General features: G+C 42.8%; 1 long non-coding RNA gene across 2 annotated transcripts; it reads left to right on the forward strand.

The window, feature by feature from the left end:
- The first annotated feature begins 790 nt into the window (after positions 1-790).
- On the forward strand, positions 791-71,553 carry LOC140484531 (uncharacterized). 2 transcript variants are annotated; one of them, XR_011962229.1, is made up of 4 exons: positions 791-879; positions 7,477-7,570; positions 51,538-51,644; positions 70,855-71,553. It is a non-coding gene; the product is annotated as an uncharacterized lncRNA (long non-coding RNA). The 2 variants fall into 2 exon arrangements; XR_011962228.1 differs by lacking the exon at positions 70,855-71,553 and adding an exon at positions 57,467-57,586.
- Positions 71,554-144,179: the final 72,626 nt, after the last annotated feature.

The following is a 144,179-nucleotide window of genomic DNA, read 5'->3' on the forward strand; positions in this document are numbered from 1 at the left end:
CCTCAGGCCCGTGCTCCCTCTTCCCTCAAACAAATGGCGGCCGTGATCATGGGCCTCTTCCCTGATCAGAGACCGCCACCTCCTGACCCGGACCTGAAGGGTCTTTTTCGGGGTTTTTAACCTTTACTTGGGACTTGTGAATTCTCTCCGCTCCTTTCTCCCAGCAAGGCTCCCACACACTGGCTCTGAGCGCCGCTCTTTGAAGCCGATCGCAGCCGCTGCGGAGAAAGCAGCTCCATGTTTCTCTGTCCTGGTCAATGTGACACTGCGCATGCTCCACATAGAAAGCAAACTACGCGTGCGTCTGAAGTTATCAATGAGTTTACAGAGAATATTCATACCTGCACAGAATCATGGGGGAAATATTAGTCATTAATAATTGCTCTGTCGAGTTATAGTCATGGCGCTATCTAGCATGTAAATAGACTGGTCGCCTCAATTTAACCATACCGGCCAGGTATGTAAATTAACAATTGTTCTGGGATTTGAAAAGAGGTTTCTTACTCGAAATGTGCAAATATGTAGCACTATTTGTTAAAATTTCACATAGATTTTTGAGAGAGGTTTAATGCTCCACTATGTTAATGAGAATTATCAATCCTGCAAAACAGTTTGCTTTCTGACCAATTTTCAAGCGTTTACTCTGCGAGAATGCTTTGGCCCCGATCCTCACTCACTTTTGGTTGGAGGACCGGCCGCTGCTCGGTCATCAGTTCCGCCCCTTCCTCCCAATTGCAGAGTTGATTCAGGCGTGACTCAGCAGGCTCAGCACAAGAAACAATAAGGGACAAGGGAAGTTAGAGTCGATGTCTTGTCATGCAGTGAAAATATCCCGAATCTTGGATCGAGAGGCTTGAGTTCAATTCACAGCTAGTGCAGGTGTGTGTAATAACTACTTTGAACAGGTTCATTAGGAAAAACAAGGGAAGTCAGGAACAGAGGAAAAAAATATAGAAAATAAATACAATGTGGTGGGGCTCTCAATGCTCAGAAGATTTCAGTCTTTACCAAGTGTTTCAGGGCCCCATTGGGTCCCAATACATACTGTTGCACTCCTCCTTGTGCACAGTCAGATACCACGATTGTGGGGCAAAGTGTTGTGGTGGGATATGGAGGTGCTTTTGTAGAATTTCCTCAGTTTTGGAGGTGAAAATAGGTAAGAAGGTGTAGGGTTTTGTATGGAGTTACCTATTCCACTCCTGTTGCAGCATCATATTATTGAACTGACTATACCTCGTACATTGTTGGCAGAGATCGCTGACATTTTGTAAGGCCACAATACAAGATCCATCACTCTGTTTAAGACAGCAGAAATCTCTTGTAGCACGATAGTCATAGAACAATACAGGGCAGAACAGGCCCTTCGGTCCTTGATGTTGCGCCGACCTGTGAATCATTCTCAGCTCGTCCCCCTACACTATCCCAAAATCACCCATGTGCTTAAGTAAAGGATTGTTTAAATTTCCCTCATGTGGCTGAGTTAGCCACATTAGCAGGTAGTGCATTCCATACCCTAACCACTCTCTGAGTAAAGACCCTGCCTCTGACGTGTTTAAATCTATCACCCCTCAATTTGTAGTTGTACATACATGCTAGCATCATCATCCTAGGAAAAAGACTTTCACTGTATACCCTATCTAATCCTCTGATCATCTTGTATGTCTCTATCAAATCCCCTCTTAGTCACTTCTTGCCAATGAGAACAGGTTCAAGTCGCTCAACCTTTCCTCATAAGACCTTCCATCCAGACCAGGCAATATCCTGGTAAATCTCCTCTGCACTTTTTCAAATGCTTTCACATCCTTCCCGTATTATGGGCACTAGAACTGCACACAATATTCCAAGTATGGCCGCACCAGCATTTTGTTCAGTTGCAGCATGATATTGCAGCTCCAGAACACAATCCCTCTATGAATGAAACCTAACACACCGTATACTGCCTTAACAGTACTATCCACCTGGGTGGCAACTTTCAGGCATCTATGTTCATGGACTCCACCATCCCTCTGCACATCCACCTACCAAGAATCTTTCCATTAACCCAGTACTCTGCCTTCCTGTTATTCTTCTCAACGGTATCACCTCACATTTAGCTGCATTTAACTCCATTTGTCACCTCTCAGCATAATTCTGCAGTTTATCCAAGTCCCCCTGCAATCTGTAACATTCTTCCATACTGTCCACTCCACGGAATTTAGTGTCGTTTGCAAGTTTACTGATCCAGCCACCCATGCCTGCATCTACGTCATTTATAAAAATGACAAACAGCAGTGGTGCCAAAACAGATCCTTGTGGCACACCACTACTAACCTGAGTCCAGGCTGAATATTTTCCATCAGCCACCACTCGCTGCCTTCTTTCAGAAAGCCAGTTTCGAATCCAAACTGCTAAATTACTCTCCATTTCATGTCTCTGCATTTTCTCCAACAGCCTACCATGTGGAACCCTATCAAAGGCTTTACTGAAGTCCATGTATATCATGTCAACTGCCCTACCCTCATCTACATGCTTGGTCACCTTCTCAAAAAACTCAGAGGTTTGTGAGACATGACCTGCCCTTGACGAAACCATGTTGACTATCTGAAATCAAATTGTTGTTTGCTCGTTGATTATAAATCTTTTCTCTTATAATCCTTTCCAAAACCTTTCCTACAACAGAAGTAAGGCTCACTGGTCTATAATTACCTGGATCATCTCCATTGCCCTTCTTGATCAAGGGAACAACATTTGCAATCCTTCAGTCCTCTAGTACCAAACCTGTAGAGAATGACGACTCAAATATCAAAGCCAAAGTCTCTGTTATCTCCTCCCTCGCTTCCCAGAGAATCCTCAGATAAATCCCATCCAGCCCAGGGGACTTGTCTACTTTCTGGAATTGATAACACCTGATCGTAACTAACCTCGATCCTTTCTAGTCTAATATGTTGTACCTCTTCTCCTCTACAATATTCTCCTTTTCCTGAGTGAAAACTGATGAGAAATGTTCATTTAGCACCTCACCGGTCTCCACAGGGTCCACACTGAACTTCCCACTTCTGTCTTTGACTGGCCATATTCCTACCCTACGCTTTTGTTTCTCACATACCTATAGAAAGCTTTAGGGTTCTCCTTTATTCTATTCACTAAAGACTGCTTGTGTCCTCTCTTTGCTCTTAACTCTCTCTTTAAATCCTTCCTATCTGATATGTAACTCTCCATTGCCTCATCTGTTCCATCTTGCCTCATCAACACATAAGCCTCCTTCTTCTTCTGAACAAGAGATGCAATTTCCGCAGTAAACCATGGTTCCCTTACCTTATCACTTCATTCCTGCCTGACAGGGACATACCTGTCAAGGACATGTAATATCTGTTCATTAAACCAGCTCCAGATTTCAATAGTCTGTATCCCCTGCATTTTGCGACCCCATTCTATGCATCCTAATTCTTGCTGAATCGCATTATATTTGCCCCGCCCCATCGATAAGGAGGAGGTTAATTAGGTTGTTTCCGGAGTTGAGGGGTTTGGCTTAACAGTAGATTGGTAATATATTCATTGGAATTCAGAAGAATGGAAAAATATAAAATAATGAATGGAATGGATAAAATAGAAGTAGAGAGGATGTTGCCACTGGCAGGTGAAGCTAGCACAAGAGGGATCATCTCAAGATTAGAGGCAGCAAATTTAAGACTGAATTGAGAAGGAACTTCTTGACCTCTACGGAATTCATTGCCCAGGGAAGTAGTTGATGCTAGTTCAGTAAACATTTATAAAGCTAAGGTAGGTTTTTTAAAAAAGAAATAATTAATTAAGGGATACGGTGAGAACGTGAGTAAATGGTTCTGCATCCACAAAATGATCAGCCATGGTCACATTGAATGGCAGAGCAGGCTCAAAGGGCAGGACGGCCTTCTCCTGTTCCTAGTTCTTATGTTACGCATTCCTCCCTCACTCGACTTGGAAGTGCTGGTTCTGGATTAGTGGTGCTGGAAGAGCACAGTATTTCAGGCAGCATCTGAGGAGCAGTAAAATCGACGTTTCGGGCAAAAGCCCTCCATCAGGAATAAAGGCAGAGAGCCTGAAGTGTGGAGAGATAAGCGAGAAGAGGGTGGGGAGCAAGTAGCATAGAGTACAATAGGTGAGTGGGGAAGGGTATGAAGGTGATAGTTCAGGGAGGAGGGTGGAGTGGATAGGAGGAAAAGAAGATAGGCAGGTAGGACAAGTCAAGGGGACAGTGCTGAGCCGGAATTTTGGAACTAGGGTGAGGTGTGGGAAGGGGAAATGAGGAAACTGTTGAAGTCCACATTGTTGCCCTGGGGTTGAAATGTGGACTTCAACAGTTTCCTCATTTCCCCTTCCCACACCTCACCCTATTTACAAACTTCCAGCTCAGCAGTGTCCCCTTGACTTGTCCTACTTGCCTATCTTCTTTTCCACCTATCCACTCCACCCTCCCCCCGACCCATCACCTTCATCCCCTCCCCCACTCAACTATTGTACTCTATGCTACTTTCTCCCCACCCCCACCCTCCTCGAGCTTATCTCTCCACGCTTCAGGGTCTCTGCCTTTATTCCTAATGAAGGGCTTTTGCCTGAAACGTCGATTTTACTGCTCCTCAGATGCTGCCTGAACTGCTGTGCTCTTACATCACCACTAATCCAGAATCTAGTTTCCAGCATCTGCAGTCATTGTTTTTACCTTAGAGGTGCTGGTGTTGGATTAGGATGGACAAAATTCAAATTCACAGAACACCATGTTATAGTCTAATGGGTTCATTTGAAAGTACGAGCTTTGCTGCTTCTTCATCAGGTGGTTGTGTGATTTTTAACTTTGTCCCTCACTCTTGTAACTGATAAACAGCAACAAAAGTCATGAATCAGTGCGCATGCTCTAGCCAACAATCGGGCCCGGGTTGAGCAATTCATCAACTTCACCAACACATTCCACCCTGACCTTAAATTTACCTGGACCACCTCTGACACCTCCCTCCCCTTCCTGGACCTCTCCATCTCCATTAATGACTACCGACTTGACACTGACATTTTTTACAAACTCACCAACTCCCACAGCTACCTGGATTATACTTCTTCCCACCCTACCTCTTGCAAAAATGCCATCCCATATTCCTAATTCCTCCGCCTCCACCATATCTGATCCCAGGAGGACCGGTTCCACCACAGAACACACCAGATGGCCTCCTTCTTTAGAGACCGTAATTTCCCTTCCCACGTGATTAAAGATGCCCTCCAATGCATCTCATCCACATCCCGCACCTCCACCCTCAGACCCCACCCCTCCAACCATAACAATGACAGAATGCCCCTGGTGCTCACCTTCCATCCGACCAACCTTTGCATAAACCAAATCATCCACCGACATTTCCGCCACCTCCAAACACACCCCACCACCAGGGATATATTTCCCTCCCCACCTCTTTCCGCCTTCTGCAAAGACCGTTCCCTCCGTGACTACCTGGTCAGGTCCATGCCCCCCCTACAACCCACCCTCCCATCCTGACACTTTCCCCTGCCACCGCAGGAACTGTAAAACCTGCACCCACACCACCTCCCCTACCTCTATCCAAGGCCCTAAAGGAGCCTTCCACATCCAAAGTTTTACTTGCACATCCACCAATATCATTTATTGTATCCGTTGCTCCCGATGTGGTCTCATCTACATTGGAGAGACTGGGCACCTCCTAGCAGAGCACTTTAGGGAATATCTCCGAGACACCCGCACCAATCAACCACACCGCGCCGTGGCCCAACATTTCAACTCCCCCTACCACTCTGCCGAGGACATGGAGGTCCTGGGCCTCCTTCAACCCCGCTCCCTCACCATCAGACGCCTGGAGGAAGAACGCCTCATCTTCCGCCTCGGAACGCTTCAACCCCAGGGCATCAATGTGGACTTCAACAGTTTCCTCATTTCCCCTTCCCCCACCTCACCCTCGTTCCAAACTTCCAGCTCAGCAGTGTCCCCATGACTTGTCCTACCTGCCTATATCCTGTTCCACCTGTCCACTCCACCCTCTCCTCCCTGACCGATCACCTTCTTCCCCTCCTCTACTCACCCATTGTGCTCTATGCTACTTTCTCCCCACCCTCCTCTAGCTTATCTCTCCACGCTTCAGGCTCACTGCCTTTATTCGGGCTTTTGCCCGAAACGTCGATTTTGAAGCGACTTGGATGCTGCCTGAACTGCTGTGCTCTTCCAGCACCACTAATCCAGAATCTGATTTCCAGCATCTGCAGTCATTGTTTTTACCCCGGGTTAATGATGTCAGTGGTGGACCAATGGAAAGGCAGGGGTAGAGCTGGAGGACCTGGTGGGGCAGATGGTCCTCAGGTCAATCAGTGAATGAGGGGCGGGACTTGACTATACCACGTGATCATCCTCGCGGTCGGCGCGGATGTTGGGGATGGATGTGCGGGGAGCTGTCGGTAAGGAAAGAAATAAACAGCAGGAAGTGGGAGGGAAATGGTGTTGGTATGGTCTGAGAGGTTTTACAATCATTTGGTACACATCCGAAAATGCAAATTTGAAACTTACAGTCTCATTTTTGAAGCAAACGGGAAAATGCCTCGTTGAGTAATCGGTCCGAGTGAGCGCCGCCATCTTTCTTCGGGGCAATGATTCACTGGACACGTGCGCGGCCGCCAGCTTTGTAGGGGGCAAAGTTCAGAGGGATGTATGTGCAGCCTTCCCTGGTAAAAAGAGTCATAGGGCAGGATTTACACAGAGCACATTCAAACCCAGAGAAATGGACTTTTTTCTGGATTTGTTTCGTCATTCATCGAAATGATTTAGATGTGAATAGAGGCCGTATAGTTAGTAAGTTTGCAGGTGACACCAAAATTGGAGGTGTTGTGGACAATGAAGAAGGTTATCTCAGAGTACAGTGGGATATTGATCAGATGGGCCAATGGGCTGAGGAGTGGCAGAGAGGATTTAATTTAGATAGATTAGGTAGGGATATCTGGTTGCCATAGGTTGGACCGAAGAAGTCTGTTTCTGTGCTGGACATCTTTGACTGTGAGATCATAAAAGTGAACTCTGCTGTGGTTCACATCTGGGTTCTCTGATGTCCACTTGTTCATTATCTAGCTTCCTCAGTCTCTCTTGGGTGTATTTTTGGTCTGCGTAGTATTTTACAATTACTTTCACAGTTGTTTTGTAAATGAATTGAAAAATGTAGAGCTGGAAAAACACAGCAGGCCAGGCAGCATCCGAGGAGCAGGAGAATCGACGTTTTGGGCATAAGCCCTTCTTCAGGAATGTAAATGAATTGTCCACTGCTGCCTGGCTCCTGACCATATGCTGTTCCATTATCAGGTTATTTTTTCCACAATATCTTTGACAGTCAAGAATTCTTTTTTCCATTAAGCGAGTGCATTTTCCTTCAATTTCTAACAGTCAAATTCTGCACCATTTTCATTCCCTGTAATTCATATTGCACTCCCTGAATCATCAACTGTGTATTTCTCCTTCCACAGAAACCAATGATCAATGCCAAAGCCTTGTTGCCTGTGGAGAGGGTGATGTTTGACTGCCTTGTACTGCTGCAGTTTGTATGGTGAAGGTGGTTGGGTAAGAGACATTACAGATTATTCACTGTGATATTGAAGAGTAGAAGATATCTGGACAAATCATCATGGTTTTAATTTCACAAAAATATTATTGAGAACTTTTGACATAAGGCTACAGATGGAGAATATTGTGTCCATTGACCACAACCATTGCCAAATAAGCAGCTTTTCAAGAATGCCTTAAAGGAAGAAAGTAGATCTTAGAGGGTTAGAGTGGGGATTCCAGTCCATGTTCCCTTGGAGTCTATAGAAACAGTCACACAGGTGAACTCAAAAGTAAACACATCATTCAGAGTCTGAACTAAAATGAGTTATTGAGATATGAAAGGGGGTGTGATGCAGGGAGATAGGAATGATTACAGCCAGGAATTAATTCAAAGGTGCGAAAGTAAATTGTTGTTGCTTATAAATGGAGTCTTTTGATTGATCAGCAAGTTTTCGTACAAGTGAGCACTTTGGCAGTAGAGTTTTCAATATTCTTGAGATTATCGGGAGGGTGAATGTGGGATGCTGGCCAGGAGTGGGTTTAGACAATGAAATCTAGAGTCAACAAAAGGAATGAATGAGAGTTTCAGCAAATGAGCTGAGACTGTGGTGAGGTCAGGTGATATCACTGAAGTCGAAATAGTGGTCTTGGAGGGGGTCTGGCCTGTCATCCTCACCTCATTCAGCTGTTTGTCAGTTTGTGAATCAAGTCTTTAACAAGCTCAGGAACTGAGTGGCCCTGGCAGAACCCAAACTGGGCATCGCTGAGCAGGTTATTGCTGAGAAGTTGCTTGACAGCACTGTTGATGACACCTTCCATCACTTCACTGCTGAGCAAGTGTGGACTGATGGAGGGGAATTGGCTGAGTTGGGTCTGCCCTGTGTTTTTGTGTTGGAACATCCCTGAGCAATGTTCCACAAAGTCAGTAGGTGCCAGTGCTGGAGTAGTACTTGCCTTCGTGGGCAGCAAGTTCTGAAGCGCAGCCATCAGTACTATTGCCAGAATATTGGCAGGTCCCCTAGCCTTTACATTACTTATCCATTTCTTGATCTGATTTGAAGTGAGTTTTAAACCAAGTCGATTCATATCTGTGATGTCAGGGACCAATGGAGAAGGCTCATCCACTTGGCACTGCTGGCTGAAAATCGCTGCAAATGCTGTCCTCTTATCTGCTGCATGGATGTGTGAGACCCCCTCCATCAGTAAGGGTGAGGATATCTGTGATGCTGTAATTGTCCATCATCATTCCTGACTAGGTGTGGCAGGACTAATCCATTGTTTATGGGATCACTTAGTTCTATCTGGCGTTGCTTGTGCTGTTTAGCATGCAGGTTTGGTAGCTGCACCAGGTTGGCACCTCATTTTTAGGTATGCCTGGGACTGCTGGCATGCCCTCCTGCATTCACTATTGAACCAGGGTTGATTCCCCTGGCTTGATGTTAATGGTTGTGTGGGGGAATATCAGGCCATGAGATTTCAGATTGGGCTGGAGTACAGTTCTACTGCTCTTGTTGGCCCACAGTGAGGCGGAAGTTGTAGGGTCAAGAGGGCTGATTTTGTGTTTGTAGTTGCTAGTGCATTGGTAGATGTAATGTGGTCTTTCCAGTTTCATTCCTTTTAGATTAGATTGCTTACTGTGTGGAAACAGGCCCTTCGGCCCAACAAGTCCACACCGACCCGCCGAAGCGCAACCCAGCCAGACCCATTCGCCTACATTTACCCCTTCACCTAACCCTACGGGCAAGTTAGCATGGCCAATTCACCTAACCTGCACATTTTTGGACTGTGGGAGGAAACCGGAGCACCCGGAGGAAACCCACGCAGACACTGGGAGAATGTGCAAACTCCACACAGTCAGTCGCCTGAGGCAGGAATTGAACCCGGGTCTCTGGCACTATGAGGCAGCAGTGCTAGCCACTGTGCCATCCTTTGTTGAGACTGTGCAGTGATTAATACAATGAGTGATTTGATGGGCCACTGTCGGGTTTCTTTCCCTCAAGGACATTGTCAATGACAGAAAAAACATCCCCAATGTTTCCATGCCAAACAGGAGATTCTTCATTCCAGTTATCCTTTTCTTGATTTCAGAGCCACCCTCTCCCAATTTGGGATTCAAACCTGAACTTCAGTTGTATATTTTAATATTCTTGATAAATGATAAATACAACAGGTTTGTTCACTTAGTTTTAGAATCACTATCACAGGTTTTGTTTTTTTTTATTTCGAAAACAATATCCATTATCCATTATCCATTATCCTGTCTCCTCCATCCTCCCCTCCAGCAACAAGAGGAGCACATGGAGTTTCTCTGTTAATAACATTGAGATAATCCGATCAGCTGCCTCTGTTTCTTTCCTCCCTCTCCACTCGCCCACCGAGCCAAACTGCTTCTCAAGATTGCTCTCATTTTAGTCCTAAACTTGCATTTCCTAGAGTCCCTTGTCAAGCCTTATTAGAGGTCATCTTGACCATTTACCCTAGTGTAGCTAAATCATGGACATTCCAAATCTCTCTCTCTCATCCTCCTGCTTGTCACCGCACTCCCCGCCCCCCCTGCCCCCCCTTGCCATTCACAGATATTGTTCCATGATCTGTCTGTCTTTTCTGGTTGTGTCCTTCTCTCCCATTCTGCTAAAAACTAATATTTGACCTCACCATCATTGGAAAATCCTGCTCCGTCTCCACTCTCCCTTTCCTTTCTGAATTCAATGTATTTGGTGTCCCTCCAGCGTCTATCCTTGGTCTGTCCTGTTCCTCACCTACGTACTGCCAGGAGGTAACATCGCCCAAAAGCACTGTGTTAGGCTTCACATGTACACTGACAATGTCCAGCTCTCCCTCCCCATCATCCCTCTCCATTATTCCACGATTACTCAGTTATCAAACTGCTTACCATGCTTAGATGAGCTACAATTCACTCCAAAGAAACACTGCAATTGTTAAACCCATTGCCTTCAGTTGCTATTCCAAATTCATTTCCCTTACTGCTGTGTCCCTCCCTCTCACTGGGAAGTGTCTGAGGCAGAACTACATTCTTCACAATATTGCTCTCATATCTGACCCCAAGGTGACCTCCTGATCAGACATCTACACAATCACAAACACCAGGAATTCCAAACTCTAAAATGTTGCTTGTCTCCTTCTCACCCCAGCTCTATTGTTACTGAAACCCTAATCTGTGTCAGTGTTGCCTTTAACTTGAGAAATCTGAAACGAAATCCTTGATTCCGCGACTGACCCAGAACCTGGTTTAAGACTCGCCCGTAATGGGGCACATCCTCTCCATATTTACCCTGTCAAACCTTGTCAGAATCCTGTATGTTTCAAAGAGATGTCCTCTCATTCTTCCAAAGTCCAGTGAGTAGATTCCCAACTTATTCAGCCTTTGCTTACAGGATGATCCCTTCAAAACGGGGATCATCCCAAAGGATCTTCTCTGAAATGCCTCCGATAAACTACTCTATTTCGTTAACTAAAGCGGCCAAATCTGTTCACGTTACGCCAGTTGTGGTCTCACTCGCGATTTGTTTAGTTTCCCTAAGGTATATACTCCAAACTCTTATATTGCAAACTCCTTGAAATAAGGGACAGCATTCCATTCCCTTTCCTGATTCCCTGTTGTAACTGTGTGCTAGCTTTGTGTTTCCTGCTCATTCCCCCCCCACCCATCCCTTTCTGGTGCAGCTTTCTACAGTTTATCCCAAGTTATACTCCATTTGCCAACTTGTTGCCCAGGTTTCCTGTGAATATCTCTCTGTAAACTGTTTATAATCCTCTTGGAACATTCCTGTTATGCCTTTTCTAGGAGATTTCCCTCCTCATTATTCGAAACATTTACTGGGAGCACTGGACAGTGGGAATCATGCTCAGATGCTATCTTTTCAGGGATACTCTGTTTAATGACTGGGAGGAACTTGTTGCCCATTGGTCAGAATGGAGACAACTTGCCCATCGAGCTGCATGAGCCTTTCACACCCCATGTCTTATTGAGGAGGCACAGCGGCAGAATGGAAGGAAAGAAAAGGAAGCAAATCCTGCTCTCTATATCTGAGTGAATCTTGGATCATTCTGTCACATGTTCAGTCACATGAAGTCCCAAGGTGGAAACTCATAGAAACCCACATAGATTTGCCCCTGAATTGCCTGCTGACCTCCACCAGGGGTAATGTGTACAGTCAGGACGGCACGGTGGCACAGTGGTTAGCACTGCTGCCTCAGAGCACCAGAGACTCAGGTACAATTCCCGCCTCAGGCGACTGACTGTGTGGAGTTTGCACATTCTCCCCGTGTCTGCGTGGGTTTCCTCCCACAGTCCAAAGATGTGCAGGTCAGTTGAATTGGCCATGCTAAATTGCCCATAGTGTTAGGTAAGGGGTAAATGTAGGGGAATAGGTGGGTTGCGCGTCGGTGTGGACATGTTGGGCCGAAGGGACTGTTTCCACACTGTAAGTAATCTAATCATCCTGGGCCAGGAGGGGGGGATTGTATAAGTTTCAAACTTGAACTGACAGTGACGGATTTTATAAACTTGTATTACAGGTGTACATTCAGATGGGAATCTCAGTCATTGTAACGCCAAACTCTGACAGAATTACTCAATACTTCAGGACGTGGATATTCATATTGTGTGAGAGTATTGTGTTCCAGATCAATACCATTTGCTGCATAAAAGTTCTCCTTTGAATCAAACCATCCTATCAATAGATCTTCCCAAATCTTCAACATGTGTCCTGTAATCCTTGTATAATGAGCTGACGGGTGTAAGGTTTATTATTATCATGTGTAACTTTTATAAACCGCTCTGTCACAGCTCCCCATAATTTCCTTTGCTACAAGGAGAATACTCTCAGTTTTTCCAAACCGCTGATTCCCCAATGTCTGTTTGCTCTCTATAAGGTACACATCAGGATTGTGTTGGAACATACTCCACTTGCCTGCATCAGTGCACCCCCCCCCCCCTCCAACAATATTAAAGAAAGTGAACATCCTCCAGGGTAAAGCACTGTACCTGAGTGGTTTCCCATCCACCACCTTCAGTATTCTCTCTCCCCACCCCCGAGGCACAGTGGCACCTCTGTGTGAAAGATCAAGTCAGCATTGTCCTCCCAGACCATAGGACGACTCTCTCATGAGAGAGAGATGTTGGTGGTGGTTAACCTGAATATTACCACAGCACAGGCAAGAGGATAGGTTGAAAAGGAGAGTCCATTAATTGTGGATGGTTATTCTTGATGTGTATTAGCAACACACATGTCACATGAGTAATTAATGTTAAAAAAGCCCGACAAATTCTGCAACTTAAATCCCTCATTCCTTGAACCATCCTAGTAAATCTCCTGTGCCCCCTCTCTGTGACCCTGCCATCCTTCCCAATGTGTGGGCGATCTCTGGTTTGCACAGACCCAGCTGCTCTGTGTTCCTGTGGGTGATGTCATCATAGAGCAACAGTTGCACTAAACCTCACTGTCTGGAAGTGAGTGAGAGACAGAAATCCCGATGGCATTTCAGATATATTTCGGAACACACTTGCAATGTCAAGGCTGACAGGTCTATGGGCTCAGTGCTGGAAAATGGGATTAAAATAGTTAGCTGGGAGATTTCTTCACAGCATAAACCCGATGGACCACAACAGCTTTTTCAGTCATGTAGACCACAGATGTATAATAAAGGAATATGACAAGCCACAATAGAAACCAGGTCAGAGAAGGTGACATTAGAATAGATGATACGGAATTGATTCATGTTTATTGCAGGAAAATGTGACAGATGTTAAGCGGGACATTGTGGAGCTCAGGATTCAGGAATCTGAAATAAAAATGGGTTATCCTGAAGGTTGGAATTAAAGAAAGGCACATCACAGCGATTTGTGAGGGTGGACAAGATTAGAGATAGGGAGGGTGTTGAGACTGGAGGAGATTAGAGATTGGAGGATGTTGCATAGATTGAGATGTTTTTGATACCAGAGATAGTGATAGTTCTGAGGCTAGAGAGGAATTATAGAGATAAGGATGAGTTGTTAGCTTTCCCAACACTACCTCTTTACTGATAATGATTGTTTCTCTGTCCTCATCTGCCATTACCTCCATAGGCCTGCGACAATGAGAGTACGCAGATAGTATGTTCCCGTTAAGGCCAAGGCTGGGAGACGTCGAGAATGCTGCATGACCTGAGAAATTGAGGCTTTGGTCAAGAAAATGAAGAAAGGATATGGCAGGTACAGACCACTCTGTTTGAGTGAGTCCCTAGAGGACTATAAGGGCAGTAGGAGTATACTCGCGGAAAACCAGGAGGCAAAAAAGGGGACATGAGATAGCTTTGGAAAATAGGTTTAAGGAGAATCCAAAGAGAATCTACAAATACACTAAAGACAAAAGAATAACTAGGCAGAGAATAGCGACCCTCAAAGATCAACAAGACTGTCTATGGAACAGCAGGAGGTGGGAGAGATTCTGTAATTATTTCATGTCAGATTTTACTGAAAGGGGATATGGAAGTTAGAGAAGTTGGAGAAATAAATAGTGATAACTTGGCAAGGGTACATGTTACAGAGGATGAGGTATTGGATGACTTAAAATGTATAAAGGTGGATAAATCCCTTGAATCTGATCAGGTGTATCCCAGAACTTCGTGGGTAATTAGACAAGCTTTTGCTGGGCCCCTCGCTGCGATATTTGTATCATCGATCGCCACAGGTGAGGTGCTGGAAGACTGGCGCCATTATTTGAGAAAGGTGGGAAGGAAAAGCCAGGGAACTATAGACCGGTGAGCCTGAAGTCAGTGGCAGAGAAGTTGTTGGAAGGGATTCTCTGGGACAGGATTTACATGTCATTGGAAAAGCAAGAAATGGTTAGGGAGAGTCAGCATGGCTTTGTGCATTGAAATCAGTAACTTGGACTTGGGAAAGACACAAGGTTTCACATAACACACTGGTTAGCAGGTTCAGTACCATAGAATTCTGGCGGAACTAGCTGTTTCAATACAGAATTGGCTGGAAGGTCAAACTGTCATAGATGGACAGCACAGAAACAGAGACCCGTCGGTCCAACCAGTACATGCTGATCAGATATCCCAATGCAATCTAGTCCCCCCTGTCAGCACCCGGCCCATATCCTTCCTATTCATATACACATGAAGATGTCTTTTAAATGTTGCAATCATAATGGCCACCACCACTTTCTCTGTCAGCTCATTCCATATACGTACCACCTCTGTGTGAAAACGTTGTCTCTCAAGTCTCTTTAAAGTCTTTCCCCTCGTACCATAAACCTATGCCCTCTTGTGCTGGGATCCCCTACGCCAGGGAAAAGACTTTGTCTATTTATCCTATCCATGCACCTCCATGTTTTGATATGCATCGATAAGATCACCTCTCAGCCTCCGACGCTGCAGGGAAAACTGCCCCAATCTATTCAACCTCTATTCAACCCCCAGCCTAGCTCAAATCCTCCAACCCTGGCCACATTCTTGTAAATCTTTTCTGAACCCTTTCAAGTTTCACAACATCCTTTCAATAGGAGGGAGACCATATTTGTATGCAACGTTCCAAAAGTGGCCTAACCAATGTCCTGTACAGCCACAACATGACCTCACAACTCCTGTACTCAATACTTTGTCCAATTAGGGAAAGCATGCCAAATGCCGCCTTCACTATCCTATCTACCTGCACTCCAAGGTCTCTTTGTTCAGTCACACTCCTCAGGACCTTACCATTCAGTGTATACGTCCTGCTAAGATTTGCTTTCCCAAAATGCCACTCCTCAGCCGTTCGCCCATCTGATCAAGATCCCATTGTACTCTGAGGTAATCTTTTTCACTGTCCACTGCACCTCCAGTTTTGGTGTCATCTCACTAACTATATCTCCTATGTTCACATCCAAGTCATTAATATAAATGACGAAAGGTAGTGGATCCAGCAGTGAACCTTGTAACACTCCACTCGTCACAGGCCTCCAGTTTGAAAAGCAACCCTCCATCACCACCCTCTGTCTTCTGCCTTTGAGCCAGTTCTGTATCCAAATGGTTAGTTCTCCCTGTATGCCATGAGCTCTAACCTTGCTGAGCAGTCAGTGTCATAGTGGAGGGTGCTTTTTGGACTGGAAGCCTGCGATGAGCAATATGCTGTCAGGCTGGGTACTGGGTCCACTGCTTTTTGCCATTTATATAAATGATTTCTATGTGAATATAGGAGCTATGGTTGTTAGGTTTACAATAGACACCAAAATAGGAGGTGCAATGGATAGCAAAGTTACCTGAGAGAACAATGAGACTCCGATCAAATGGGCTGAGGAGTGGCAGATGCAGTTTAATTTAGATAAATGTGAGGTTCTGCATTTTGGAAAAGCAAATCAGGGCAGGACTTCTACACTTAATGGGAAGGTCCTGGGGAGTGTTGCTGAACAAAGAGATCTTGGAGTGCGGGTTCATAGTTCCTTGTAAGTGGAATCATAGATAGGCAGTGAAGTAAATGTTTGGTGTACTTGCCTTTACTTGCCTTTAGGGCGGCACAGTGGCACAGTGGTTAGCACTGCTGCCTCACAGTGCCAGAGACCTGGGTTCAATTCCTGCCTCAGGTGACTGACTGTGTGGAGTTTGCACGTTCTCCCCGTGTCTGCGTGGGTTTCCTCCGGGTGCTCCGGTTTCCTCCCACACTCCAAAGATGTGCAGGTCAGGTGAATTGGCCATGCTAAATTGCCCGTAGTGTTAGGTAAGGGGTAGATGTAGATGTCGGGGTATGGGTGGGTTACGCTTCGGCGGGGCGGAGTGGACTTGTTGGGCTGAAGGGCCTGTTTCCACACTGTAAGTAATCTAATCTAATCTTACTGGTCAGTGCATTGAGTACAGGAGTTGTGACGTCATTTTGCAGCTGTACAGGACATTCATTCAGCCACTATTGGAATTCTGCTTTCAGTCCTGGTCTCCCCGCTATTGGAATGATATTGTGAAACTTGAAAGGATTCAGAAAAGATGCAAAGATGTTGCCAGGTTTGAGGGATTGAGCTATAGGCAGAGGCTGAATAGACTGAGGCTGTTTTCACTGGAGAATCGGATGCTGCGAAGTGACCATAGAGGTTGATAAAATCGTGAGGGGCATGGCTAGGGTAAAGAGCCAGGGTCTTATTCCTATTTAGGTGAGTCCAAAACTAGAAAGCACAGGCGTGAGGGAAAAGATTGAAAAGGGATATTAAGGGCAAAGTTTCGAGCTGAACGTGGCACGTGTATGGAATGAGCTGCCAGAGAAAGTGTGGACGCCGGTACAGTTACAACATTTAAAAGGCATCTCATTGGATTTGTGATTGGGAAAGGTTTAGAAGGCTATGGGCCAAGGGCTGGATTATGGGATGAGATTAATTTAGGATATCTGGTCAGCATGGAAAAGTTGGACTGAAGGGTCTGTTTCTGTGCTGTACATCTCTATGACACTAATAAATTTAAATTAAGATAGTTTACTCTTTTATGGAGAGTTAGCAGAAGGTCAGATAATTCTCCTTGGAGCTGAGAAGGTTAAGCAGTGATTTCGACCAGGAGTCGATTTGTTTCCAGGGTATTTAATTTACAGAGAGACAGAGTGAGAAATTTTTAACGTCACAATTTTTAGTAACTATTTTCAAGTAACTGGCAAATAATGCAGAGGAAAAATGTGAAGATTATTTTACTCACTAAGTTCTCAGCATCTGGAACAATTTAAAAGACAGCTGGATGCAGATACAATAGTTTATGTCAAAACAAATTTGAAATTTAACTTTTTTAAGGAAGGATTTGGAGGGTTCTGTCCAAATGGGAGGTGAGTTGGGACTGACTGGCACCATCTCCAGAAGGAGAGAGTACAGCCCCAATGGGCTGAATAGCCTCCAGCCCCTGTGCTCTGTGATACTGACCCATTCACTGTGAATGATGAAGCTCATCACAGGGCAGAGCCGTAGAGATGTACAGCATGAAAATAAACGCTTTGGTTAAACTGGTCCATGCTGACCAGATATCCCAACCTAATCTAGTCCCATTTGCCAACACTTGGCACATATCACTCTACACCCTTCCTATTCATATACCCATCCAGATGCCGAATGGTTTAATTGTACCAACATCCTCCACTTCCTGACAGAAGATTCCATACACGAACCAACCCCAGTGGGAAAAAAAAATTGCCCCTCAGATCCATTTTAAATTCTTCCCCTCTCATCTTAAACCTATGCCTTCTCATTCTCGACTCCCCGACCCCAGGGAAATGACCTTGTCTATTTATCCTACCCAGGCCCCTCATGGTTTTATAAACCTCTATGAGGTCACCCCTCAGCCTCTGATGCACCTGGGAGGATCCCACCACTCAGGTCACAATGGGGCCTGGCTGATTGACACAGCTTCAGACCAATAGGAGAGTTGGCCTGATGCTCCAGCCAATGGGAGTGAATGAGGTGTGGGACCAGCAGGCCAACACATGACCATCAGCTTTGCAGGCGCAGTGTCACTGTGAGGGGGGACTGCATGTGAAGGAGTGGGAGAGACAGCAGATACTGGGAGAGAGATGGAGTTAGTGTGGACTGGGAAGGTTGAAAAACACTGTTTCAGTCTGCTGGACCTGAATTAGATTCTCCGGGTAAATTAGAACCAAAAGAACTTCGGATGCTGTAAATCACACACAACAACCAGAAGGTACTGGAAAAGCTCAGCAGATCTGGCAGCATCTGTGAAAAGAAATCAGTTCGCGATTTTGATCCAGTGACGCTTCCTCAGGAACTGATGTTACTGAGGAAAAAAAGTCTGTTTTTATGCAGAAGGTAGGGGTTAAGGAGTAAATGATAAGTGGGGATAGAGTCCAAAGAGAGAGATAGGAGCAGTTGGACAAAGGAGTGAATAACGATCGGATGGGGGGAGGGTGAATAGCTGTTTGTGGGGACTGTTAGTGGCTAACCATAGGTAGTGTGTAATGACAGACTACGTAATAACAAGGCCTGGTATGTGGGGTAGGGGGCAAAGACACTAGGACGTGTGAGAGTTCAGGACCTAAAATTATTGAATTTGATGTTGAAGCCAGAGGGTTGCAGGGTCCCCGAGTGGAAGATGAGGTGTTGTTCTTCCAGCTTGTGTTAAAGTGTGATGCTGGAAAAGCACAGCAGGTCAGGTAGCATCCAAGGAGCAGGAGAATTGATGTATTGGGCATGTCAGCACTTCATCAGAAATGTGGGTGGTGGAATACGGCTGAGAGATAAATAGGGAGGGGTGTTTGGGGTTGGGGGAAGCGAGCTTGGGAGGCAATAGGTGGTTGTAGATGGAGGGGAGTGGTGCGAGGGTGGAATGGATAATTGGAAAGGAAGATGGGCAGGTGGGACTGTTCAAGAGGCCAGTGCCGAGTTGGAGGGTTGAATCTGAGATAAGTTAGGGGAGGGAAGATGAGGAAACCTTGATGCCGTGCAGTTGAAAGTTCCCAAAGTGGAAGATGAGGTGTTCTTCCTCCAGATGTTGGCTCGGATTTGGGGATGGAGGACTTGCATGTCCTTGGCAGCGTGGTGGCGGAGGGGGTGGGGGGTATCCAAAGTGGTCGGCCACAGGGCGGTGGGGTTGGTTGATGCATGTGTCCCAGAAATGTTCCCTGAAATATTCCACAATTTTGCGTCCCGAGAGCAAGGGACACACTAGGTGAGGTGTTTGGGTGGGCAGGGAAATCTCTGCTGGATGTGGGAGGATCCAGTTGTGCCTTGGATGGAGTTAAAGGGAAGGTTTGGGCAAAGATTTTCCACCTCTTGCAGTGGAAAGCGAAGGTGCCTGGAGTGGAGGGTGGGTTGGTGGGGACTGTGGATCTAACGTGGAAGTCACAGAAGGTATGATCTCTGTGGAATGCTGAAAGGGGTGGGGAGGGAAATATATCTCAGGTGGTTGGATCTGATGGTGGAAATAGCAGAGGATGATGTGTTGTATCTGGGTGGAAGGTGAGGATGGTGGGATTCCATCTTTGTTGCATTTGGAGGGGTGGGGTTCAAGGGCAGTGGTGTGGGAAGTGGAGGAGATACACTGGAGGGCATTGTTGACCACATGCGAGGGGAAATTGCAGTCCTTGAAATAGGAGGTCATTTGGTATGTCCTGAAGTGTTCTTCCAGCTTGCATCAAGCTTCACTGGAACACTGCAGTAAGCATGAGACAGAGATGTTGGCAGGGAACAGTCTTGTGTGTTAAAGAGCAGGCAACTGGAAGCTCAGGGTCTTTTTTGCAGGCACAATGTAGATCATCAGCCACCATTTCCACCACCGCCACTGAGATGCTAGAAGGTTCCTGTCTCCTCCATTAACAGCTTTCCACCTTCCCACTCCTTTAACTTTCCAAATATTCCTGTCTCTCTTTGGGCTCTGTCCCCACCTATTATTTACTCTTTAACCCTTATCTCCTGTAGTCCAAAGATCTGTAGGTGAGGTGAATTGGCCCAGCTAAGTTTCCCGTAGTGTTCGGGGATGTGCATTAGTCCAGGGAAATAGAGAGTAATAGAGTAGGAAAACAGATCTGGGTGGGATAAACTTCGGAGGGTGGGTGTGGAATTGTTGGGCCAAAGGGCCTGTTTACTGAAGGTATCCTAATTTTCCCAGCTGTCATTGGTTCTGAGGAAGGGTCACTGGAGCCATGATGACCCATGGTGTGTGCAGGAGGCGGAAAGGGGAGAGTGGCAGCAGAAACCGGATGAAATGTATCAGTGGAGACTGGGAGGGTTTAGGTACACTCTGGGCAGGTCGTTAGTCTGAATTAGAAACTCTTGCTCCCACGTTTGCAGCAAAGGGGAAGATGGCTTGGTCCTCAGGCAGTGAGAGGTACTGGGTTATAGCCACCATCTTTATTTGGGGCAAGGTTCAGCAAGGAGCATGCACGTGTCCTCTTCCTGGGTGGGGGCGGGGTGATTTGAAGAGGAGCATTTACACATCAAACACGTACCAAGAGAAGTGTTTGTCTTCACTATTCATCTTGCACTGACTGTGAGCTTTGTTTTGTGAATTCATTTTATAGAATATTAATTGAGAATAATTGAGACTGGGATCTCAAAAAACAAGTTTCTACAGTCAGCGGAGTCATCAGGATCTGAATATCAATGGCATTTAACTGTGGAACGAGAAAGATTTGTCTGTTCTGTCTGTGGGAAAATATCTTCAAGATTTTTGTCAAGCCAAAAGCAGAAAGATGTTCAAGTTCATGATTGGATAACCCTTGGGGTATGTGTTCAATTCTTGGCCCTGTAGCTGTGGAAGGAGGTATTGGCCTGAGAGAGAGCACAGATTTATCCAAATTACACCTCGTCTTTTTGCAGGAACTGTCAGATTTAGTCTCAATCATCCACTTTATAATGTTAATCTGTAAACTCCCTACTTCCAATTCTCTGCAAATTTCTCATGGACTCAAATTCCAGCACCATTTCAGGTGGAATGTTCCAGATTCTGACAACTGTCTGTTCATTCAGAAACTGCTGAGGTCCATTTTGACTCTGGGGTTACAAAGGACTGAATTGAAAGATGCAATGCTGGTCCTGAGCTCCCATTGAGGTGCATTGGAACAGGACAGGAGGCTGAGGGCAGTGTAGGTATGAGCACACAATGAAAATGACAGGGCTGCACTGTGAGGGCTGCTTGGCTCAATGAGAGTGTTTTGGAGTTGGGTGTAAATAGTGAGGTGAGACAGGGAGAAGGTGAAGCTGAAACTCCATTTTAGTTCAGGCCTTTCAGAAATTCACAGTCCCAATGGGAATAGCCAATTTGTCAGTGATACCTGTGGAGTATTTAAGTTTTTAAAGTATGACATATCAGCTTAAGTAAAGATTTTTTTTGTTATTATAATGGACATGTTTGAAGTGAAGGAAGGTTACTCACTCATTTAAATTCTCTTATTGGGAGTAACTGGATGAATGTAGAGAGACGTTGTGACAGGAGCCCTCAGACCCGTGGTGTGCTCCTCTTGCACAATGTGGGAAATAAGGGCCGCTTCCAGTGTCCCTGACGGCTATTTGTGCAGCAAGGGTTCCCATCTGCAGCTACTGGGAAACTGCTTTTCAGAGCTGGAGCTGTGAGTGGACTCACTGTGGAGCATCTGCAATACTGAGAATGTTATGGACAGCACGTTTAGTGAGTTAGTCACACTGCAGGTGAGGGTTACACAGGCAGAAAGGGAATGGGTGACCATCAGATCTAGTAAAATGCGAAGTACAGGAGTCCCCTGTTGTTATCCCCTTCTCATACAGATACTGTATACCGCTTGGGATTCGGTAAGGGCGGGAATGGGTGGGGTGGCTTTTCGTGAAATCAGCATCAGCCAGGTTAATGACACCACAGAGAGCTCTGCTGATCAGAACAAGAGGAATGAGAGTGGCAGGGCTATAGTGACACGGGATTCAATAATCAGGGGTACAGCCAGGCACTTCTGTGCCCACAGACATGAATCCAGGATGGGATGTAATCTCCCTGGTGCCAAGATCCATGATATCATGAAGTGGCTGCAGGACATTCTGGAGCTGTAGTGTAAACAGGCCATTGTTTTGCAACACACAGATACCAAGGACATCGCTAAACAGAGGGATGAGGGCCTGAAAGCTGGACATAGGGAGAGCAGAGATACATTAATATAGCTCCTGAAATGTAATAATGTCAGACTTACTCCCAGTGCCATGTGCTAATGAGAGCAGGAATGAGAAGGTCGATCAGCTGGATGTGTGGCTGGGGAAATGGTGTACCAGAGAAGGGTTTTGATTCTTCAGGCACTGGGACTGTTTCTGGGTGGGACATGTACCAGCCTGACCGGTTACCCCTGGGCAGAGCTGAGACAAATCTGGTGGGGGCTTTTGCCAGTTCTGTTGGTGAGTTTGTAACTAGTCTGGCAGGGGGATGGGAACTAAAGTGTAGTCTTAGAGGGTCAGATTCAGGACAGAGAATGGGAGGTAGAATATTAGTGATGTAGTTAGCGGCTCAGAAAGCCAAAGGAAAGGAGGATTAAACGAAGATTGAGTCCCTCTTCATCCATCAGTCCTGACATCCCAGGAAGGTGAGTCAACAAAACATGGAGCTGTTTACATGTCTATGACTCTGTGCTTCAGCAAAATGGTGGAAATCTGCAATAAAAACAAAAAGTGGTGGAGATCCTCAGCAAGTCTGCCAGCATCTGAAATGGTGACAGATGCAGGAAACATTGCAGCCTTAAAGAAGTGTTCAGATGATCACACCAGGCAGGACAATATCGGTTACATGCTGAGTGCTAGAACGTGGGACTGGAATAAATAGCTGCTTGATGACCAGCATGAATACGATGGGGCTGGAAAGTTGACATTTCGAGTCAGGGTTATTTATCAAGACTGACAAAGGGTCCCGACCCAAAACATCAACCTTCCTGCTCCTCTGATGCTGCCTGAGCTGCTGCACCTCCCCAGGTCCACATTGTACAGACTCTGACTTCCAGCATCTGCAGTCCTTAACTATCTTCACATCCCATGACTCATCTGGTGATCCTCCTTTACACTCTCTCAATAACCAGGAGAGCCTTCCTTGGAAAAGGGGAACAAAGGTCTAAACAGTACTCCAGGTGTGGTCTCACCAAGGCCCTTCCAGAAAGGGATCCCTGCCCCCATCTTATCCATAATGGTCATCAAGCACACATGCCTGGTGTGATCATCTAAACACTTCTTCAAGGCTGCAATGTTTCCTGCATCTGTCACCATTTCAGATGCTGCCAGACCTGCTGAGGATCTCCAGCACTATCTGTTTTCTCTGTTATAGAGGATTGAAAGGGGGGATTTGCAGTTGAAAAATTCAAATTGAACTTCATGTTACTGGATCCGTGCCGATCTGAATATCATTGACTTTTTCATCTGGATGGAAAGGTGGTGCATTCTGCCCGTGGGGGAATATTTCAAATGTCAGTGTGACTGGGAAAAAGTACTGAGACAGCAAAGTCCATGTTAGCGTGGGGACTGTGGAGAGAAATTTCATTGGTTTTTGAAAGTCTAAACAATCATGGAACATTTCCCTGGAACAGGTAAGCCACAGATTGGGTTTGTATGAGGACAATGAACCATGAAACCAGAAAGACAACAGGATTCCTGCATCATGGAAAAATCTATGAAAATGAGATTGTTGTAATGGAGTGAGTTATCGATCATTGATTGTAGTCCATTGGCGTTGTCACATCGGTTCCAGTGCCGTGGGGAAACACGGAAATTTGATGAGTGCAGTGTAGGTTTCAGTTATTCAACTGGAAAGGTGAAGAAGAAATTTACAAGGATGATGCCAGGTCTCAGGGGTCTGAGGTACAGGGAGAGGTTGGACAAGTGAGGACTTTTTTGTTCAGAGCAGAAGAAACTGTGGGGTAATATTTTATAGAAGTGTATAAGACCATGAGAGGCATGGTCTTTTTTGCAGGGACTCAAGGATTGGAGGGCATCATGTTAAAGTTAGAGGAGAAAGAATACATGGGAAACTGAGGGGCAACTGTTCTCCACAAAGGTGGTATGTATATGGAATGAGCTGCCAGTGGAAGTGGTTGAGGTGGGTATATTAACAACACGTAAAAGACATTTGGACATATACATGGATAGGAAAGTTTCAGAAGCAGATGGGCCAAGTGCAGGGAAATGGGGTTAGTGTGGATGGACATTCTGATTGGCTTGGGCCAAAGGGCCTGTCTCTGCTGCAGGATGCTATTACTCTAAGTGCATTCGTTATTTCTCCCCCTAACTCTGTTGGTCTCCTGGGATGTATTCCATCAGGGCAAGGAGACTTGTCTACCTTTAGCTCCATTAGCTTGCCCAGCTCTAACTCTTTCGTGACAATGGTTGTTTCTTGGTCCTCACCTTCCTTAGTCTCCTTATCAATTACTGCCATTCTCTTCGTATCCTCCATTGTGAAGATTGACTGCTGTGTACTCCTATTCCTGAACACTGCTGGATAGGAATAACCAGGCACAGAACTCTGAGAGGTCTTCTTTGAGTCTTTATTGATGAGACACGGCAGTTACCTGGATAGTGTACATGCAGAACACCTCCAGGCAGCATCAGGTAACTCCCCGCCTGTCCGATGGACAGCTCCCCTTCTTATGCATTTTGTGGTTTGTGACTTTGAGTACAGACAGTCTCTCAATATTATCTCCATGGCAACGGCAGTTCAAAGGTCTAGTCCAGTTCAGCACTTTGTGGTTAAACCACACACCCCTACCCCCACCCACCCCCGTGGCTCCCTCAAGTACCTGACAGGTGCTTCAGTGTCCGTGGGGCTGTCTATCGGGATGGTGATGTGGAGGAGCTGGGGTTGGGGTGAGGTGGACAAAGTTAAAAACCACACATCACCAGGTTATAGTCCGACAGGTTTATTTGGAAGTACAAGTTTTTGGGGTGTGCTGTGATTTTTAACTTGATCAGGATTATCTCTATGGTAACAGTTAAGTGCTTCAACAATTACAGAGGCCATATGTTCCCCACACAATAAGTTCCCCTCTAGCAGAGTAAACTGCTATTCTGTCCCTGGGGATAGCTACTCATCACTTTTTATCCCCAATTCCATCATGCTTTCTGTTGAGCTTGGGAGTTTTTCCAATCTCCGAATTTATCCTTGGTCTTTGCCAATTTGTATACCTTCTACTTCAATTTCATAGACTTCCTTATTTCCTTAGACATGACAGATTACTCGTTTTCCTACAGTCCTTCCTTTTCACTGATATATACTTTTGCTGAGAAATTTGAAAAATTACTTTGATATTCCTCCACTGTCTGAGAACTGCCCCACAGTAAAGTCTTTGCTTCCAGTCTGCATTAGCCAACTCCTGCCTCATCCTATTGTAGACTCCTCTGTTTAAGCACAGTATCTTGGGATTGGATTTAATCTTCCCGCTTTCCAACTGTATTCTAAATTCAACCAGATTAATGACAAGTCTTTTTATCAGATTGTGAGGTGAAACGATGTTTCCTGCGTGTTTTGGTTTCATTGTCAGTGACCTTGGCTTTGTTGTAAATATCTATCCTGTACTTTATTACAGCGTATTCTAGACGGCGTGAATGTACTACAGTCTAAAACCATAAATCACTGTCTCCCCTCAGTTTAAAATTGCAAAATTGTTACCTCCTACACGCTTCCTCACTACCTTAGTTTGGAGCGCTAATCCACCTGACTATCCTGCTGTTTCTGAAAATCTCCTTTGGTGAAGGTGGTGATTTTTGGATTCAGCTTTCCAGTTATTGCCGTAAGAAGATAAGCACTGGGCACAGGAGAGGCAATGCAGCCCTTCGAACCAGCTCCACCATTTAATACGGTGATGATTGAGCTCACCTCGGTCTCAGCTGGATTTTCCCGCCTGCTCTCTCTCACACTTCAACTCATTGCAAATTAAAAATCTGTATCTCTTCATTAAATTGGCTCATTGTCCTGGCATCCACCGCATTTTCAATAGGGAATTCCACAGATTCACAACACATTGAGATAGGTACATTCTTCTTCATGAGAATAGAATAGAGTCCCTATAGTGCAGAAACAGGGTATTCATCCATCGATTCCACACCAACCCTATGATGAGCATCCCATTCAGACCTACCCATTCCCTGTAACCCTGCATTTCCCGTGACTAATTGCCTAACCAGCACAGGCATGGACCCTGTGAGCAATTTGGCCTGACCAATCCACCTAACCTGCACGTCTTTGGACTGTGGGAGGAAACTGGAGCACCGAACAAAACCATGCAGACATGGGGAGGATGTGTAAACTCCACACAGTTGCCTAACGCTGGAATCAAACCCGGGTCCCTGACGCTATGAGGCAGCAGTGTTAGCCACTGAGCCACCTCTGCTTAAAATCTGCTGCCCATTATTAACCTCCCCACCCCGCAATTGGCCGAATGTATATTCCTTACCTCAGAAGTCCGGGTGTCTAAGCGGATGTCTCAGTAAATCCCAGTGACAGCTCACATGTCCTGTGTGTCTGAATAGATATCCTATACACAACACCCTCCAGCCCACACTTTCTCTCACTTTCCAGGGACAGATCTCCAGAGGCTTCTTGGGGACTACAACTCCCACAAGCCCTGAGGCAGGGACCACACGTGTGTGGGGAAACCTAGCACTATACATGTACAGAATGTGGGCTGGTTTTGGAGTATGTTCTTTGGGGTAACTAGCGGAAAGCATTTCACACTGTGATTGGCTGGAGAAGGGACGCATCTGCCTATAGTATTGATCAGTTGGGGGGGGTTCAAAGTGGCACTACGCCCAGATGGGACCAAGTTCCATTCGCAACTTGTCATAACACTGGGAATTGACCAATGAGAAACAAGGAAGAATCTGACCCATTCTCCCAGACTGAAGGTTCCTGTTCTGTCCAGGATCTGCCACCTCCCTTTCTGTTTCCTTTTGTTTCATTCTGCTGTTACATTATTGACTTGCAGCAACTGAAGGGAAAGGAAGTGAACCCAGAAAGGGTGCAGTGTCTAACCAGGGACGGGAAGTGGTGGCATGGACCTGTTTATCAGTTACTCCATGAGAATGGGGAGGGTGTACATTAGGGGGTAGGAGAGTCAGAATGGTGGGAGAGAGTAAGTGGGCTGGAGGGTTACAGCTTTGGGGGAAAAAAGGGGAAAAAGATATTCCAGAGAAACTAGAATTGTCTGTTCTGAATTTCTAATCTGTACATATTCCTTTATACAGGGTGCTAGATGGTGAAGATTTGCAGACTGATATCTCAACATCATGTGACTATTGTGATAAAGTTAACCAGAATTTGAAGAGTCAAAGATGGAGAATCGCTCGGCCAAAATCCTGCAACACTCTCCCTCCCAGCATTGTCGGTCTCTCTGCGTCAAATGGACGGTGAATGGTTCAAGACAGCAGCTCACTACCATCTTCTCAAGGGTAAGGAGAGATGGGGAATAAATGCTGGCTGAGCCAGTGATGCCCATATCCTGGAAACGGTTTCTATCCCTAGTTGCTGAAACCCAGTTGATGTTACTGCAGGATGATGAGGGAGGCTGAGTGCATCCTCCAGGAGGCAGCACCATCACATTACCCCTGCCTACACCCACACAGTAACACCGCAACGCCACTGGAACAAAAGGCAATGAAGCTGAAGGAGGACTGAGATATAGTTCTTCAAGGTAAAGTCATGAAAGGGGATTGGAACACAGCAGGAACAGGAGACTGAGCTGGATGGTCAGCTGTTTCCCCTTGAATGGTGGAGCAGGATTGAAAGGCTGAATGGTCTCCTCCTGCTGCTATCTCCCAGGTATGTATATAAGCATGGAGCCCGGGTAGGAAGAAGGGGGCAGGGATTCTCCAGGAGATTGCACTTCCACAACAGTTTTCAGTGAGCAATGGTTTGATGGATTTTATTTAACATTTATCTTTAACACAAGGTTTCTAAATTTTGGCTTTAAAATGTTGCAAAAGCTTTTTGCACAGCAAATAAAATTAAAGAAAATAATGTAAACTGTCTGAATATAACAGTTTTAAACCTTTCAACCTTCTGTAAAACAAAATCCTGTCTATTCCCAGACACCATCACTTTCCATCTACTCAAACTCCAGGGAAATATTCCCTCCCTGTCTGAACCTTTGGTTTGATTTAACTGCTTTTCAGTTGTCATTCTGTGAGGTGTGAAGCGTTCTTTTTCCCCATTTCTCTGACCCAGAAACGTGATCACAGCAACCTTCCCACCATCAAAATTATCATTATGCCATTTTGCTTTTGGTTAACCTATAATCTCCAGCAGTGCAAAAGTGAGGACCGCAGATGCTGGAAACCAGAGCCTAGATTAGGGTGGTGCAGTAAACCATTTGTGTAACCAATTGAATATTTCCAAACAAAGCCTATTACGGGTCAAGCAAACCATTACAAGTGACAGAGTGAGAAGGGACTAAATCAAAAGTAGAGTTGTGGGGAGGGGTCAGCGGTGGAGATAAAGCACTGTATCCCCTGCGGTGCCCACCTCTATCTAAAGGCATCGAGGGCATTGATCCACACTCCATGCTCCTTCTCCAAGGACACCCTTCTGTGCAGCCTTTATCCTCAATCATAGAATAAAATCCCTACAGTGTGGAAGGAGAGCATAGGCCCATCAGACCCCACCGACCATCAACAGAACATCACTCCCAGAGCACTCCATCACTGTAACACTGCATTTCCCATGGCTGATCCACCTAGTCTACACAATCGTGGATACTGTGGTCAATTTAGCACGACTGATCCACCTAACCTGCACATCTTTGGACTGTGGGAGGAAACCAGAGCACCTGGAGGGCACCCACACTATAATGGAGAGAATGTGGGAACTTCAAGCAGGGCGTTGGACAAGGCTGGACTCCAACCTTGTACCTGGTGCTGTGAAGCAGCCGTGCTACAATCACAATTTAAATCAAAACAGATGATCCCTGTTTATTGTCACATTGCTGTTTGTGGAGACTTACTGCCCAGAGAGACATCCTGAGGTTCAGAAAGTGGCAATGTAAGTTCAGTCACCTCCAGCCCAGTTAATGTGATTAACAACAACAACATCAATACTCCAACAGTGTCATCGTGTACAAGGTCCACTCCTGACTCTGATGGACAGTAACATCCGAATCAGAGTCCTACAGTCCACACGGATCAGGGGGATGACCACTTCCCTGTGAGCACTCACTGGGCTCTCAATCGTGTTGAAGACGCAGCACATCCCTTGTCACACAGAGGGGTGAACTGCTCCTACCGGGGGCAGGATGAATCACTGAATCCCTTCTCCCACACTGACCATCTGAATGGCATCTCCCCCTGTGTGGGCTCACTGGGGACTCCGCAGGTGTTGCGTTTGAGTGAATCTCCCCCCACACTGGGAACAAGTGAATGACCTTTCCCCAGAGTGAGCTCGCTGGTGTTTAAGCAGGTCAGAGGACTGAGTGAATGATTTCCCACACACTGAGCAGGTGAATGGCCTCTCCCCGGTGGGAATGCACTAATGTCTCCGCAGGTGAGAGATTTGAATGAATCCTTTCTCACACATGGAGCTGGTGAAGGGTCTAAATCCACTGTGCCATCTCTGGTGCCTCAGCAGGTGGTAAGATCGAGTAAATCCCTTCCCATACGTGGGGCAGGTGAACAGCCTCTCCACAGTGTGACTGTGTCGGTGGGTGTCCCACTGGGAGGGGTTAGTAAATTCCTAATTCTGATTGAGTACATCCTCCTGTTTTCTCATTTGTTATTGACCATCGCATTTCCCCTCGCACCAGAGCCTGTTCCAGTGTTACGGAAACAACAGAATGGTCAGCTACAGCTGGTCACCTGACTGATCACTGGACACGAACGGTTCACTCTCCACAGATGCTGCCAGACCTACTGAATTTTTCCAGCAATTTCTGATTTTGTTTCTGATGTCCCAGAGTTTGCAGATGTTTAGTTTTCCAACACTCATCTTGTGTGTTTCAGAGGAGTTTATTGATGAAATTAGACGGTTTTGAAAGTTGTACGTTAGGTCACACATCAGCTATGATCATCATGAATGGCAAAGCAGAGTTGAGGGGCTGAATGGCCTCCTCCTGTTCCAATGAAAGTTACCCATCAGCAGCTTTTGACAACAGATAGTACTCACTACCCTCAGGCCACAGGATTGTTCACACACAATAGTGACCATCCTTAGTCCAAGGATTGTTCACACACAGTATTCAGTGCACAGGATAGTTCACACACTGTACTGACCATTCTCAGGTCACAAGATTATTCTCCCATAGTAGTGACCATTCTCAGGCCACAGGATTATTCACACACAGTACTGACCATTCTCTGTCCACATGCTTATTAAATCACAGTATTGACCATCCTCTGGCCACGGGATTATTCCCACACAGCATTGACCATTCTCAGGACAACAGGATTATTCCTATATATTATTGACCATTCTAAAGCCACAGGATTATTCACACACAGTACGGACCATCCTCAGGCAACAGGATTATTCACACACAGTATTGACAATCCTCAGGCCACTAGATTATTCACACACTGTATTGAACGTTCTCAGTTCACAGGATTATTCGCACACAGTATTGACCACCATACGGCCAGAGTATTAATGAACACACTGTCTTGGTCATTTACACGTCACAGGATTATTACCACGCAGTATTGACTATTCTCAGGCCACAGCAATATTCACACACAGGATTGACCATTCACAGGGCACAGGATTATTCACACACAGCATTGACTAGCACACGGCCACAGGATTAATGAACAAACTGTCTTGACCATTTACAGGTCACAAGATTATTCCCACATAGTATTGACCATCATCAAGCCACGGGATTGTTCACACACAGTATTGATCATCCTCAGGCCACAGGATTATTCACACACTATATTCACAATCCTCAGACCACAGGATTATTCGCAGACTGTATTGAACATCCTCAGGTCACTGGATTATCCACACACAGTACTGACCATCCGCAGGACACACTAGTTTTCACACACAATACTCAATATTCCCAGCCCACAGCATTATTCACACACAGTATTGATTGGAACCTTGCTGCAGGATTAATGAACACACTGTCTTAACCATTTACATGGTCACAGAATTACTTTCACACAATATTGACTATCTTCAAGCCACAGGATTGTTCACACACAGTATTGAACATTCTGAGACCACAGGAGCATTCACACCCAGTATTGACCATTCTCAGGCCACAGGATTGTTCACACACAGTATTGACCATCCACAGGCAACAGGATTATTCTCACACTGTATTGACCATCCACAGGCAACAGGATTCTTCTCACACTGTATTGACCATCCACAGGCAACAGGATTATTCTCACACTGTATTGACCATTCTCAGGCCACAGGATTATTCACACACGGTACTGAACGACCTCAGGCAACACGATTGTTCAGTTATATTATTGACCATCTGCAGGCCAAGGGTTATACACACACAGTACTGATAATTCACAGCCCATAGCATTATTGACTGCCCTCAGGCCACATTATTATTCACGCACAGTATTGACCATCCTCCGTCCACAGGATTACTCACACACAGTATTGATCATCCTCAGATCAATGGTTATTCACACACAATATTGACCATCCTAAGGCCATTAGATCATTCACACACTGTATTGACCAACCTGAGGCCACAGGATAAATGAACACATTCTCTTTACCAATTAACAGGTCACAGGAATATTCCCACACAGTACTGACAATCCACAGGGCACAGGATTATTCACACACAATATTGACCACCATTCGGCCACATCATTAATGAACACACTGTCTTGATCATTTACACGTCACAGGATTATTTCCACGCAGTACTGACGAGTCTCAGAGCACAGGAATATTCACACACAATATTGACCATTCACAGGGCACAGGATTATTCACATACTGTATTGACTAGCACATGGCACAGGATTAATGAACACTTTGTCTTGACCATTTACAGGTCACAGGATTATTCCAACACAGGATTGACCATCCTCAGGCCATGGATTATTCATACACAGTATTGATAACCCTAAAGCCACAGGATTATTCCGACACAGTACGGATCATCCTCAGGCAACAGGATTATTTTCACACAATATTCAACATTCCCAGCCCACAGGATTATTCCCACACAGTATTGACGAACATACGGCCACAGGATTAATGAACACATTGCCTTGACCATTCAGTACAAACAGTACTGAACATGCACAGGCCACAGTTCATTAACACCTAGCATTGACCATCCACAGGCCACAGTTTTATTAACAAACAGTATTGAACATACACAGGCCACAGATTATTGATTCACAGTATTGACCATCCACATCACAAAGGATTATTATCACACAGCATTGACCATCCACATCACAAAGGATTATTATCACACAGCATTGGCCATCCACAGCCCACATTAATATTCACTCACAGTATTGACCATCCTTAGACAAAGGGTTATACACACACAGTACTGATGATTCACAGCCCATAGCATTATTCACACACAGTACTGACTGCCCTCAGGCCACATTATTATTCACACATAGTATTGAACATCCTCCGTCCACAGGATTACTCACACACAGTATTGATCATCCTCAGATCAAGAGTTATTCACACATAGTATTGACCATTCACAGGCCAGAGGATGATTCACACAGTATTGACCACCCTAAGGCCATAAGATCATTCACACACTGTATTGACCAACCTCAGGCCACAGGAGTATACATACACGATATTCAATATTCTCAGCCAACAGGATTATTCCCACACAGTATTGACCAGCCTACGGCCACAGGACGAATGAACACACTGTCTTGACCATTTACAGGTCACAGGATTATTCCCACACAGTATTGACCATCCTCAGGCCATGGATTATTCCCACACAGTGTTGACAACCCTCAAGCCACAGGATTATTCCTACACAGTATTGAACATCCTCAGGCCACACAAGTACTCGCACACAATATTCAACATTCTCAGCGGACAGGATTATTCCCACATAGCATTGACTCGCATACAGACACAGGATTAATGAACAAAATGTCTTGACCATTTGCAGGTCACAGGATTATTCCCACACAGTATTTACCATTCTCAGGCCACAGGATTATTCACACACAGTATTGACCATTCTCAGGCAAAGATTATTCACACACAGTATTGATGATTCACAGATCACAGAATTATTCACACCCAGTATTGACCATTCTCAAACCACAGGATTATTCACACACAGTATTGTCCATCCATATGCCACAGTATTATTTGCAATCAGTATTGACCATGCACAGGTCAGAGATTATTAACACATAGTATTGACCATCCATAGCCCACAGGTTTATGATTACACAGCATTGAACATTCACTGGCCATATTATTATTCACACACAGTATTGTCCATCCTTCGGCAAAGGACTATTCAGACACAGTCTTGACAATTCACAGGCAACAGGATTATTCACACAGTGTATTTACCATCCTCAGGCCGCAGGATTATTCATACAGTGTATTTGCCATTCACAGTTCAAAGGATTATTCACACACAGTATTGACCATTCTTTGGCCAAGGGTTATTCACACACAGTATTGACAATCCTCCGTCCACAGGATTACTCTCACACAGTATTGACCGTTCACAGTTCACAGCATTTTTCAACACATTATTGACCATCCTCAGACCACACGAGTTTTCATACACATTATTGTGTATCTTCAGGCCACAGGATTACTCCCACACAGAATTGACCATCCACAGGCCACTGGATTATTAACAAACAGTATTGACCATCCACAGGCCACATTATCATTCACACACAGTATTGACAATCATTAGACAAATGGTTAATCACACACAGTATTCAGCATTCACAGTGCACAGGAATATTCAGACACTATATAGACCATCCTCAGGCCACAGGATTACTCACACGCAGTATGGATCATCCTAAAACCATAGGATTCTTCACACACGGTATTGACCATTTACAGTCCACAGCATTATTCATACACAGCATTGACCATTCACAGGCTAGAGGATTATTCACACACAGTATTCTACATCCTGAGGCCTCAGGATTATTCAAACACAGTACTGAGGATGGTCAGTCGACAGGATTACTCACGCACAGTACTGATGATTCAGAGGCCAGAGCATTATGCATACATGGTATTGACAATACACTGTCCAAAGGATTATTCACACACAATATTGACCGTCCTCTGTCCACAGGATTTTTCACACACAGATTATGACCACACTCAGGCCACAGAATTATTCACACAAAGTATTGATAATCCTTAGGCCACATGATCATTCGCACACTGTCTTGCCCAACCACAGGCCACAGAATTATTCACACACAATATTCAACATTCTCAGCCAACAGGATTATTCACACACAGCATTGACTAGTTTATGGCCACAGGATGAATGAACACACTGTCTTGACCATTTACAGGTCAGAGGATTATTCTCACACAGTATTGAACATCCACGGAGCACAGGATTATTCCCACACAGTATTTTCCATTCGCAGGATTATTCCCACCCTGTTTTGACCATCCTCTTGCAACAGGACTTTTCACACACAGTATTGAACATCCTCAGGCCACAGGATTATTCACACACATTATTGACCTTTCTCAGCCCAGAGGATTATGCACACACTGTATTAAACATCTTCAAGCCACAGGATTATTCTGACACTCTATTGACCATGCTCAGGCCACAGGATCATTCACACATAGTATTGATCATACTCAGGCCAAGGTATAGTCACACACAGTAATGACCATTCACATGCCAGAGTATTATTCACACACAGTATTGACCAACCTCAGGCCACAGGAGTATTCACACACAATATTCAATATTCTCAGCCCAGGATTATTCACAAAGTATATACCAGCCTACGGCCACAGGATTAATGCACACACTGTCTTGATCATTAACATGTCACAGGATTATTACCACGCAGTTTTATTCATCCTCAGGCCACAGGGGTATTCACAAAGTATTGAACATCATCAGGCCACAGGATTATTCCCACACAGTATTGACCATGCTCCGTCCACAGGATTACTCACACACAGTATTGATCATCCTCAGGTCAAGGGTTATTCACACACAGTATTGACCATTCACAGGTCACAGGATTATCATACACTATATTGATCATGATCAAACCACAGTATCATTGACACACTTTATTGACAAACCTCAGGCCACAGGAGTATATACACAAAATATTCAATATTCTCAGCCAGCAGGATTATTCACACAGAGTATTGACCAGCATATGGACACAAGATTAATAAACACACTGTCTTGACCATTCACAGGGCACATGATTATTCCCACACAGTATTGACTATCCTCAAGCCACGGGATTGTTCACACACAGTACTGACCATCGTCAGGCCATAGGATTATTCACACACAGTGAAGACCATCTTCCGGCCACAGGATTGTTCCCACACAGTATTGTCCAACCTTCGGCCACAGGATTATTCGCACACTTTATTGACCATTCTCAGGCAACAATATTTTTCACACTGTATTCACCATCCTCAGGCCGGAGGATTATTCAACACAGTATTGATCATCCTCTGGCCACAGAACTATTTACAGTGTTGGCAGTACACAGGTCACAGGATTATTCATACAGTTTTCACAATCCTCAATCCACTGGATTATTCTCACACAGTATTGACTTCTTAGGCCAAAAGGTTATTCCAACACAGTATTGGCCATTCTCAATCCACATGATTATTCGCACACAGCATTGACTACCCTCAGGCCACTGGATTATTAACACACAATATTGACCATCCACAGCTCACAGGATGATTATCACACAGTATTGACAATCCACAGTCCACATTATTATTCACACACAGTATTGCCCATCCTTATGCAAAGACTTATTTACACAGTATTTACGATTCACAGGCCACAGGATTAGTGACACACAGTATTGTTGGCCTCAGTCCACAGGATTATTCACAGATGGTAAAGAGCATACACACGGTACTGAACATTCACAGCACACAGGATTATTCACACACTGCATTGACCATGCACAGTCCAAAGGATTATTCCCACACAGTATCAACCATCCTCCGTCCACAGGATTGCTCATACACAGTATATACCATCCTAAAACCATAGGATTATTCACACAGAGTAATGACCATTCACAGTCCACAGCAATATGCACACACACCAATTGACCATTCATGGGGCACAGGATTATTCACACCCAGTATTGAACAACCTCAGGCAACAGGATTAATTACATACAGTTCTGACCATCCTCAGGCCACAGGATTGTTCACACATAGTATTGACTATCCTCAGGCCAAGAGTATTGTTTTTTTTACACACTGTATTACCATTCACACTGCAGAGGATTATTCACACACAGAATTGACCATCCTCATACCACAGGATCATTCATTCACTATACTGACCAACCTCAGGCTACAGGAGTCTTCACACACAGTATTCAACATTCTCAACCAACAGGATTATTCCCACACAGTATTGACCAGCCTATGGCTACAGCATTAATGAACACGCTGTATTGACCATTTACAGGTCACAGGATTTTAACCACACAGTATTGACCATCCTCAATCCACAGGATTGTTCACACACAGTATTGACAAACCTCAGGCCACAGGATTATACACACACAGTATTGAACATCCTCAGGTCACAGGAGTATACGCACACATTATTGACCAGCCTCAGGCCTCAGGATTAATCACACACAGTATTAAACAACCCCAGGCCAGAATAATATTCACACACAGTACTGACTATCCACAGAACACAGGATTATTCCTACAAGGTATTGTCCATCTCAGGCCAAAGGATTTTTCACACACATTATTGATCATCCTCATGCCACAGGATTATTTTTACACAATATTGACAGTACACAGGCCACAGGATTACTCACACACAGTCTTAACCATTCACAGGCCAAAGGGTTATTCCTACACAGTATTGATCATCCTCAGACCACAGGATTATTCACACACAGTGTTGACCATTCACAAATCACTGTCTTATTCACACACAGTATTGGTCATCCTCAAACCAAAGGATTATTTACAAACTATATTAACCATGCACAGGCCACAGGATTACTCACACATAGTATTGACCATTCACAGGCTACAGGATTATTATCACACTGCATTGACCATCCACAGGCCACAGGATTATTCACACACAGTATTACCCATCCTTCGGCAAAGAGTTAGTCACACACAGTATTGACCATCCTCGGGCCGCAGGATTATTCACACTGTGCATTGACCATTTACAGTCCAAAGGATTATTCACACACAGTATTGACCATCCTTAGGCCAATGGTTATTCACACACAGTATTTACAATTCACAGGCCATAGGGTTATTTACACACAGTATTGACTGCCCTCAGGCCACAGGATTTCTCACACTCTGTGTTGAGTATTCACAGTGCACAGGATTATTCAAACATAGTACTGAATAACCTCAGGCAACAGGATTAATTACACAAAGTTTGGACAATCCTCAGGCCAAGGGTTATTCACACACAGTATTGACCATTCACAGGCCAAAGGATCATTCACAAACTGTATTGACCAATCTCAAGCCAAAGGGATATTCACACACAATATTCAACATTCTGAGCCCACACGATTATGCACACACTTTATTGACCAGCATGTGGCCACAGGATTATTCCAACGTAATATTGACCATCCTCTGGCGACAGGATTATTCCCATACCATATTGTCCATCCACATGCCAAGGGTTATTCACACAGATTACTGGCCACACAAAGTGAGAGTGTTAGAGGTGCTCGGAGAAGCAAACAGAGATGTGGAGTGTTGTTGCGACTGGAAAAGGGTCTGAAAAGGATTTTACAGTGACAGGGTGGACTGTAGTTATTGTGAAAAACCACAGAAATAGAGATTATTGTACTGAGTGCAGGATGAGATTATTGAGATTCGGCAAGTTATCAAGACTAGAGCAATTTACAAATATGAAGAATCATCAGTATTGGAGTAGGGATCAAATTAATAGTGGGATTGTGGGCAGGGTTAAGGTTACAGAAATAAAAATGTTTCTGGGAATTACAAGCATTCAAGTCCCTGGCACAGATGAGTTGGACCGAAAGGTATGTTTCCTTAATGAATGACTCCATCCCATGACAAAAGTCAACGTGATAGGGGGCAGTGTGGAATAGAAAGATCCCAGGATTCAAAACCATCTCCTTGGGGGGAGGCCTGCTTTCCCCGCTTTTGTACTGATCATCACTAAGACAGCACAGGCCTGGATTGATAACTGTCAACTTCCTATATTGACAAAGGAAGACTCAATACAGCAGAGAAGAAAGTAAACAAGAGAGTGGGGATTGAGCCTGAGACCATCACACTCTGTGTTCACCCTTCAATTCTGTACCTATGTCATGTCCTCCATACCAAAGATCGATCGCTGAAATGCTCTCTGCTCTGTTCACTGTGAGTGGTCCTATATCGCTGCAGGATTTCTTGAAGGTTCCAGGTCTCCCTTCCCTCTGAATGAAATGTATCCCAATCTGCTTTGGGAGGTAAGGGAGGAGATTGCTGGGGCCCTGGTGGATATATTTAATACATTGCTGACCACGGATGAAATGCCGAATGACTGGAGGATAGCAAATGTGGTTCCTTTGTTCAAGAAGGGCAGCAGGGATAAGCCAGGAAATGACAGAGCAGATAGGTCACCCCATTAGAGGAACGATGTGTAAGATTTGGAAAGGGTTCAGTGGAGATTTACGAGGATGTTACCTGGTATGGAGGGAACGTGATATGAAGAACTTGAAGCTGTTTTTGTTTGAATGAAGACATTTGAGATGAATTAATTGAGATATTAAGATAATCAGAAAGTGAAATGGATTGGACAGTGAGAGCCTTTTCCCTCAGATGGCAATACCGAGCATGAGATGGGATAGCTTTAAATTGAGGGGTGAAAGATATATGACAGATGTCAGAGATAGTTTCTTTACTCAGAGTAGTAGGGGCATGGAACAAACTGCCTGCAACAGGAGTAGATCTGCTAACCTTAAGGGCATTTAAACAGTCATTGGATAGTCACATGGACGTGAATGGAATAGTGTTGGCTACTCGGGCTTCACATTGGTTCCACAGGTTGGCGCAACATCGAGAGCTGAAGGGCCTGTACTGTGCTGCCATGTTCTATGTTCTAGAGGAAATAAATATAAGGTGAGAGGGGAAAGACTTAAAAGGGATTGGAGGAGAACATTTTTCACACAGAGGATGGTGCAGGTGGTAGAGAAAAGTACAATAACAACATGTAAAAAAGATTTGAGCAGAAACATGGAGAGGAGAAGGTTTGAAGGGATTTGGGTCAAATGCAGGGAAACGCGACTCGGTCAGGGAATCTGGTCAACATGGACGAGTTGGATCGAAGGAACTATTTTCGTGCTGCATAACTCAGTCTCCTCCTCCAATAACTGGAGACAACCGAGATAAGGCATGTTGTAGACACTGAAGCAAGTTACAGCGATAGGGATAGTAATCGGAATGCAGTACGTTTCAAATACGTGGAGTGACTATTGGGATTGGAGGAGGTTACAGGGATACGAACTGTTACTGGAGTTAAAAATTATTGAAGACACCAGTCCACAAGACAAGCCATAGGTGCAGTGTTGGAGTGTAGCAAGTTTTAGTACAACAGAACTTAAAGTAGGGGTGGGGATTGTGCTTGGGGTGGGCCTGTACTGTATTCCCCATCCAGATCTGTATCAACGTCATGTCTTGTTAACAGAGGTTTGGAGCCTTCTCATTCCTCTCTTCTCAGTTATCGAAACTGGATGAAGTTATCAATACCGAGGGTTGAAGAATTAGTAAGGACTCTTCAGACTAGCCAAGGTTACTGGTAGAGGGAGTTGTTGGGACAGGAAGAGGTGACAGTCCTCAATAGGATGGTACACATTCACGGAAGATTTTAGTGACTGCAGGAGGTTACAGAGTTAAGAAGGCTAGTAGTGATGGGAGGAGGTCACAGAGATTGGCCAAGGTTACAGTTTGGGGAACGATCACGTGGCTTCATAATGTTACACAAAGGGAGGATGGGCAGGAATGGCTGTGGGAGCTGGGGGGGTTTATACAGATAAGGAGGTTTATAGGGATGGTAGAAGGTTCATGGGAGTGAGGTGCTGTAGGATAGGATGGAGGAGTGCTGTGGGGACTGGAGAAGTTTGCAGTGATATCATATGATGGAAAGGCTTGAGGAAGGTACAAGCCTTTGGTAAGGGCTGGAGGATATTAAAGAGACAGGGTGGGCTGTAGGTACTGAACATTTTGACAGAGATAAGGATAAGGTAGTGTTTGGGGATAATGACCATAATTCTGTACGTTTTGAAGTCATGATGGAAAGAGCTAAGGATCATGCAGAAGTTGTGTCCCCAAATTTGGGGAAGGCTACTTATCATTTCATTATCACTATCACTGATCATTATTACTAGCATTAGACAGGATTTGAAAAATATAGACTCAGAGGAACTATTTACAGTCGAGCCTACAATTGGAAAGAGGGAGTATTTTCAAGTGATACAGTGAGAATTCAGGGCCAGCGTGTACCATGAACAGTGAATGACAAAGGCACCAAGTTCAGCGAATACTGACCAAGTGAGATTGTGAGTTTGGTAAAGAAAATACAGTGCAATCAAACCAGGTGAAACCCTTCAACAACTATAGAGAGTGCAAGGGGGTCCTTAAAAATGAGGGGCACTCAATGGCCATGAAACCTCCTTGGCAGACACTAGTAAGGAAAAGGTACAAGATATTTTATGACGAGAGTCAGAGTAAGAAGATGCCCAGCTAAAGAGTGCCGCCTGTTGGAAACCAAAGGGACGATCTGCGCATGGAGCCAGAGGAAGTAGCTGAGCTCTTCAAATGTATGCTTCCCATCTGTATTCACACAGGAGAAAGACACTCTAGCTGGGGATTTCAGTCAGGATGGTGAGACTCGAGAACATGTTAAGATCAATAAGGAGGTATTAAATGCTTTCACAGGCATAAAGGGGGAGACATCCCCAGTGCCCAATGAAATGTATTGCAGACTGCAGTGGGAGGTAAGGGAGGAGATTGCTGGGGCCCTTTTGGATCTTTTTAATACTTTGCTGGCCACAGGGATATTGGGTAAAAATTGGGAAAAATTCTGAGGGTCAAGATGTATCAACATTGAAAAGGAAGGAATAGATTCAGGACAGATTTTGTAAAGGAGAATCCTGTCTGATGAATTCAATTGAGTTTTTTGAAAAGTTATCTAAAAATATTTATGAGAGCAGTGCAGATGATGTGGTTATCATGGCGTTTGGGAAGGCCTTTGACAAGGTCTCAGTCAATATATAAATGGCCCAACTGGAGAAAGGAGCGAAACCTGACCTCCCCTTGGGAAACAAGGTAGGGAATAGGACTGAGGTGTTAGTGAGGGAGCACTTGGGCAAAGTGACCACAATTCTATTAGTTTGAAAATAGCTTTGCTGAAAGACAGACCTGATCCAAACGTTAAAGTTATAAAATGTGGCAAGACAAATCTTGATAGTATTAGAAAATGAACCTTTTTTAAAGTTGATTGGAGAGTCTATTTGCAGGTAAAGGGAATTCTGACAATTGGGAATATTTTAAATGTGAGATAAAAGGACCGTTCAGCACCAGCATGTTCCTGTTTGTGTGCAGCTCAATTCTGACAGCTTTCGGAAATACTGGCTGTCGACTGAGACTCTGGTCAAGGAAAAGGGGGCACATGTCAGGTATAGCCAGCTGGATCAAGGGAATCCCTGAGGAGCATAGGGGCTGGAGGAATACTCTTTGGATGGAAATCAGGAATGCAGAAAGGGGACATGAAATAACTTTGGCTCATAAAGTTAAGGAGAATCCAAAGTGTATTACGAGCCAAAGAAGAGCTAGGGACAAAACCGGTATTCTTAATGATCAACAAATCCAACGATGTGTGAAACTACAAGATCCTAAACAAATATTTCACTTTGGAACTTACTGTGGATAAGGTCTGGGGCGCTCAGTGTTTGGCCTGACCACTATTGGAATATTGTGTGCAATTCTGGCCTCAATGCCATCAGAAGGATGTTGTAGAACTTGAAAAGGTTCAGAAGAAATGAATAAGAATGTTGCCAGGGTTGGAGGGTTTGCACTACAGAGAAAAGCTGAAGAGACTGGGATTATTTATACTTTAACATGGGACGCTGAGGAGTTATCTTATAAGGGTTTCTTAAAATCATGATGAGCATGGATAGGGTCAATAGATAAAGACCTTTCTCTGGTCATGGGGGGGGGGGTGAGTCCAAACCTACAAGGCATAGCTTTAAGGTGAGAGGAAAAGATTTAGAAGGGACCAAAGGGACAGCTGTTTCCTGCAGAGGTTGGTATATATATATGATATAAACTGCCAGAAGAAATGGTGGAGGCTGACAAATATATTTAGCAGGCATCTGGATGTGTATATAAATAGCAGGGCTTTAGAGGGATATTGGCAAAGTTCTGGCAAATGGGATAAAAAACGTCTCGGAGGAGTTGGACCAAAGGGTCAGTTTCCGTGCTGTACATCTCGATGACTCCATGTCTTGAAATGAGTCCACATTATAGAAGAGGCGGTGTTGGAAGTTTTAAAACATAGAAGTAGATAAATCCCCAGGATCTGATCAAGTGTATCTCAGAACATTGTGGGAAGCTGGGGAAGAAATTGTAGGGGCCTGAGCAGTGATATTTGTGGCATTCTGGGCAGTGAAGGAGGTTTTCTGAGATTACAAAGGGATCTTGATGAAATGCGTGAATGGCTGAAAAACTAGAGATGGAGTTCAATTCAGGTAAATGCGAGGTAATGCATCTAGGTTACAACAAACAAGGGTCGAGCTTTCACAATTAATGGTAGGGTCTTCAGTAGTGTTGTATGCCTTGGGGTTCAGGTACGTAGTTCTTTGAAGTTTGCCACAAGGAGAGACAGGATGGTTATAAATGGTCCTTGCTTTCATTGCTCAGTCATTCGAGTTTAGGAGTTTGGGAAGTCGTGTGTAGATTGTACAGGACATTGGTAAGGCCTGTTCTGGAATACTCTGCCCAGTTATAGGAAGGATATTAAGCTGAAGAGGGTTCAGATTACATTTACCAGGATGGTGATGGGTATAGAAGGTTTCAGTTATAAAGGAAGGTTGGAAAGTCTGGGACATTTTTCACTTGAGCCTGGAGATTGAGAGGTGAGCATATAGAAGTCTATAAAATAATGAGGGGTATAGATAGAGTTAACGTGACTTGTCTTTTCCCAACAGAATGTCATTTTAGAACTGGGGGCTACATTTCTTAAGGTTAGAAGGGAGAGATTTAAAATCAGAAAACATAAGGAGCAAACTGTTAGAGTGTGTTTTGTGTGTGGAATGAAATTCCAAAGGAAAGGGTGACTGTGTGTACAATTACAATGCTTGAAATATTAGTACAGGAATAAGAAAGGTTTGAAGGGATATGATCCAGGAAGAGGCAGGAGGGACGAGGTTAGTTTATGATTATGGTCGGTATCAATCGAACAGTCAGTTTCTGTGCTGTATGACTGTCTGACTATGAAAATAATTTTGTGCCCTATTTAAGAAAGACTGCAAGGGGAAGCCAAGGAATTGCAAATATGCATTTGGAAAGACAGGACTGATTACAGACAGTTAGAGTGGCTTTGTGCGCAGGAAAACATGTCTCACAAACTTGCCTGAGTTTGTTGAAGATGTGACCAAGAAAATAGATGGAAGCAGAGCAATAGACATTGTTTCTGGGTTCAGCAAGGCCTTTGACAGGGTTGAGCAGGCTTCATGGGTTAGTAAAGTTCGATCACATGGATTCAGGAAGAGCGACCCAACTGGATACACAATGGGTTTGACAGGAGGAGGTAGAGGGTTGTTGTTCAGACTGGAGGCCTTCGACCAGCAGTGTGCTGTAAGGATTGGTGCTGGGGCCACTGATGTGCCTCATTTATATAGAGGATCTGGGTAAAAATATAGGGGTCACTGTTTGTATGTTTGCGGATACCAAAATTAGTGGAAGAGTGGGCAGGGAATATAGTTATCGAAGGGGATGGTAATCAACTGGGCCAGTGGGACAAGGAACGAAAGATGGAATTTAATTCATGTGTTGGATTTAGTTAAGACAAACCAGGGAGGACTAACACAGGTAATGGTCGGGCCCTGGACAGTGTTGTCGAACAGAGAGAGACCAAGGGGTGCAGTTACACTGTTTTGGAATGGAATCACAGGGGGACAGAGTGGGGAAAGCAGCATTTGGCACACTTGTCTTCATTGGTCAGAGCACTGAGTAGATGAGTTGGAGATATTTGTAACATTGTCGTCAATATTTCTCCTGGGCAAAGGAGGCCACGGGGTGGCCTTATAAAGGTTTATGAAACCATGTAGAGCCTAAGGAAGGTGAAAAGCCAAGGGTAGGTGAGTCCAAAGCTAGAGGCATAAACGTGAGGTGACAGAGCAAGGATTTAAAGAGAGAGCTGAGGGGCAACATTTTCCACAGAGGATGGTGCATGAACGGAATGGAAATGGTAAAAACAAGTACAATTTCAACATTGAAAAGACACTCGGGCAGGTACATGGAGAGGAGAAGGTTTGAAGGGGTATGGGCCAAACACAGGCAAACCTGACTCATTCTATTTAGGAAACCTCAGCCGAAGAGTCATGCCGCACAGAAACAGACCCTGTGTCTCCAGTTGTTGGAGAAGGAGACTATCGACACAACAAGGCATGTTGGAGAGACTGAAGCAAGTTACAGCGATACGGATGGTCATCTGGACTGGAGGTTTCAAATATGTGAAATAATTGGTGAGAGGGGAGGAGATGACAGAGATAGGAACTGTTATAGGAGTTAGAATGATTGAAGACACTGGGCCTCAATACAAGCCATAGATACAATGTTGGAGAGGGAATAGGGAACAGAAAGATCCCAGGCATTATTACCACTTACTCATGTGAGGACTGCATTCCCTTCTGTTGTCCTAATGCTCACCAAGACAGCACACATCTGGATTGAAAACTGGGAACTCCCGATGCTGTCTCAGTGCAACAAAACTTAAAGTAGGGGTGGTGATTGAGCCTGGGGTGTGCCTGTACTGTGTCTATGTCATGTCTTGTTAGCTGGTGTTTAGAGCCCTCTCATTGCTCTCTGCTCTGTGCATTTGAGTGATCTTACCTGGCAGCAGGATTTATTAAAGGCTCCCGACCTCCCTGACCTTTGTCTCTCTGGCTGACCAATCATCTTCCCAACCAGCAGTTGGCAAGTCTATTGAGTCAGGAACTCCCCGAGTACCTATAGTAGACACATAAATAAGCAGAATGGGAAATTAGACTGATGCTGTGAGGGTTACACATGTAGAATGGCAGTGAGCCCACAGAGATCTGGAAACTCCCAGTCTCCATTCCTCGCCTGTGCTGCCTCATCTCTCTGGAGCGGAGAATTCTGTTGGCTCAGGATCTGGAGTAGCTACAAGAGTGAGAGACACTGACAGAGGCAGCAATTAGACGCATACAGTGAGGGATCACACATGGAGAAATACTGACTGATATCACCAGAGTTCAGGATCAAATAATTGTGCGGGAAGAAAGTGTTTTGATTCATGTTGCACTGCGATATACAACCTGTAAGCAGGCGAAATGATGGCCGAGTGGCATTATTGTGTGACAATTTATGCAGAAACTCAGCAAGTGTTCTCTGGACACAGATTCAAATCCCATCATTGCAAATGATTGAATGTGACGTAAATGCTTCAAAAATGATGTAATTAAAAACCTGTAAGTGAGTATTAAACAATTGCTGATGTTAAGAAAAATCCATCAGTGAAGTAATCTAAGATGGGACTGGGCTATTACAGGTATTACAGGACAACAGCTGAGAGAGGGACAGGACAGGCAGCTCAATGTTCCAGGGGACAGATGCTGCAGAAAGGACAGAAGGGGAGCTGAGAGAGGAGGAGAGCTGCTGGTTCTGATTGGGTGAAACATCCCAGCAGGACTGAGAGAGGATATTCCTGCAGGATTGCCCAGTGAAGCTGTGTTCGTGGAATTAATCAACAACAATGGGGCTTCCCTTTCCTCTGATTGTTCTACAGACCCCAAGAGCCCCGCCCTCCTGCACCTTGACCTTCTCAAGATGGCGGTCCTCAGGCCCGCGCTCCCTCTTCCCTCAAACAAATGGCGTCCGTGACCCAGGACCCCTTCCCTGATCAGAGACCGCCGCCTCTTTACCCAGGATTGGAGGGTCTTTTCCGAGTTTTTTTTTTAACCTTTATCCGGGACTTGTGAATTCTCTCCGCTCCTTTCTCCCGTCAAAGCTCCCACACACCGGCTCTGAGCGCCGCTCTCTGAAGCCGATCGCAGCCGCTGCCGGAGAAAGTAGCTCCATGTCTCTGTGTCCTGACCAATGTGACACTGCGCATGCTCTGCATAGAAACAAAACTGCGCGTGCGTCTGAGGTTATCAGTGAGTTCATAGAGAATATTCATATCTGCACAGACTGATGGGTAAAATATTAGTCATTAACAATTGCTTTGTCGAGTTATAATCATGGAGATGTGTAACATGCAAATTGTCTGGTCCAAATCAACCATACCGGCCAGCTATGTAAATTACCAACTATTCTGCGGGTTTGAAAAGAAGTTTCTTACTCGAGTCGTGTAAATCGATCGGAAATATGTACGTTATCAGATTTACATTTCAACTACAGTATTTTTTAAAATCTCACATTGATTTATGAGAGACGTTTAATGCTCCACTATGTCGTGAGAATGTTCAATCCGGCAAAATAGTTTGCTGTCTGACCAATCTTGAAGCGATCACTCTCCGAGAATGCTTTGGCCCCTCTCCTCATTCACTCTGGTTAGAGGACCGGCCGCTACTCGGTCCTCCTGTTCCGCCCCTTCCTCCCAATTGCAGAGTTGATTCGGACGTGACTTAGCAGGCAAGGGACAAAGGAAGTTCGAGTCGATGTTTTGTGTCGCGGTGAAAATATCCCGAATCTTGGACGAGAGGCCTGGGTTCAATTCACTGCTTGTGCAGATGTGTGTAATAACAATTTTAGCAGGTTCATTCGGAAAACTAAGGGAAGTCAGGAACAGTAAAAACAAGAGAAAATGCATTCAATGTGATGGGGCTTTCAATGCTCAGATGATTTGACTCTTTACCAAGCGTTTCAGGGTCCCAGTACAGACTGTTGCACTGCACTTCGTGCGCAGCCAGATACCACGATTGTAGGGCAAAGTGGTGGGATATAGAGGTGCTTTTCTGGAAGGCGCTCGGTTTTTGTGGTGAAAACAGTTGAGAAGGAGTCGGGTTTTGTATGGAGCTACCTGTCCCCCTCCTGTTGCAGCCTCTTATTATTGCTCTGACTCTACCTCGTACATGGAGAAAGTGAGGACTGCAGATGCTGGAGATCAGAGCTGAAAAATGTGTTGCTGGAAAAGCGCAGCAGGTCAGGCAGCATTCTGTACCTCGTACATGTTTGGTAGAGATCAGTGACATTTCGTAAGCCCACAATACAAGATCCATCACTCTGTTTAAGTCAGTAAAAATCACTTGTAGCACAATAGTCAGAGAACAATCCAGCGCAGAACAGGCTCTTCAGTCCTTGATGCGCCAACCTATGAACTATTCTCAGCTCATCCCCCTACACTATCCTGAAATCACCCATGTGCTTATCTAAAGGATTGTTTAAATCTCGCTATAGTGGCTGAGTTAACGACATTAGTAGGTAGTGGATTCCATGCCTGAACCACTCTGAGTAAAGAACCTGCCTCTGACATCTGTCTTCAATCTATCACCCCTCAATTTGTAGATATGCCCCCTTATAATCACTAATGTCATAATCCTAGGAAAAAGACTTTCACTGTCTACCCTATCTAAGCCTCTGATCATCTTGTTTGTCTCTATCAAATCCTCTCTTCGCCTTCTTCTTGCCAATGGGAACACGTTCAAGTCTCTCAACCTTTCCTCATAAGAGCTTCCCTCCAGACCACACGACATCCTGGTAAATATCCTCTGTGCCTTTTCCAATGCTTCCACATCCTTCCAGAAATATGGGCACCAGAACTGCACACAATATTCCAAATATGGCCACACCAGTGTTTTGGATAGTTGCAGCATGATATTGCAGCTCCAGAACTCAATCCATCTACGAATGAATTCTAACACAATGTATGCCACCTTAACAGTACTGTACACCTAGGTGGCAACTTTCAGGCATCTATGTACATGGCCTCCAACATCCTTCTGCACATCTACACTACCAAGAATCTTTCCATTGACCCAGTACTCTGCCTTCCTGTTATTCTTCACAAAGTGCATCACATCACATTTAGCTGCATTGAACTCCATTTGCCACATTCAGCCCAATTCTACAGTTTATCCAAGTCCCCCTGCAACCTGTAACATTCTTCCACACTGTCCACTACTCCACTGACTTTGCTGTCGTCTGCAAATTTACTAATCCATCCACCTATGCCTGCGTCTAAGACTTTTATAAAAATGACAAGCAGCAGTGATCCCAAAACAGATCCTTGTGGCACACCACTAATAACCGCACTGGAGGCTGATTATTTTCCATCATCCACCACTCGCTGCCTTCTTTCAGAAAGCCAGTTTCTAATCCAAACTGTTAAATCACACTCAATTCCATGTCGCTGCATTTTATCTAAGAGCCTACCATTTGGAACCTTATCAAAGGCTTTACTGAAGTCCATGTATACCGCGTCAACTGCCCTACCCTCATCTATATGCTTGGTCACCATCTCAGAAAACTCAATGAGATTTGTGAGACACGACCTGCCCTTGACGAAACCATATTGATGATCTGAAATCATATTGTTGTTTGCCAGATGATTACAAATAGTGTCTCTTATAATCCTTTCCAAAACCTTTCTTACAACAGAAGTAAGGGTCACTGGTATATAATTTCCTGGGTCATCTCTCCTGCCCTTCTTGATCAAGGGCATAACATTTGCAATCATCCAGTCCTCTAGTACTGAACTTGTAGGCAATGACAGCTCAATATCAAAGCCGAAGTATTTGCTATCTTCTCCCTAGCTTCCCAGACAATCTACAGATAAATCCCATCTAGTCCAGGGGACTTGTCTACTTTCAATCCTTCGAGAATTGATAACACCTGTTCGTAACTAACCTCTATCCTTTCTAGTCCAACGTCTTCTATCTCATTATTATCTACAATATTCTAATTTTCCTAAGTGAAAACCAATGAGAAATGTTTGTTTAGCACCTTTCCGATTTCCACAGTGTCCACACTCAACTTCCCACTTCTGTGTTTGATTGGCCCGATTCCTACCCTATCCTTTATTCCTCACATACCTATAGAAAGCTTTAGGGTTCTCCTTTATTCTATTCACTAAAGACTGCTCGTGTCCTCCCTTTGTTCTTCTTAACTCTCTTTAACTCCTTCCTAGCTGATCTGTAAGTCTCCATCGCCTCATCTGTACCATTTGCCTCATCAAAACATTATCCTCCTACTTCTTCTTAACAAGAGATGCAATTTCTGTGCTAAACCACGGTTCCCTTACCTTATCACTTCCTCCCTGCCTGACAGGGACATACCTATCAAGGACACGCAATATCTGTTCCTTAAACCAGCTCCACATTTCCATTGTCTGCATCCACTGCATTTCGGTACTCCATCCTATGCATCTTAATTCTTGATGAATCGCATTATAATTGCCACTGCCCCATCGATAAGTCTTCACCTTGACACATACCTATCCCTTTTCATTGCCAAACTAAACATAACTGAATGATGAGTATAGTGTGATATTGATCAGATCGGCCAATGGGCTGAGGAGTGGCAGATAGGATTTAATATAGATAGATTAGGTTAGGATATCTGGTTGGCATCGACAGGTTGGACCGAAGAAGTGATTGATGTCAGCGGCGGACCAATGGAAAGGCAGGGGAGGAGCTTGAGGACCTGGCGGGGCAGTTGGTCCTCCGGCCAATCAGTGAATGAGGGCGGGACTAGACTATACCACGTGATCATCCTCGCTGTGAGCGCGGATGTTTGGAATGTGTGTGCGCGCGGAGTTCTGTCGGTAAGGAAAGAAATAAACAGCAGGAAGCGGGAGGGAAATGGTGTTGGTATGGTCTGAGAGGTTTTACAATCATTTGGTACACATCAGAAAATACAGATTTGAAACGTACAGTTCCGTTTTTGCAGCAAACGGGCATATGTTGAGTAATCGGCCCGAGTGAGCGCCGCCATCTTTATTGGGGGCAATGATTCACTGGACACGTGCGCGGCCGCCAGCTTTGTAGGGGGCAAAGTTCAGAGGGATGTCTGTGCAGCCTTCCCTGGTATAAAGAGTCAGAGGGCAGGATTTACACAGAGCACATTCAAACCCAGAGAAATTGACTTTTTTTTTCTGGATTTGTTTCGTCATTCATTTAAATGATTTGGATGTGAATAGAGGCCGTATAGTTAGTAAGTTTGCAGGTGACACCAAAATTGGAGGTTTAGATTAGATTAGATTACTTACAGTGTGGAAACAGGCCCTTCGGCCCAACAAGTCCACACCGCCCCGCCGAAGCGTACCCACCCATACCCCTACATCTACATCTAGACTTTACCTAACACTACGGGCAATTGAGCATGGCCAATTCACCTGACCTGCACATCTTTGGACTGTGGGAGGAAACCGGAGCACCCGGAGGAAACCCACGCAGACACAGGGAGAATGTGCAAACTCCACACAGTCAGTCGCCTGAGGTGGGAATTGAACCCAGGTCTCCGGCGCTGTGAGGTAGCAGTGCTAACCACTGTGCCACCGTGCCGCCTATTGTGGACAATGAAGGAGGTTATCTCAGAGTACAGTGGGATATTGATCAGATGGGCCAATGGGCTGAGAAGTGGCAAAAAGGATTTAATTTAGGTAGATTAGGTTAGGATATCTGGTTGGCATAGGTTGGACCGAAAAAAGTCTATTTCTGTGCTCGACATCTTTGACTGTGGGATCATAAAAGTGAACTCTCCTCTGGTACACCTCTGGGTTCTCTGATGTCCACTTGTTCAGTATCTAGCTTCCTCAGTCTCTCATGGGTATATTTTTGCTCTGTATGGTATTTTACTATTACTTTCACAGCTGTTTTGTAAATGAATTGAAAAATGTAGAGCTGGAAAAACACAGCGGGCCAGGCAGCATCCGAGGAGCAGGAGGATCAACGTTTTGGGCATAAGCCCTTCTTCAGGAATGTAAATGAATTGTCCACTGCTGCCCGGCTCCTGACCATATGCTGTTCCATTATCAGGTTATTTTTTCCACAATATCTTTGACAGTCAAGAATTCTTTTTTCCATTAAGCGAGTGCATTTTCCTTCAATTTTCTGACAGTCAAATTCTGCACCATTTTCATTCCCTGTAATTCATATTGCACTCCCTGAAACATCAACTGTGTATTTCTCCTTCCACAGAAACCAGTGATCAATGCCAAAGCCTTGTTGCCTGTGGAGAGGGTGATGTTTGACTTCCTTGTACTGCTGCAGTTTGTGTGGTGAAGGTGCTCCCACAACGTGGTTGGGTAAGAGACATTACAGATTATTCACTCAGCGATATTGAAGAGTAGAAGATATCTGTACAAATCATCATGGTTTTAATTTCACAAAAATATTATTGAGAAGTTTTGACATAAGGCTACAGCTGGAGAATATTGTGTCCGGTGACCAAAACGATTGCCAAATAAGCAGTTTTTCAAGAATGCCTTAAAGGAAGAAAGTAGATCTTAGAGAGTCAGAGTGGGGATTCCAGACCATGTTCCCTTGGAGTCCATAGAAACAGTCACACAGGTGAACTCAAAAGTAAACACATCATTCAGAGTCTGAACTAAAATGAGTTATTGAGATATGAAAGGGTGTGTGGTGCAGGGAGATAGGAATGATTACAGCCAGGAATTAATTCAAAGGTGCGAAAGTAAATTGTTGTTGCTTATAAATGGGAGTCTTTTGATTGATCAGCAAGTTTTGGTACAAGTGAGCACTTCGGCAGTAGAGTTTTCAATATTCTAGAGATTATTGGGAGGGTGAATGTGGGATGCTGGCCAGGAGTGGGTTTAGACAATGAAATCTAGATTAACAAAAGGAATGAATGAGAGTTTCAGCAAATGAGCTGAGACTGTGGTGAGGTCAGGTGATATCACTGAAGTCGAAATAGTGGTCTTGGAGGGGGTCTGGCCTGTCATCCTCACCTCATTCAGCTGTTTGTCAATTTGTGAATCAAGTCTGTAACAAGCTTAGGAACTGAGTGGCCCAGGCAGAACCCAAAATGGGCATCGCTGAGCAGGTTATTGCTGAGCAGTTGCTTGGCAGCACTGTTGATGACACCTTCCATCACCTCACTGCTGAGCGAGTGTGGACTGATGGAGGGGAATTGGCTGGGTTGGATCTGCCCTGTGTTGGATCTGCCCTGTGTTGTTGTGTTGGAACATCCCTGAGCAATGTTCCACAAAGTCGGTAGGTGCCAGTGCTGGAGCAGTACTTGCCTTGTTGGGCAGCAGGTTCTGGAGCACAGCCAACAGTATTATTGCCAGAATATTGGCAGGGCCCATACCTTTACACTGCTTATCAATTTCTTGATCTGATTGGAAATGAGTTTTCAGCCAAGTCGATTCATATCTGTGATGTGAGGGACCAATGGAGAAGGCTTGGCACTGCTGGCTGAAAATCGCTGCTAATGCTGTCCTCTTATCTGTTGCATGAATGTGTGAGACCCCTCCATCGGTCAGGGTGGGGATATCTGTGATGCTTCCTCCAGTGAGTTGTTTAATTGTCCATCACCATTCTTGACTAGGTGTGGCAGAACTGCAGAACTCCGATCTCATCTGTTGGTTATGGGATCACTTCGTTCTATTTGGTGTTGCTTGTGGTGTTTGGCATGCAGGTTTGGTCGCTGCACCAGGTTGGCACCTCAATTTTAGGTATGCCTTGTACTGCTCCTGGCATGCCCTCCTGCATTCACCATTGAACCAGGGTTGATTCCCCTGGCTTGATGTTAATGGTTAAGTGGAGGATATCAGGCCATGAGATTTCAGATTGGGCTGGAGTACAGTTCTGCTGCTGTTGTTGGCCCACAGTGAGGCGAAAGTTGCAGGGTCAAGCGGGCTGATTTTGTGGTTGTATTTGCTAGTGCATTGGTAGATGGAATGTGGTCCATCCAGTTTCATTCCTTTGTTGAGACTGTGCAGTGATTAATACAATGAGTGACTTGATGGGCCACTGTCTGGATTCTTTCCCTCAAGGACATTGTCAATAGCAGAAAAACGTCCCCAATGGTTCCATGGCAAACAGTAGATTCTTCATTCCAGTTATTTTTTTCTTGAATTCAGAGCCACCCTCTACCGATTTGGGATTCAAACCTGAACTTCAGTTGTATATTTTAATATTCTTGATAAATGATAAATACGACAGGTTTGTTCACTTATGTTTATAATCACTATCACAGGTTTTGTTTATTGTTTTGGAAATAAAAGCACTGTCCATTATCTTGTCTCCTCCATCCTCCCCTCCAACAATAAGAGTGAGGAGCACATGGAGTTTCTCTGTCAATAACATTGAGATAATCCGATCAGCTGCCTCTGCTTCTTCCCTCCCTCTCCACTAGCCCACCGAGCCAGACTGCCTCACAAGGGTGCTCCTCATTTTAGTCCTAAACTTTCATTTCCTCGAGTCCTTTGTCAAGCCTTATTAGAGGTCGTCTTGACCATTTACCCTAGTGTAGCTACATCATGGACATTCCAAATCTCTGTCTCATCCTCCTGCTTGTCACCACCCACACCACCCCCCCGCCCCCCCCCCCACCCCCACCTTGCAATTCACAGATATTGTTCCATGATCTGTCTGTCTGTTTTTTCTGGTTATGTCCTTCTCTCCCATTCTGCTAAAACCTAATATTTGACCTCACCATCATTGGAAAATCCTGCTCCATCTCCACTCTCCCTTTCCTTTCTGAATTCATTGTATTTGGTGTCCCTTCAGGATCTATCCTTGGTCCGTCCTGTTTCTCACCTACATACTGCCAGGAGGTAACATCGCCCAAAAGCACAGTGTTAGGTTTCACATGTACACTGACAATGTCCAGCTCTCCTTCCCCATCATCCGTCTCCATTACTCCACTATTACTCAGTTATCAAACTGCTTACCACGCTTCGATTAGCTGCAATTCACTCCAATGAAACACTGTAATTGTTAAACCCATTGCTTTCAGTTGTTATTCCAAATACATTTTCCTTACTGCTGTGTCCCTCCCTCTCACTGGGAAGTGTCTGAGGCAGAACTACATTCTTCACAATATTGTTTTCATATCTGACCCCAAGGTGACCTTCTGATCAGACATCTACACAATCACAAACACCAGGAATTCCAATCTCTAAAACTTTGCTTGTCTCCTTCTCACCCCAGCTCCATTGCTCCTGAAACCCTAACCTGTGTCAGTGTTGCCTTTAACTTGACAAATCTGAAACAGAACCCTAAATTCTGCTACTGACCCCCAGAATCTGGTTCAAGACTCACCCGGAATGGGACACATCCTCTCCATATTTACCCTGTCAAACCTTGACAGAATCCTGTATGTTTCAAAGAGATCACCTCTCATTCTTCCAAAGTCCAGTGAGTAGATTCCCAACTTATTCAGCCTTTATTTACAGGATAATCCCTTCAAAAACAGGGATCATCCCAAAGGATCTTCTCTCAAATGCCTCCAATAAACTACTCTGTTTCGTTAACTAAAGCGACCAAATCTGTTCACGTTACTCCAGTTGTGGTCTCACTCGCCATTTGTTTAGTTGCCCTAAGGTATATACTCCAAACTCTTATATTGCAAACTCTTTGAAATAAGGGACAGCATTCCATTCCCCTTCCTGATTCCATGTTGTAACTGTGTACTAGCTTTTTGTTTCCTGCTCATTTTCCCCCAGTCCCTTTCTGGTGCAGCTTTCTACAGTTTATCCCAAGTTATACTCCATTTGCCAACTTGTTGCACACTTTTCCTGTGAATATCTCTCTGTAAACTGTTTATAATCCTCTTGGAACATTCCTGTTATGCCTTTTCTAGGAGATTTCCCCCCTCATTATTTGAAACATTTACTGGGATCACTGGGGAGTGGGAATCATGCTCAGTTGCTATGTTTTCAGGGATACTCTGTTTAATGACTGGGAGGAACTTACTGCCCATTGGTCAGAATGGACAACTTGCCCACCGAGCTGCATGAGCCTTTCACACCCCATGGTCTTATTGAGGAGGCACAGCGGCAGCACAGAAAGAAAGAAAAGGAAGCAAATCCTGCTCTCTATATCTGACTGAATCTTGGATCATTCTGTCCCATGTTCAGTCACATGAAGTCCCAAGGTGGAAACACCTAGAAACCCACACAGATTTGCCCCTGAATTACCTGCTGACCTCCACCAGGGGTAATGTGTACAGTCAGGACGGCACGGTGGCACAGTGGTTAGCATTGCTGCCTCACAGCGCCAGAGACCCAGGTACAATTCCCGCCTCAGGCGACTGACTGTGTGGAGTTTGCACATTCTCCCCGTGTCTGCGTGGGTTTCCTCTGGGTGCTCCGGTTTCCTCCCACAGTCCAAAGATGTGCAGGTCAGGTGAATTGGCCATGCTAAATTGCCCATATTGTTAGGTAAAGGGGTAAATGTAGGGCAATGGGTGGGTTGCACGTCAGTGTGGACTTGTTGGGCCGAAACGCCTGTTTCCACACTGTAAGTAATCTAATCATCCTGGGCCAGGAGGAGGGGATTGTATGAGTTTCAAACTTGAACTGACAGTGACAGATTTTATAAACTTGTATTACAGGTGTACATTCAGATGGGAATCTCAGTCATTGTAACGCCAAACTCTGACAGAATTACTCTATACTTCAGGACCTGGATATTCATATTGTGTGAGGGTATTGTGTTCCAGATCAATACCATTTGCTGCATAACAGTTCTCCTTTGAATCAAACCATCCTCTCAATAGATCTTCCCAAATCTTCAACATGTGTCCTGTAATCCTTGTATAATGAGCTGATGGGTATAAGGTTTATTATTATAATGTGTAACTTTTGTAAACCGCTCTGTCACAGCTCCCCACAATTTCCTTTGCTACAAGGATAATACTCTCAGTTTTTCCAAACCGCTGATTCCCCAATGTCTGTTTACTCTCTATAAGGTACACATCAGGATTGTGTTGGAACATTCTCCACTTGCCTGCATCAGTGCACCCCCCCCCCACCGCCCAACAATATTAAAGAAATTGAACATCCTCCATGATAAAGCACTGTACCTGAGTGTTTTCCCATCCACCACCTTCAGCATTCTCTCTCCCCACCCTCGAGGCACAGTGGCATCTCTGTGTGAAAGATCAAGTCAGCATTGTCCTCCCAGACCATAGGACTACTCTCTCATTAGAGAGAGATGTCGGTGGTGGTTAACCTGAAGGTTGCCACAGCGCAAGAAAGGGGATAGGTTGAAAAGGAGAGTCCATTAATTGTGGATGGTTATTCTTGATGTGTATTAGCAACACACATGTCACATGAGTAATTAATGTTAAAAAAGCCCCACAAATTCTCCAACTTCAATCCCCCATTCCTTGAACCATCCTGGTAACTCTCCTGTGCCCCCTCTCAGGGACCCTGCCATCCTTCCTAATGTGTGGGCGATCTCAGGTATGTACAGACCCAGCTGCTCTGTGTGCCTGTGGGTGATGTCATCATAGAGCAACAGTTGCACTAAACCTCACTGTCTGGAAGTGAGTGAGAGACAGAAATCCCGATGGCATTTCAGATGTATTTAGGAACATACTTGCAATGCCAAGACTGACAGGTCTATGGGCTCAGTGCTGGAAAATGGGATTAAAATAGTGAGCTGGGAGATTTCTTTACAGCATAATCCTGATGGACCACAACAGCTTTTTCTGTCATGTAGACCACAGATGCATAATAAAGGAATATGACAAGCCACAATGGAAACCAGGTCAGAGAAGGTGATATTAGAATACATGATTGATTAATGTTTTTTTGGAGGAAAATGTGACAGAGGTTAAGCGGGACATTGTGGAGCTCAGGGTTCAGGGATCTGAAATAAAAATGGGTTATCCTGAAGGTTGAAATTAAAGAAAGGCACATCACAGAGATTTGTGAGGGTGGACAAGATTAAAGATAGGGAGGGTGTTGAGACTGGAGGAGATTAGAGATTGGAGGATGTTGCAGAGATTGAGATGTTTTTGATACCAGAGATAGTGATAGTTCTGAGGCTAGAGAGGAATTATAGAGATAAGGATGAGTTGTTAGCTTTCCCAACACGACCTCTTTACTGATAATGATTGTTTCTCTGTCATCATCTGCCATTGTCTCCATAGGCCTGCGACAATGAGAGTACGCAGATAGTAAGTTCCCGTTAAGGCCAAGGCTGGGAGGCGTCGAGAATGCTGCGTGATCTGAGAAATTGAAGCTCTGATCAAGAAAATGAAGAAAGGATATGGCAGGTACAGACCATGTGGTTTGAGTGAGTCCCTAGAGGACTATAAGGGCAGTAGGAGTATACTCGCGGGAAACCAGGAGGCAGAAAAGAGGACATGAGATAGCTTTGGGAAATAGGTTTAAGGAAAAAACCAAAGAGAATCTACAAATACACTAAAGACAAAAGAATAACGAGGCAGAGAATAGCGACCCTCAAAGATCAACAAGACTGTCTATGGAACAGCAGGAGGTGGGAGAGATTCTGTAAGTATTTAATGTCAGATTTTACTGAAAGGGGATATGAAAGTTAGAGAAGTTGGAGAAATAAATAGTGATATCTTGGCAAGTGTACATGTTACAGAGGATGAGGTACTGGATGACTTAAAATGCATAAAGGTGGATTAATCCCTGGAATCTGATCAGGTGTATCCCAGAACTTTGTGGGTAATTAGAAAAGCTTTTGCTGGGCCCCTCGCTGCGATATTTGTATCATCAAACACCACAGGTGAGGTGCTGGAAGACTGGCGCCATTATTTGAGAGATGTGGTAAGGAAAAGCCAGGGAACTATAGACCGGTGAGCCTGAAGTCAGTGGCAGAGAGGTTGTTGGAAGGGATTCTCAGGGACAGGATTTACATGTCATTGGAAAGGCAAAAATGATTAGGGAGAGTCAGCATGGCTTTGTGCATTGAAATCAGTAACTTGGACTTGAGAAAGACAGAGTTTCACATAACACACTGGTTAGCAGGTTCAATACCATAGAATTCTGGCGGAACTAGCTGTTTCAATACAGAATTGGCTGGAAGGTCAAACAGTCATAGATGGACAGCACAGAAACAGAGACCCCTCGGTCCGACCAGTACATGCTGATCAGATATCCCAATGTAATCTAGTCCCACCTGTCATCACCCGGCCCATATCCTTCCTATTCATATACACATGAAGATGTCTTTTAAATGTTGCAATCATAATGGCCACCACCACTTTCTCTGTCAGCTCATTCCATACACGTACTACCCTCTGTGTGAAAACGTTGTCTCTCAAGTCTCTTTAAAGTCTTTCCCCTCGTACCATAAACCTATGCCCTCTAGTGCTGGATTCCCCCACGCCAGGGAAAAGACTTTGTCTATTTATCCTATCCATGCACCTCATGTTTTGATATGCATCGATAAGATTACCTCTCGGCCTCCACTGCAGGGAAAACTGCCCCAATCTATTCAACCTCTATTTACCACCCCAGCCTAGCTCAAATCCTCCAATCCTGGCAACATTCTTGTAAATCTTTCCTGAACCCTTTCAAATTTCACAAAATCCTTCTAATAGGAGGGAGACCATATTTGTATGGAACGTTCCAAAAGTGGCCTAACCAATGTCCTGTACAGCCCCAACATGACCTCTCAACTCCTGTACTCAATACTTTGTCCGATAAAGGAAAGCATACCAAATGCCACCTTCACTATCCTATCTACCTGCACTCCAAGGTCTCTTTATTCAGTAACACTCCTCAGGACCTTACCATTAAGTGTATACGTCTTGCTAAGATTTGCTTTCCCAAAATACCAATCCTAAGCCCATTCACCCATCTGATCAAGATCCCATTGTACTCTGAGGTAACCTTTTTCACTGTCCACTACACCTCCAGTTTTGGTGTCATCTCACTAACTATACCTCCTATGTTCACATCCAAGTCATTGATATAAATGACGAAAGGTAGTGGATCCAGCAGTGATCCTTGTAACACTCCACTAGTCACAGGCCTCCAGTCTGAAAAGCAATCCTCCATCACCACCCTCTGTCTTCTGTCTTTGAGCCAGTTCTGTATCCAAATGCTTAATTCTCCCTGTATTCCATGAGCTCTAACCTTGCTGAGCAGTCAGTGTCATAGTGGAGGGTACTTTTTGGACAGGAAGCCTGTGATGTGCAATATGCTGTCAGGCTGGGTACTGGGTCCACTGCTTTTTGCCATTTATATAAATGATTTCTATGTGAATATAGGAGCTATGGTTAGTAGGTTTACAATAGACACCAAAATTGGAGGTGCAATGGATAGCAAAGTTACCTGAAAGTACAATGAGACTCCGATCAAATGGGCTGAGGAGTGGCAGATGAAGTTTAATTTAGAAAATTTGAGGTTCTGCATTTTGGAAAAGCAAATCAGGGCAGGACTTCTACACTTAATGGGAAGGTCCTGGGGAGTGTTGCTGAACTAAGAGATCTTGGAGTGCAGGCTCATAGTTCCTTGAAAGTGGAATCATAGATAGGCAGGGTAGTGAAGAAAGTGTTTGCTGTACTTGCCCTTATTGGTCTGTGCATTGAGTACAGGTGTTGTGACGTCATTTTGCAGCTGTACAGGACATTCATTCAGCCACTTCTGGAATTCTGCTTTCAGTCCTGGTCTCCCCGCTATTGGAATGATATTGTGAAACTTGAAAGGATTCGGAAAAGATGCAAAGATGTTGCCAGGGTTGAGGGATTGAGCTATAGGGAGAGGCTGAATAGACTGAGGCTGTTTTCACTGGAGAATCGGATGACCATAGAGGTTGATAAAATCGTTAGGGGCATGGATAGGGTAAACAGCCAGGGTCTTATTCCTGTTTAGGTGAGTCCAAAAATAGAAAGCACAGGCATGAGGGAAAAGATTGAAAATGGATATTAAGGGCAAAGTTTCAAGCTGAACGTGGCACTTGTATGGAATGAGCTGCCTGAGAAAGTGTGGAGGCTGGTACAGTTACAACATTTAAAAGGCATCTCATTGGATATGTGATTGGGAAAGGTTTAGAAGGCTATGGGCCAACTGCTGGCATATGGGACGAGATTAATTTAGGATATCTGGTCGGCATGGACAGGTTGGACTGAAGGGTCTGTTTCTGTGCTGTACATCTCTATGACACTAATAAATTAAAATTAAGATAGGTTTCTTTTTTATGGAGAGTTAGCAGAAGGTCAGATAATTCTACTTGGAGCTGAGAAGGTTAAGCAGTGATTTCGACCAGGAGTTGATTTGTTTCCAGGGTATTTCATTTATAGAGAGACAGAGTGAGAAATTTTTAACGTCACAATTTTTAGTAACTATTTTCAGGTAACTGGCAAATAATGCAGAGGAAAAATGTGAAGATTATTTTACTCACTAAGTTCTTAGTATCTGGAACAGTTTGACCGACAGCTGGATGCAGATACAGTAGTTATTGTCAAAACAAATTTGAAATTTAACTTTTTTAAGGAAGGATTTGGAGGGATATGTCCAAAAGGAGGTGAGTTGGGACTGACTGGCACCATCTCCAGAGGGAGAGAGTACAGCCCCAATGGGCTGAATAGCCCCCAGGCCCTATGTTATGTGATACTGCCCCATTCACTGTGAATGATGAAGCTCATCACAGGGCAGAGCCGTAGAGATGTACAGCATGAAAATAAACGCTTTGGTTAAACTGGTCCATGCTGACCAGATATCCCAACCTAATCTAGTCCCATTTGCCAACACTTGGCACATATCACTCTACACCCTTCCTATTCATATACCCATCCAGATGCCAAATGGTTTAATTGTACCAACATCCTCCACTTCCCGACAGAAGATTCCATACACGCACCAACCCCAGTGGGAAAAAAAAAATGCCCCTCAGATCCATTTTAAATTCTTCCCCTCTCATCTTAAACCTCTGCCTTCTCATTCTGGACTCCCCGACCCCAGGGAAATGACCTTGTCTATTTATCCTACCCAGGCCCCTCATGGTTTTATAAACCTCTATGAGGTCACCCCTCAGCCTCTGATGCACCTGGGAGGATCCCACCACTCAGGTCACAATGGGGCCTGGCTGATTGACACAGCTTCAGACCAATAGGAGAGTTGGCATGATCCTCCAGCCAATGGGAGTGAATGAGGGGTGGGTCCAGCAGGCCAACACATGACCATCAGCTTTGCAGGCGCAGTGTCACTGTGAGGGGGGACTGAATGTGAAGGAGTGGGAGAGATAGCAGATACTGGGGGAGAGATGGAGTTAGTGTGGACTGGGAAGGTTGATAAACACTGTTTCAGTCTGCTGGACCTGAATTATATACTCCGGGTAAATTAGAACCAGAAGAACTGCGGATGCTGTAAATCACACACAACAACCAGACGGTGCTGGAAAAGCTCAGCAGATCTGGCAGCATCTGTGAAAAGAAATCAGTTCACATTTTCGATCCAGTGACGCTTCCTCAGGAACTGATGTTACTGAGAAAAAAAGTCTGTTTTTATGCAGAAGGTAGGGGTTAAGGAGTAAATGATCGGTGGGGATAGAGTTCAAAGAGAGAGATAGGAGCAGTTGGACAAAGGAGTGGATAACGATCTGACGGGTGGAGGGTGAATAACTGTTTGTGGGGACTGTTAGTGGCTAACCATAGGTAGTGTGTAATGGCAGGCTACGTAATAACAAGGCCTGGTATGTGTGGTAGGGGGCAAAGATTCTCGGACATGGGAGAGTTCAGGACCTAAAATTATTGAATTTGATGTTGAAGCCAGAGGGTTGCAGGGTCCCCGAGTGGGAGGTGAGGTGTTGTTCTTCCAGTTTGTGTTAAAGTGTGGCTCTGGAAAAGCACAGCAGGTCAGGCAGCATCCAAGGAGCAGGGGTATTGATGTATTGGGCATGTCAGCACTTCATCAGAAATGTGGGTGGTGGAATATGGCTGAGAGATAAATAGGGAGGGGTGTTTGGGGTTGGGGGAAGGGAGCTCGGAAGGCAATAGGTGTTTGTGGATGGAGGGTCATGGTGAGAGTTTGGAATGGACAATTGAAAGGAAGATGGACAGATGGGACTTTTCAAGAGGCCAGTGCCAAGTTGGAGGGTTGAATCTGAGATAAGTTGGGGAGTGGGAGATGAGGAAACCTTGATGCCGTGTGGTTGAAAGTTCCCAAGGTGGAAGATGAGGTGTTCTTCCTCCAGGTGTCGGGTGGCTCGGATTTGGGATGGAGGACTTGCATGTCCTTGGCAGCGTGGTGACGGAGGGGGTGGGGGGTAGCCGAAATGGTCGGCCACATGGCGGTGGGGTTGGTTGGTGCATGTGTCCCAGAAATGTTCCCTGAAATATTCCACAATTTGATGTCCTGAGAGCAAGGGACACAATAGGTGAGGTGTTTGGGTGGGCAGGGAAATCTCTGCTGGATGTGGGAGGATCCAGTGGTGCCTTGGATGGAGGTGAGGGGAAGGTGTGGGCAAAGATTTTCCACCTCTTGCAGTGGCAAGCGAAGGTGCTTAGAGTGGAGGGTGGGTTGGTGGGGACCGTGAATCTAACGTGGAAGTCACAGAAGGTATGATCTCTGTGGAAAGCTGAAAGGGGTGGGGAAGGAAATATATCTCAGGGGGTTGGATCTGATGGTGGAAAGAGCAGAGGATGATGGGTTGTATCTGGGTGGAAGGTGAGGATGGTGGGATTCCATCTTTGTTGCATTTGGAGGGGTGGGGTTCAAGGGCAGTGGTGTGGGAAGTGGAGGAGATACACTGGAGGGCATTGTTAATCACATGTGAGGGGAGATTGCAGTCCTTGAAATAGGAAGTCATTTGGTATGTTCTGAAGTGTTCTTCCAGCTTGCATCAAGCTTCACTGGAACACTGTAGTAAGCGTGAGACAGAGATGTTGGACAGGGAACAGTCTTGTGTGTTAAAGAGCAGGCAACTGGAAGGTCAGGGTCTTTTTTGCAGGCACAATGTAGATCATCAGCCACCATTTCCACCACCGCCACTGAGATTCTAGAAGGTTCCTGTCTCCTCCATTAACAGCTTTCCACCTTCCCACTCCTTTATCTTTCCAAATGTTCCTGTGTCTCTTTGGGCTCTGTCCCCACCTATTATTTACTCTTTAACCCTTATCTCCTATAGTCCAAAGATCTATAGGTTAGGTGAATTGGCCCAGCTAAGGTTCCCGTAGTGTTCGGGGATGTGCATTAGTCCAGGGAAATAGAGAGTAATAGAATAGGAGAATGGGTCTGGGTGGGATAAACTTCGGAGGGTGGGTGTGGAATTGTTGGGCCAAAGGGCCTGTTTCCTGAAGGGATTCTAATTTTCCCAACTGTCATCGGTTCTGAGGAAGGATCACTGGACCCGTGATGACCCATGGTGTGTGCAGGAGGTGGAAAGGGGAAAGGGGAGAGTGGCAGCAGAAACCAGATGAAATGTATCAGTGTAGACTGGGTGGGTTTAGTTACACTCTGGGCAGGTCGTTAGTCTGAATTAGAACCTCTTAGTCCCATGTTTGCAGCAAACGGGAAGATGGCTTGGGCCTCAGGTAGTGAGAAGTCCTGGGTTTTAGCCACCATCTTTATTTGGGGCAAGGTACAGCAAGGAGCATGCACGTGTCCTCTTCCTGGGTGGGGGCGGGGTGATTTGAAGAGGAGTATTTACACATCAAACACAGACCAAGAGAAGTGTTTGTCTTCACTTTTCATCTTGCACTGACTGTGAGCTTTGTTTTGTGAATTCATTTTATAGGATATTAATTGAGGTTAATTGAGACTGGGATCTTAATACACAAGTTTCTACAGTCAGCGGAGTCATCAGAATCTGAATATCATTGGCATTTAACTGTGGAACGAGAAAGATTTGTCTGTTTTGTCTGTGGGAACATATCTTCAATATTTTTGTCAAGCCAAAAGCAGAAAGATGTTCAAGTTCATGGTTGGATCACCCTTTGGGTATGTGTTTAATTTGTGGCCCTGTAGCTGTGGAAGGAGGTATTGGCCTGAGAGAGAGCACAGATTTATCCAAATTACACCTCGCCTTCTTGCAGGAACTGTCAGATTTAGTCTCAATCATCCACTTTATAATGTTAATCTGTAAACTCCCTACTTCCAATTCTCTGCAAATTTCTCGTGGACTCAAATTCCAGCACCATTTCAGGTGGAACGTTCCAGATTCTGACAACTGTCTGTTCATTCAGAAACTGCTGAAGTCCATTTTGACTCTGGGGTTACAAAGGGCTGAATTGAAAGATGCAATGCTGGTCCTGAGCTCCCATTGAGATACATTGGAACGGAACAGGAGGCTGAGGGCAGTGTAGGTGTGAGCAGACAATGCAAATGACAGGGCTGCACTGTGAGGGCTGCTTGGCTCAATGAGAGTGTTTTGGATTTGGGTGTAAATAGTGAGGTGAGACAGGGAGAGGGAGAAGGTGAAGCTGAAACTCAGTTTTAGTTCAGGCCTTTCAGAAATTCACAGTCCCAATGGGAATAGCCAATTTGTCAGTGATACCTGTGGAGTATTTAAGTTTTTAATGTATGACATATCAGCTTAAGTAAAGATATTTTTTGTTATTATAATGGACATGTTTGAAGTGAAGGAAGGTTACTCACTCATTTAAATTCTCTTAATGGGAGTAACTAGATGAATGTAGAGAGACATTGTGACAGGAGCCCTCAGACCCGTGGTGTGCTCCTCTTGCACAATGTAGGAAATAAGGGCCGCTTCCAGTGTCCCTGACGGCTATTTGTGCAGGAAGGGTTCCATCTGCAGCTACTGGGAAACTGCTTTTCAAAGCTGGAGCTGAGAGTGGACTCACTGTGGAGCATCTGCAATACTGTGAATGTTATGGACAGCACGTTTAGGGAGTTAGTCACACTGCAGGTGAGGGTTACAGAGGCAGAAAGGGAATGGGTGACCATCAGATCTAGTAAAAGGCTCAGGAAGTGAGTACAGGAGTCCCCCGTTGTTATCCCCTTCTCATACAGATACTGGATACCGCTTGGGATTCTGTAAGGGCGGGAATGGGTGGGGTGGCTTCTCGGGAAATCAGCATCAGCCAGGTTAATGACACCACAGAGAGCTCTGCTGATCAGAACAAGAGGAATGAGAGTGGCAGGGCTATCGTGACAGGGGATTCAATAATCAGGGGTACAGCCAGGCACTTCTGTGCCCACAGTCATGAATCCAGGATGGTATGTAATCTCCCTGGTGCCAAGATCCATGATATCATGGAGTGGCTGCAGGACATTCTGGAGCTGGAGGGTAAACAGGCCGTGGTCGTGCAACACACAGTCACCAACGACATCGCTAAACAGAGGGATGAGGGCCTGAAAGCTGGACATAGGGAGAGCAGAGATGCATTAAAATGTAGCTCCTGAAATGTAATGATGTCAGACTTACTCCCAGTGCCATGTGCTAATGAGAGCAGGAATGAGAAGGTAGATCAGCTGGATGTGTGGCTGGGGAAATGGTGTACCAGAGAAGGGTTTTGATTTTTCAGGCACTGGGACTGTTTCTGGGTGGGACCTGTACCAGCCTGACCGGTTACCCCTGGGCAGAACTGAGACAAATCTGGTGGGGGCTTTTGCTAGTTCTATTGGTGAGTTTGTAACTAGTCTGGCAGGGGGATGGGAACTAAAGTGTAGGCTTAGATGGGTCAGATTCAGGACAGGGAATGGGAGGTAGAATATTAGTGATGTAGTTAGCGGCTCAGAAAGCCAAAAGACAGGAGGATGAAATGAAGATTGAGTCCCTCTTCAGCCATCAGTCCTGACATCCCAGGAAGGTGAGTCAACAAAATCTGGAGCTGTGTACATGTCTATGACTCTGTGCTTCAGCAAAATGGTGGAAATCTGCAAATAAAAACAAAAAGTGCTGGAGATCCTCAGCAGGTCTATCAGCATCTGAAATGGTGACAGATGCAGGAAACATTGCAGCCTTGAAGAAGTGTTTACATGATCACACCAAGCACTACAATATCGATTACACGCTGAGTGCCAGATCGTGGGACTAGAATTAATAGGTGCTTGATGACCAGCATGAATACGATGGGGCTGGAAAGTTGACGTTTCAGGTCAAGGTTATTAATCAAGACTGACAAAGGGTCCCGACCCAAAACATCAACCTACCTGCTCCTCTGATGCTGCCTGACCTGCTGCACCTCCCCAGGTCCACATTGTACAGACTCTGACTTCCAGCATCTGCAGTCCTTAACTACCTTCACATCCCAGGACTCATCTGGTGATCCTCCTTTACACTCTCTCAATAACCAGGAGAGCCTTCCTTGGAAAAGGGGAACAAAGGTGTGATACAGTACTCCAGGTGTGGTCTCACCAAGGCCCTTCCAGAAAGCGATCTCTGTCCCCAACTTATCCATAATGGTCATCAAGCGCACGTGCCTGGTGCGATCATCTAAACACTTCTTCAAGGCTGCAATGTTTCCTGCATCTGTCACCATTTCAGATGCTGCCAGACCTGCTGAGGATCTCCAGCACTATCTGTTTTCTCTGTTATAGAGTATTGAAAGGGGGGATTTGCAGTTGAGAAATTCAAATTGAACTTCATGTTACTGGATCCGTGCCGATCTGAATATCATTGGACTTTTCATCTGGAAGGAAAGGTTTCTGTCCGTGGGCGAATATTTCAAATCTCAGTGTGACTGGAAAAGTACTGAGACAGTGAAGTCCATGTTAGCGTGGGGACTGTGGAGAGAGATTTCATTGGTTTTTGAAAGTCTAAACAATCATGGCACATCTCCCTGGAAACGGTAAGACACAGATTGGTTTTGTATGAGGACATTTAACCATGAAACCAGAAAGACAAAAGGATTCCTGCATCATGGAAAAATCTATGAAAATGGGATTATTGTCATGGAGTGAGTTATCGATCATTGATTGTAATCCATTGGCGTTGTCACATCGGTTCCAGTGCCGTGGGGAAACACAGGAAATGTGATGAGTGCAGTGTAGGTTTCAGTTATTCAACTGGAAAGGTGAAGAAGAAATTTACAAGGATGATGTCAGGTCTCAGGGGTCTGAGGTACAGGGAGAGGTTGGACAAGTGAGGACTTTTTTATTTAGAGCAGAGGAAACTGCGGGGGAATATTTTATAGAAGTGTCTAAGACCATGAGAGGCATGGGTAAGGTGAATGCACTCGGTCTTTTTCCCAGGGACTCAAGGATTGGAGGGCATCCGGTTAAAGTTAGAGGAGAAAGAATACATGGGAACCTGAGGGGCAACTGTTCTACACAAAGGTGGTATGTATATGGAATGAGCTGCCAGTGGAAGTGGTTGAGGTGGGTATATTAACAACACGTAAAAGACATTTGGACAAATACAGGGATAGGAAAGTTTCAGAATGCTTTTGCCCGAAACGTCGATTTCGCTGCTCGTTGAATGCTGCCTGAACTGCTGTGCTCTTCCAGCACCACTAATCCAGTATTTGCTTTCCAGCATCTGCAATCATTGTTTTTACCAAGTTTCAGAAGCAGATGGGCCAAGTGCAGGGAAATGGGGTTAGTGTGGATGGACATTCTGATTGGCATGGGCCAGTTTGGGCCAAAGGGCCTGTCTCTGCTGCAGGATTCTATAACTCTAAGTGCATTTGCTCTTTCTCCCCCTAACTTTGTTGGTATCATGGGATGTATTCCATCAGGGCTAGGAGACTTGTTTACCTTTAGCTCCATTAGCTTGCCCAGCTCTAACTCTTTCGTGATAATGGTTGTTTCTTGGTCTTCACCTTCCTCAGTCTCCTTATCAATTACTGGCATGTACTTCGTATCCTCCACTGTGAAGACTGACTGCTGTGTACTCATATTCCTGAACCCTGCAGGATAGGAATAACTGGGCACAGAACTCTGAGAGGTCTTCTTTGAGTCTTTATTGATGAGACACGGCAGCTCCCTGGATAGTGTACATGCAAAATGCCTTCAGGCAGCATCAGGTAACTCCCCGCCTGTCCGATGTATGGCTCCCATTCTTATACCTTTTGTGGTTTGTGACTTTGAATACAGACTGCCTCTCAATATTATCTCCATGGCAACGGCAGTTAGAAAGTCTAGTTCAGTTCAGCACTTTGTGGTTAAACCACACCCCCCCCCCCCCCCCCTCGCAAACCCCCGTGGCTCACTCAAGTATCTGACAGGCTCTTCAGTTTCAGTGGGGTATCTATCAGGATTCTGATGTGGAGGAGCCGGTGGTGGGGTGGACAGAGTTAAAAACCATACATCACGAGGTTATAGTCCAACAGGTTTATTTGGGAGTACAAGCTTTTGGGGTGTGCTGTGATTTTTAACCTGATCAGGATTATCTCTCTGGTAACAGTTACGTGCTTCAACAATCACAGAGGCCATATGTTCCCCAAACAATAGGTTCCCCTCGAGCAGGGTAAACTTATTCTGTCCCTGGGGATAGCTACTCATCACTTTTTATCCCCAATTCCATCATGCTTTCTGTTGAGCTTGGAAGTTTTTCCAATCTCCGAATTTATCCTTGGTCTTTGCCAATTTGTATGCCTTCTACTTCAATTTGATAGACTCCCTTATTTCCTTAGACATGGCAGATTACTCCTTTTCCTACAGTCCTTCCTTTTCACTGATATATACTTTTGCTGAGAAATTTGAAAAATTACTTTGATATTCCTCCACTGTCTGAGAACTGTCCCACAGTAAATTCTTTGCTCCCAGTCTGCATTAGCCAACTCCTGCCTCATCCTATTGTAGTCTCCTTTGTTTCAGCACAGTATCTTGGGATTGGATTATATCTTCCCACTTTCCATCTGTGTTCTAAATTCAACCAGATTAATGACAAGTCTTTTTATCAGATTACGAGGGGAGGCGATGTTTCCTGGGTGTTTTGGTTTTCATTGTCAGTGACCTTGGCTTTGTATTAAAGTACAGGATAGATATTCACAACAGAGTATTCTGGACGCTGTGAATGTACGACACAATCTAAAACCATAAATCACTGTCACCCCTCAGTTTAAAATTGCAAAATCATTACCTCCTACACGCTTCCTCGCTATCTAAGTTTGGAGCGCTAATCCACCTGACTATCCTGCTGTTTCTGAAAATCTCCTTTGGTGAAGGTGGTGAGTTTTGGATTCATCTTTCCAGTTATTACCGTAAGAAGATAAGCACTGGGCACAGGAGAGGCAATGCAGCCCTTTGAACCAGCTCCTCCATTTAATACGGTAATGATTGAGCTCACCTCGGTCTTGGCTGGATTTTCCCGCCTGTTCTCTCTCACCCTTCATCTCATTGCAAATTCAACATCTGTATCTCTTCATTAAATTGGCTCATTGTCTTGGCATCCACTGCATTTTGAATAGGAAATTCCACAGATTCACAACACATTGAGACAAGTACATTCTTCTTCATGAGAATAGAATAGAGTCCCTATAGTGCAGAAACAGGGTATTCATCCCTCTAATCCACACCAACCCTATGATGAGCATCCCATTCAGACCCACCCATTCCCTGTAACCCTGCATTTCCCGTGACTAATTGCCTAACCAGCACATGCATGGACCCTGTGAGCAATTTGGCATGACCAATCCACCTAACCTGCACATCTTTGGACTGTGGGAGGAAACTGGAGCACCGAACAAAACCATGCAGACATGGGGAGAATGTGTAAACTCCACAGAGTTGCCTCATGCTGGAATCAAACCCGGGTCCCTGACGCTATGAGGCAGCAGTGCTAGCCACTGAGCCACCTCTGCTTAAAATCTGCTGCCCATTATTAACCTCCCCACCCCGCAATTGGCTGAATGTATATTCCTTATGTCAGAAATCGAGGTGTCTAAGCGGATGTCTCAGTAAATCCCAGTGACAGCTCACATGTCCTGTGTGTCTGAATAGATATCCTATACACAACACCCTCCAGCCCACACTTTCTTTCACTTTCCAGGGACAGGTCTCCAGAGGCTTCATGGGGACTACAATTCCCACAGTCCCTGAGGCAGGGACCACACGTGTGTGGGGAAACCCAGCACTGTACATGTACAGAATGTGGGCGGGTTTTGGAGCATGTTCTTTGGGTTAACTCGCGGAAAGCATTTCACACTGTGATTGGCTGGAGAAGGGATGCATCTGACTATAGTATTGATCTGTTGGGGGGGGGTGGTCAAAGTGGCACTACGCCCAGATGGGTCCAAGTTCCATTCGCAACTTGACATAACACTGGGAATTGACCAATGGGAAACAAGGAAGAATCTGACCCATTCTCCCAGACTGAAGGTTCCTCTTCTATCTAGGATCTGCCACCTCCCTTTCTGTTTCTTTTTGTTTCATTCAGCTGTTACATTATTGACTTGCAGCAACTGAAGGGAAAGGAAGTGAACCCAGAAAGGGTGCCGTGTCTAACCAGGGACGGGAAGTGGTGGCATGGACCTGTTTATCAGTTACTCCATGAGAATGGGGAGGGTGTACATTAGGGGGTAGGAGAGTCAGAATGGTGGGAGAGAGTAAGTGGGCTGGAGGGTTACAGCTTTGGGGGAAGAAAGGGGAAATAGATCTTCCAGAGAAACTAGAATTGTCTGTTCTGAATTTCTAACCTGCACATATTCCTTTTATACAGGGTGCTAGATGGTGAAGATTTGCAGACTGAAATCTCAAAATCACGTGCAGATTGTGATTAAGTTACCCAGCATTTGAAGAACCAAAGATGGAGAATCACTCGGCCAAAATCCTGCAACACTCTCCCTCCCGGCATTGTCGGTCTATCTGCACCAAATGGACGGTGAATGGTTCAAGACAGCAGCTCACTACCATCTTCTCAAGGGTAAGGAGAGATGGGGAATAAATGCTGGCTGAGCCAGTGATGCCCATATCCTGGAAACGGTTTCTATCTCTAGTTTCTGAAACCCAGTTGATGTTACTGCAGGATAATGAGGGATGCTGAGTGCATCCTCCAGGAGGCAGCACCATCACATCACCCCTACCTACAGCCACACAGTAACACCGCAATGCCACTGGAACAAAAGGCAGTGAAGCCAAAGGAGGGCTTAGATATAGTTCTTCGAGGTAAAGTCATGAAAAGGGGATTGGAACAGAGCAGGAACAGGAGACTGAGCTGGATGGTCAGCTGTTTCCCATTGAATGGTGGGGCAGGATTGAAAGGCCGAATGGTCTCCTCCTGCTGCTATCTCCCTGGTATGTATATAATCATGGAGCCCAGGTAGGAAGAAGGGGGCAGGGATTCTCCAGGAGATTGCACTTCCACAACAGTTTTCAGTGAGCGATGGTTTGATGGATTTTATTGAACATTTATCTTTAACACAAGGTTTGTAAATTTTGGATTTAAAATGTTCTAAGAGCTTTTTGCACCGCAAATAAAATTAAAGAAAATAAATTAAATTGTCTGAATATAACAGTTTTAAAGCTTTCAACTTCTGTAAAACAAAATCCTGTCTCTTCCCAGACACCATCACTTTCCAGCTCCTCAAACTCCAGGGAAATATTCCCTCCCTGTCTGAACCTTTGGTTTGATTTAACTGCTTTTCAGTTCTCGTGCTGTGAAGCATTCTTTTTCCCCATTTCTCTGACCCAGAAACGTGATCACAGCAACCTTTCCACCATCAAAGTCATCATTACACCATTTTGCTTTTGGTTAACCTATAATCTCCAGCAGTGCAAAAGTGAGGACCGCAGATGCTGGAAACCAGAGCCTAGAGTAGGGTGGTGCTGGAAAAGGGCTTTTGCCAAAACGTTGATTTTCCAGCTCCTCGGATCCTGCCTGACCTGCTGTGCTTTTCCAGCACCACTCTAGACATATAATCACCAGCAGTAAACCATTTGTGTAACCAATTGAATATTTCCAAACAAAGCCTATTACGGGTCAAGCAAACCATTACAAGTGACAGAGTGAGAAGGGACTAAATCAAAGTAGAGTTGTGGGGAGGGGGCAGCGATGGAGATAAAGCACTGTATCCCCTACGGTGCCCACCTCTATCTAAAGGCATCGAGGGCATTGATCCACACTACATGCTCCTTCTCCAAGGACAACCTGCTGTGTAGACTTTATCCTCAATCATAGAATAAAATCCCTACAGTGTGGAAGGAGAGCATGGGCCCATCAGACCCCACCGACCATCAACAGAACATCACTCCCAGAGCACTTTAACACTGTAACACTGCATTTCCCATGGCTGATCCACCTAGTCTGCACAATCCTGGATACTGTGGACAATTTAACATGACTGGTGCAACTAATCTGCACATCTTTGGACTGTGGGAGGAAACCAGAGCACCTGGAGGGGACCCACACTATCATGGGGAGAATGTGGGAACTTCAGGCAGGGCGTTGGACAAGGCTGGTCTCCAACCTTGGACCTGGTGCTGTGAAGCAGCCGTGCTATAATACCAATTTAAATCAAAACAGATGATCCCTGTTTATTGTCACATTGCTGTTTGTGGAGACTTAATGCCCAGAGAGACATCCTGAGGTTCAGAAAGTGGTAATGTAAGTTCAGTCACCTCCAGCCCTGTTAATGTGGTTAAGAACAACAACATCAATACTCCAACAGTGTCATCGTGTACAAGGTCCACTCCTGACTCTGATGGACAGTAACATCAGAATCACAGTCCTGCAGTCCACAAGGAGCAGGGGGATGACCACTTCCCTGTGAGCACTCACTGGGCTCTCAATCGTGTTGAAGACGCAGCAAATCCCTTGCTACACAGAGGGGTGAACAGCTCCTACCCAGAGTGAACCCATTGGGGTCTCAGGGGATGGGATGAATCACTGAATTCCATCTCCCACACTCACCATCTGAATGTCCTCTCCCCTGTGTGGGCTCACTGGGGATTCCGCAGGTGCTTCATTTGAGTGAATCTCTCCCCACACTGGGAACAAGTGAATGATCTTTCCCCAGAGTGAGTTCGCTGGTGTTTAAGCAGGTCAGAGGACTGAGTGAATGCTTTCCCACACACTGGGCAGGTGAATGGCCTCTCTGCTGGTGAGAGATTTGAATGAATCTCACACATGGAGCAGGTGAAGTGTCTAAATCCGCCGTGCTATCTCTGGTGTCTCAGCAGATTGTAAGATCGTGTAAATCCCTTTCCATACATGGGGGAGGTGAACAGCCTCTCCGCAGTGTGACTGTGTCGGTGAGTGTCCCACTGGGAGGGTTAAGTGAATTCCGAATTCTAATTGAGAACATCCTCCTGTTTCTCTCAGTTGTTATTGACAATCTCATTCCCCTCGCACCAGAGCCTGTTCCAGTGTTACAGAAACAACAGAATGGTCAGCTACAGCTGGTCACCTGACTGATCACTGGACACGAACGGTTCACTCTCCACAGATGCTGCCAGACCTAATGAATTTTTCCAGCAATTTCTGATTTCCCAGTATTTGCAGATGTTTAGTTTTCCAATACTCATCTTGTGTGGTGCAGAGGAGTTTATTGATGAAATTAGAGGGTTTTGCAAATTGTACGTTAGCTATGATCACACGTTAGATATGATCACACATCAGCAATGATCATCATGAATGGCAGAGCAGAGTTGAGGGGCTGAATGGCCTCCTCCTGTTCCAATGAAAGTTATCCAGCGGCAGATGGGGTAACATTTCCCCTCACTGCTCACTTCACCTCCATGTCTAACACACTGTTACTGACTGAACAAACCTCCTGTGTTTGAACTAAACCTGTTAATGTTCAGTGGCTCCCTCTACTGCCACCCGGATTTAACTCTCATCATGGAATGCTGTCTTTTTTTTTCTTTTTTTTATCTTCTTTTTTTCTTTTTTTCAACTCCCACACTACCGCCTAACTGTGGTAGTGCTTATTTTTTCCCCAGCACCCATGGTGTGTGTGTGTGCGTGCAGGTGTGAATGCTGTCTCATTACTGCAGGAATGCCCACAAGGACTAATCCTGGAGTCTGTATCCCCTGGGATCCACAAACACCGTTTATGTCCTTCTTCCTATTTCATTCGGGCTATTGAACTCTCGGTTTCAATCCACTCTCCTGTCATGCTCTTCAACATGTCCATGTGGGTGGACTAGTGACAGCTGGGATTTAATGAAGGGCAGTGGGGATTAGGCGGAAGCACGAGGAGAGGTGACAGCAAATTAAGCTTTCATTGTAATGGCAGAGTTTCTCCATGACCCAGTGAGTGGTGAGGCACCTGAGATTGTGGGGGAGGCAGATTCAATCAGGGATTTGGTAAGACTCTCAGACATTGACCTATACATCTGTTTGATAACTCAGACAGAAAGAAAGATGCACATTTAGATAGCACCTTTGATGATCTGGGGCAATGAAACATGCTTCCAACCCAATGATTTCAACCACAAATTTCTGAAAATACAGACACAAAGCTTTCTACTTGTACCAGGTTGTCTCTGAGCCTCCTCTTTTCTTGAGAAAAGCGTTTTGAGCTGTTCAGCCTTTTCTGGTGATTATAACCGCTATGTTCCTGTAGGATTTGTGACGGAACCTTTATATTCCTGTTCCTTGTGAGTGATGAAAGGAGCAGAAACAGTTCCTGACCTGGGAGGGGTTTCGGTTGTAGTATTTATATTTACAAATCCATTCCCACCCTCACATACAGTGTGAAATTGATGTAAAACTGAAGGGAAGGAGTGAGTGAGCACACACAGAATCATATGTATCTGACTTGAATGAACCTGGCATGAGGAAAATGGGACAACAATCACAACTAGTTAGAATCACAGAATCCCATAGGTGCAGAAAGGGTCTATTCGGCCCATCGAGTCTGCAATGACCTGCTCACCCACCCTACCCCCATAACCCCACATTAACCATGGCTAGCCCAACCCACCTAAATTGCACACTGCGGCCATGTTAGCATGGCCAATCCAGTAACGTTACACATCTGTGGGAGGGTCACAAGTTACATCCAAATGCTGGGAATTGTGGATGAAGGCTCACAAATACTTGACTCTGACACAAATGCTCTGCTTTTCAAAATAAAATCTGGGAGAAACTGCAACCAGAAAGATTTCTGATTATCTCAGGAGGAAGAGAATTCAAAACTCGCGCCATTGACCCAGGGGGTGCAATGAAAGTTACAGAGGTCTGGGAATCATCAGGAATGTAACAGGTTGTGAGCAAGGTGGGGGTGAGACAAGGACATAAAGACAGTCTATCACACGGGGGAAGGCAGGAGAGATTAAATAGTAGAAATGATCGTTCCGCAAGGCTATGGGGAATGGAGTTAGGACTGGGAAAGAAACAAGGAAACAAGGTGTGCAGCTGTCAGAGAAATATGTTAAAAACAGATTATAGAAGCATAGAGGGCAGAGTACAGTCTGAAATTGTTGCTCTCAATGGTGAGTACAAAAAGCTGTAAAGACTGGGGAGTTCTATTACAGCCAACACATACGGGATGGGCCAAGTGGCCTCGATCTGTGCTGTAACTTTCAGATAATTTTTTTATCTGACATTTGTAGTTAAAGTCTGATGACGCTAGTAACTTTTCAAATTGGACTGGAGATTAATATTCTGGAGAAGTGTCAAATAAATCACATTGATCACATTCTGCAGATCTTAGTCCATAACCCTGCATGTTCCAGCATTTCAGTTACATCCATGTCCCCTGCCGGTGGGACAGGACATTCAGGGATGGTAACGGTGGTGTCTAGGACATTGTAAGCTCTGATTCTCTGCGTATGACTGCATCAGCTTGTTGCTTGTGTCAGCTGTGTCTGCATTCCAGCTCACCCAATAAGATGTTAGCAGGGTGAGACACTACAGTTGCAGCTCCTCTGCTCGCCAGCTCCTTTCATTTCTGCTTTTTAAAAATTTCTTTCTCTCTCACTCTCCCCTTTGCAGACTCTGACACAAGTATCTCAACATTGAATCATGACAATTTTAAAAAATGTCTCTACAAGAAAACCAATGGAGGAAAATATATTATTCTTGCATCAACTGCATTTTTAAACAAAAACAATCCTGCTCAATAAACACTGTCTCATTTTTTCCTTCAGTTCTATCAAGCAAGCTATTATGTTTTGTCCCTCAGTTTACCGATCTTAATAAATATCCAATTAATTTCAGAGCAATATGCTGACTAAGTATTGAACCAATTTATTTGTTTAGGTTTTAGCATTAGTTGCCAAGTCATTACCATTACAATAATTGCATAATAATTGGTCTGGGTAACAAATATACTGAGGTTCACAATTTAATTTTTTGACTGTTTGAAAAATAGTACAATATATCTTTTTTTCAGGATTCTAACAGTAATTATTAAGGGATTTGCATGATAATAATTATAGTATACTTCAGTTTAGTCTTGCTAACAACTAGAGTGAAGTTTATATCAGAATTTAATCCAATCTTCCCTAGTACCTACACAGTAATATAAAAATCCATTTTATTTCCAATCAACACACCTACAAAAGAATCCATTATTTCTGATGCAACATGCACTGTTAAAAATATGACTTTTGCTCATTTGAATGATCTGTGTAATCCCAGCCTTATAAATTTAGAAAAACCTAATTACTTTTCCCTGCAACGATTCCTGTTTATTTTTGCATATAGCACAGTCAAATAGCAAGATGAAATTTATCATTATTCGTAAGTATGCTAATAGAATTTTGAAAATCTATATGTTGCTAATATATAATTGTTCATTTCAGTCCATAGAATATAGAATAGTACAGCACAGTATGGGCCCTTTGGCCACGATGTTGTTCCAACCTTTTATCCAACTCTAAGATCAAACTAACCAACATGCCCTTCATTTATTATCATCCATAGATGTCCCTGATGGATCTGAATCTACTACCACCACTGGCAGTGCATTCCACGCACCCACCACTATCTATAAAGAAACTATCTCTGACATCTCCAGACAACTTCCCCCATTCACCTTAAAATTATGCCACTTTGTGGGGAAAAGTCTTTCATTATCCACTCTATCTATGCCTCTCATCATCTTACACAAATCTATCAAGTAAACTCTCATCCTCTTTCACTGCAATGGCCAAAGCCCCAGCTCCCTCAACCTTTCTTCATAAGACATGCCTTCCAGTCCAGGCAACATCTTGATAAATCTCATCGACACCTTCTCTAAAGCTTCCGCATCCAATGTCTAATGAGGTGATCAGAACTGAACACAATATTCCAAGTGCAGTCTCACCAGATCCATAGAGATGCAGCATAACCTCGTGGCTCTTAAACTCAATCTCCCCGCTAATGAAAACCAACACACCATACACCATCTTAATAATCCTATCACCTTGGATGTCAGCTATGAGGGATATATGGAGGTGCACCCCACAATCCCTCTGTTCCTCCACATTGCCAAAAATCCTGCATTTAATCTGAAAATATGCATTCAAATTTGCAATTCCAAAATGAATAACTTCACATTTTCCCAGGTTGAACTCCAACTTCTCAGTCCAGCTCTGCTTCCTGTCAATGTCCTCTAGCAACCTACAAAAGCCCTCCACACTATCCACAACTCCACCAACCCTCATGTCATTGGCAAACCTCCTAACTCACCCTTCCACTTCCTCATCCAAGTCATTTGTAAAAATCACAAAGAGCAGAGGTCCCAGAACTAATCCCTTCAGAACACCATATGTCACCGTGCTCCAAGCTGAAAACTATCTATGTAATCTCTCCCTGTCTCCTATGGGTCAGCCAATTTATTATCTAACCAGGCAGGTTTCCCTATATCCCATGCCTCATTACTTCCTGAATGAGCCTACCATGGGGAACCTTATCAAACACCTTGCTAAAATCCTTAGATACCACATCTACTACTCTGTCCGCATCAATGTGTTTTCCACAACCTCAAATAATTCAATAAGGCTTGTGAGGCATAACCTGCCGCTCACAAAGCCATGCTGACCATCTCTAATCAATCTATACTTTTCCAAATAATCATAAATCCTGTCTCTCAGAATTCTCTCAAAAATTTGCCGTCAACTGATGTAAGACTGACTCATCAATGATTCCCAGGATTATCTCAATTGCTTTTCTTGAATAAGGGAATAACGTTTGCCACCCTCCAATCATCTGGTATGACTCCAGTAGACAGTGAGGATGCAAAGACCATCGCCAAACACATTAATCACTTGCCTCCCTTCCCATAACAACTTAAGTTATATCCTTTCTGGCCCAGGGGACTTATTTTTCCTCATGATTTTTCAATATTTTCAGCACATTCTCAGTCTTAACATCGACCTGTTCGACCATATCAGCCTGTTTCACGCTGTCTTCACAAAGAACAAGGTCCCATTCACTCGTGAATACTGAAGCAAAGTACTCATTAAGGACCTCACCTACCTGCTCTGACTCCTGGCACAAGTTTGCTTCACTATAAGGGGTATAAAGGTGGAATTATGTCTCAGCACTAAATTAAAGTAAAGATATTGTAGTGTACAGTCACTCGATTACTTTGAATATTGAACTGTATTTTAACTGAGAAAATAGTTGAATTGATTTGATTATATTTCACTTCATGCTAACATTTATTGTATTTCGAACCACAATAAGAGTTTCCTTTTTACATACATAAAACTTACTTAAAATTAATCGCATGTTTATGTAAAGAAAATAGAATTAACATCTGCTTGTTACTTACTTTATCAATGCCTGTTCATTTTGAATTTGTGGAAGTTGTACATTGTTGAAAGGAAGAGAAATTGTCTTCAGCTCAATATTCACATTGAATGACTGATGCATTTTAAAAATCAAAGTACAATGATCACGCAGTTTTGTCAATTTGTCTTTCAAAGAATTGTCATGAGATTCCTGTTTATTTAAGTTTATCATTCCTTTATTCTATTGTTATTGTAAAATATTGTTTAATTTCCAGTCCATTACTCACAGAAACTACCTAATTAATTCCCATTCAAATTACTGCAATAAACAGCTGATTAGTTTTGATTTGTGTAACCACATTAAACATAATATTGCAGTCCTGCCATCCTGAGTGGGAACATTATGAGAGCATCTTGTGGAGTTGTGGCAGTGTCTCTATTAATAGACCCGAGGGAAGGTTCCAAATCACACCTTCAAAGAAATGTATCAAGAGTTGCTCTGAATGTTGATTCGAGAGTAACTAAGCACAGACTGAGTTGCTTTTCAATCCAACATTAGATCTGCTTTTATCTATTATATCAATAATCACAAAATTTGATACTTATTTGAGTCAGGTTACCAAGAAATATGTGTTGGAAAATTCGCTTTAGCCACTTTGCTTTTACAAAAGACTTACATCTGTCCCTGTTTTCTCTAACTGAAAGAAATCTGAAGAGGATTTTCACTTTTACGAAAAAGGGGACATGTTTCCCATATAAATTAATGCTTCTTCGATTAACGCCTTTTCAGCTTATGTCAGGTTTCATAATAACGATTTACTTTCGGATAGTGGGGATACCTGTATCTAATTCTGTTGCTTATAAGTTCCTGGAGAATATTTGAAAATGTTGCAGAATTAAAGATTTCGATGTCTAAGTAATGAGATTGATCTTTTTTTTGTTACAAAGGGGCAAGTCCAAACAATTGAAACACATTAAACATTATTATATCATTCTATAAATTGGAAATAAAGTTGATATCTTCTTCAGTAAACTAACAAATGCTACCACCTATTACTTGTCAGTCAGCTGATTGCCTACTTCGTAACTAAAAGTTGTGATTCATCTAAATATTACTCTGTCCTTTGATCAAAGTGAATTTGTAATTGTTGTTCAGTTTATGAATTGTTAGAAACTTGTTTTTATTTTTCCATTCACCTGTTCATTTTGACCGTAAGAATGAAATGCTTTGAAAATATTGGAGTTTGTTCATTTAAAAATAAGGTTTGCACATCTCTCACATATCTCATTTCTTGTATTATGATTCAAGAATGTTTCCTGGTGGAATTCAAGTAAATTCCAAACATTTGTTGACTTCAGATAAGATCTGTAACACCCAGTTATCAATCTGTTGTTAATGTTTCAGCTGGTTACATTGACATTGATTAGGTTCTCATTCAGAGAGATCAACTGACAATTATAAACTATTTGCAGGATTATTGAATTGAAAGAGAGATACTGACGGGCAAACATTTTTTGGAGGAATTGGTTTTTCATTTAAATGTCTAGGCTGTTCAAGAATTCTATATCGCCTTCCATTGGTTTTCTTGTCGAGAATGCAAATTTATAGTTCATGTGAATTTTAATGTGTTCTATATTTTGAGATTAGTATCAGATTTAAGAAGAAAAGGCGAAACAATTAATATGAAAACTTTAGTGAATAGAAAGCAAAGTAAATTAAATTGACAGAGGCAACTTTTAGTATAATCTCTGAATATTCAGCCAAATATTTCTTATGTCAAGAGCGTGATGCCGGAAAAGCACACCACTTCAGGCAGCATTTGAGGAGAAGCAGAATCAACGTTTTGGGCATAAGCCCTTCATCAGGAATCTTATCTGATGATGACCTAAGCCCGAAAGGTCAATCCTCCTGCTCTTTGGATGTGCCTGCCCTTTTCCAATGCCACATTCTTGGCTCTGATCTTCAGCTTCAGCTTTCCTCACTTTCTCTGAATATGTTTAATGAACGTGAACTGAAAATGTTAGCATCAGCAGTTGAACAAGACCATTTGTTTATTTCCATGATGAAGAAATTGACTTGCTTTTCATCTTTGTAACACTGCAGAATAGTGATTTATGTGCCTGAAATGTTTGAATGAAGCTCTTTCTAATAAAAGAAATCAGTACAATCACATTGACTTCTTCATCTTTAAGACTGCAACATTATCAAATGCTTTCCAGGAATTTAGAACCAGCAAAATTAGCTAATTTGGTTGCTGGGAACTCGAAGAGAATAAACTGCAGATTCTGTGAATTAGACATTCAATGTGATAATTCAGCTGAAGACAACATCCCTTCTTTGCAAAAATGCTCAACTTCGAAAAATTCAAAATGCATTGTCATTGTTTAATGAAACAATACAGAGCTGTTAATTCTTTTTCATTTGACTTAACAAAACGCAGGAATTTTGCATGAAAAATACTTAAATCTTATTGTGATTAGAAGTAGAATAAATGTTCGCATCGAAGTGAAATATATTTAAATGAATTCAACTATGTTTCCGCAGGTAAAATAAGAATTAATATTAACAATGATTGAGAGATTGTACACTACAATATATTTAGTTATTTATGTAAAGAGCTGTAATTCCACATTTACAGCAAATATTGGATTGAATGATTATTAGGTACGAGCAACAATTGGATTATAAAATTCAATTAATGAATTTAAAAATAATGAGAAATCTCGTTTTGCTATGTGATTGAGGAATATGTGCAAACAAACAGGAATTATTGCAGTGAAAAGTAATTGCAGGTCTGTGAATTTAAAGTCTGTGATTATGGAGATCATTCAAATAAGCGAATTAATGTTGGATGGGAAGTCCTTGGATCCATTGTGGGAAACTTGACCTGAAAATAAAGTTTCATATTGCAGTGTTGGCACTCAGAAACAATTGGTTAAATTAAAATGTGAATCTCACTTTACTTGTTCAAAAGACTTTCTGAAATAATTGCACAATTATTATCATGACAATGACTTGATAATTAATGTTGTTACATGAGCAATTAAGATGATTCAATATTTCAAAAACACTTTGCTATGATGTTGATTGGATATTTATTAAAATTGGTAAATTGTGGAATAAAATATAGTAACTACCTTTATGAATTGAAGAAAAAATGAGCCAATCAGTGATTATAGAACATTTTTTTCTTTCTTGACTAAAAAATGAAGGTAACACAAGAAATATAAATTTCTATCAAATGGTTTCCTCATGGAGACATGTTATTTTAATTTAGATGATTAATATGATTATCAGAGTTCAGACATTGTGTCAGAATTTGGAAGAAATCTAATAGATAATGAAAGTGAGCATGAAAGTGAATAAATGATGCAGTCAATGACATTTGGTACATAAAGGAATTATAATAATTGTTTATTATTGTACAGTGATGAATAATGTTGGAATAGAAAAGACAAAAAAAAATGTTCAAAGCAGTGCTTTTCTTACAATTAGATGAAACCAATAATCATTTTGCCAAGCACGTTATTTGAAAAAAAAGTCATTTATTGTGTTATGTAAACTGAAGACTACTTCTGGAGGCATTCCCAAATTCAAAACTTAGGTTTGCTGAATTATACCACAAAAATGGTTGTAATTTGAAATATCTCTTGCACACAAATTTAAAATAAGTAAACTTAAAGATTATTAGAATAACAAAACGTTTGTTGTTTGCATGATTGTATTACAGTCAATATCCGTGATAAAGTAGAAGCATTGTTTTAAGCAACATAAATCATCATTAACTACTGAACTGAAATAGAAGATATCAATTGCACTTGTTGCATGGAATAGTAACCAAATGCTGACTGTTGTCATTGGTTTCAGGAGCAATAAGGTACTTACTCAGGTTATTCTACTGAACAATAATCAGATGGTGATGGAAGTCTTTGTGTTGCTTTATGTGTATTGTTTAGTGTGAACATTGGGTTTGCTAAAATTGAGATATTTATATGAATTAGGAACAGATTGATAATTGGGTGTGAATGATCAGATTTAAAATCATACAGTTTTTGATATTTACGAGGATTGCTTAGTGAAACGTTCTTAAACCATCATGCAATCAATGCGATAAGTGAGAGATATGCAAATTGAACTTTCAAATGAACACACCCTGATATTTTCACACCATTTCAATGTCACATTCAATACAAATAGGTGACTGGAAAGCTAAAAACAAATCTGATACAATTCATAAACTGACCAGTAATTAAAAATTGATAAATAATAGCAAGTGACATTTGTTTACTTTACTGAAGAAGTAATTGATCTTTTCTCATATTTATAACACTGGAGCATAAAATTCTATGTGTTGTTTTAACTAAGATCTACAGAACAAGAGAAAATTAATGACTATCATACTTCGTATATTTCAGCTTCATGACTGCAACATTCTCAAATATTTTCTGAGGAATATTGATTGAGTGGAATTAGATACATCTTGCTATTAGTGACCAGAAGAAAGTAAATAGCAGATAATGTGATTATTGGAATGAACGATGATACGTTCAAATAATCTACTGATATTGTGATTGGATATACAGTAAGTGTCAGCATCGAAGTAAATTATAATCAAATCAATCCAAAAATGTTTCCAAGTTAAAAATAATTACAATATTCACAACGACTGAGAGATTGTACTTTGCAATATCCTTGCAGTATTTATTGTATGGAAGCATAATTCCCCATTTATACCACTTACTGGATTGCACAATCATTATATATAAGATAATTAGCAAAAAGGGATTTTTAAAATCATATTCGTGAAATTGAGAATAATGAGAGATCTCATCTTGATATTAGACTGATTAATATGTAGAAATGAAGCGGAGTATTGTAGGGAAAGGTAATTGGAGCTCTCTGAATTTCAAAAGCTGAGATAATTATTATCATTCAAATGAGCAAAAATCAGATACTAACAAAGAATTTTGCAAGAGATATTATTGGTCGTTTTGTATTTGCACTGGCCTGAACAAATAGGTATTAATATCGTAGTATTGACAATAAGAAATAATGAATGAAATTTTAAAAACACTGCATTTTTACAAAGTCTAAGTTAAACTGCTGTGCAATTATTGTAATTGATAATTGCTTTTAGAATCCTGACAGATAAGTTGACTTAATATTTTGAAAACACTTTGCTCTGATGTTGATTGGATATTCATTAAGATTAAGAAACTGAAAATTAAAGCATAAATCGTAGCTGTATGATCTGAAAAAATCATTCAGCAACAATTGAAAAAAATGGACTTTGTTCAAAAATGCAGGCAATGCAAGAGTTATCTGCTTTCTTCCAGTAGTTTTCTTGAAGAGTCATGTCAATTTTATTAATGTAACTTTTATCATAATAAATGCTTCAACATTTATTTCAGAATTAGGAGGAAAACAATAAGGCCGTGAAAGTGACTATTACTGTGAACAAAAGATAGAGTCAATGACATTTTGTACGGAAATGAATTCTCATAATTGTGTGAGTATTTGTCACTGATGACTAACATGAAAGGAAAAGGAAAATTTTCAACATCTCCAAGCAATTTAAAAAAAAATGGAGGACACATGATTGGAAAAAAAGGAAACAATCATTTAATGTGACATTTGAGCTGAAGACTAGTTCCCGTTTCCCCCATTGTAGTCTTTTCCATAATTTAAAATTTCGTGTTAGTTGAACTAAAAAACAAATGGATATACCCCCATTGTTTTCTGTATACAAAAAAAGCAAATGTAAAGCAATTTTATCATGAAAATGACATTGCTCAAATATAATCATTTCACACACAATAAATGTTTGTATTGAATTGAAATGTCATCACAGCTGCAGAAGTGTTTTTCCCTGACAGGGAATGAAGACTCAGGAGGCAGGCTGAGCTCAGGCATGTGGAAGATGTTTACTCATGCAACAACCAGTTAATGAAGGGATCGTCCCCTGAGGCCAATCTCGGAATGGAGATCCATGACACATTGTAACATGTACAGTAAAAAGCAGCATTGTTATGCACATATAATGTGACAGCCCTCTCCTCCTTATCCAGACACCCAAACCAAACACATCATCTCAGATGGGCATCCTAATAGACAGTCCCAGATTCTTATCATCTCATGTTGTTTAACAGGTACTATAATCTCCAGGCCTTGGGATCTTTCCACGCATCTCATTCATTCAGATTCCAAAGTTATTGCAGCACTCCCTCGGGCCGTTCAGGATGCCTTATCTGGTGTGACATTTTGAATTCTACTGTTTATTATATTTTACTTTATCCAAGTCAATTACTCCTCAGATTGTTCACTGTCCTAATTATTTATGTACAAAGACATACAACTGACAGTTAGTTTTAACTTACTTGCTATAAGATTAGTAATATGACTTGTGTTATACAGTTCATTATATTGTTTAAAATTATATAGCTACTCTTACTGTCAGGACTTTATAATTAATGGACAGTGAACATTATATCTTAACACAAATTCCTAAAACTAGCTAACTTCACATCTAAGTCTACATGCTTTTCTCTAATGCTTTTTAATAGACATTGGTTACATGTATCTAACTTATGTTGCAAATTACCCCAATGATTCTCAAGAATCTGCAATTAGAACCTTTGTTTAATATTCTGAGTAACTTTAAAATAATAACTGTTTCTGACAAACAAACTCTTCTGTTGTCGTGATAGCTGCTTAGTGAGTTAACTGGGCTGCATCTTGTAGCTGCTGTTTATTCATTTACTGGGACAATTATCCTTTCATTTATGAAGATCGAGATTAGTCATTTGTCTGTATGCTATCTGGAATTCTGTAGTCCTGGCGTTGGAGTAGGTCCATTGGTAGTGTGTTTTTTTTAATGAAAGGCTGGAACAGACTGTTAGTCTTGTTTATCACCCCTCTGACACCTTGTGTTTTAGTTCGAAGGTACTCTGCCTCTTTCTGATTGTCAGGGATTTTGTATGAGCCAATATGAACTATTTTCTGTTCCAGATGGAGGCAGGCCACACCCACAACAGAAAATCAACCACGATTCAAGTATTAAAATAAAAATCACCATTCGCTACCATTGGTATCTGTACAATGCAATACGTTTCCGTCACTGAGTCTTACTTTCACACTGAAAGTTGGATATACTGGATTTGATCAATTATTAAATATTAGATATAAGCATTAATTAGTCTTAAAACCATTTCATAGCAAACTTAAAAAACGATTAGAAATCTGCCTGTGATGTGTCAAAATGAACAGTATTTGTTGGAGTGCAAAACAATCAGACGTCTGTTAATATGTAAGACCGAATATTAATCCAATGATTTCTGTGAACAGTCAAAGGAGAAAGGAACAGATATTATCTGTGAGTGTTGGATGGGGAACCATTAGTTAGTTTGTGGTTGTGCTGACCTGGAATAAGAGAACTATTATTCTTGCAATATTGGCACAAAGACATAATGGATTAAACTAAAATATGAATTTGATGATGTTTGTTATGAAACCTAAACTGAATTGCTGTGTGATTTTTGGAGAGACAATGAATTATTAATTAATTTTAGAACTCTGACAAGGTGAATGAATTAATATTTCCAAATAGGTTTGCTCTGATGTTGATTAGTAATTTATTAAGATCAGTCAACTGAGAATTAAAATGCTGGCATGATGGTTTGAAAAGACTTTAGACATTCAGTGAACATTGATCAGAATTGCTTTGTCATTCAAAATCCTCAGATCTTCAAGAATTCTACACTTGGTGTCTCTGCTTTCCTTCTGGAGAAATATAATATATAATAAGAACAAGTTATGTATTATCTTTCATTCATGCAATTTTTCATAAAATCAATATTTAGACATTTGAGTCAGAATTACAAAAAAAAAGTCAGTAGGGAGCTTTTTTCACAGAAAAACACAGTCAACAGCATTTGTCAAGGTATTTGTTTCACTATTTTCTCTGAATAAACAGATGAATTCCTTTTATGGGGATCTGTTCACAATGTAGTGAACCTCAATTATACTTTATCATAATTATTCGATTGGAAACCTATCAGAAAACTTGCCTGTAGTCAAGACTTGCTTCTTCTCAATACATGTTACAATTAGCATCCACAACCATAAGTAATAAACTGTCATCATTGTTCTGGGAAAGATATAGTGTGTAAATTATAATAAGGTGTCTCGTACATATGTTTGGATCTGATGAGAGCATGATGATTGCTGTGATAATTGATCCTGAGAACAATAAGGTACTTACAAAGAGGTTTTCACCGAACAGTAATTAGGTGGTCTTGAAGACCATTATGAGTACTTTGATTTCAATAATGTTGAGCTGACTTCCATGATTTGGGAAATGTTTCACAACATTTTACCAGAACTCTGGATTCTAAGCATCCAATGGGTTTCGAGTAAACACCCTTCTGTTGTTGTCATTCTCAAGTGAGGTGTATAATGCTCAGGCACTGGCTGGAAGTCTGCTTCAACCTCTCCAAAACACAACTCTCGGGCTTGTTGTAACTGGATCTCCTGAACCTTTGTGACCTCTTTGACCGGGCCTTCCGCTGTTTTCTGGAGCTGATTATTTTGTCTACTCTTTCCTTTAGTTTGACCTTTTCAGCTCCGATTTCTCCAGCTGTTGGAATATTTAGAATGTTCACTTATGAGCCACAGGTGACTTGACCTTAGCGGACAGAGAAAATATGGTTCACTTATTGTTGTAATAACGAATTGAGAATGAATCTTTGCATTTTAACAAACAAAATGATTCAATATTTTTCAGCAGTTTACATTGAGATTGATTAGATAGTCATTAAGAGAGATCAACTGACAATTATAAGCTGTTTGCGGGATTATTGAATTAAAGAAGGATACAGTCATGCAGATATTTTTAGAAGGCATTGCTTTTTCATTCAAATATATAGGCTGTTCAAGAAGTCTATGTAGCTGTTCATTGGTTCGCTTGTCCAGATACTAATTTATAATTCATATCACTTTTATTGTGCCCAGAATTTTGAGATTTGTATCAGAATTAAGAAGAACACGAAGAGCAATTAATATCAGAACTTTAGTGAATAGAAAGCACGGTAAATTTAAATTACAGAGGAAACAGTCAGTAATTGCTCCACATAAGCAGACAAGTATTTTTAATGTCGAGATTGTGGTGCTGGAAAAGCACAGCAGACCAGGCAGCATCCATGGAGCCAGAGATTCCCAATGAAGGCCTATGCCCAAAACGTGGTTTCTCCTGCTCCTCACATGCTGCCTGTCCTACTGTGCTATTCCAGCACCATACTTTTGACTGTGATCTCCAACATCTGTTTTCCTCACTTTCTCCAAATATTTTTAATGGACATGAACTGAAAATGTTAACATCAGCAGTTGAACGAAACCAACGTATTTTTTGCAATATTTGGACTGAAAACCTGTTTGTGACCGTGCAACACATCAGGCCATATGAACATCTCTTGAGTTAGAATCCTTGGCCATTCATAATAAAGAATGACCACTGCTTTGACCAACCAGTATTGTGTGTAATTATTGAACTGAAATACCAGAGGACACCTACTGTATTTATTGGAGGGAATGATAACAGATCCTTACTGTGGCAGTGGGGATTGATCTCGGGAACAATCAGATAGTTACTCTGATTATTCCACTGAACAGTGATTAGCTGGTCATGGGGACCTTTGTGTGACCTAATATTTAGTGTTTTGTGTGAGCAACGATTTAAAAAATATTGAGCTATTTTACAAGATTTAGGAATACATTGATAATCAAGTGTTAAAGGTATTAACTAAAGTCAACTTTAAAAAAGTTAGAATTGCTTAGAGAAACGCAATGAAACTATTGTAGAATCCCTGTTAGCACAGTGTGGTAACAGGTCATTTCGTTGAAAAAAATGACCCTCCAAAGAGTAACCCATCCAAACACTTTCCCAACCATATTCCTCTAAATTTACTGCTGACTAACATACACATCCCTGAAAACAATGTGCAATTTAGCATAGCCAGCTCACCTACCCTGCACGTCTTTGGATTGTAGGAGGAAACCACAGCAAAGTCACATAGACTTGGGGAGAATGGGCAAAGTACACAAAGACAGTTACCCGAGGATGGGATCAAACCGAGATCCCTGGCACTGTGAGGCAGCACTGTGCAACTATATGCAATAAGTAAAATCAGTGAGAGGTATGCAAAGACAAATTTCAAATAAACACCCTCCGCTATTGTCAAAGCATGTAAAATTTACATTCAATACGAATAGATGAATGGAAAACAAAAACAAACAAATCTCCAACAATTTACAAATGAAAATAATTAGAAATTTAATTTGATCAAAGCTCATTACAATATTTAGATGAATTGCAATTAGCTGACTAATGAATAATTGGAAGTGGCATATGTTTACTTTACAGATGAAGAAAGCGACTTGTTTCCCCCCCCACCTCCCCCCACCCCCCATAACACGGCAGAATAACAATCTGAATGTCCGAAATGAATGAATCAAGCTCTTACGAACAAAAAACTGATCAATTACGATCACTTAGCCTTTTCATCTTTAAGACCACAACATTCTCAAATATTTTCCAGGAATTTAGAACCAGCAGAACTAGTTAATTTCTTTTCTTGGGCACCCGGAGAAGAGAATAAACAGCAGATACTGTGAAGAAGTCATTGAATGCGAACATTCAACTGAAGACAACATTCCTTCTTTCTAAAACTGTTCAACTTCCAAAAAATCAAAATTTATTGTCATTGTTTAATGAAATAATAAAGAGATGCTGATGCTTTTTTATTGGATTTTGTTGCATGAGAAATGCTTAAGTCTTATTGTGATTACAAACACTATAAGTGTAAGCATTGAAGTGAAATATATTTACATTAATACAACTATGTTTCAACAGGTAAAATAAATATTGATTGTTACAATGAATGAGAGATTGTACACTGCAATACATATGAAGAATTAACATGATTCAATATTTCAAAAACACTTTGCTGTGATGTCGATTGAGTATTTACTAAGATCAGTAAACTAAGGAATAAAACATAGTAGCTAGCTCTACGTATTAAAGAAAAAAATGAGACATTCAGTCATTATTGAACAAAATTCTTTTCTGAACTCAAAAATATATGCAATATAAAAATTGTGAATTTCTTTCCACCGGATTCTTTGCAGAGATGCTACGTTGATTAATATTATAATCAAAGTGTCAGAATTAGGAAGAGAATTAATAGATCATGAAAATGAGCATGAAACTAAACAAACAATGAAGTCACTGCTGGGTGGGGGGTGTATAAAGCGATTGTAATAATTGTGTCATTATTGTGCAATGATGAATAATGTTGGAATTGAAACAACAAAAAATTCAACACTTCTTTTCTTACAATGTAATGAAAGCAATAATCATTTTGTAGCATGCATGTTTGGAATAAGCAGTCTTTTAATATGACATACAGTGAAGACGATCCTTTTTGCAAATATGTAAGAAGTTCATAAATTCAAAATGTAGCGTTTGTTGAATTTGCAACAAAAATGGTTATAATTTGAATTGTCTCTTGCACACTCATAACAGAAGAGGAGCTTAAAGATTGTTAGAATAGTTAAAAAGATGTTTCCAGTGTTATTGTATTACAGTCAATATCCATGATAAATTAGAATTATTGTTTTAAACAACATAAATCGTCGTTAACAACTGAACTGAAAATAAGATATCAAATGCACTTACTGCATGGACAAGTAAACAAATGCTTACTGTTGTCATTAGTTTCAGGAACAATATGATACTCAGGTTATTCCACTGAACAGTAATCAGCTGATGATGAATATCTTTGTGTCGCTTTATGTGCACTGTTTTGTGTGAACATTGACTTCAAGAAAATTGAGATATTTACATGAATTAGGAATAGATTGATAATTGGGTGTTAAGGATCTTATTTAAGATTAGACTTTTTAAATAGTTGGTAGAATTGCTGAGCAAAACACACTTCAGACATCATACAATAAATGAGATAAGTGATTATGAGAAACGAGGTTCAGTCACTTCAATAACTTCAGTCCGGAACAAGACCTGAATCAGTAATATCGTTTATTACGCTGTTGCAAGGGGGGTGTGGTGTCCACTGTCCACAAGGCACACACACACACACTGAATTTAACGAGTACACAATATTTATGTAATTCGTTTCTCTTCCCTCCTCCCATTGCTCCTTCACTGTTTACAACTATTTCTAATCTAAACCGGCTGTTTATCTCTGAACTCATCCGGCCTTGTCCATGACAAACTTTTTATTACAAGGCCGTTTGACCACCTCCCTCTGTGGTCTTATTGTTATTTATCCTTCTTCACTGCCATCTATTTCCGTGCTAACCAAAGCAATATTTCCTTTTATTCTTTATTTACACCGAGCCTTATGACCTTTTGATGTTTTTCTTTGTTTCTGCTGAAGCGGGAAACAGATGCTTGTAACTGTTTGTACAGGCATATCTAGCTTAACCTACACCCCCTCCCCTCACAGCACCTTATCTATTTGACTGTAATATCTACCATTATTTGCAGACACATTTCATTCTTGTGTGCACATTTTAGCTAATGCAAGAGCAATTATATATTTCCTTCGTATAGTTTTCATTTTTGTTAACTCAACTCTTGGCTGAAACAATTATACACTGGTGCGAGTTCATTTACCTTGAATAAACAATTATGATCGCAGAAGTAACATTGCTTTACCTATATCCCACAGTGATAAATATGCAAAGTCAAATTTCAAATGAATGCACTTGGATATTTTCACAGCAGTTCAATCTGACATTCTATATAAATAGGTGAGTGGAAAACTAAAACAACTTTCACACAATTCATAAACAGATCAATAACTAAAAATTGGTAAATAAAATGAATTGGCATTTGTTTATTTTACTGAACAAGAAATTTATTTTTTTTCTCCTCATTTTTATAGCACTGGAGCATCAAGTTCTATGTGCTGTTTGAACTCAGCTCTTCAGAACAAAAGAAAATCAATGAATATCATTACTATGTATATTTCATCTGTATAACTGCAACATTCTCAAATATTATCCAACGAATAATGATTGAATGGAATTAGATACATTCTGTTATTAGGGACCTGAAGAAAATAAATAGCAAATACTGTGATTATTGGAATGAACAACAGATGGAAGCATATCTAATTTTGAATTGAAAGGCAATTCAACTTATTCTTAGATATTTTCTAATCAACATTCAGAACTGCTCTGGCACAACTCTGTGCAAGGTGGGAATTGAAACTGTACCTCCTGGTCTGGTAACAGAGACACTATCAGAGCTGCACAACATTCCTTCATAATGTCCCCAATCAGTCTGGGCAGGTCTCCAATCATATGCTCACTGTGGTCACTCAGGTGAAAATTAATCAGATGTTTATTGTGATAATTGGATTGGAATTAAATGGATGGATCCTGTGTGTAATGTACTGAAAATTAAATAGTAATTTACAATAATGATGGGAGTTAACAGATGTCTTAATTAAATATGATTTTTATGATAATTTGCAGAATGACACTTGACGGAATTGTGTGAATGCTGTAAATTGATAAACAAAAATGAATACAATCATTCTATTTGTTGATAACAGTTTCTCATTTTATGAAATGCAAAGTAAAATCTTTTTGTTCTACACATAAATTGGAACAAAATGATGACCTGATCAGTCAATGGGACTATTCAGCTGAAGACAGCTTTCATTCTTTTTGAAAATGTATGATTTTTAAGAAGCCACCATTTCCTGTGTTTGGTGAATGAAACAAGAAAGATGTCAATCCCTTTTTTGTGCACTGCAAAAAACATTCATCGGAATTTAAATAATTTTGCACTTGAAAAATATTCAACCATTATTGTGATGTTAACATTGAAGAGAATTACGCTCAAATCATTTCAAAAGTGTTTCCAAGTTTAAAATGAAAGGCAATATTCACAATTATTGAGAGATTGTACATTGACATGTCCTTGCAATAGTTATTATATGGAATCATAATTCCACATTTACATACTTTGCCAAATTGAACAATTATTCCATATTAGCAACAAATTGATTTTAAAACTATTATCAATGAATTTAAGAATAATGAGGTATCTCATTTTACTATTCCACTGAGTAATGTGCAGAAATGAAGAGAAATATTGCAGTGTAAAGTAACAGGTGTTCTCTGAATATCAATGCCCGAGATGACTGTGATCTTTCAAATGAGCAAAAGTCAGATATTTACAAAGGATATCGCAAGGGCAGTTATTGGTCTTTTCTGGGTGTATTGCCCCAACCAAACAGGTTTTTATATTGTAGCATTCATAATAAGAAATATGGAAAATATTAAAAACACATTAACTTAGACTTCGTAACAAGCACAAAGTGCTGTGTATTTATTGTAATTGTTCCTTGTTTCTCGAATATTGATAGATAAATTAATTAATATTTTGAAAGCACTTTGCTCTGATGTTGATTACGTAATAATTAAGATTGATAAACAGAAAATTAATATATAAAAAGTCGCTTTAATAATTCTAAAAGATACTCAGCAACAATTGACACAGTTCAACATCGGGTTTTTTTTGTTGAGTCATGTTTATTTATTTAATTTTTATCGTAATAAATGTTTAGACATCTATGTCAGAATAAGGAAGAAAATAATTAGACTGGGAAAGTGAGTACTATTGTGAACAAAAGGTCTAGTTAATGACATTTGGTACAGAAAATTATTTTGCTCAAAATGACTGATAATTATGTGATTATTGTACATTGACAACTAATGCTGAAAGTAAAAGAAACAGATTCTAACATTTCCAAAGCAGGTTTTTTTTTTCTTATAATGAAAGCAAAATACAAATCATTTTAGAGGTCACATGATTTGAAAAACTGACATTTAATGTGATATTTGAGATGAAGAATCATTCTTTTTGCCCCAGTGTAGTCTTTTCAATAATTTAAAATTTAGTGTTATTTGAGCTAAAGAACAGAAGGGTGTACCTACATTGTTTTCTTGCACACAAAAGAATTAAAGTCAACAACATTTTTAAGTTTTGTAGAGTTAATTAGCAAAATGCATTGAAGCTATCATGCACGAAGAGACAAATTAAATGTTCAAATGAGCACGTCGATATTTTGAAAGCATATCAATCTTATGAATAAGTGGATGGAAAATAAAAACAAATTCCTGACAATTCATGAATGAATAGTAATAAGAAATTTAATTTGTTCAAAGCACGTAACAATATTTAGATGAATTGCAATATTTAGTTACAATTGTAGGTGATCAACTGACCAATGAATAATATGAAGTTGCAATTGGTTATATTGCTCAAGAGGAATTTCGACTGCTTATTTTTTCATCTTTATAACACTGGAGAATAAGGATTTATGTGCTTGAAATGTCTGAACTAGGTTCTTTCAAAGAAAAAAAACAGTGAGTATCATTTCTTAGACTCTTCCAACTTTAAGATTTCAACATTCTCAACTACTTTTCCAAGGAATGTCGAACCAGCAAAATTAGATGCATCATTTTATTAGTGACCTGAAGAAAATAAGTAGTAGATATGGTGGTGATTGAAATGCACAGCAGATTGAAGCATATTTCATGTTGTTTTGAAAAGCAGTTTAGTCTATGCTCAGGTATTTTCTCATGAATATTTGGAGGCGCTCTGACACATCTCTGCTGAAGGTGGGAATTGAAATCATTCCTCCAGATCTCGTCGTAGAGACACTGTCAGAGCTCCACAAGGACCCTTCATAATGTTCCCACCCGGAAGGGCAGGACCATAGTCACATGCTTACTGTGGCAACACAAATGAAAACGAAACAGATGTTTATTTTAATAATTTGTATGGGAATTAATTACATATTTCCTGTGTGTAATGAACTGACAAAATGAATTAGTAATTTACAGTAATGATGTAACAAAGCAATAATGACTTTAATTAAATATGAATCTCATGATGATCCATGATAGGAAAAAATGCCTAATCATTTGATCATTGTAAACTGTTGAACAAAAATCAATAAAATAAGTCCATATGTTCAAAGCAAGTTTTCACAGAATAAAAGGAAAATTCAAATGTTTTTTGCAACATAAATGATGAGGAAAATAAATGAATTAGTCACACAATGTGACTATTCATCTGAAGACAAATTCCATTCTTTCCTGAAATGTTCACTTCCCAAAGTTCAAAATGTACTGTGACTATTTCATGAAACAATAGAGATGTTAGTTCCTTTTGTTTTACTTCAAAATGTCACAAGAATTTTAAATGATTTTGTTCCATGAAAAATGATTAACTTGTACCATGTTTATAAATACAGTAAATGTTAACATGTAAGCGAAACATAATTAAATCAATTCAACTTTTGCTAGGGTTAAAATAAAAATTGATATTTACAACACACACTGCAAATCTTTACATTATTTCATGCATGAGCCATAATTCCACAGATATACCCTGAACTATATTGAACAATGATTAGATAATAGCAGCAATTGGATTGTGTAAATTCTATCAGTTAATTTAAGAATACTGAGAAATCTTAGTTGATTATTTCACTGAACAATGTGGAGAAACGACCAGGAATTATTCTAATGTAAAGTAATTACAGTTCTCTGAACACTTCAGGCTGAGATTACCGTGATCATTCAAATGAGCAATCATCAAATATTTACAATGAGGCACTGAATGGGAAGTCATTGGTTCCATTATGGGATCGTTCAAATGAGAAGTAAATTGATGTTTATATTGTAGTGTTCATACTCAGAAACAATTGATGCAATTGAAATGCGATTCTCACTATTTGTTAGAAAGACTAACTCCAATAACTGTACAATTATTGTAATGGCAGTGACTGGAAAAATAACATTATAATCTGTAAAAATAAATTGATTTAATATTTTAAAACACTTTGCTGTGATGATTATTGGATATTCATGAATATCGGTAAACTGAGGAATACAATATAATAGCTAGCTTTATGGATTCACAAAAATGAGCAATTCAGTTATTATTCAGCAGAATTGTTTTTGGGTCAAACATGCAGGATTACAAGAATGACATATTACCATCCATTGGTTTGCTCCTTGAGACGTGCTTTTAATTTATATACTTTTGTTCATTACCAATGTTTGGACATTCCTGTCAGAAGTAGGAAGTTAATAAGTAGATAGTGAAAGTGTGCATGACAGTGAACGTAAGATACAGGGAACTTACATAATTTTGTGATTATTGTACATTGATAAATAACTTTGGAGTAAAAAAAGTAAATCAGCATGTTCAAAACAGTTTTTTTGCTCATAACAAATTGAAAATTTAAAAAATCCTTCTGCAGTGCACATGATTTGAAAACACATCCGTCACTATTAAAAAAAATACCAGTCACAGAAAACATCGGCTCGAGACAATAAGGCCCTTATGAAGAGTATTCTATTCAACAGTAATTCGAGGACCTTGAAGATCTTCATGCCGTTCTTGCAAAGAACACTTAATTATTCCTGAAGTTTTATTATCGTAAATATTTCGACATTTGGATCAGAACTAGGAAGATAATGAGAAACGATTCACATGAATATTTTCGTGAGTGAAAGTCAAAATAAATTTACAGTGCCAAGTTTCATTATTTTGTCTGAATAAGTAGATAAAGATTTTTAATGTGCGAGCTCAAAATGTTTTCAAGGACAGTTGTACTAAGCCAAAATACATTATTTTATTTTGCAATACTTCAAGTGGATTGGAAATCTATGTATGCTGATGTTAGCGTCCTTGCTCATTTGTAATAAAGCATTGTTATTGGGTTTAGCGAAATATGTCGTGTGCAATTACTAAAGTGAAATTAAAGAAATCAAGTGCATTTATTGGATGGAACTGCTCACCAAATGTTTACTGTGATTCTTGTTCTCAGAAACAATAAAATATTTACTCAGGTTTTTCTCTTGAGCAGTAATTAGATGACCAGGAAGACATTTGTGTGGTTGTGTGTGCTGTGTTCAGTGAGAATTTTTTTTCAAATACAATTATATTATATTAATATAGGAAGGGATTAATAATCGTGTGTTAAAGATCTTAATTAAAGTCATATTTTCTTTTAGAAATTACAACAATGCCTTTGTGCAACAATAATTTGGAGATGTCGGTGTTGGACTCGGGTGCATCCAATGAACAGGAGATTCGACGTTTCGGGCATAAAACCTTCTTCCTTTCCTTTGATGCTGCCTGACCTGCTGCGCTTTTCCAGCAACACATTTTCAGCTCTGATCTCCAGCATCTGCAGTCCTCACTTTCTCCCTGTTGGACTAGGATGGACAAAGTACAAAATCACATGACATCAGGTTATAGTCCAACATGTTTATTTGGAAGCACTAGCTTTCAAGGCGATGGCTCTGCATCTGGATATCTGGTCTCTTAGGAGAGACACTACTAGAGATACACAAGTGCCTTTCATTATCGTCCCAACAAGGAAGGGTGGGATTATAATCAATTGGGATTACTCAAATGAAAACTAACCAGTGTTCATTCTGATAATTGGGCTGGGAATTAATTAGACTGTTTCTGTGTCATGGACTGAGAATGAACTAGTAATTCACTATAATAATGGTACTAAGCACATATGCTCTTACTTACAAATTAATATCAGGATAATTAGAAGAAAGATAAATCGACATATCATGAGCTTATTGTAAATTCATAAAAAATACAACTGCTGAATATATTTAAAGCAGTTTTTCTTGTAAAGGAAAAGATAATGAGAATGTTTAGCAGTCGGACGGAATCGGAAGAAAAGGTCATTCACTGTGACTATTCAGCTGCAGACATCTTCTCTTCCTTCCACAAAAGTATAATTTGCAACAATTCCAAATGTATTCTGATTGATAAAGGAAAGAGCAAACACCTGTAAATTCTATTTTCTTGTTTACAAAAATGTCACAAATATAACTTTTTTTAGCTTTAAAATACTTAAATCTTACTGTGATCAGAATTATAATAAATCTTTGTGTTGAAGAAAAATATAATCAAATCAAATCAAAATATACATCGATATTCACAATATTTGGGAGAGTGAACACTGCAATATCTTTCCATCAGTTGATGTACTGAGCCATAATTCCACTTTTCTATCCCTTTCTGGATTAATCAGTGGTTAGATATTAGCAATAACTAAATTATTCATATGTTGTCAGTGAACTGCATGCTAATGAGAAACTTCCCATTGCTGTTTGTTCGAAATAAACAGTAATTATTGGTGAAATGTCTTTAGATATCTCTTAATCGATGAGGCTGGGATTACTTTGATTGTTGAAATGAGTAGTATTCCAATATTTCCAATGAGCATTGGATGGAAAATCGATGCTTTTTGGTGTCGACCTGATTTTTTTTTAATTGGAGTATTGGCAGTAATAATCAATGGATTAAATTATGATGTGCATCACACCTGACTGAATATTTTCAAGTTTTCTAACAGGTTTCTAGTCTAATCTTCAGTTTAGAAAGGGTAATTTTGGCTCAGCACATCAGTAATTGCAAAAGTTTTCAACACATCTCCAAAGTTATTAATATTATAATATTAAAAAATCAAAAAATTACTTCCCTAAATGTCATTGACTCTATCTTTAGATTATATTCATGTTTGTTCTCTACTTATTTTCTTCCTATTTCTGACACCAGTGGCTAAATATTGATTAGATTAAACGTCATATGAGTGAGACATTAGTTTTCTCTCAAAGATCTGTGCAGCATAGGAATGGGTCCTTTGGCCCATAACGTTATGCTGAACGTAATGCAAAAGAAACTCATCCCTTCTGCCGACCCTTGATCCATATCCATCCAAATTATCTAAATGAACATTAAATAGCCTTAATGTATCTGCCTCCACCACGAACCCTTGAAGTTCATTCCAGACGCCGACCACTCCCTGTGTAAAAAATAATTGCCCCTCACATGCCCCTTGAACTTCCCCCCACCCACCCACCCCCAGCCTTAAATGCATGCCTCATAGTTTTGACGTTTCAACTCTGGGGAGAAACTTCCTGACTGACAACCCTACCTATGTATCTCATGATTGTATAGACTTCAAACAATTCTTGCCCCAGCCACGGCCACTCCACAAAAAAGCAGCCTCTCCAAATCCAGGCAGCATCCTGGTAAATGCCCTCTGTACCCTCTCCAAATCCTCCATATCCTTCCTGTAATGTGGCGAACAGAAGTAAATACAATACTTTAAGTATGCCTTAACCAAAGTCTTATGAAGTTGCAACATGATATCCTGACTCTTGTAACTAGTTCCCTGACCAATAAAGGCCAGCATGCCATTTGCCTTCCTTACGACCCTATCTACTTGCATGGACACTTTCAGGGAGCCATGGTCTTGAATGCCAAGATCCCTTTGAACAACAAAGCTATTCAGGGTCCTGCCATTAACTATCTACTTCTCCTTAACATTTGAGCTCCTAAAGTGAGACACCTCACACTTGTATGGATTAAGCTTTACCTTTCATTTCTCTGGCCATAGCTGCAGTTTATCTTTTTTCCTGCTGCATTCTTCGACAACCTTCTACATTATTCGCAACTGCACTGAACTTTGTACCATCTGTAAGCTTATTAACTCACCCAATTAGATTTTAATTCATGCCACTTCTATATATTTGTATCATAACCAGAAGGGTTCCAGTACAGATCCCTGTGGAAAAAAAGGCAGAAAATGAGGGAAATGCAGAATTCTTGAATAAATGAGGCTTTTTCAATGACAAAACAATTCTAATGAATAATCTCTGAAGGTGTGATTTTTGTTTTAAATTAACCCAATATTTTAATTCTCAGTTTAGTGATCTTAATGAATATCCAGTACAATCTGCCTTGAATATATTGAATCATTTTAAGTGTTGAGTTCTAACATTAATTATTATTTGATTGTCATTTCAATTCTCACACCATCATGAGATTCACATTTTAGTTGAATCCATTATTTATTAGTGCCAGTATCACAATGAAATATTAACATTCTTTTCAGGTCAACACACCTGCAATCAACCAGAGTTTTCTCACCCAACACTCATAGTAACTATCTCATTCTCTTTCATTTGAATTCTCGTATTAATTGAAGGATTATTAATCAGCCTTAACAATTAAGAGATGGTTAATTATTTTTCACTTCAATATTTCAGTTTTTTCAGATATACTGCACAATTACTTTGCAATAAGGATTTTCTTATCAACCTTAAATTTGGTTTCAGCCATTTTAAAACTAATTATTGCTAATGTCTAACTGGTAATCATTGTTTAAATGTAATATATCCAGCTGTCGATGTGGAACAATGGCTCAATACATCAACTGACAAATAATATTGCACTCTACAATCTCTTAATCTTTGCAAAATAATTTTCAGTATGGAAGCTTGTTGGATTGAATTGGCTGTGAGCAAAAATACATTCTGAGGAAGGGTCACTGGACCCAAAGTATTAACACTGAATGCTTCCCACAGATGCTGCCAGACCTGCTGTGTTGGTTTCCAGCAATTACTGATTTTGTTTCTGAGTTCCAGCATCCACAGTTTTTTTTGCATTCTTGTACTGATTGTATTTCACTTCAATGCTAACATTTCTATATTTCTGATTATTACAAAAGAGCTAACTCTTTTTCACATTAAACATTATTTAACTTTCATGTGTTTCTTGTGTACACAAACCTGAATTAACCAATGGTTGATCTATTCTTTTACAATAAATCTTGAATTCTTAGAAATCACAATTTTGTGAAACTGAGGAAAGTTGTCTTTCGCTGAGTAGTCACGTTGAATGGCGAATGCTTTCTTTCCAATTCATGTGAGTTACAAAGCAGGTCAATGTTAATGTATGTATATGAATAACTGCTTCAAACATATTGAATTATTTGACTTTCATGAGACTTATATTTATTTAAGATCATTGTCGCTTTGTTCCATCATTATTAGAAATTAGGAATTCTTTTTATCCATTACACACTGGAAGTGTCTAATATAATCCTAGTCCAATTATCATGATAAATATCTGAGCAGTTTTCACTGTGAGTAACCACAGTAAGTATATGATTATAGTCCTGCCCTTCCTGCATGGGAACATTTTGGAGGGCTCTGGTAATGTCTGTACTAATCGACCAGGAGGCAGGTGTTCAATTCCTACCTTAAACAGAGATGTGTCAAAGCACCTCAGAGTTGATTAGAAAATATCTAAGTGTCAATTGAATTACTTTTCAATCCAACATTTTCTCAACTTGTATCTGTTGTTGATTATAATGGTCACAATATCTTGAATTTATTTGCTTCAGGTCACTGATTAAAGTATGAATGTTATTAAGGTGAGGGGGAAAGTTTTAAAAGGGATCTGAGGGGCAACTCTTTTCACAACGTGTGTTTGGTATATTGAGATGAGATGTGAGAGGAAAGGCAGCGGCTGGTACAATTACAACATCTAAAAGACTTTCGGACAGTTACATGGATAGAAAACATCCAGAGGGATATGGGACAAACACAGCAAAATGGGACTAGTTTAGTTTCGGAAACCTGGCCGGAATGCCAAGTTCAGCTGAATGGCCTGTTTCCGTGCTGTATCAGTCTAACTTTCTACAATTCAAACTTGACTGTGATAGGTAAAGGAAAGCAAAAACGGGTATTAATTCTATTTTGTGTCAATGAAAAAGTGACATGAATTTTAAATAATTGTGTTACATGAAATAGTTCCCTCTTATTGTGATTAGAAATACAATGAATGCGAGCATTAAAGTGAAATATAATTGAATTAATTCAACTGTGTTTCCATGGTTAAAATAAAAATTGATTTTCACAATGATTGTGAGTTTGTACAATGCAATATATTCATACCAGTTCACGTACTGAGCTATTATTGCACATTTATACCCCTTACTGAACTGAACAATAGTTACATATTAGCAACACATACATTTTTGAAAATATATCAGTGCACTTCAAAGAAGGAGATATTTAATGTTGCTATGTGACTGTACAATGTGTAGACATGAACAGCAATCATTGCAGTGAAAAGTAATTACAGTTCTCTGAACTTATAAGGCTGAGATTACTGTGATTATTCAAATGAGCAAAAGTCAGTTTTCAAAGCATGTTGGATGCAAAATCATTGGTTCCATTGTGGGATACTTGACCTGAAAACAATAGTATTGTTACAATGGATTAAATTAAAATATGGATCTGACTACAGATGTTAGAAAGACAAACAGACTATTCTGTAATAATTATAAGGATAATGAATTCATAATAAATGTTGTAATCAGAACAAATAAGTTGACTCAACATTTTAAAAGCCCTTTGCTCTGATGTTGATTAGACATCATTAAGATCGGTAAACTGAAGACTAAAATATAACAGCTGGATTGATGGATTGAGGACATGAGCCATTCGGTAATGATTGAAAAGAAATGACTTTTGCTCAAAACGCAGACAATACAGAAGTAATGTATTTCATTCAATTAGTTTACATGTAGAAACGTATGTTTTTAAATTATTTAATTTTATCCTGATCGATGTTCAAACATTTGTGTCTGAATTAGGAAGAAAATAAGGAGATAACGAAAGTTAATATCAGAGTGACTACAAGATACAGTACATGATATTTGATAGAAAAAGGAATTTGCAAAATTTTGTAATTATTGAACATTGATAACCAATTAACTCCTCAGGTACTGAAGCAGTCCAACCCCAAGAACAACAAGATCTGGACAATCTCCAGGTTTGTGCTGACAAGGGGCAAGTAACATACATGCCACACAAATGCAGGCTGCGACCATCACGTATAAGAAATGACCTAAATACCATCACTCAACATTCAATGCTGTTGCCATCACTGAACACCAACTATCAACACTATCCTGGGGATAATCATTGATCAGAAACTGAATTGGTCTCACCACACAAACGCAGTAGCGACAAGAGTAATTCAACTCCTGGCTCCTGAAAGCCTGCCCAATAGCTACCAGGCACAAGTCAGGAGTGTGATGGAATACTCCCCACTTGCCTGGATTAGTGCCGTCCTAACAACACTCAAGGAACCCATGGCCACTTCCATCTCCAAGGACAAAGGCAGCAACTAGATGGAAATACAACTACCTTCAAGTTCCCCTCCAAGGTACTAACCCACCCTGACTTGGGAATATATTGCCATTCCTTCACTGTCGGTGGGTGAATGTCCTGGAAATCCCCACCCCAATGGTATTGAGGGTCAACCCACAGCAGGTAGACTGCAGCGGTTCAAGAAGACAGCTCAGCACCAATTTCTCAAGGGTAACGAGGGATGGGCAATAAACGCTGGGCGCAGCCAGTGACAAGCAAATCACATCGAATAAATATTAAAATAATGTCTGCAAGATCAAAACATCTCCAACTCTGTCCTAGGTGCAATCTCTGCCTCTTCTTATTGACAAAGATAAAAGGTTACCTTGCTCAACTTTCTCATCAGTACAGTATTCCCCCCAGCCCTCTCTTATACCAACCAGCAGCATTCCCATCACCAGCAGCAACTCCGCTTCAAATATTTTGTCAGTAACTTTTCATTAACTGGTTACTTCAATTACAATGCAATCTCTACAAACAGACAAAGTACCTTTAAGGCGACAACACATTTTCTAACAACTTTTCTTGATCTCTCTCTGCCATTCTTTTTGGTTATATGAGGTAGGGAGGGATTGGATCACCACAGTGATGTAAGATATATGTAACACAGTGAGACAGGAAAGCTAATATGGCTCACGTTGACTCTTAGACCCCACACAGTGGAACAACACATTCACTGCATAATAAACACAACACAACATTTCAACCCGGTGTGACAGTAATAAAATGTGGATCGGTTGGACAGGCTGGATTTGTTTCAGCCGGAGTTTGGGAGAGTGAGGGGTGACATGACTGAAGTGTCTAAGATCCTGAATGGTTTGTTAAGGAGTTCGTGGAAAGGATGTTTCCTCTTGTGGGTCATACTTGAACACGAGAGAACTGCTTTAAAATTAGTTTCACCCTTTCAGAACAGAGATGAGGAGATTTATTTCCTCTCAGAGGGCTGTGCAACTTTGGAACTCTTTGGCCCAGAAGGTGGGACACAGGTTGATAGGTTCTTGTTAAGGGACATTGGGGGAAGATGGAATATAAATCACTAACAGATCAGGCCTGATCTTATTGAATGATGGAGTGGACTTGAGGGGCTGAAACTTCACCTTCTGCTTCTTTCTCACATGACACAAGAGCTTTGTTGAAAATTCATTCACTGGATGTAGGTGCCACTGGCTATGGGCAGCATTTATTACCCAGAGGGCAGGTAAGAGTCAACCACATTGCTGTGGGTCAGGGGTCACATGTAGACTAGATCGGGTAAGGATGGCAGCTTCCTTCCCTAAAGGACATCAGTGACCGAGATGGGTTTTTCCTGATAATCGAGAATAATTTCATCAATAGACTCATAATTCTAGATGATTATTGAATTCAAACTGCTGAAACTGACTGACCATATGGCTGTCAGTGACTCCAACACAAGTGAATGGAAACATTGCTCAGAGTCTGGTTCTGGAACATTCAACACAACCAGGAAATAAAAAAAAAGTGAATAATTAGCTGAAAACAAGGCCACTGTTCTGTTAGAGACAAAACCATTCAATGTTCAGTTACTGAACATTATTGACTCACAGAATATTCTAACCTACAGAATCGCAGTAAAAGGGGAAAGTAAATAACATTCTTGGCAAAGACAGAATGAACCAACTTCTTGTATAAAAACAGTGAGAACAAAGGGGTTGAATCCTCCACAAACTGACAAATCAGATTTGTAGACAGAGATTGGAATTCTTTAGAAAAAACCCTTTCCTGCTGATGGTGTGTGCTAGAAACCATTCTCAGTGTGAACTGCAACTTATTTCCTTTGAAGAAAATCTGTTTCCCCTCAGAAAAGGAGGTGTGTTGCTCACTTACAGACTGACTTACAGACAAAGGAAACCTGATCAGGGACTCGCAGGTTAATTAAGCTATTAGTGACAGTCCATTGCACACAACAAGAGCTCAGACCACAACAGATTCTAGTGAAACCAACAATGCAATGAAAACGGTGAATTAGTCTTTATAATCATGCAGCCTCTCTCAATCAAATAAGCCCAGTCAACTTGTCAACATTTTAAAACTATTAATATCAATGAATATATATTTATTTCCATTCCTAATTTCCTCCAAAAAATGTATCTGATTTTTCGTTTCAAAATATATTTTAAATGGTGTATTCCAAATCACAATTCATTCCCAATTATTCTTAGAGCAAAACAACTTGCAAACTAAAATAGTTTTCATGTTAATAATGACACTGGAAACTTTGTTATGTAGGTTAACCACATTTCCAAATATTGTTTTGGTTCATGATTGCAGTGAAGCTAAAATTAATGTCTATTTATTTTCTCTGATATCCTTCCATTACTTTATTCCCTAATAACAATGCCCATGGTGTAATGGGTGACAAACATTAAATAAAATTGAAATTCAATGCAAGAACTGGAACAAATAATCACATATTATTCAGTTCATTCATTGTTGTTGATTATCAGTTCATTGTATGATCACGTTAAATTTACTTAAATAATCACAGTACAATTCTCACCTGTATAGATATGTAAAGTGAATGTCAAATTATTAATGTTTCATGTAAAACCAAATTCACATTTTGTTCTGTTTGAATCCAGGAATGACAGAATATGTTACATTATTATGGATGAACGTAGGATCATTCGGGAGGCAGAGGGGATTATAGATCTGGGCTTTAGGGAAGTAGTAACTCCAAAGATTGCAGACAGATGGGTGTCAGTGAGGGGGACTGGGAGGAAGCAGCCAGTGCAGGGACCCCCTGCGGCCGTTCCCCTCAAGAACAAGTATACCGTTTTGGATATTTGTGGGGGGGGGGGCGACTTACCAGGGGTAAGCAATGGGGCTCAGGCCTCTAGCACGGAGCCTGTCCCTGTTGCTCAGAAGGGAAGGGTGGAGAAGAGCAGAGCAATAGTTATTGGGGACTTGATAGTTCGGGGCACAGACAGGCGGTTTTGTGGGGGCGAGAGAGACTCACGTTTGGTATGTTGCCTCCCAGGTGCAAGGGTACGTTACGTCTCTGATCGTGTTTTCCGGGCCCTTAAGGGGGAGGGGGAGCAGCCCAAAGTCGTGGTCCACATTGACTCCAACGACATAGGTAGGAAAAGGGCTGAGGATGTTAGTCAGGCTTTCAGGGAGCTAGGCTGGAAGCTCAGAGTTAGAACAAACAGAGTGGTTGTCTTTGGTTTGTTACCCGTGCCATGTGATGGAGAGTCGAGGAATAGGGAGAGAGACCAGTTAAATGCGTGGCTAAAGGGATGGTGCAGGAGGGAGGGATTCCTGTATTTGGATAACTGGGGTTCTTTCTGGGGAAGGTGGGACCTCTATAAACAGGATGGTCTACACTTGAACCTGAGGGGCACCAGTATCCTTGGGGGGAGGTTTGCTAGTGTTATATGAGTGGTGGGGGGGGGGCGGGGTTTAAACTAACTCTGCAGGGGCATGGGAACCTAGACTGTAGCTTTAGGGTGCAGGACCTGGAGTGTAGGGAGGTTAGGAACATGGCATCCATCTCAAAGGAGGGTGCCTGTAAACAGAAAAGTGGCTTGAAGTGTGTATACTTCAATGCAAGAAGTATACGAAATAAGGTAGGTGAACTTGCAGCATGGCTTGGTACCTGGGATTTCGATGTTGTGGCTATTACGGAGACATGGGTAGAACAGGGGCAGGATTGGCTGTTGCAGGTTCCAGGGTTTAAATGTTTTAGTAGGATCAGAGGTGGGGGTAAAAGAGGGGGAGGTGTGGCATTGCTTATCAAAGATAGTATTACAGTGGTAGAAAGGACGATGGATGAAGACTTGCCATCTGAGGTCGTTTGGGCTGAGGTTAGGAATAGGAAAGGTGAGGTCACCCTGTTAGTTTTCTACAGGCCTCCTAATAGTCTTAGAGACGTAGAAGAAAGGATTGCGAGGATGATTCAGGAGAAGAGTGAAAGTAATAGGGTGGTTGTTATGGGGGACTTTAACTTTCCAGATATTGACTGGGAAAGCTATAGTTCGAGTTCGTTAGATGGGTTGGTGTTTGTCCAATGTGTGCAGAAGGGTTTTCTCACACAATATGTAGACAGGCCAACAAGAGGTGAGGCCATACTGGATTTGGTTCTGGGTAACGAATTGGAGGTAGATGAGCACTGTGGGGCAGGGAAATTATGATGCGGAGAGGCACGACGTAGGATGTGTGGCTTGGAAAAGTAGGCTTCAAGGGAAGAGTGCAATTGATATGTGGAACTTGTTCAAGGAGCAACTATTGAGTGTCGTGTGAGGGAGCCGTGGTTTAATAAGGAATTGGAATCCCTTGTTAAAGGAAGAGGGCGGCCTATGTCAAGATGAGGCGTGAAGGTTCAATTGGGGTGACTGAGATTTATAAGGTAGCCAGGAAGGACCTGAAGACAGAGCTAAGAGCAACAAGGAGGGGACATGAAAAGTCATTAGTTGGTAGGATTAGAGAAAAACCTAAGGCTTTCTATAGGTATGTCAGGAATAAAAGAATGACTAGGGTAGGAATCGGTCCAGTCAAGGATAGTAGTGGAAAATTGCGTGTGGAGGCTGAAGAGATTGGGGAGACACTGAATGAATACTTGTCATCAGTATTCACTCAGGAACAGGACATTGTTGCCAATGTGAATACTGAGTTACAAATAATTAGAATGGATGGCTTTGAGGAATGTAGGGAAGAGGTGTTGGAAATTCTGGAAAGGGTGAAAATAGATAAGTCCCCTGGGCCTGATGGCATTTATCCTAGGATTCTCTGGGAAGCAAGGGAGGAGATTGCAGAGCCATTAGCCTTGATTTTTATGTCCTCGCTCTCTACAGGAATAGTGCCGGAAGACTGAAGGATAGCAAATATGGTTCCCTTGTTCAAGAAGGGGAGTAGGGATAACCCTAGTAACTATAGGCCGGTGAGTCTCATTTCTGTTGTGGGAAAAGTCTTAGAGAGAATTGTAAGGGATAGGATTTATGAACATCTGGATAGGAATAATGTGATCAAGGATAGTCAGCATGGTTTTGTGAAGGGCAGGTCATGCCTCACAAACCTTATTGAATTCTTTGAGAAGGTGACGAAGGAGGTGGATGAGGGTAAAGAGGTAGATGTGGTGTATATGGATTTTAGTAAGTCATTTGATAAGATTTTAGTAAGGCATTTGGTAGGCTACTGTAAAAAATACGGTGGTATGGCATTGAGGGTGAGTTGGAGGTTTGGATTAGGAATTGGCTGGCTGGAAGAAGACAGAGGGTAGTAGGTGATGGTAAAGGTTCATCTTGGAGTGCAGCTACTAGCGGTGTTCTGCAAGGATGTGTTTTGGGACCATTGCTGTTTGTCATTTTTATAAATGACCTGGAGGAGGGGCTAGAAGGTTGGGTGAGCAAGTTTGCGGATGATACGAAAGTCAGAGGAGTTGTAGACAGTGAGGAAGGATGTGGTAGATAACAACGGGATATAGATAAGCTGCAGAGCTGGGCAGAAAGGTGGCAAATGTAGTTCAATGTAGGTAAGTGTGAAGTGATTCACTTTGGTAAGAGTAACAAGAATTTGGGGTACAAGGCTAATTGTCGGTTACTTGGTAGTGTGGATGAGCAGAGGGATCTTGCTGTCCATGTACACAGATCTCTAAAAGTTGCCACCCAGGTAAATAGTGCGGTGAAGAAGGCATATGGCATACTGGCTTTTATTGGAAGAGGAATTGAGTTCCGGAGTCCTGAGGTCATATTGCAGTTGTATAAGACTCTGGTGCGGCTGCATCTGGAGTATTGTGTGCAGTTTTGGTCGCCATACTATAGGAAGGATGTGGAGGCACTGGAACGGGTGCAGAGGAAGTTTACCAGGATGTTGCCTGGTATGGTAGGAAAATCGTATGAGGAGAGGCTGAGGCACTTGAGGCTGTTTTCATTGGAGAAAAGAAGGTTTAGGGATGACTTGATAGAGGTGTACAAGATGATTAGGGGTTTAGATAGGGTTGACCATGAGAACCTTTTTCCACGTATGGAGTCAGCTATTACGAGGGGGCATAGCTTTAAATTAAGGGGTGGTAGGTATAGGACCGATGTTAGGGGTAGATTCTTTACTCAGCAAGTCGTGAGTTCATGGAATGCACTGCCAGTAGCAGTGGTGGACTCTCCCTCTTTATGGGTATTTAAACAGGCATTGGATAGGCATATGGAGGATAGTGGGCTAGTGTAGGTTAGGTGGGCTTGGAACGGCGCAACATCGAGGGCCAAAGGGCCTGTACTGCGCGGTATTTTTCTATGTTCTATGTTCTATTATGGGAAACAGGAACAAGTGAAGGTGGTGGCTCTCTGACGTGAGGCCTTAAAGCCAAAGGGCCAGGTGGTAGTTACAGTGGGGGGAGGTACCTAGTGCCCCGCTCTCCTCAGAAGGCAGTGAGGATGGTGACACTGACTGGAACGGGTTAGATGACAAAGCGCCCATGTATGGACAGAGGGACGACAATGGGTGGGATGACCCACCGCCCTATAAGGCCCAGAAGGCCGTGTCTATGGCACCACTGTGCATCAAAGCTCAAACTTGGACAGACAGTAGGGAGCAACAAGGGGAACTGACAGAAACCAAACCTGAACCGTTCACCCGCTGAATAACAGATGTTGGTGAATGAACACCCAGCCTGATAGAGAAATGGTAACAATGGGCCTTATTGGGACAATATGGATGAATTAGTAGAGGTACACAGTCTCACCGAAGGTGATGTATGGACCCTCCCTCGGCCCAAGATGCCCTGAAGTGTACAGCAGAAACTGTACCTGCAATGAGAGGGTGGGGTGTGAGCCGGTTCCCCCCAGAGTACAGCTGATCCATGGCACCAGGCATTTACAGATATTGCAGGGACACACTGGGGAGGGGACAGGCTGAATGGGCTAAAATAACCTTGGTGACTCAGGGAACCAAGGGTAATATCGAGGATCATACAGAGAGGAAGCCTGAGGTGTGTAAGGACCATGGGGGATTACCAAACCCTAACATGTGATGATGAAATCGGTTTGATGCATTTAAAAGATGACATGGGACCCTATTTAACTGTAATTATAAACATGGGACTCTCAGTGGGAGATAATTCTAACCACATTCTGAATTGGACCATGAGAGCTGAGGCAAACACAGAAACACAGGGGAATAGCTGCAGTACAGGGAGGGTAACCAGACCCACAATGTTACAAGGGAAGCAGGAAAGGGCACATAGACAAGGAACGTAGGCAGAGAGAGGGAGATAGGTGTTCGTATTGTGAGTGGCCTGTGTTCATGTAGGTATATGCATAGCCCATGAATATTCATTGACGAGCTGTTAAGGGGCCAACACTTGCATGATTCTAACACCGGAGCATCTTTGGCAGTTAGCGAAAAGGATTTACCCCTCACCCCCTCAATTACTAAAATGAGAGCAGTCGGAGAGGGAACCTAGCAAGCTGGATGAAGCAAACCTGCACCGATGTAGACCGGGAGTATGACAAAACGTATTCAGGTATGGAGGTGTGACACTCAAGAAGGGACCATTCTGGGAGTTGCTCCTATTTATTCTAAAATGGCAACTATTGACATCAACACCTGAATTTAAACATGGGGATGCTCCGGCCAGGACTGGGACAGAAAGAAAAGGAGAGGCAACCTCTCTGGAGTAGCTACATTGCAGGGAGAATGGGACAGTCAGAGAATCTGGTGGGTTATAGCTCGGACCCACTCAGTGGTGTGCGTAACTCAAACAGGAAAGTGGGTTGTTATCTATCGACCCTGTAGAGATCGAGGGTCCTCTCACTCCCCACACAAACGGGATCTCATCAAAGCTGGGTCTAAGGAGGCAGTAATTGTGACAGTGATAGATTGACAGAAGCCGGAAATAGTCTGGGTCCATACCTGTGGACATTGAATGGCAGAAGAGAGTGGTGTTTACTGACTGAGGAGAACAGTCCACCAAGATACTATTACCTAAGGGATCCCACAATATTCCAGTATATCCCACCGATGTGTGTTTGATGGATTTCATCACACTGATCGAACCACAACACCTCATCACCTCAAGCGGTGAGAAAGAACATATCCAGATATTAGACAGAGTATTGGATCAGATTAGCCAGGCCAGGCTTAAAATTAATGCACAGAGAGTGCAACTGGGAAGGTAGGGAGAGACGGAACTGGGACATCATATTGGGGAGATCAAATCAGGAATGGAGAGGGAACAGTCCCAGTGGGAACAAAAACTATGATTATAAAATTATTTACCCACACACCGTAAAGGGATCAGGCAAACTTTAGGATTGTTCAATTATTGTGGGAATTTTGTGAGGAATTATCCAGAAATAGAGAACCACCAGTAGCCCTGGCAGAAGCGTGGACATTACCCAGCATGCCTTTAGTATAGTTCATGACTGGGCTCGGTGAAGGTATATCACCCTGTCTGGGGGCCATATTGAGCATGAAGAACAGGTAAGAGAGTTAGTGGAAACAGCTAACTTTCTCAGTGAAGCAGCAATAATGAAGATTAGAGCTCACAGGAAAGTAGAAACCCCACACCAACAGGGTAGTTGGTGAGCATGGGTGAGCATATTTACTGAAACAGTACAGACATTTGAGGAGGATGCAGTGGCAGTAGCTACAGAAGCGAGAAAGGAAAGTTTAAAGACATTTCCAGAGACAGTCCCATAGCAGGAGAAACAGGAATGGGAAAAGGGTGGGGCAGTAATAGGACATAGGATGATCCAGCAGTGCCACTGTATAAGACAAACATTATTAAAAACATATCATGGGCTGGCCCATATTGAGCAGGATAAAATGTAATATTGGATGATCAACTACAGGGGTGTTCTGGAACAAGAAGATTTTGTCGAAGGGGTGTAGTCTGTACACGGTGTGAGCCAGGGAAAACAATCAGGATAAAATGGAGGCAGTAGCAGGGACCCAGGGGCCCATGGGAACAATTACAGATGGATTTTACATACACCCCCATCCCAATCCCAGGGAAGGAAATCCTGCTGGGTCTTAATAAACAGGTTTACTCAGTGGGCGGAAGCATTCCCCTGCAGATTCTGACCAAGGGACACAGGTTCTAGGAAACGAGGTTAAGCAGCTCTGTGGCCTATTTGGTACTGAGCAGAAATCTCATCTCACATACCACCCCCAGAGCTCAGGGACAGAAGATGGAATGAAGCAGACACTGAAAGCTAGTCTGTTAAGGCCCTGACAGAGACAGGCCGGGATGGATTAGTGTACTCACCACAATCCAAATGAAACTGACGTCAACCCCAGCAAAGGGAACTGAGCAATCCCACTTTGAATTTGGACTATGCAGTTGCCAGAGGGTATGGTAGATCCTCTATCCCCTTCACCGTCAGGACTGACCACCTGAAGGTGCTGGGTATTTGGTTCGGGGGGGCTGGGGCGTGCGCCAAGACCTGGGAGGAGCGGATCAGGAAGATGAGACAGAAACTAGGCAGATGGGGGCAACGGTCGCTCTCCATCGCGGGAAAAAACCTGGTCATCAGGTGTGAGGTCCTCTCAGTATTGCTATATGTGGCACAGGTCTGGCCTATCCCCAGGACCTGTGCCGCCGCAGTCACCCGGGCCATCTTCCAATTCATTTGGAGATCAAAGATGGACCGGGTCCGAAGAGACTCAATGTACAAAGACCGGTGCAATGGGGGAAAAAACACGCCCAATGCCACCCTCACCCTGATGGCCACCTTTGTGTGTGGCTGCATCAAGCTGTGCGTGGATCCCCGGTACGCAAACACCAAGTGTCACTACGTACTGAGGTTCTACCTGTCCCCGGTGTTGCGAAGGATGGGCCTGGCCTCGTTGCCGCGGAACGCTCCGAGTAGTTGGACCGTTCCGTATCACCTGTCCTTCGTGGAGAAATTTATGAGGAAAAACACCTTTGACCACAAGTCCATCAGGAAGTGGTCAGCACGTAGCGTCCTTGAGACCCTTCGGGAAAAGGAGAGGGCGGATCCTGTCGAGCGGTTCCCTGAGCAGACTGTCAAAGCCATTTGGCAGAATGCCTCATCGCCAGAACTTTCCAACAAGCACCAAGACGTGGCTTGGCTGGTGGTGAGAAGGGCTCTGCCTGTGAGATCCTTTATGCACGCCCGGACTCTCTGCCGCACCGCACGCTGCCCTCGAAGTGGCTGCGGGGGGGACGAGACTGTCACACACCTCCTTCTGGAATGTGCCTATGCAGAGGAAGTCTGGAGAGGAATGCAGTGGTGCTTGTCGAGGTTCGTCCCGAGCAGCGCCGTGACGCGGGACTCCGTGCTCTACGGCCTGTTCCCCGGGACTCACACCGAGACGAACATTAACTGCGCCTGGAGGATCATCAACTTGGTGAAGGACGCTCTCTGGGCGGTCCGAAACCTGTTGATCTTCCAGCTGAAGGAGTTGACCCCGACCGAGTGTTGCAGACTGGCACATTCCAAGGTCCAAGACTACGTGTTGAGGGACGCGCTGAAGCTTGGGGCAGCTGCCGCCAAGGCGCGGTGGGGAAAGACCACCGTGTAAGATCGGCCTGCCGAAAGAAGAACAGGGGGCCCATACAGACGTTTTTTTTGGGCTCTGCTGATGCCTCAGCCAAATATATGTATATATACAAGATTGAAAAAATGCACAGGATTGTAAAGGACAAGAATAAAGTCGAATCTGTGTTTGTAAATATGGACATATGTATGGCATGATCCAATGTACAGACCATCAAATCATTTATGAATAAAGTATATTTTTTTGAAATAAAAAAAAAGTGGGAGGGCAGGAGATGTACAATGGCAAGGATAGGGTGAAACAATTAGTGAAAGAACTGACAAAGCAACTGCATGAGCTGAGAGGGGAAGTTGCAGACGGACAGAGAATCAGAGACTGGGAAAGGGAGCTCATAAACATCCGAGCTGACAGCCCGAACCCAGGAGATCGGGTCAGGGGGGAAATATTAGTGGAACGTATGAAAGAAACACATCCAAATGCTGGACTTGGCTGGGGGAGCCACAGAATTCCAGAGAGGGAACTCTTCCATCCTGCATTAGTAAGGAGCTCTGAATAAACATTGGTCGTGCTGCTCAGCACAGAACTCAAGGCTCCTCTTTGATATTTCTCCCACCAACAGTTGTGCAGAGGTATGTTGGTGGCTGGAGGTCTGTGACCAATGCCTCTGTTCCACAAGGGTCAGAGCTGGGACATCTGTCCTTTGTAACACGTAGAAGTGATTAGCCTGAAAATGTAAACAATTTAATTAGCAAGTTTGTAGATGGCACAAAGTGAAGAAGTCGTGAATCGTGAAGAATGTTGTCAAAGGAAACATCAAGGACGAGATCAGTTGGAAGGTTATGCGGAGAAATTGCAGATAGATTTTAATTCAGACAAGTGTGACGTGATGCGTTTTGGGCGGCTCATTGTAAGAGGAATGTATACACTAAAAGGAAGTGCCCTGAGCAGCACTGATATACAGAGGGATCTTCAGGTGCAAGTTCACAGCTCCCTGAATGTGGTGAAGGAGGTGGATGGCAGGTTCGCCTTCTTCTGTCAGGGGAGTGAATATAAAACTGTCATTAGGCCACCTTTGGGGGACTGTGGGCTGTGTTGGGCACCGCATTATAAGGAGGATGTGGAGGCTTTGGAGAGGGTGGAAATGGGTTTACCAGGATGTTGACTGGATTGGGAGAGGTTGGAAAATCTTGGATTGTTGTCTTTGGAAAGTCAGTGGCTGTGGAGTGATCCGAGAGGCACAAATAGAGTGAATACTCTGAATCGTTTTCCAAGTGGAAATTACCAATTCCACAGGCCATAGATTTAAGGGGAGAGGGGGCAAGTTTAAAGGAAATGAAAACTGAAAGAACAGCAGATGTTGTAAACCAGAAAGAAAAACAGAAGTTTCTGAAAAAGCTCAGCAGTTCGAGCAGCATCTGTGAAGAGAAATTAGTTAACATTTCTGAGCAAGGGGGACCGGACCCGAAACTTTAACGGATTTTTCTTCACAGATGCTGCATGACCTGCTGAGCATTTCCAACAGCATCTGTGCAAGTTAAAAAGGAGTTGTGTCAGACAAGTTTCTTATGTAGGAGGTGGTCAGTGACAAGAAAGTACTTGCCTGAGAGATGGTAAAAGCAGAAACAATCACAATGTTTAAGAGGCATTTGGACAGACAGATAAGCGGACATGGGGTGGCAGGGATATGGATCATGTACAGGCAGATGGAATCAGTTTGGAATGGCATCATGATCCACACAGACATGGTGGGCCGATTATTCCGGTGCTGTACTGTTCTGTTTTCCAGGGGGGAGAATGTGTGGAGCGAGAGATAATATTTTGAGTATAATATGTCTCTTCTTTAGAACACACAGTAAGTTGATGCATTTTGAGAGAAGCAATGTAGAAAGGGAATATATATTTGAATGGCACAGACATAGAGAGCAGGACAGCAGGAATGCGGGACAATGTGTACAAATCCTTAAAGGAGAGAGAACATAAAGTATTTTGAGTAAACGTATAGGATGCTGGGCTTCATTAATAGAGGGAATGATAACATACTCATGGAAACGATGCAGACCGTTGACAAAGTTCTAGTTAGGTCACAGTCAATCATTGCATCCAATTGTGGCCACCAGATTCCTGGTTCAGGATGAGGAAGTTAAAATACCACAGAGGGGCCTGTTCCATACTTTGCTTCTCTTTCAGGATGCATTGGCGACTCAAGGGTTAAACATTCTCCTGCCAAAGGTCTTACTGCCGTATTGTAAGAATACAAGGCCTGTACTCTTCCAATACAGATTGAACACCTCAGTAGGGGTGAGGCGGACTGTACCTTCGAAACAGAACCTCTTGGAGCCACACATGTGGATTCCACCATAACACCAGATAGAGCAATTTGCCCTTTCCAGACAAGACGGAGAGCCCTGGGCACAACCCTGTTAAACTGCCTCCTGCTCCCATTGTCTTACTTCCCCTCCATATTAGCATAGGTAAGTGAATCCCCCATTTACTGAAAGAAGAACCTTTCTGCCTTAATCTCTTCCTGTCAACACATAATCATGAACAATACGATAATCAGTTTCTGTAATCCATCACACATTATCACAGGACATTGGCATTCATCAAGCTTTGTTAATTCATAATTACCAGCTTTAAAATAGGTAATGGCAATCGCCCATGTGACTGATATGCCTTTGTCTAATTCTTATTAAATATACTGTCTCTGTGGGTAAGGCAGAGATTCGTGAAAATGACTCTGTACAAATAGACACTCGGCTACTTTAGAGATTCTTTGAAACTCTTGCCAGCTGTCCGATAATAAAGCTACTGCTGTTGTATAGAAAACTTGTGTCGTCTGGATTTGTGGAACAAAACAGACATTAACAAGGAAGGATAGAAGTGATCTTCAGGGTGTGGAGTACAGACTTACTGGAGTGGTTCACTGATGAAGAAAATGCAGTCACTGGATTGATTTGAAGAGATTACTATTTTATTTGAAGTGACGAAGTAGAAAATATTTTTGATGAAGCTGTATAAGATTATAACAGACCTAGATATAGCAGACAAAAATATCTGTATTCGATAGGTGATAGCACAAGAATTAAGACCAGATGTGAGGTTTTGAGACCGTGGGAGATGAGTAAGTGTTTCTGCTGACTGTATTGGCTGGAAATATGCAGAACATGCTGCCTATTATGGTGGTGCAAGCAGAGAAGATGAATGATTGATAAAAAAAATATCAGATCTGAGGGAAATAAAATCGCAGAGTTTGGGGGATGGATGGAGAATGAGAATATTGGATTCTACTACAGAGAGCCAGCTTGGATTTGATGGGCCTCTTTCTGTGCTATAATGCATTTTATTTGGACTTGCTTAACTTGCTCTGGTCACCGATTAAGTTGTCATTTCTGTAAATCTGCTCAGTGTTCCGACTCAGACCAATACAGGCTGTCCCTCCGCAGCAGGAGATAATGTTTACTGCTTTATACTGGGTTCTTTTGGGGGGTGCGGGGTGGGGTGGTGGGGGGGAGGGGGGGGGGGAGGGAGTCTAACAGTGTGTGTAACAGTCTGCCAGCATTTATCTGAAATGGCAAAACACCAGTGCAGGCACACTAGGGACAGACCCTGGAAATGTGAGGAATACAGGAAGGGAATTCTTTACCCATCCCACCTGGAAACTGGCCAAACCAGTCAGATTGGGGAGAAGCTGTTCACCTGATGTGTGTGTGTTGGGGGGGGGGGGTGTAGGGTGTGGGGGGTAGGGATTCACTCAGGCATCCATTCTGCTGAGACACCAGTGAATTTACTCATAACCATAAGTTGAAGGATTTTTTTCTCTTGTTCACACCATGTAATGAACAATGGTTTTGGCAGCTCATAAAGTTTTGCATATAGAGAACTTACTTTTGGTAATGTTCACAACATTGTTGAATATGTACAGATTCACACTGGGTACAGATTTTTATTTTCCTTTATTCATTCACAGGATGAGGGTGTCGCTGGCCCGGCAGCATTTACTGCCCATCCCTAATTACCCAGAGGGCAGGTAAGAGTCAACCACATTGCTGTGGGTCTGAAGTCACAATGTAGGCCAGACCAGGTAAGGATGGCAGCTTCCTTCCTGAAAGAGCATTAGTGAACCAGATAGGTTTTTTCTGACAATGATTAATGGTCATCATTAGACTCTGAATTCACAAGTTTTTTTTATTGAATTCAAATTGCCCCAAGTGCCGCAGCAGGCTTTGAACCCAGGTCTTCAGAACGTCATCTGGGGCTTTGGATTAACTGTCTAGTGACAATACCACTCGGACAATACTTCCCCACATCACTGTCCATCTGCACAGAGTGAACAGCAGTTTTCTGGTTGATCAGAACAGGGTAATCACACCTACGTTTGCTGAATAATTGCAGGAGTTGGATGTTGATGGGCTATTGACACCCATCTCTGAACCATGTATTCTGGGGTTTGTTTCTATTGTCTTGTTATCTTTTGGGGATAAAAACAGTTTCAATTAACTTTCTATTAAATGCATGGCAATCAAGTCAATCCCATAACTCTCAGACAGATTAGTTTCTGTAGAAGGACTCTCCATCTCCCCGAACTCCTCCATCCTCACCTCCAACAGTACAATAATCTCACAGAGTTTCTTTGTGATGATGAATGAGACAATCTGATCAGCTGCTTCTTTCCCTACTCCTATGTCAAGTTGGCTCTTAATCTCCCCTTACTGCAGTTGTGATCCTGCCTCATTGTACAGTGATGCTCGCATTTCATTTCTTGGCCTATCAGTGTTCATGATACTGCATGTAGCTTCTTACATATACGGCTTACAGTGCAAGAGTTTAGCTCTTTCCTTCCACCAACAGCAGTAGAATTGTACTCCAACAATACTTACAGAATCACGGCCCAGCATATTCCCCAACTTGCCTCTTACCATCAAACCAGAGGATCAATCCTCGTTCAACTGAGAGAATTCAGGAGGGCATGCCAGTAACAGCAGCATGAATACCTAAAAATGAGGTGTTAACCTGATGAAGTTACCAAAGAGGACTACTTGTGTTCCAAACAGCATAAGCAGCAAGTGATAGACAGAGCAAAGCAATCCGGGAAACAACAGAACAGATCTAAGATCTGCAGTCCAGCCACATCCAGTTGTGAATGAAGTCAGAGCACAGCTGGAGTTCTGAGGACAGTTCTCTTCAAGATATTAACCAACAAGAATGTCAGACTGGATTAATTATCATAAAACTCAAGTCCGTTTGATATTCATATATTTACAATCAGTGTTCAATTCACCAAATGTAGCTGAAGGAAAAGATAATCTTCAAGTGATTGTAACAGTGGAGACATCTGAATACTTGATCAGCAAATTAAAGCCTGTTGTGTTTAGATAGTAATAATTTTAAAGAGATTTTAAAAAGTAAGGTGGCTTGAATATAATGGAAGAAGTTGATTGGTAGGGAACTGATAATCTTGTTTTAATCTGAAGTTAATTTAGGATTAGTTAACAAATAAACACATGGTAGGGAATCCCAGCCCTATGGAGTGCACATCCAGTTCCATTTGGGAAAACCAGGACACTTCTTGTCTGAGCGACAACCACAAGAACACGGAGGTGACACGGGAAATGTCAGGAACACTCGTTTGACTGCGGTTAAAGTACTGCACACACTTCTGATCCCCTTATTCCAGGGTTGATGTGATCACACCAGAGAGGGTACAGAGGAGATTGATCAGAATGTTTCTACAATTGGAAAATTTCTGCTTTGGGGAAAGGTTGGATAGGCTGGGGATGATTTCTGAGGAGGATGAGCTGAGATTTAATTGAAGTGATAAAATGCTGAGGAATCCAGATCGAGTGGATAGGAAGGAGCTATTCATTAACTGAGAGGTCAGAAACTGAAGGATTTAGATTGAAACTAATTCTCAGAAAGAATGGGAGGGGAGAATTCATTTCACTCCGAGATGGTGGGGAGCAGGATCTCATTGATGGGGTGGCAGAGGCAGGAACCAGCATCACATTAGAATAAAAGGACATGGATGTAACTGAGATGCTGGAACATGCAGGGCTGCGGACTAAAGTCTGCAGAATGGGATCATTGTGATTGATTTAACATTTCTCCAGAATATTAAACTCAAGTCCAATTTGAGAATTTATGAACATCATCCGACCTGAATTCCAAATGTCAGAATAAATTTATCAGAAAGTTACAGCACAGATCGAGGTCACTTGGCCTATCCTGCATGTGTTGGCTGAAATAGAATGACCCAGGCTTTACAGCGTTCTGTACTCACCAATGAGAACAACAATTTCAGACTGCGTACTCTGCCCTCTATGTTGTTATAATCTGTTTTTTCAATGTATTTCTTTGACACCTGCTCACCTTGTTTCCTGGTTTCTTTCCCAGCCCCAACTACCATTTCTGCAATTTAATCTCTCCTGCCTTCCCCCGTGTGACAGACTGTTTTTGTCCTTGTCTCACTCCCACATTGCTCACAACTTGTTACATTTCTGATGGTTCGCAGACCTCTGTGACTGCACTGCGCCCCCTGGGTCAGTGGCACGAGTTTTGAATTCTCTTCCTCATGAGATAATCGGAAATCTTTCTGGCTGCAGTTTCCCCCAGATTTTATTTTGAAAAAAAAAGAGGATTTGTGTCAGAGCCAAGTATTTGTGAGCTTCATCCAAAATCCTGAACACTTAAACATAATATGTGACCCTCCCACAGATGTGCAGGTTTGATGGATTGGCCGTGCTAACATGACCTGTAGTGTGTAGGTTAGATGGGTTGGGTTAGCCATGGTAAATGTGGGGTTACGGAGGTAGGGTGGGACAGCAAGTCATTGCAGACTCGATGGACCAAATAGTTTCTTTGTGTGCCTAAAGGATTCTCTAATTCTAAATAGTTGTGATTGTTGTCACATTTTCCTAAGTCCAGGTTCATTCAACTCAGGTACACATGCTGCCTTTTGTGTTTCTGTGGGTGCTCACTCAATCCTTTCCTTCTGTTTTACATCAATTTCACACTGTATGTGAGGGTGGAAATGAATGTGTAAATATAAACACTCCAACCGAAACCCCTCACAAGTCAGGAACTGTTTCTGCTACGAGCATCACTCACAACAGGAAAATAAAGGTTCAGTCACACATCTGACAGAAACACAGAAGTTATAATCACCAGGAAAGGCTTAACAGCTTAAAACTCTTTTCCTAAGAAAAGATGAGGCTGAGAGACAACTTGGTACAAGTAGGAAACTTTGTGTCTGTGTTTTCAGAGATTTGTGGTTGAAATCATTGGGTTAAAGAATGATCATTGCCCCAGGTTATCAAAGGTGCTATCTAAATGTGCGTCTTTCTTTCTGCCTATCTGTCTGAGTCAAGAATCAGATGGATATGTCATTGTCTGAGTGTTTTCCCAAATCCATGATTGAATCTGCCTCCTCCCACAATCTCAGGTGCCAGCTGCCTCTAGTCCACCCACATGGGCATGTTGAAGAGCATGACAGGAGAATGGATTGAAACCGAGAGTTCAATGCCAGAATGAAATAGGAAGAAGGAAATAAACAGGATTTTTGGATCCCAGGGGATACATGCTCCAGGATTAGTCCTTGTGAGCATTCCTGCAGTAACACGAGACAGCATCCCATGATGAGAGTTAAATCCGGGTGGCAGTGGAGGGAACCACTGAACATGAGCAGGTTTAGTTCAATCACAGGAGGTTTGTTCAGTCAGTAACAGTGTGTTAGACATGGAGGTGAAGTGAGCAGTGAGGGGAAATGTTACCACAAGCTGCAGATGGATCACTTTCATTGGAACAGGAGGAAGCCATTCAGCCCTTCAACCCTGCTCTGCCATTCAATAGATCATGGCTGATTTGTGGCCTAAGTTGCAATTTTCAAAAACATCCAAACTCATCAATAAACTCCTCTGCACCAGACAAGATCAATATTCAAAAATGAAACATCTGCAAATGCTTGGAAATCAGGAACAAAAACAGGAATTGTTGGAAAAAATCAGATCTGGCAGCATCTGTGGAGAGTGAACCTTTGGGTCCAGCGACCGGTCAAGTGACCACCTGCAGCTGACCATTTTGCCTTTTCTGTAACACTCTCTGGAACAGGTTCTGGTGCGAGAGGAATGAGACTGTCAATAGCAACTGAGAAAACAGGAGGATGTGCTCAATCAGAATAAAACCCATTTTGGTCTTTCACCTTTAATTCAACTGTAAATATTATTCATTATCATTTCAGAAATAAGATAATAGGCCAGAAATCAACTCCTCATGTCATTGGGTCTGAGAAACTGTTAATTCTGACCTGATCCAGCCTACATGTGAATCTCGACACTAAGTAACGTGGTTGACTCTGAACCATCTCTTGAGCCGTTAGAATGGATGACAAATGCTGCCCCAGCAAGTGATGCCGTGATCCCACGAACAAACAAAACAAATCCAATCGCTGTGGTTACTTGTGAACTCGCTGGTGTTATTGGAAGAGGATGAATGGGAAGGTTTATGGGGTGAAGGGAGTAGAATGGTATTCAGTGAGGTGATCTTTTGGAAAACTGATGAACCAATCAGCCTCCTTTTGCGCAGTAACAATTCAGTGAATATTTCATTCTGAGCCCTCTAAGGAAATACAGAGCAGGGTTTGTAAAGCGGTCAGATTGAATGAGTGTCTCGGTGAACACAAGTGAGACACAGGTACAGAGAGGTTTTGGGATAGATTAAATTATATTTTAAACATTTGTATAGTCATCAACTTTACAGCAGTTAAAACTGGGAGTGGAATTAGAGCAGCAAATAAATCTTTTACATTTATGCAGCTAAAGGGGATGCTGGGTTAAGATACCATAGTTAGTGCTTATTTTATTCCAGGCACACCAGCCTAGGAGCACATCCCTCCTGTATCTATCCTCTCGAGCTCTTGAAGATTTTTGTTCCTTTGAAGTGTTTCATGTTTCGATACTCCAGAGAAGACAGCTTCAAGATCCTCAATCTCTCCTGCCAGGGCAATGCTGCTGTTAGAATTCAATTCACTGGTGCATGTTCCTGGCTGCTTCATGGACTGGAAGTGACAATTGAGACTGAAAGGTTACTGTATACAATATCTCCAATGGTATTGCCAGATGTGAGTGGTTTTAGGAAAATGACCTTGACTTACGGGCAGTGTGTGTCAGAGCACTTCCTGTTGTGGGGCATCGTGTTTAGATTCAATCTATTGATAACTATTCGAACTGACTTGCACTGGCTCCGTCAAAGTGGTCAGAGCATTATGGCTGTCATCGAAGCTGGTAACAAACTTCCCATGGGTTAAAAATCGTAAATAATAGAGTAGGTACGAGGTCTGATGGCACTGTTGGAGTATTGATGTTATTGTTAATCACATTAACTCGGCTGGAGTTGACTGAATTTATATTGTCTCTTTCTGAATCTCAGGATGTCTCTCTGGGCAGTAAGTCTCCACAAACAGCAACGTGACAGTGAGCAGGGATCATCTGTTTTGATTTAAATTGGGATTATAGCACTGCTGCTTCACAGCACCAGGTACAAGGTTGGAGTCCAGCCTTGGTCAACAGCCTGTGTGGAGTTCCCATATTCTCCCCAGGATAGTGTGGACCCCCTCCAGGTGCTCTGGTTTCCTCCCACAGTTCAAAGATTTGTGTGTTAGGTGGATCAGTTGTGCTAAATTGTCTACAGTGTCCAGGATTGTGCAGACTCGGTGGATCAGCAATGGGAAATGCAGTGTTACAGGGATGGAGTGCTCCAGGTGGGATACTCTTTGGATGGTTGGTGGGGTTTCATGGGCCAATGCTCTCCTGCCACACTTTTGGGATTCTATTCTATGATTGAGTATAAAGGCTACACAGCAGGGTGTCCTTGGAGAAGGAGCATGTGGTTTGTCTCAATGTTCGCGATGCCTTTAGATAGAGGTGGGCATCGCAGTTGGTACAGTGCTTTATTTCCACTGCTGCTCCCTCTCCCCCAACTCTACTTTGATTTGGTCCCTTCCCACTCTGTCATTTGTAATAGTTTGCTTTGCCCTAATGGGCTTTGTTTGTAAATATTCTATTGGTTTCATGGGTTGCTTACTGCTGGTAACAAAATATATTAACAAAACCCAAAATGGTGTAATGAGTATTTTGATGGTGGGAAGGTTGCTCAGTTGTGTGTGATAACATGTCTGGGTAGGAGAAATGGGGGGGAAAAGAACACTTCATAGCTCAAAGAAGAAGAACTGAAAAGCAGTTAAATCAAACCAAAGGTTCAGACAGAGAGGGAATATTTCCCTGGAGTTTGAGTAACTGGAAAGTGATGGTGTCCGGGAATAGACAGGATTTTGTTTTACAGGGCGTTTGAATTTTTTTAAAAAACTGTTATATTCAGATAGTTTCATTTCTTTTCTTTCAGTTTTATTTATTGTGGAATAAATACCTACAATATTTTAGAACCAAATTCACTAACCTTCTGTTAAATAAAATCCATCAAACCATCCCTCAATGAAAACTGATGTGGAGGTGCAATCTCCTGGAGAATCCCTGTCCACTTCTTCCTACCCGGGCTCCATGGTTATATACATACCTGGGAGATAGCAGCAGGAGGCCATTCGGCCTTTCAATCCTGCCTCACCATTCAATGGGAGACAGCTGACCAACCAGCTCAGTCTCCTGTTCCTGCTGCGTTCCAATCCCCTTTCGTGACTTTACCTCAAAGAACTATATCTAAGTCCTCCTTTGGTTTCACTGCCTTTTGCTCGAGTGATGTTGCTGTGTTACTGTGTGGGTGTAGGCAGGGGTAATATGATGGTGCTGCCTACTGGAGGATGTATTCAGTATCCCTCATCATCCTGCAGTAACATCAATTGGGTTTCAGCAACTGGAGATAGAACCCGTTTCCAGGATATGGGCATCACTGGCTCAGCCAGCATTTATTCCCCATCTCTAGTTACCCTTGAGAAGATGGTAGTGAGCTGCTGTCTTGAACCATTCACAGTCCATTTGGCGCAGATAGACTGACAATGCTGGGAGGGAGAGTGTTGCAGGATTTTGGCTAAGTGATTCTCGATCTTTGGTTCATCAAATGCTGGTTAACTCAATCACAATCTGCACATGATTTTGAGATTTCGGTCTGCAAATCTTCACCATCTAGCACCCTGAATAAATGAATATGTACAGATTAGAAATTCAGAACAGACAGTCCTGGTTTTGCTGGAATATCTTTTTCCCCTTTTTTCCCCCAAAGCTGTAACCCTCCAGCCCACTTACTCTCTCTCACCATTCTGACTCTGCTACCCCTAATGTACACCCTCCCCATTCTCATGGAGTTGTTGATAAACAGGTCTATGCCACCACTTCCCGTCCCTGGTTAGACTCTGCACCCTTTCTGGGTTGATTTCCTTTCCCTTCAGTTGCTGCAAGTCAATAATGTAACAGCAGAATGAAACAAAAGGAAACAGAAAGGGAGGTGGCAGATCTTGGACAGAAGAGGAACCTTCAGTTTGGGAGAATGGGTCACATCCTTTTTTGTTTCTCATTGGTCGATTCCAGTGTTATGACAAGTTGGGAATGGAACTTTGTCCCATGTGGGCGTGGTGACACTTTGACCCTCTAACAGATCAATACTACATGCAAATACGTTCCTCCTCCAGACAATCACAGTGTGAAATACTTCCCAGGAGTTACCACAAAGCACACGCTCCAAAACCCACCCACATTCTGTACATGAGCAGTGCCAGGTTTCCCCACAGATGTGCGGTCCCTGCCTCGGAATTTGGGAGTTGCAGTCCTCATGCAGCCACTGGAGACCAGTCTCTGGAACGTGAATGAAAAATGTGTGGGGGGAGGATGTTGTGTATCGGATCCCCATTCAGACACACGGGACATGTGGGCCGTCACTGGGATTTACTGAGACATCCGCTTAGACAACCTGATTTCTGACGTAAGGAACATAGATTCAGCCAATTGGGGGATAGGGAGGTTAATAAGGCGCAGTAGGTTTTAGCAGAGGTGGCTCAGTGGCGAGTACTGCTGCCTCACAGCGTCAGGGACCTTAGGCGACTGTGTGGAGTTTACACATTCTCTGCAACCATGCAGATAAAATGTTGATATCACTGGCACTGCAATCACATGATCAGTCCTCAGGAAGTAACTGAATGAAAATGAACGTAACCTTATTGTAAAGCCCTGATTTCATTGGAGTGACACTCAATCAGCAAAGTCTTACTTTTCTGAGATTTTAGACAAAACTGTGAAAACATAATAAATGTTGATGTTATGAACAGTACAAGGTCATCCATGGTTTTGGAAGGTATTAGCAAGGGCAGAGTTTATTTGTCATTCTCAAAAGCTCTGGGGAAGCTGTCATCGTTCAGTGAGGAAATTACCAGGACAGAATTTCCTCCGACTCCCATTGACCCCTGTTTACTCAGAGTCCGTGATGCCACATGAATCAAATACTACTTTGATGCAAAGGAAGTTACTCTGATCTCACCTCAAAAGAGGTAAACGGTTAAAATAATAAAAAGCAAAAGTGCAAAACACGGCTTGTTTGAACAATGTGCTCACTGTACTCACAATGCTTATGGGAAAACTGATGCATGGACTTCTGATTTTGAGGAAAGGTTCATCCTATTTGTGATGAGGCTGTTTGGCTGTGCACTGTGACACAGAGACAGAAAGACACTCCACTCTGGACCATGGGGAACAAAACCATCCTGTTCACGGTGCATCAGACAGTGACAGACACACACTGTTGTCTGTTCCGATTGAACATTGATCATCCCAATCTCAACATTCACTGATGATCAATAGCAGAACCGAAGCCAGCGGCTCCCATCATCCCAGTTGGAAAGCAAAAAGGGAATGCGATGGTCAGATGCAGTGGGAGTAACTGGGGAATTGGTGTAACTTACAGTGGTTGTGGCAGAAGGAGGGAGTAAAAGGAAATCATCAGTGGAAGAGCATGTAACAGCAGAGGGGGTAGTGCAAGGGAAGTAGGAGTGTGAGGAAAGAGTAGGACGAAGGAGGAAGAATGACAGATGAAGTTTTAGTGACAAGGAAAAACTTGTTTTGGGGGAAGCGGGATTGGGTGCGAAAACATAACAGTTCAGGAAAATCGAGATCAGGTTTCCATTCAAAATTAAGAAAAGATTTCATGTTCTTTCTTTTCTCTCACTTGATTCTTGTTAAGATGATACATGTACTCTATCTTTCTGTATCAAGTGCAGAGGATTATTTTTTCTTGTCTTGTGTGGTGTTTCAACATTTTTGATTTTTCTTAACAGTATGTATTTGCTTCCAATTCATGGTAGAGATGAGAATATGATTTGACCTCCTTCAAATTGTCCATAACATAGAATTTAATTGAGTATTTATCCTCATAACACTAGCGGATTTAAACAAACAATGAATTAGTCTGTGTCCATCCTGCAGATGAAAAATGTCTCCAGCTCTGGCTATTGCAGTGCCTCCAAAAGGTTAATGTTCCTGTGTAAGATGCCAAACCCTAGTTCATCCTAAATTATTTACAAGCTTTATGAATAAAACATGTGAAGTGTAAAAGATGAATACAACTCGGTGTCAAAAATGTTATTTCTGGCTTCCTCATAATTGTTGTTAACCAAATAACTCTGTAAATTGACCAAAATAAGAAAAAACAGAGACTGGAATTCTCAAATCTTCCTCTGAATAACATCTGGGAAGATGGGCGGGGGGGGGGGGGGTGGTGGTGCAGTGGATGACACAAAGCTGAGCTGAGTGGCTCACAATCAAGAGAGTATAAATAGATTATTCAAATAGCCAGATCAATGGCCGACGAAATTTAACACTTACAAATGTGGGATCATGCACGTCAGAAGTAATAAGACAAGTGAGTACACAATTTATGAATGGGGAGGGCTAAATTTGCTCGTTTTTTCTTTGCAGCAGGGAAGGTTGAGGAGGGAACCTGCTACAGGTATACTGGAGTATAGGGGTATGGAGAAGATGATTAAACAGAAGCTGTTTCTCTTAGTGAAACGGTCAAAACAAAGGAACGCATTTTTAAAATGAAAGGCAGCGATTTGAGAGAGGATTTGTGGAATGTGTTTCGCACTGAGAGGGTGGTATGAATCTGGAATGCATTGTCCAGGAGGGTCCTTGAGGGAGGTATCCTCACAAACGTTTACAAAGCCTTTGGATGTGCACTTGCTGGCACAGACGTGATAGGCCTTTAATTCGTTTCACGATTCTATGCGTTGGCAGCCATGAATGCTCTGATATATTCTGAAGCAATAAGCAATGGCAGTTGCTGGTTTGTTCCTTTGACTGGACTCAGTAAGTGGCGAGATCACAAACCAGAATCATCTCATGGAGTTTCAGCCCTTTCTTCACCTACAGCATCCAAGCCATTTCTGGGAACATCCAGGGTAATTCACATGCTCAGTGCCAGCATTGTCTAACAACAGCACGAGCATTTTTCCAGCTATTTACCACCATTATTACAGCTACAGCAATGTCATGGACACAGATTGTCCTTCAATATAATGCAGACTTCGAGCTATGAGGGTGCTATTTCTCTGAAGCATAATAAAATTACTTCCCAGATATTCGCTTTGATAAAAAGCAAGTTTTCCTGTGTTTTGCTGTCAGTTGTTTATCATAGAATTCCCAACTCCACTCCACCCCTTCAATATTTACCCTTTAATATTTTCTTGTGCATTGTCTTCCTGATCTCTCACACCTCAATCCCTCACACCCCCACATTCTCCATCCTCATTTCTGAATCCCTGATAAACCTGAGCCTCATCTCTATCATTTATTCCAACTTCCATCTCACAATGTGAACTGATATGATTCCTTCCCTCAGCATGGTCATTAGACTGGCCATGCCTGATGTGCTATTCATCTCGACCTTCTACTCAGTTTCTAACCCGCTGCTTTGGTTACCAAACTCCTGGTTTATTAGTTTAAATCCATTCGACGTGCACTAGCAAAGCTCCCCAAAAGGATGTTGTTGCTCCTCCAGTTAAGATGCATTCTGTCTTTTTTGTACAAGTCCCACCTGTCCTGGAAGAATTCCCAATAATCCAAAAATCTGAAACCATCAACCCTGAACTAGCTTTTTAACAACATGTAAAACTATACCAACGTCCTAATCCTTGCCTCTTTTCAATATGGCACGGGGAGTAATTCAGAGATTACAGAGGATTGTTCTGTCTCTCTCTCTCACACACACACACACACGCACTCACACACAATCAGACAGACTCCATACTACTTTGCAGAAGAATACCAATAACTTTATAAATAATCAGAATGATAACTGGAATGAAGGATTTAGTTAAAGAAAGGACGAGAGAAATTGCATTTCTTCTGGATGTCAGTTTGAGTTGGAGAGTTCATTTTCCGATGGTTCATCACTATCCTAGTGAACATTATCAGTGAGACTCCGGTGAAATGCTAGTTTTATGTCTTACTTGCTATTTAAGTGTTTAGGTTTCCTTGAATCAGTGATGTAATTTCCAATATTGGTGATTTCATGCCTGGTCCTTTTCCTCAGAGAGTGTTAGATGGAATCAAAATCGATGTGTTTGTTGATAGAGTACCGGTTGGATTGCCATGCTTCTAGGAATTCTCGTGCGTGTCTTTCTTTGGCTGGTCCTAGATGGATGTGCAGACCCAGTCAAAATGATATACTTCCTCATCCCTATGTCAGGACCTAGTGATAGTGGGTCATGTCTTTTTTCTGGCTAGTTGTTGTTCATGCATCCAGGTGGCTCGTTTTCTGCCTGTTTTTCCGACGTAGTGTTTGTTACAGTACTTGCAAGGGTTATTCTTCCTGGAGCAGAACAGACAAAGATGTGAACTGATAAATTTTGAAGAAAGTTGCAGAGTAAAACAGGGAAACTCTGTTTCTGTTAGTTGGCATTACAGCATCAAGGAGTTCGAATTTCAAAATGGTCAGCAAAAGAGCTGGGACTGAGATACATAAATACTTCTTTATTGAGAGAGTTGTTCGGATTGGGATTAGACTGCCTGGGAGAGTTGTAGATGACGATTCAATAAAGAATTGGATATATATTTGTAAATTATGAATTTAATGGGCTACAGAGATAGGGCTGGCAAATGGAAGGTGTTTGGGAAACATTACTGGAGCTGGTGCACACACAGTGGCCAATGGCCTCCTCCTGTACTTTAAATGCTTGTCCTCTATCATGTGTCTGATGCAAAGAAAAATCAGTATCGGATTATTTCCCGTTTTAAGTGCTCGTAAATATCTGATTATTTGGTGCAGGATAAACATTTAAAATGCAAATATTGCAAGGTCAGTCTCATTATGTAGTCTATTTATTCCTCAGAACATGAATATTTGAAATGTTATGTTCTGATTACGAAAACAAATATCTCATTGCTTTGGCACAAATCTCTTTGAAAAGGTCTGACTTTTCCCTCACGCCAAAATATGTCCTTTTTTTTCACTGTCTACATTTCATATTAAGTAGCATTCTTTCTAAAAATCGGAAGTTTTCAAATTATTCTTCGCTAAAATTTGATAATGTAATCATTCACAGTGCATGTTGAATTATTGATATTTCTAAATTGCTGGCTATTAGCTGAAGCTCGTACATTTCACTGAGAAATTTAACTGATTAATTATACATAAACGTATATGAATGCTAATTCTATTTGATTGTCCAATCGTTTACTCTCTCTGAACATGTAATCAGTCAGAAGCCTACCATTTTCAAAATGTTGGAGTGGCAATGCATTGTTTTGAATCCTGACATTGAATGTATAATTCTGATCATAACAGTTACGTACCATGTTCTTTATTCTAAGTAAAATAAAATGTGCATTCTTTACTTTTGCGTTCCAAAAATTTGATAGGAGCTTATACTTTACTCCCATAAATATAGAATCGACCTAATTGTTTTCAGAGATTATAGTTCAGTTGAATAATCATACTTCATATCTCATTTTTGCCCAATTCACGAAACATAGCTAACAGTTGATTATTGTTCGGGTCAGCAAACTCAACACCATGCAATGAGCAACGCTAAAAATGGCTTCCAAAAGGTTTTGAATCATTTACAGTGTTACTGGAATTCACAGTTGCATGTGATGCTGAGCGACACACTGACCTGCTCCTAAATCTGTGCCAAGAGTTTCTAACCTGGGTCAGGGCAGTCAGTCAAACATTTCTTCACAACAATTAATTTGGAATCCACCCTGGGAAAGGTGGGAGCTCGCTAACAGACTATCACTGGTCTCAGTGTAGCTACAAATAATGTCCAAATCAATGGCTGACCAGCAACCAGGTTTTAAAAAACCATCTTCAGTCAGAGCCTGGCCCGGTGGGCAGATGTGTCGCCATGCAGTGTCAGAATCACACCGCACAACGTACTGATGGGGCTGACACCTGGCCTACCTCCCAGACTCCATACATCTGCACCCTGGACCGGATGCTGGGAAAAGACGTTAAAAAGTTGACAGTCTGATGCACTATCTTGAGTCTCACAAAGAAACCTCTGAAACCATACCCAATAAATGTCACCTTCATTATCACCAGTATCAAAATGAAATTTTACATCTCTGTGGATGGCCAGAGATTAATACACGGTTCACCAAACAGAATATATCTGAAGACAACAGCAGCAAACGGCTGGCCAAGAAGCACGTTAATAACTGAACTTAGCGGATTCTGTTTGGTGTGTGGTGACATACACATATTGTACTGGCACTCAGGTGACTGTAACAATGCACAACGTAAATGTAAATTTTGACCTAACTCCTCGTCAAAGCTTCCTGATCTCACACACATCACTCCCTCACACACTCAAGAATTGATGAGCACCTACAAGCTTGTTGAAACAGGAATCATAGTACGGGCCCTTCAGCCCTTGACGTCCTGCCGACATTTTATCCTGTTCTAAGATCAGACTAACCTACATACCTGTCATTATACGATCATTCATGTGCCTATCCACACACCCACAAGCTCTGCGTAAAGAACCTACCTCGGACATCTCCCATAAATATTCCTCCAATTACCTTACAATCGTGCCCACTCATCATAGCCATTTCCGTCCTGGGTGAAAGCTTCTGGCTATCCACTCTATCTATGCCTCTAATCATCTTGTCCACCTCTATCAAGTCATGTTCCATTCTTTTTCGTTCCAACGAGAAAAAACCTAGTTCCCTGAATTTTCTTTGCAAGACCTGCCCTCCAGTCCAAGCAGCGTCCTGATAAATTTCCTCAGTACACTCACCAATGCTTCCATATCTTTCATATAATGAGGCGACCATACGGAACGCAACATTCTAAGTGTGATCTCACCAGGGTTCCATAGAGCTGCAGCACAACCTCACTGCTTAAACTCAACCCCCATGCTAATGAAAACATCATCCGGCTTCTTAACAACTTTCTCAACCTGGGTGGCAACTTCTTGGGAGCTATGACATGGATCATCAGATCCCACTGTTACTCCACAATGTATGAATCCTACATTTAACCAAACTGAATCGCTTCACAACTTTCCAGGTTGAACTCCAACTGTCCCTTATCAGCCCAATTCAGCATCCTGTCAATGTCCTGTGCAAACTACAATAGCCCTCCACACTACCCACAATTCCACCATGCTTTGTTAAATTGAAAAACTTACTAATCCACCTACACTCTTCCTCATCGAAGTCATTTCTAAATATCACAAACAGCAGAGGCCCCAGAAACGATCCCAATGGAACACCAATGGTCACCGAGCACCAGACAGAATGCTTGCCACCTCCCTCTGTCTTCTATGGGTCAGTCAATTTTGCGTCCAGACAGACCACTTTCCCTGTATCCGATGCGTCCTTACTTTCTGTATGAACCTACCATGGGGAAATTTACCAAACGCCTGGTTAAAAACCATATACTCCACATTCACTACTCTCACTTCTTCAATGTGATTGATCCCATCCTCAAAGAATTCAGTAAGGTTTGTGAGGCATGACCTGCCCCTCACAAAGCCATGCCGACTATTTCTAACCAAACTATGATGTACAAGTAATCATAAATTCTGTCTCTCAGAATCCTCTCCCAAAACTTTGCCCAATGCTGATGTAAACTGACTGGTCTGTAATTCTCAGGATTATCCCTATTCCATTTCCTGAACAAGGGAGTGACATTTGCCACCCTCCAATCGTCTGGCACTACTCCAATGGAGAGTGAGGACGCAAAGATCATCTCCAAAGGTACAGTAATCTCTTTGCTCTCTTCCTGTAGTAAGCCAGGGTGGATCCCGTCTCGCCTCGGAGATTTATCTATCCCTATGTTTGTATTTCAATCAGTCTGTACTTCACCTCACCATGTCTACTCACTGTCCAACTATCTGATTGACTGCTTTCCATTTCAGGGCTCTATACAGTGCTGCTTTCCTGAACACATATGGTTCCCTATAACCTGTTAATCATGGAATGGAAAACATGGGAAGGCACCAATGCCTTCCTGATGAAAGGCTGATGCCCAAAGCTTTGACTCTCCTGCTCCTCAAATGGACCTGATATGTTGTGCTTTTCCAGCGCCACACATCTTGACTCTGATCACCAGCATCTGCAGGTCTCACTTTCTCCATTACAAAGGGCTGTCCCCTCTGCACACTGAGCAGGCAATTAATCAGCAGAAACTCACTGTATTTAGAGCTGACCGTTCATTTCTGGAAAGTTGCATTTGTTGAATACATTTACTGAAAACGAAATTACTATTCAACAAATATTCATTCAGTCCCAGAGTTACAGTTTTGGTTCATGAATTAGGCAGCTTGATAACGAGCAGTCAATGACTGAAGAACTCCGAAGTACAGAGTATTCTAGGTGATATATTCCAGGGTGGATGTGATTTCCCTTAATGTTGGGTATGTTATCGGACAGACACATGTGATAAGGGAACGCGGTGACACGTGGAATTGTGACATTTTTGCCATTATAGAGATGTGCTTGAGGGAGGTCAGGGCTGACAACTCAATATTCTGCGGTGCAAGAACTATAGGCAGCACAGGAGAGGGGTAAAGGAGGAGGTGGTGATGCATTATTAGTTATGGAGTCAGTTGCTGCAGTAAGAAGGGAATTAAATCGGAAAGAGAAGCTTAAAGCAGGTACAAATTGAGCAGGTCAATGGAGGCAACTACCATATGTGTAAGGCTAAACTTAAAACGGAAGTAGAAGCGTAAATATGAGGCGTGATAAAACATTTAGCGGTAGTATGAGCGGGTTGAGAGAGATAGGGAGTAGTATATGATTTGGGAGGGACTTAAAGATATAGGGAGGCGTGTAGGGTTTGGAGTGGATTAGAGGGATAGGGAGGCGTGCAGGGTTTGGGAGAGTTATGGAGTAGTATAGGGTTTGAAGGAGGTTGGAGAGATAGAGTAGGGTTACGGATTGGAGGGGGTTAGATGGATAGGGAAATGTGTAGGTTTGGAGGGGTTAGAGAGATAGGGAGGCGTGCAGGGTTTGAGAGAGATACGGAGTAGCATAGGGTTTGGAACAGGTTAGTGAGATAGGGAAGGGTGTAGGGATTGGATGTGATTAGATAGATAGGGAAAAGGTTTGGTGGGGTTGAGTAAGTAGGGAGAAGTATAGGGTTTAGAGGGTTCAGAACTATAGGGAGGAGAGCAAGGTTTAGAATGGGCTAAGGAGATAGAGTGTGGTGCAGGGTCCAGAGTAGGTTGAAGAGATATGGAAGGGAGTAGCGATTGGAGGAGTTTAGAGAGTTCGGAAGGGGTGCAGTATTTGGAAAGGGTTAAGGAGATAGGGAGGGGTGTCGGGTTTGGAGGAAGTTAGAGAGATATAAAAGGGGTACAGTGTATGGAGGGTGTGAAAGAGATAGCAAAGGCAGTGGGGGCTGGAGGAAGTAATATAGATGGGATGGGTGGAAGGTTTGGAGGAGGTTATAGAAATAGAGAAGAACGTAGGGTTTGGGGAAGGAGAGAGAGATAGCGAAGGGGGTAGGTTTGGAGGCGGTTTGAAGCTCATTGTGTCAGATCAAACACTGACACAGAAACCTCCTGAAGACTCCCCTCTCTCAGCCTCACGGTGTCAGATCAAACACTGACACAGAAACCTCCTGAAGACTCCCCTCTCTCAGCCTCACGGTGTCAGATCAAACACTGACACAGAAACCACCTGCTGACTTCCCTCCCTCAGCTTCACGGTGTCAGATCAAACAATGACACGGAAACCTCCTGCTGACTCCCCTCCCTCAACCTCACGGTGTCAGATCAAACACTGACACAGAAACCTCCTGCTGACACCCCCCCCCCCCCACTCCCTCAGCCTCATGTTGTCAGATTAAACACTGACACGGAAACCTCCTGCTGACACCCCCCCCACCCCCTCAGCCTCACGGTGTCAGATCAAACACTGGCACGGAAACCTCCTGATGACTCCACTGCCTGAGCTGGTGGATCAGTGTCCCTCGACATTGACCAACACTTGGAGGAAGCACAGAGACTGACAGAGCTGGCGGATGTATACTGGGTGGGCCATTTCAAAACCACCACCTAGAGGAGTTCAGCAGCAGCGTTGCTGTTCGAGGTGGTTGAGTTTATAAGGACCCAACCGCTTCACTGCGTCTGCACCGGGTCGGGGGAATGACTGATAGGTAGAAACATCCTTGACCTCATCCTCACCAACCTACCGGCTGCAGACACATTGTTCAATGACTGTATTGGGAAAGGTGAACTACTGCACACAGTATTTATGGAGACATTTTCCACTTTTACATCGTGAAGACCCCTGTGTATATGTGACACCATCACTGTGCTCAACGGGGCAGATTTCCAATAGATTTTGGAATTTTGCACTGACCTGTGTGAGGTGGTTCGGGTCATTACCAACAGCAGCAGAATTGTACTCCAGTATAATTTTCACTATCACTGCCTGGCATATACTCCACTTTATCCTGGCCGTCAAGCCAGGGATACAGCCTTGTTAAATGGAGAAAACAGGAAGGCCTGACTATAGTAGCACCAAATAAACCTCAGAATGAGATGAAGTTACTAAATTGGGCCACTTACTCATCACATGGTATAAATAGCAAATGAGACACAAATGTAACCAGTGAATCAGACCTAATCTCTACAATCCTGGTGAGTGGTGGTGGACAATCACACAACTCACTGGAGGAGAAGAATCCACCAATACCACCTTCCTGAATGAACAACAATAGAAATCTAAGGCTGAAACATTCATAGCAATGTTCAGACAGAAATATCGATGGGATGATCTATTTTAGTCTCCTCTAGATGGCAGTCTTCAGCTAGTCCGATTCACTTTGTGTTTTATTTACAAACTGCTCCAGGGATTGGAGAATGCAACGGCTGTGGGCCATTATAACATTCCATTCAGCATACAGCACTGGGACCTACTTGACAACGTGGGAAATTATCCGGGTGTGTTCTGTACACACACAGACAAAACATCGGACAATCAGTGACAACCCCATTGCTCTAATCCCTGTCATTAATAAAGGGATGGAAGATGTCATCTACAGTGGGATCAAGCAGCACTTCCTCAGTACTAATCTGCTCGCTAAAGCTCAGTTTGGGTTCACATCCGTTAGGCTCTTTGAAGCCTTGATTTAATGATATACAACAAGAGAACACACAGCTGAATTCGAGAGGTGAGGTGACAGTTAGTGCACTTTTTACATGATCATAACTGCATTTGACCAAATGTCGTATCCAGGATTAAAGGGAAACAGGAATCGTCTGCACTGGTAGAAGTTACACCTGGTACAAAGGAAGGTGGTTGGGGTTGGTGGAGAGCAGCCATCTCAGCTTCGCCGCAGTACCCCAGGGGCGGGGTTTCTTGGTAAGCCTGTAGATCAGCAATGTAAAGGTAGGGCACCATACTCCTACAGGATGATAGAGACAACTGGCGGTAGTTTAACTGGACAGTCATCATACCTCAAGTAAGGGAGAGATTGAGTAGGACAGTCCTTTAGTCACCCCAGGAATTGAACCCACACTGTTGACATTAATCTGCATTACAAACCAGCCCTCCAACTGATTGAGCTAACCTATTCCTCACGCAGATCTGTCTGGTAGATATTGAAATATTATTCCATTCAGATATGTTATTAGACACCTCTGGAGGAAGTGGAACGAGAAGCAAGCTTTTTATCTCAGACAGAGGGACAGCATCAGTGAGCTGTAAGAGTGCTCTCTGCCCTAGGCCCTATAGTTTTCAGCTGCTTCATAAATAACTGTAAAATCACAAGTGGGGATGTTTGCCAATGACTGGACAGTATTCAACACCATTCGTGATTTACTCAGATACTGAAGCAGTCCTTGTCCAAATGGAACAGGACCTGGAAATATGCCGGTGTGTGCTGAACGGTGACAATACCATTTCCATTACACATGTGCCAGACAATGATTACCTCTAACAAAGAAAAATTGAAACACATCCTCTAACGTTCAATTCAACCACCATAACTGAACACACATCATGCAATATCGCGGGGATTACCGTTAACCTGAACTGGACTAACCATATGATTTCATTACCCATTCCTGTGAAGGGCTTATGCTGAAGCATTGACTCTCCTGTACCTCAGATGCTGCCTGACCTGTTTTACTTTTCCAGCGCCACTTTTTGACACATATAAATTCTTTAGGTACAAGATTCTGCAGGAATAACTCACCACAAAATTTCTGAAAGCCTGTCCCCTATTGCTAAGACACATGTTGAATGTGTGTGTGTGATTAAATGCTTCCATTTGCCCGTGTGGGTGCAGCTTCACCCCTCATCCACTGACTCTCAGTAGCAGCAATACCTGCCATCTACACGGTGCTCTGCAGACATTTACCAAGGCTGTTTACAACGGACCTCTGAACCCCCGACCGTCGAGAAGGACAAGGGAAGCAGACACACGGGACCCCCACCATGTTCGCGTTCTGTTCCAAGCCACCCACTATCCTGATTGGGAAGTATATTGCCGATCCTTCAGTGTCACTGTTTTAAGTTCCGTATCGATCAATAAATGCCGTCCCAATCACATTTCATGAATAAATTAACATAAAAGTATTGTCGAGACCTGTTCAATGCTGGACACGGTTTTGGGTTTTGTGAGCTCAGGCTGCTTGGTCCACGCAGTACATTGCTTGTTGTGAACAGCTGAAGGGATATAATGTTTGAAACAATCTGTCAGTCTCTCAGAGGCATGGCCTACATACCAAGCACCACAGACACTGTCATTGTCATCCCACATTACTGAGCTCTGAGATAGACAGAAGCAACTGAAAACGTACTCATATCTGACTGGAACATGTTTAAACACACAGTGACATTGTTGCCACGAAAATGATTATGATGAATATGAGCAGGGTGAAAGTGAGGACTGCAGATGCTGGAGATCAGAGTCAAAAAGTGTGGTTCTTAAAAAAAAACTGGGACGTTCAGGCAGCATCTGAGGAGCAGGAGAATAGAGTATTAGTTAACAATATTAATACAAGGGAAAGTAATTGTGTATTTTCAAAGTCCTTGTACTTAATAACAATACGGTCTTGGGTGTGGCAATGAGACTCATCATTTCAATGCTACTTACTGTGTGTTTACATCATATTGTTGTTATAACAGTGTACTGAATAAATGGGTGAATTTTGTGCTTATTGGACAATCTGAAAGTTGGTATTATGAAAGGCTATCGGACCTTCAGTAAATAGACTTTACTTAATGGTTATTAATGGTTAGAACAATGCTGTAAACATTTACACAGAGATTTCTAGCTCACGTCACACACAAGGTCGTTGGGCTGGGATCACACTGGCCATCAATGGAGCTGCACAATTCTGTTTGGATACTGACATTGTGGGGCTAACATACACTGGATATTGTTTATGAGGGATTCATTGTCAGATGCAATGTGCTGCAGGAGTCCATCACCTTTATAACACCTTCATTCAGGATTGGTTCCAAGGTACACAATTACAGAGTTTAGGTGGAACACAAGAAGAGCTATACTTGCAAGACATGGTTGTTTACAGGTCGTTATTATAAATATTGAACTGCATCTGGACCAGCGCCATGTGCTAGTCCATTGATCAGTCTGCCCCCGACACATCTCCCCGTTGTTCAGGTATGTCGCTAACCAGTCTATTGTGAGGGATTGTGTGAGTAACTGCCCAGCTCCATTTTGGAAGCTTTCTGGACAGATTTTGGAGATGGCCAGTATTTTGGAGGTCGTGGTGAGGCCCAATAACACTGTGTCTGAATTCAGGCTTTTTCTCAAAGTCAATTCCAACAGCTTTGCTGCCTGCAAGATGGTGTGTTCACTGATCTGAACATGAATCGGCTGTTTACTACAGTCACTGAATTGTTTAATAGTTAGGTGTGCGCTCTGGTAATTCAACTATTGTTCATTTCAATTGTTTTCAACTGAAAAACAATGATGTTTGGTTTATTTTAAAATATGTAAGAAATAAAGTGATATTAACTCTTCATTACAGAAAATGTGAAAGTGACCTGATATCTATTACCCTTGGACTAATCAAGCAACAGTCAGATATTGTCTGTAAAGCAGGATTCTGTGAACAGGATTATGTCCCAGGCAACATCACCACCCGCTCTGGTAGGTTCTGTCCCACTGACAGGACACAGCCAGGCAGAGGGGGATAGCTCCTTGGTATATAGTCACCATAGGGTGGCATCGTGGCTCAGTGGTTAGTACTGCTGCCTTACAGTACCAGGGTCCCAGGTTCGGTTCCAGACGTGGACAACTGCCTGTGTGGAGTTTGCGCATTCCCCCTGTGTCGACGTGGGTTTCCTCCCACAGTCCAAAGATATGCAGCTCGGATGAACTGGCCATGGTAAAATGCCCATAGTGTTCAGTGCATTAGTCAGAGGAGTGTGTTGCTCTTCGGAGGGTCGGTGTGGACTGGGTGGGCAGAAGGGCCAGTTCCCATTCTGTAGGGAATCCAGTCTAATGTTAGTGCTCAGCATTGTTGCTGGATCCTGTGGCTGCTAGACTGCTTTGTGGCAGGTTATTGTGGAATTAATACAAGCGAAACATATAATTGACCACATCGTCATCGATCTGCCTGCTGCAGATAAACCTCTCCATTTCACATATCAGTAAGAATGGTCACTGCACAATGGGGGGCAAGGGCTACCTTCACATTTTGCAGACCCTCCTCACTATAATATGTAGCACCTTTCATGCTGAATGGTACAGACTTTATACAGATTGACTAAACGATGATGATGCAGCCATGAGGTACAGAGGCCCATCGGCAGCAGCAGAATCACACTCTGCACAGCTCATGCAGTCTGCAACTTCACACTCAGACACACTTCACACTGTAGAGCAAGCATCATGGACCGACATACCTAAACTGTACTGTAAATATCACGGCCAAACATACCTCCAACAGTACAGTAACCAACACACACCAACATACCTCCCACTGTACAGTAACCATCACAGCCCGACATACCTCCCACTGTGCAGTAACCATCACACCCCGACATCCCTCCCACTGCACAGTAACGATCACTGCCCGACATACCTCCCACTGTAAAGTAACCAACCACACCGACATACCTCCCTCTGTAGAGTAATCATCACACCCCGACATACCTCCCACTGTACAGTAACCACCACACCACGGCATACCTCCCACTGTACAGTAACCATCACGTCCCGACATACCTCCCACTGCACAGTAACCAACACACCCCGACATATGTCCCTCTGTAGAGTAATCATCACACCCCGACATACCTCCCACTGTACAGTAACCACCACACCCCGACATACCTCCCACTGTACAGTAACCATCACGTCCCGACATACCTCCCACTGTACAGTAACCATCACGTCCCGACATACCTCCCACTGTACAGTAACCATCACACCCCGACATACCTCCCACTGTACAGTAACCATCACGCACCGACATACCTCCCACTGTACTGGAACAATCACAGCCCGACATATCTCCCACTGTACAGTAACCAACACGGTCTGATATACCTCCCACTGTACAGTAACCATCACGTCCCGAAATACCTCCCACTGTACAGTAACCAACACACCCCAACATATGTCCCTCTGTAGAGTAATCATCACACCCCGACATACCTCCCACTGTACAGTAACCACCACACCCCGACATACCTCCCACTGTACAGTAACCATCACGTCCCGACATACCTCCCACTGTACAGTAACCATCACGTCCCGACATACCTCCCACTGTACAGTAACCATCACACCCCGACATACCTCCCACTGTACAGTAACCATCACGCACCGACATACCTCCCACTGTACTGGAACAATCACAGCCCGACATATCTCCCACTGTACAGTAACCAACACGGTCTGATATACCTCCCACTGTACAGTAGCCATCACGCAGCGACATACTTCCCACTGTACTGGAACCATTACAGCCCGACATATCTCCCACTGTACAGTAACCAACACGGTCTGACATACCTCCCACTGTACAGTAACGATCACACCCCGACATACCTCCCACTGTACAGTAACCATCACGGCCCGACATACCTCCCAATGTACAGTAACCATCACGGCCGGACATTTCTCCGACTGTACAGTAACCATCACGGTCTGACATACTTCCCACTGTACAGTAACCATCATGCACCAACATATCTCCCACTGTACAGTAACCTTCACAGCCCGACATATCTCCCAAAGTACAGTAATCATCACGGTCTGACATACCTCCCACTGTACAGTAATCATCACGGCCCTACATACCTCCCAGTGCATAGTAACCATCACGGCCCGGCATAACTCCCACTGTACTGTAACCATCACACCGCGACATACCTCCCACTGTACAGTAACCATCGTAGCCTGACTTACCTCCCACTGTACAGTAACCATATCAGCGTGGCATACCTCCCACTGTACAGTAACCATCAAGGCCTAACATACCTCCCACTATAACCATCATGGTCTGACTTACCTCCCACTTGTCAGTTACCATCACGGCTCGGCAAACCTCCAAACGTGCAGTAACCATCACAGCCCGACATTCTTCCGACTGTACGGTAACCATCATGGCCCGACATTCCTCCTACTGTACAGTAACCAACACGGACGGACATACCTCCCACTTTACAGTAACCATCACAGCCTGACACACCCTCCACTGTACAGTAAGCATCACAGCCCGATATACCTCCCACTGTACAGAAACCATCAAGGCCTAACATACATCCCACTGTACTATAACCATGATGGTCTGACTTACCTCCCACTGTACATTAACCATCACGGTCCAACATACCTCCCACTGGACAGTAACCATCACGGCCCTACATACCTCCCACTGAAGAGTAACCATCACACACCGCCATACCTCCCACTGTAGAGTAACCAAAACGGCCCGACATACATTCCACTGTACAGTAACCATCACTGCCCGACATACCTCCCACTGTACCGTAACCATCACAGCCCGACATACCTCCCACGGTACAGTAACCATCACGGCATGACATACCTCCCACTGTACAGTAACTATTACACCCCGACATACCTCTCACTGTACAGAAACCATTACGGCCCGACATATCGCCCACTGTACAGTAACCATCACTGCCCGACAAACCTCCCACTGTACATTAACCATCACGGCCCGAAATACCTCTCACTGTACAATAACCATCACGGTCTGACATACCTCCCACTGTACAGTAACCATCACGCACCGACATACAGCCCACTGTACAGTCGCCATCACTGAACGACATACCTACCACTGTACAGTTACCATCTCACCACGACATACCTCCCACTGTACAGTAACCATCAAGGCCCGACATACCTCCCATTGTGCAGTAACCATCACGGCACGACGTATCTCCCACTGTAGAGGAACCATCACACACCAACATACATCGAACTGTACAGTAGCAATCACGGCCCGACATACCTCCCACTGTACAGTGACCATCACTTCCCGACATACGTCCCACGGTACTGTAACTATTACACCCCGACATGCCTCCCAGTGTTCGTTAACCATCACGGCTCGACATACCTCCCACTGTACAGGAACCATCACACCACGACATACCTTCCACTATACAGTAACCATCACGGTCCGACATACCTCCCACCGTACAGTAACTACCACACCCCGACATACCACCCACTGTACAGTAACTATCACACCCCGACTACCTCCCACTGTACAGAAACTATTACACCCAATCATAACTCCCACTGTACTGTAACTATTACAAACCGACATACCTCCCAGTGTTCAGAAATCATCACGGCCAGACATACCTCCGACTGTACAGTAACCATCACACCCGGACATACCTCCCACTTTACAGTAACCATCACAGCCCGACATACGTCCCACTGTAGAGTAACCATCACGGCCTGACATAACTCCCACTGTACAGTAACCATCACAGCCCGACATACCTCCCATTGTACAGTAACCATCATGGCCCGACATACCTCCCACTGTACAGCAACCATCACACCCCGACATACCTCCCACTCTACAATAACTATCACTGCCTGACATACCTCCCACGGTACTGTAACTATTACACCCCGACATACCTCCCAGTGTTCTTTAACCATCACGGCTCGACATACCTCCCACTGTACAGTAACCATCGCACCACGACATACCTTCCACCATACAGTAACCATCACAGCCCGACATACCTCCTACTGTACAGTAACCATCACACACCGACATACCTCCCACTGTACAGTACCCATCACGGCCCGACATACTTCCCACTGTACAGTAACCATCACGACCCGTCATACCTCCCACTGTACATTAACCAACACACCCCGACATATACCCCACTGTACAGTAAGCATCACACCCCGACATACATTCCACTATACAGTTACCATCACAAACCGACATACGTCCCACTGTACAGTAACCATCACGGCCTGACAAACCTCCCACTGTACAGTAACTATCACACCCCGAAATACCTCCCACTGTACAGTAACTATCACTGCCCGACATACCTCCCACTGTACAGTAACCATCATGGTCCGGCATCCCTCCCACTGTACAGTAACTATCACACACCGACATACCTCCCACTGTACAGTAACCATCACACACCGACATACCTCCCACTGTACAGTAACCATCACGGCCCGACATACTTCCCACTGTACAGTAACCATCACGACCCGTCATACCTCCCACGGTACATTAACCATCACACCCCGACATATACCCCACTGTACAGTAAGCATCACACCCCGACATACATCCCACTATACAGTTACCATCACAAACCGACATACGTCCCACTGTACAGTAACCATCACGGCCTGACATACCTCCCACTATACAGTAACTATCACACCCCGAAATACCTCCCACTGTAATGTAACCATCACACCCCGACTTACCTCCCACTGTACAGTAACTATCACACCCCGACATACCTCCCACTGTACAGTAACTATTAGACCCCGACATACCTCCCACTGTACTGTAACTATTACACCCCGACATACCTCCCAGTGTTCGTTAACCATCACGGCCCAACATACCTACCACTGTACAGTTATCATCACTCACCGACATACCTCCCACTGTGCAGTAACCGTCACGGCCTGACATACCTCCCACTGTACAGTTACCTTCACATGCAGACATACCTCCCACTGTACAGTAACCATCTCGGCCCGACATACCTCCTATTGTACAGTAACCTGCGCGGACCGACATACCTCCCACTGTTCAGTTACCATCACGGCTTGGCAAACAACCCAATGTG

This window comes from Chiloscyllium punctatum, chromosome 13 (assembly GCF_047496795.1).
Source record: "Chiloscyllium punctatum isolate Juve2018m chromosome 13, sChiPun1.3, whole genome shotgun sequence".
Classification (NCBI taxonomy): Eukaryota; Metazoa; Chordata; class Chondrichthyes; order Orectolobiformes; family Hemiscylliidae; genus Chiloscyllium; species Chiloscyllium punctatum.